This window comes from Dendrobates tinctorius, unplaced genomic scaffold (assembly GCF_039654945.1).
Source record: "Dendrobates tinctorius isolate UK_male_01 unplaced genomic scaffold, ASM3965494v1 ptg000019l, whole genome shotgun sequence".
Taxonomy (NCBI): Eukaryota; Metazoa; Chordata; class Amphibia; order Anura; family Dendrobatidae; genus Dendrobates; species Dendrobates tinctorius.
The window spans coordinates 54,181,090-54,325,268 of record NW_027361687.1 but is presented as its reverse complement, the minus strand read 5'-3'; the positions used below and the strand labels follow the sequence as shown (position 1 = coordinate 54,325,268).

The window sequence follows — 144,179 nt, the reverse complement described above, 5'->3', positions numbered from 1 at the left end:
CCACAGTGCCCCCATAATAACAGTGATATCCATAGTGCCCCCATAATAACAGTGATATCCACAGTGTCCCATAATAACAGTGATATCCACAGTGTCCCCATAATAACAGTGATATCCACAGTGTCCCCATAATAACAGTGATATCCACCGTGCCTCCATAATAACAGTGATATCCACAGTGCCCCATAATAACAGTGATATCCACAGTGTCCCCATAATAACAGTGATATCCACAGTGCCTCCATAATAACAGTGATATCCACAGTGCCCCATAATAACAGTGATATCCACAGTGCCCCCATAATAACAGTGATATCCACAGTGCCTCCATAATAACAGTGATATCCACAGTGCCCCATAATAACAGTGATATCCACAGTGTCCCCATAATAACAGTGATATCCACAGTGTCCCCATAATAGCAGTGATATCCACAGTGCCCCCATAATAACAGTGATATCCACAGTGTCCCCATAATAACAGTGATATGCACAGTTCCCCCATAATAACAGTGATATCCACAGTGCTGCCATAATAACAGTGATATCCACAGTGTCCCCATAATAACAGTGATATCCACAGTGTCCCCATAATAACAGTGATATCCACAGTGTCCCCATAATAACAGTGATATCCACAGTGTCCCCATAATAACAGTGATATCCACAGTTCCCCCATAATAACAGTGATATCCACAGTGCTGCCATAATAACAGTGATATCCACAGTGTCCCCATAATAACAGTGATATCCACAGTGTCCCATAATAACAGTGATATCCACAGTGTCCCCATAATAACAGTGATATCCACAGTGTCCCCATAATAACAGTGATATTCACAGTTCCCCCATAATAACAGTGATATCCACAGTGCCCCCATAATAACAGTGATATCCACAGTGTCCCCATAATAACAGTGATATCCACAGTGTCCCCATAATAACAGTGATATCCACAGTGCCCCCATAATAACAGCGATATCCACAGTGCCCCCATAATAACAGCGATATCCACAGTGTCCCCATAATAACAGCGATATCCACAGTGCCCCCATAATAACAGCGATATCCACAGTGTCCCCATAATAACAGTGATATCCACAGTGTCCCCATAATAACAGTGATATCCACAGTGCCCCCATAATAACAGTGATATCCACAGTGCCCCCATAATAACAGTGATATCCACAGTGCTCCCCAGAATAACAGCGATATCCACAGTGCCCCCATAATAACAGTGATATCCACAGTGCCCCATAATAACAGTGATATCCACAGTGCCCCCATAATAACAGTAATATCCAGAGTGCCCCCATAATAACAGCGATATCCACAGTGTCCCATAATAACAGCGATATCCACAGTGCTCCCCAGAATAACAGCATACACAGTGCCCCCATAATAACAGTGATATCCACAGTGCCCCATAATAACAGTGATATCCACAGTGCCCCATAATAACAGTGATATCCACAGTGCCCCCATAATAACAGTGATATCCACAGTGCCCCCATAATAACAGCGATATCCACAGTGCTCCCCAGAATAACAGCGATATCCACAGTGCCCCCATAATAACAGTGATATCCACAGTGCCCCATAATAACAGCGATATCCACAGTGCCCCCATAATAACAGCAATATCCACAGTGCCCCCATAATAACAGCGATATCCACAGTGTCCCATAATAACAGTGATATCCACAGTGCTGCCATAATAACAGTGATATCCACAGTGTCCCCATAATAACAGTGATATCCACAGTGTCCCATAATAACAGTGATATCCACAGTGTCCCCATAATAACAGTGATATCCACAGTGTCCCCATAATAACAGTGATATTCACAGTTCCCCCATAATAACAGTGATATCCACAGTGCCCCCATAATAACAGTGATATCCACAGTGTCCCCATAATAACAGTGATATCCACAGTGTCCCCATAATAACAGTGATATCCACAGTGCCCCCATAATAACAGCGATATCCACAGTGCCCCCATAATAACAGCGATATCCACAGTGTCCCCATAATAACAGCGATATCCACAGTGCCCCCATAATAACAGCGATATCCACAGTGTCCCCATAATAACAGTGATATCCACAGTGTCCCCATAATAACAGTGATATCCACAGTGCCCCCATAATAACAGTGATATCCACAGTGCCCCCATATTAACAGTGATATCCACAGTGCTCCCCAGAATAACAGCGATATCCACAGTGCCCCCATAATAACAGTGATATCCACAGTGCCCCATAATAACAGTGATATCCACAGTGCCCCCATAATAACAGTAATATCCACAGTGCCCCCATAATAACAGCGATATCCACAGTGTCCCATAATAACAGCGATATCCACAGTGCTCCCCAGAATAACAGCATACACAGTGCCCCCATAATAACAGTGATATCCACAGTGCCCCATAATAACAGTGATATCCACAGTGCCCCATAATAACAGTGATATCCACAGTGCCCCCATAATAACAGTGATATCCACAGTGCCCCCATAATAACAGCGATATCCACAGTGCTCCCCAGAATAACAGCGATATCCACAGTGCCCCCATAATAACAGTGATATCCACAGTGCCCCATAATAACAGCGATATCCACAGTGCCCCCATAATAACAGCAATATCCACAGTGCCCCCATAATAACAGCGATATCCACAGTGTCCCATAATAACAGCGATATCCACAGTGCTCCCCAGAATAACAGCGATATCCACAGTGCCCCCATAATAACAGTGATATCCACAGTGTCCCATAATAACAGTGATATCCACAGTGTCCCCATAATAACAGTAATATCCACAGTGCCCCCATAATAACAGTGATATGCACAGTGCCCCCATAATAACAGTGATATCCACAGTGTCCCCATAATAACAGTGATATCCACAGTGCCCCCATAATAACAGTGATATCCACAGTGCCCCCATAATAACAGTGATATCCACAGTGTCCCCATAATAACAGTGATATCCACAGTGCCCCCATAATAACAGTGATATACACATTGCCCCATAATAACAGTGATATCCACAGTGCCCCCATAATAACAGTGATATCCACAGTGCCCCCATAATAACAGTGATGTCCACAGTACCCCATAATAACAGTGATATCCACAGTGCCCCATAATAACAGTGATATCCACAGTGCCCCCATAATAACAGTGATGTCCACAGTGCCCCATAATAACAGTGATATCCACAGTGCCCCCATAATAACAGTGATATACACAGTGCCCCATAATAACAGTGATATCCACAGTGCCCCATAATAACAGTGATATCCACAGTGCCCCATAATAACAGTGATATCCACAGTGTCCCATAATAACAGTGATATCCACAGTGCCCCCATAATAACTGTGATATCCACAGTGCCCCCATAATAACAGTGATATCCACAGTGCCCCATAATAACAGTGATATCCACAGTGCCCCATAATAACAGTGATATCCACAGTGTCCCATAATAACAGTGATATCCACAGTGCCCCATAATAAAAGTGATATCCACAGTATCCCCATAATAACAGTGATATCCACAGTGTTACTATAATAATAGTGATATCCACAGTGCCCCCATAATAACAGTGATATCCACAGTGCCCTCATAATAACAGTGATATCCACAGTGCCGCATAATAACAGTGATATCCACAGTGCCCCATAATAACAGTGATATCCACAGTGTCCCCATAATAACAGTGATATCCACAGTGCCCCATAATAACAGTGATATCCACAGTGCCCCCATAATAACAGTGATATCCACAGTGCCCCATAATAACAGTGATATCCACAGTGCCCCCATAATAACAGTGATATCCACAGTGCCCCATAATAACAGTGATATCCACAGTGTCCCCATAATAACAGTGATATCCATTGTCCCCATAATAACAGTGATATCCACAGTGTCCCCATAATAACAGTGATATCCACAGTGTCCCATAATAACAGTGATATCCACAGTGTCCCATAATAACAGTGATATCCACAGTGCCCCCATAATAACAGTGATATCCACAGTGTCCCCATAATAACAGTGATATCCACAGTGCCCCCATAATAACAGTGATATCCACAGTGTCCCCATAATAACAGTGATATCCACAGTGCCCCATAATAACAGTGATATCCACAGTGCCCCCGTAATAACAGTGACATCCACAGTGCCCCCGTAATAACAGTGACATCCACAGTGCCCCCGTAATAACAGTGATATCCACAGTGTCCCCGTAATAACAGTGATATCCACAGTGTCCCCGTAATAACAGTGATATCCACAGTGCCCGATAATAACAGTGATATCCACAGTGTCCCCATAATAACAGTGATATCCACAGTGTCCCCATAATAACAGTGATATCCACAGTGTCCCCATAATAAGTGATATCCACAGTGCCCCATAATAACAGTGATATACACAGTGCCCCCATAATAACAGTGATATACACAGTGTCCCCATAATAACAGTGATATCCACAGTGTCCCCATAATAACAGTGATATACACATTGCCCCATAATAACAGTGATATCCACAGTGCCCCATAATAACAGTGACATTCACAGTGCCCCAAAATAACAGTGATATCCACAGTGTCCCATAATAACAGTGATATCCACAGTGTCCCCATAATAAGTGATATCCACAGTGTCCCCATAATAACAGTGATATCCACAGAGCTCCCATAATAACAGTGATATCCACAGTGCCCCCCATAATAACAGTGATATCCACAGTGTCCCCATAATAACAGTGAAATCCACAGTGTCCCCATAATAACAGTGATATCCACAGTGTCCCCATAATAACAGTGATATCCACAGTGCCCCATAATAACAGTGATATACACAGTGCCCCCATAATAACAGTGATATCCACAGTGCCCCCATAATAACAGTGATATCCACAGTGTCCCCATAATAACAGTGATATCCACAGTGTCCCCATAATAACAGTGATATCCACAGTGTCCCATAATAACAGTGATATCTTCAGTGCCCCCATAATAACAGTGATATCCACAGTGCCCCCATAATAACAGTGATATCCACAGTGCCCCATAATAACAGTGATATCCACAGTGCCCTCATAATAACAGTGATATCCACAGTGTCCCCATAATAACAGTGATATCCACAGTGCCCCATAATAACAGTTATATCCACAGTACCCCATAATAACAGTGATATCCACAGTGTCCCCATAATAACAGTGATATCCACCGTGCCCCATAATAACAGTGATATCCACAGTGTCCCCATAATAACAGTGATATCCACAGTGTCACCATAATAACAGTGATATCCACAGAGTCCCATAATAACAGTGATATCCACAGTGTCCCCATAATAACAGTGATATCCACAGTGCCCCATAATAACAGTGATATACACAGTGCCCCCATAATAACAGTGATATCCACAGTGCCCCCATAATAACAGTGATATCCACAGTGTCCCCATAATAACAGTGATATCCACAGTGTCCCCATAATAACAGTGATATCCACAGTGTCCCATAATAACAGTGATATCCTCAGTGCCCCCATAATAACAGTGATATCCACAGTGCCCCCATAATAACAGTGATATCCACAGTGCCTCCATAATAACAGTGATATCCACAGTGCCCCCATAATAACAGTGATATCCACAGTGCCCCATAATAACAGTGATATCCACAGTGCCCCCATAATAACAGTGATATCCACAGTGTTACCATAATAACAGTGATATCCACAGAATCCCATAATAACAGCGATATCCACAGTGTCCCCATAATAACAGCGATATCCACAGTGCCCCCATAATAACAGTGATATCCACAGTGCCCCATAATAACAGTGATATCCACAGTGTTACCATATTAACAGTGACATCCACAGTGTTACCATAATAACAGTGATATCCACAGTGTCCCCATAATAACAGTGATATCCACAGTGCCCCCATAATAACAGTGATATCCACAGTGCCCCATAATAACAGTGATATCCACAGTGTTACCATAATAACAGTGATATCCACAGTGCCCCCATAATAACAGTGATATCCACAGTGTCCCCATAATAACAGTGATATCCACAGTGCCCCATAATAACAGTGATATCCATAGTGCCCCCATAATAACAGTGATATCCACAGTGCCCCATAATAACAGTGATATCCACAGTGTCCCCATAATAACAGTAATATCCACAGTGTCCCCATAATAACAGTGATATCCACAGTGCCCCCATAATAACAGTGATATCCATAGTGCCCCCATAATAACAGTGATATCCACAGTGCCCCATAATAACAGTGATATCCACAGTGTCCCCATAATAACAGTAATATCCACAGTGTCCCCATAATAACAGTGATATCCACAGTGCCCCCATAATAACAGTGATATCCATAGTGCCCCCATAATAACAGTGATATCCACAGTGCCCCATAATAACAGTGATATCCACAGTGTCCCCATAATAACAGTGATATCCACAGTGTCCCCATAATAACAGTGATATCCACCGTGCCTCCATAATAACAGTGATATCCACAGTGCCCCATAATAACAGTGATATCCACAGTGTCCCCATAATAACAGTGATATCCACAGTGCCTCCATAATAACAGTGATATCCACAGTGCCCCATAATAACAGTGATATCCACAGTGCCCCCATAATAACAGTGATATCCACAGTGCCCCATAATAACAGTGATATCCACAGTGTCCCCATAATAACAGTGATATCCACAGTGTCCCCATAATAGCAGTGATATCCACAGTGCCCCATAATAACAGTGATATCCACAGTGTCCCCATAATAACAGTGATATCCACAGTGCCCCATAATAACAGTGATATCCACAGTGTCCCATAATAACAGTGATATCCACAGTGTCCCCATAATAACAGTGATATCCACAGTGCCCCATAATAACAGTGATATCCACAGTGCCCCCATAATAACAGTGATATCCACAGTGCCTCATAATAACAGTGATATCCACAGTGTCCCCATAATAACAGTAATATCCACAGTGTCCCCATAATAACAGTGATATCCACAGTGCCCCCATAATAACAGTGATATCCATAGTGCCCCCATAATAACAGTGATATCCACAGTGTCCCATAATAACAGTGATATCCACAGTGTCCCCATAATAACAGTGATATCCACAGTGTCCCCATAATAACAGTGATATCCACCGTGCCTCCATAATAACAGTGATATCCACAGTGCCCCATAATAACAGTGATATCCACAGTGTCCCCATAATAACAGTGATATCCACAGTGCCTCCATAATAACAGTGATATCCACAGTGCCCCATAATAACAGTGATATCCACAGTGCCCCCATAATAACAGTGATATCCACAGTGCCTCCATAATAACAGTGATATCCACAGTGCCCCATAATAACAGTGATATCCACAGTGTCCCCATAATAACAGTGATATCCACAGTGTCCCCATAATAGCAGTGATATCCACAGTGCCCCCATAATAGCAGTGATATCCACAGTGTCCCCATAATAACAGTGATATGCACAGTTCCCCCATAATAACAGTGATATCCACAGTGCTGCCATAATAACAGTGATATCCACAGTGTCCCCATAATAACAGTGATATCCACAGTGTCCCCATAATAACAGTGATATCCACAGTGTCCCCATAATAACAGTGATATCCACAGTGTCCCCATAATAACAGTGATATCCACAGTTCCCCCATAATAACAGTGATATCCACAGTGCTGCCATAATAACAGTGATATCCACAGTGTCCCCATAATAACAGTGATATCCACAGTGTCCCATAATAACAGTGATATCCACAGTGTCCCCATAATAACAGTGATATCCACAGTGTCCCCATAATAACAGTGATATTCACAGTTCCCCCATAATAACAGTGATATCCACAGTGCCCCCATAATAACAGTGATATCCACAGTGTCCCCATAATAACAGTGATATCCACAGTGTCCCCATAATAACAGTGATATCCACAGTGCCCCCATAATAACAGCGATATCCACAGTGCCCCCATAATAACAGCGATATCCACAGTGTCCCCATAATAACAGCGATATCCACAGTGCCCCCATAATAACAGCGATATCCACAGTGTCCCCATAATAACAGTGATATCCACAGTGTCCCCATAATAACAGTGATATCCACAGTGCCCCCATAATAACAGTGATATCCACAGTGCCCCCATAATAACAGTGATATCCACAGTGCTCCCCAGAATAACAGCGATATCCACAGTGCCCCCATAATAACAGTGATATCCACAGTGCCCCATAATAACAGTGATATCCACAGTGCCCCCATAATAACAGTAATATCCAGAGTGCCCCCATAATAACAGCGATATCCACAGTGTCCCATAATAACAGCGATATCCACAGTGCTCCCCAGAATAACAGCATACACAGTGCCCCCATAATAACAGTGATATCCACAGTGCCCCATAGTAACAGTGATATCCACAGTGCCCCATAATAACAGTGATATCCACAGTGCCCCCATAATAACAGTGATATCCACAGTGCCCCCATAATAACAGCGATATCCACAGTGCTCCCCAGAATAACAGCGATATCCACAGTGCCCCCATAATAACAGTGATATCCACAGTGCCCCATAATAACAGCGATATCCACAGTGCCCCCATAATAACAGCAATATCCACAGTGCCCCCATAATAACAGCGATATCCACAGTGTCCCATAATAACAGTGATATCCACAGTGCTGCCATAATAACAGTGATATCCACAGTGTCCCCATAATAACAGTGATATCCACAGTGTCCCATAATAACAGTGATATCCACAGTGTCCCCATAATAACAGTGATATCCACAGTGTCCCCATAATAACAGTGATATTCACAGTTCCCCCATAATAACAGTGATATCCACAGTGCCCCCATAATAACAGTGATATCCACAGTGTCCCCATAATAACAGTGATATCCACAGTGTCCCCATAATAACAGTGATATCCACAGTGCCCCCATAATAACAGCGATATCCACAGTGCCCCCATAATAACAGCGATATCCACAGTGTCCCCATAATAACAGCGATATCCACAGTGCCCCCATAATAACAGCGATATCCACAGTGTCCCCATAATAACAGTGATATCCACAGTGTCCCCATAATAACAGTGATATCCACAGTGCCCCCATAATAACAGTGATATCCACAGTGCCCCCATAATAACAGCGATATCCACAGTGCTCCCCAGAATAACAGCGATATCCACAGTGCCCCCATAATAACAGTGATATCCACAGTGCCCCATAATAACAGTGATATCCACAGTGCCCCCATAATAACAGTAATATCCACAGTGCCCCCATAATAACAGCGATATCCACAGTGTCCCATAATAACAGCGATATCCACAGTGCTCCCCAGAATAACAGCATACACAGTGCCCCCATAATAACAGTGATATCCACAGTGCCCCATAATAACAGTGATATCCACAGTGCCCCATAATAACAGTGATATCCACAGTGCCCCCATAATAACAGTGATATCCACAGTGCCCCCATAATAACAGCGATATCCACAGTGCTCCCCAGAATAACAGCGATATCCACAGTGCCCCCATAATAACAGTGATATCCACAGTGCCCCATAATAACAGCGATATCCACAGTGCCCCCATAATAACAGCAATATCCACAGTGCCCCCATAATAACAGCGATATCCACAGTGTCCCATAATAACAGCGATATCCACAGTGCTCCCCAGAATAACAGCGATATCCACAGTGCCCCCATAATAACAGTGATATCCACAGTGTCCCATAATAACAGTGATATCCACAGTGTCCCCATAATAACAGTGATATCCACAGTGCCCCCATAATAACAGTGATATCCACAGTGTCCCCATAATAACAGTGATATCCACAGTGCCCCCATAATAACAGTGATATCCACAGTGTCCCCATAATAACAGTGATATCCACAGTGCCCCATAATAACAGTGATATCCACAGTGCCCCCGTAATAACAGTGATATCCACAGTGCCCCCGTAATAACAGTGACATCCACAGTGCCCCCGTAATAACAGTGATATCCACAGTGTCCCCGTAATAACAGTGATATCCACAGTGTCCCCGTAATAACAGTGATATCCACAGTGCCCGATAATAACAGTGATATCCACAGTGTCCCCATAATAACAGTGATATCCACAGTGTCCCCATAATAACAGTGATATCCACAGTGTCCCCATAATAAGTGATATCCACAGTGCCCCATAATAACAGTGATATACACAGTGCCCCCATAATAACAGTGATATACACAGTGTCCCCATAATAACAGTGATATCCACAGTGTCCCCATAATAACAGTGATATACACATTGCCCCATAATAACAGTGATATCCACAGTGCCCCATAATAACAGTGACATTCACAGTGCCCCAAAATAACAGTGATATCCACAGTGTCCCATAATAACAGTGATATCCACAGTGTCCCCATAATAAGTGATATCCACAGTGTCCCCATAATAACAGTGATATCCACAGAGCTCCCATAATAACAGTGATATCCACAGTGCCCCCCATAATAACAGTGATATCCACAGTGTCCCCATAATAACAGTGAAATCCACAGTGTCCCCATAATAACAGTGATATCCACAGTGTCCCCATAATAACAGTGATATCCACAGTGCCCCATAATAACAGTGATATACACAGTGCCCCCATAATAACAGTGATATCCACAGTGCCCCCATAATAACAGTGATATCCACAGTGTCCCCATAATAACAGTGATATCCACAGTGTCCCCATAATAACAGTGATATCCACAGTGTCCCATAATAACAGTGATATCCTCAGTGCCCCCATAATAACAGTGATATCCACAGTGCCCCCATAATAACAGTGATATCCACAGTGCCCCATAATAACAGTGATATCCACAGTGCCCTCATAATAACAGTGATATCCACAGTGTCCCCATAATAACAGTGATATCCACAGTGCCCCATAATAACAGTTATATCCACAGTACCCCATAATAACAGTGATATCCACAGTGTCCCCATAATAACAGTGATATCCACCGTGCCCCATAATAACAGTGATATCCACAGTGTCCCCATAATAACAGTGATATCCACAGTGTCACCATAATAACAGTGATATCCACAGAGTCCCATAATAACAGTGATATCCACAGTGTCCCCATAATAACAGTGATATCCACAGTGCCCCATAATAACAGTGATATACACAGTGCCCCCATAATAACAGTGATATCCACAGTGCCCCCATAATAACAGTGATATCCACAGTGTCCCCATAATAACAGTGATATCCACAGTGTCCCCATAATAACAGTGATATCCACAGTGTCCCATAATAACAGTGATATCCTCAGTGCCCCCATAATAACAGTGATATCCACAGTGCCCCCATAATAACAGTGATATCCACAGTGCCTCCATAATAACAGTGATATCCACAGTGCCCCCATAATAACAGTGATATCCACAGTGCCCCATAATAACAGTGATATCCACAGTGCCCCCATAATAACAGTGATATCCACAGTGTTACCATAATAACAGCGATATCCACAGAATCCCATAATAACAGCGATATCCACAGTGTCCCCATAATAACAGCGATATCCACAGTGCCCCCATAATAACAGTGATATCCACAGTGCCCCATAATAACAGTGATATCCACAGTGTTACCATATTAACAGTGACATCCACAGTGTTACCATAATAACAGTGATATCCACAGTGTCCCCATAATAACAGTGATATCCACAGTGCCCCCATAATAACAGTGATATCCACAGTGCCCCATAATAACAGTGATATCCACAGTGTTACCATAATAACAGTGATATCCACAGTGCCCCCATAATAACAGTGATATCCACAGTGTCCCCATAATAACAGTGATATCCACAGTGCCCCATAATAACAGTGATATCCACAGTGTTACCATAATAACAGTGATATCCACAGTGTCCCCATAATAACAGCGATATCCACAGTGCCCCATAATAACAGTGATATCCACAGTGCCCCCATAATAACAGTGATATACACAGTGCCCCATAATAACAGTGATATCCACAGTGTCCCATAACAGTGATATCCACAGTGTCCCCATAATAACAGTGATATACACAGTGTCCCCATAATAACAGTGATATCCACAGTGTCCCCATAATAACAGTGATATACACATTGCCCCATAATAACAGTGATATCCACAGTGCCCCATAATAACAGTGACATTCACAGTGCCCCATAATAACAGCGATATCCACAGTGTCCCATAATAACAGCGATATCCACAGTGTCCCCATAATAACAGCGATATCCACAGTGCTCCCATAATAACAGCGATATCCACAGTGCTCCCATAATAACAGCGATATCCACAGTGCCCCCCATAATAACAGCGATATCCACAGTGTCCCCATAATAACAGCGATATCCACCGTGCCCCCATAATAACAGCGATATCCACCGTGTCCCCATAATAACAGCGATAGCCACAGTGCCCCCATAATAACAGCGATATCCACAGTGTCCCATAATAACAGCGATATCCACAGTGCCCCCATAATAACAGCGATATCCACAGTGCCCCATAATAACAGCGATATCCACAGTGCCCCATAATAACAGCGATATCCACAGTGCCCCATAATAACAGCGATATCCACAGTGTCCCCATAATAACAGCGATATCCACAGTGTCCCCATAATAACAGCGATATCCACCGTGCCCCCATAATAACAGCGATATCCACCGTGTCCCCATAATAACAGCGATAGCCACAGTGCCCCCATAATAACAGCGATATCCACAGTGTCCCATAATTACAGCGATATCCACAGTGCCCCCATAATAACAGCGATATCCACAGTGCCCCATAATAACAGCGATATCCACAGTGCCCCATAATAACAGCGATATCCACAGTGCCCCATAATAACAGCGATATCCACAGTGTCCCCATAATAACAGTGATATCCACAGTGCCCCATAATAACAGTGATATACACATTGCCCCATAATAACAGTGATATCCACAGTGCCCCATAATAACAGTGACATTCACAGTGCGCCATAATAACAGTGATATCCACAGTGTTCCATAATAACAGTGATATCCACAGTGCCCCCATAATAACAGTGATATCCACAGTGTCCCCATAATAACAGTGATATCCACAGTGCCCCATAATAACAGTGATATCCACAGTGTCCCCATAATAACAGTGATATCCACAGTGTCCCCATAATAACAGTGATATCCACAGTGCCCCATAATAACAGTGATATCCACAGTGCCCCCATAATAACAGTGATATCCACAGTGCCCCCATAATAACAGTGATATCCACAGTGTCCCCATAATAACAGTGATATCCACAGTGCCCCATAATAACAGTGATATCCACAGTGCCCCCATAATAGCAGTGATATCCACAGTGTCCCCATAATAGCAGTGATATCCACAGTGCCCCATAATAACAGTGATATCCACAGTGTACCATAATAACAGTGATATCCACAGTGTCCCCATAATAACAGCGATATCCACAGTACCCCATAATAACAGCGATATCCACAGTCTCCCCATAATAACAGCGATATCCACAGTGCCCTCATAATAACAGCGATATCCACAGTGTACCATAATAACAGCGATATCCACAGTGTCCCCATAATAACAGCGATATCCACAGTGTCCCATAATAACAGCGATATCCACAGTGCCCCCATAATAACAGCGATATCCACAGTGCCCCCATAATAACAGCGATATCCACAGTGTCCCCATAATAAGAGCGATATCCACAGTGCCCCCATAATAACAGCGACATTCACAGTGTCCCCATAATAACAGCGATATCCACAGTGCCCCATAATAACAGCGATATCCACAGTGCCCCCATAATAACAGTGATATCCACAGTGCCCCCATAACAACAGTGATATCCACAGTGCCTCATAATAACAGTGACATCCACAGTGCCCCCATAATAACAGTGACATCCACAGTGCCCCCATAATAACAGAGATATCCACAGTGCCCCCATAATAACAGCGATATCCACAGTGCCCCCATAATAACAGCGATATCCACAGTGCCCCATAATAACAGCGATATACACAGTGCCCCCATAATAACAGCGATATCCACAGTGCCCCATAATAACAGCGACATCCACAGTGTCCCCATAATAACAGCGACATCCACAGTGCCCCATAATAACAGCGACATCCACAGTACCCCATAATAACAGCGATATCCACAGTTCCCCATAATAACAGCGATATCCACAGTGCCCCATAATAACAGCGATATCCAGTGTCCCCATAATAACAGCGATATCCACAGTGCCCCATAATAACAGTGATATCCACAGTGCCCCCATAATAACAGTGATATCCACAGTGCCCCATAATAACAGTGATATCCACAGTGCCCCCATAACAACAGTGATATCCACAGTGCACCATAATAACAATGATATCCACAGTGCCTCCATAATAACAGTGATATCCACAGTGCCCCATAATAACAGTGATATCCACACTGACCCCATAATAACAGTGATATCCACAGTTTCCCCATAATAACAGTGATATCCACAGTGTCCCCATAATAACAGTGATATCCACAGTGCCTCCATAATAACAGTGATATACACAGTGTCCCCATAATAACAGTGATATCCACAGTGCCCCATAATAACAGTGATATCCACAGTGTCCCATAATAATAGTGATATCCACAGTGCCCCCATAATAACAGTGATATCCACAGTGCCCCATAATAACAGTGATATCCACAGTGCCCCCATAATAACAGTGCTATCCACAGTGTCCCCATAATAACAGTGATATCCACAGTGCCTCCATTATAACAGTGATATCCACAGTGCCCCATAATAACAGTGATATCCACAGTGTCCCCATAATAACAGTGATATCGACAGTGCCCCATAATAACATTGATATCCACAGTGTCTCCATAATAACAGTGATATCCTCAGTGCTCCCATAATAACAGTGATATCCACAGTGCCCCACATAATAACAGTGATATCCACAGTGCCCCCATAATAACAGTGATATCCACAGTGCTCCCATAATAACAGTGATATCCACAGTGCCCCCATAATAACAGTGATATCCACAGTGTCCCCATAATAACAGTGATATCCACCGTGCCCCCATAATAACAGTGATATCCACCGTGTCCCCATAATAACAGTGATAGCCACAGTGCCCCATAATAACAGTGATATCCACAGTGCCCCATAATAACAGTGATATCTACAGTGCCCCATAATAACAGTGATATCCACAGTGCCCCATAATAACAGTGATATCCACAGTGCTCCCATAATAACAGTGATATCCACAGTGCCCCATAATAACAGTGATATCCACAGTGCCCCCCATATTAGCAGTGATATCCACAGTGCCCCCATAATAACATTGATATCCACAGTGCCCCCCATAATAACAGTGATATCCACAGTACCCCATAATAACAGTGATGTCCACCGTGCCCCCATAATAACAGTGATATCTACCGTGTCCCCATAATAACAGTGATATCCACAGTGCCCCATAATAACAGCGACATCCACAGTGCCCCATAATAACAGCGATATCCAGTGTCCCCCATAATAACAGCGATATCCACAGTGCCCCATAATAACAGTGATATCCACAGTGCCCCCATAATAACAGTGATATCCACAGTGCCCCATAATAACAGTGATATCCACAGTGCCCCCATAATAACAGTGATATCCACAGTGCCAAATAATAACAGTGATATTCACAGTGCCTCCATAATAACAGTGATATCCACACTGCCCCATAATAACAGTGATATCCACAGTGTCCCCATAATAACAGTGATATCCACAGTGTCCCCATAATAACAGTGATATCCACAGTGCCTCCATAATAACAGTGATATCCACAGTGTCCCCATAATAACAGTGATATCCACAGTGCCCCATAATAACAGTGATATCCACAGTGTCCCATAATAACAGTGATATCCACAGTGCCCCCATAATAACAGTGATATCCACAGTGTCCCCATAATAACAGTGATATCCACAGTGCCCCCATAATAACAGTGCTATCCACAGTGTCCCCATAATAACAGTGATATCCACAGTGCCTCCATAATAACAGTGATATCCACAGTGCCCCATAATAACAGTGATATCCACAGTGTCCCCATAATAACAGTGATATCGACAGTGCCCCATAATAACAGTGATATCCACAGTGTCCCCCTAATAACAGTGATATCCACAGTGCTCCCATAATAACAGTGATATCCACAGTGCCCCCCATAACAGTGATATCCACAGTGCCCCCCATAATAACAGTGATATCCACAGTGCCCCCCATAATAACAGTGATATCCACAGTGTCCCCATAATAACTGTGATATCCACCGTGCCCCCATAATAACAGTGATATCCACCGTGTCCCCATAATAACAGTGATAGCCACAGTGCCCCATAATAACAGTGATATCCACAGTGCCCCATAATAACAGTGATATCTACAGTGCCCCATAATAACAGTGATATCCACAGTGCCCCATAATAACAGTGATATCCACAGTGCCCCCATATTAGCAGTGATATCCACAGTGCCCCCATAATAACATTGATATCCACAGTCCCCCATAATAACAGCGATATCCACAGTGCCCCCATAATAACAGCGATATCCACAGTGTCCCCATAATAACAGCGATATCCAGTGTCCCCATAATAACAGCGATATCCACAGTGCCCCATAATAACAGCGATATCCACAGTCCCCCATAATAACAGCGATATCCACAGTGCCCCATAATAACAGCGATAGCCACAGTCCCCCATAATAACAGCGATAGCTACAGTGTCCCCATAATAACAGCGATATCCACAGTGTCCCATAATAACAGCGATATCCACAGTGCCCCCATAATAACAGCGATATCCACAGTGCCCCATAATAACAGCGATATCCACAGTGCCCCCATAATAACAGTGATATCCACAGTGCCCCATAATAGCAGTGATATCCACAGTGCTCCCATAATAACAGTGATATCCACAGTGCCCCCATAATAACAGTGCTATCCACAGTGTCCCCATAATAACAGTGATATCCACAGTGTCCCTATAATAACAGTGATATACTCATTGCCCCATAATAACAGTGATATCCACAGTGCCCCATAATAACAGTGACATTCACAGTGCCCCATAATAACAGTGATATCCACAGTGTTCCATAATAACAGTGATATCCACAGTGCCCCCATAATAACAGTGATATCCACAGTGTCCCCATAATAACAGTGATATCCACAGTGCCCCATAATAACAGTGATATCCACAGTGTACCATAATAACAGTGATATCCACAGTGTCCCCATAATAACAGTGATATCCACAGTACCCCATAATAACAGTGATATCCACAGTCTCCCCATAATAACAGTGATATCCACATTGCCCCCATAATAACAGTGATATCCACAGTGCCCCCATAATAACAGTGATATCCACAGTGTCCCCATAATAACAGTTATATCCACAGTGCCCCCATAATAACAGTGATAGCCACAGTGCCCCCCATAATAACAGTGATATCCACAGTGCCCCATAATAACAGTGACATTCACAGTGCCCCATAATAACAGTAATATCCACAGTGTACCATAATAACAGTGATATCCACAGTGTCCCCATAATAACAGTGATATCCACAGTGCCCCATAATAACAGTGATATCCACAGTGTACCATAATAACAGTGATATCCACAGTGTCCCCATAATAACAGTGATATCCACAGTACCCCATAATAACAGTGATATCCACAGTCTCCCCATAATAACAGTGATATCCACAGTGCCCCCATAATAACAGTGATATCCACAGTGTCCCATAATAACAGTGATATCCACAGTGTCCCATAATAACAGTGATATCCACAGTGCCCCCATAATAACAGTGATATCCACAGTGTCCCCATAATAACAGTGATATCCACAGTGCCCCCATAATAACAGTGATATCCACAGTGTCCCCATAATAACAGTGATATCCACAGTGCCCCATAATAACAGTGATATCCACAGTGCCCCCGTAATAACAGTGACATCCACAGTGCCCCCGTAATAACAGTGACATCCACAGTGCCCCCGTAATAACAGTGATATCCACAGTGTCCCCGTAATAACAGTGATATCCACAGTGTCCCCGTAATAACAGTGATATCCACAGTGCCCGATAATAACAGTGATATCCACAGTGTCCCCATAATAACAGTGATATCCACAGTGTCCCCATAATAACAGTGATATCCACAGTGTCCCCATAATAACAGTGATATACACATTGCCCCATAATAACAGTGATATCCACAGTGCCCCATAATAACAGTGACATTCACAGTGCCCCAAAATAACAGTGATATCCACAGTGTCCCATAATAACAGTGATATCCACAGAGCTCCCATAATAACAGTGATATCCACAGTGCCCCCCATAATAACAGTTATATCCACAGTGTCCCCATAATAACAGTGAAATCCACAGTGTCCCCATAATAACAGTGATATCCACAGTGTCCCCATAATAACAGTGATATCCACAGTGCCCCATAATAACAGTGATATACACAGTGCCCCCATAATAACAGTGATATCCACAGTGCCCCCATAATAACAGTGATATCCACAGTGTCCCCATAATAACAGTGATATCCACAGTGTCCCCATAATAACAGTGATATCCACAGTGTCCCATAATAACAGTGATATCTTCAGTGCCCCCATAATAACAGTGATATCCACAGTGCCCCCATAATAACAGTGATATCCACAGTGCCCCATAATAACAGTGATATCCACAGTGCCCTCATAATAACAGTGATATCCACAGTGTCCCCATAATAACAGTGATATCCACAGTGCCCCATAATAACAGTTATATCCACAGTACCCCATAATAACAGTGATATCCACAGTGTCCCCATAATAACAGTGATATCCACCGTGCCCCATAATAACAGTGATATCCACAGTGTCCCCATAATAACAGTGATATCCACAGTGTCACCATAATAACAGTGATATCCACAGAGTCCCATAATAACAGTGATATCCACAGTGTCCCCATAATAACAGTGATATCCACAGTGCCCCATAATAACAGTGATATACACAGTGCCCCCATAATAACAGTGATATCCACAGTGCCCCCATAATAACAGTGATATCCACAGTGTCCCCATAATAACAGTGATATCCACAGTGTCCCCATAATAACAGTGATATCCACAGTGTCCCATAATAACAGTGATATCCTCAGTGCCCCCATAATAACAGTGATATCCACAGTGCCTCCATAATAACAGTGATATCCACAGTGCCCCCATAATAACAGTGATATCCACAGTGCCCCATAATAACAGTGATATCCACAGTGCCCCCATAATAACAGTGATATCCACAGTGTCCCCATAATAACAGTGATATCCACAGTGCCCCATAATAACAGTGATATCCACAGTGCCCCATAATAACAGTGATATCCACAGTGTCCCCATAATAACAGTGATATCCACCGTGCCCCATAATAACAGTGATATCCACAGTGTCCCCATAATAACAGTGATATCCACAGTGTTACCATAATAACAGTGATATCCACAGTGTTACCATAATAACAGCGATATCCACAGAATCCCATAATAACAGCGATATCCACAGTGTCCCCATAATAACAGCGATATCCACAGTGTCCCATAACAGTGATATCCACAGTGTCCCCATAATAACAGCGATATCCACAGTGCCCCCATAATAACAGTGATATCCACAGTGCCCCATAATAACAGTGATATCCACAGTGTTACCATAATAACAGTGACATCCACAGTGTTACCATAATAACAGTGATATCCACAGTGTCCCCATAATAACAGTGATATCCACAGTGCCCCCATAATAACAGTGATATCCACAGTGCCCCATAATAACAGTGATATCCACAGTGTTACCATAATAACAGTGATATCCACAGTGCCCCCATAATAACAGTGATATCCACAGTGTCCCCATAATAACAGTGATATCCACAGTGCCCCATAATAACAGTGATATCCACAGTGTTACCATAATAACAGTGATATCCACAGTGTCCCCATAATAACAGCGATATCCACAGTGCCCCATAATAACAGTGATATCCACAGTGCCCCCATAATAACAGTGATATACACAGTGCCCCATAATAACAGTGATATCCACAGTGTCCCATAACAGTGATATCCACAGTGTCCCCATAATAACAGCGATATCCACAGTGCCCCATAATAACAGTGATATCCACAGTGCCCCCATAATAACAGTGATATCCACAGTGCCCCAATAATAACAGTGATATCCACAGTGTCCCATAATAACAGTGATAGCCACAGTGTCCCCATAATAACAGCGATATCCACAGTGTCCCATAATAACAGCGATATCCACAGTGTCCCCATAATAACAGCGATATCCACAGTGTCCCATAATAACAGTGATATCCTCAGTGCCCCCATAATAACAGTGATATCCACAGTGTCCCCATAATAAGTGATATCCACAGTGTCCCCATAATAACAGTGATATCCACAGTGCCTCCATAATAACAGTGATATCCACAGTGCCCCATAATAACAGTGATATCCACAGTGTCCCATAATAAAAGTGATATACACAGTGTCCCCATAATAACAGTGATATCCACAGTGCCCCCATAATAACAGTGATATCCACAGTGCCCCCATAATAACAGTGATATCCACAGTGTCCCATAATAACAGTGATATCCACAGTGCCCCCATAATAACAGTGATATCCACAGTGCCCCCATAATAACAGTGATATCCACAGTGCCCCCATAATAACAGTGATATCCACAGTGTCCCCATAATAATAGTGATATCCACAGTGTCCCCATAATAACAGTGATATCCACAGTGTCCCATAATAACAGTGATATCTTCAGTGCCCCCATAATAACAGTGATATCCATAGTGCCCCCATAATAACAGTGATATCCACAGTGCCTCCATAATAACAGTGATATCCACAGTGCCCCCATAATAACAGTGATATCCACAGTGATATCCACAGTGGCCCCATAATAACAGTGATATCCACAGTGCCCCATAATAACAGTGATATCCACAGTGTTACCATAATAACAGTGATATCCACAGTGCCCCCATAATAACAGCGATATCCACAGTGTCCCCATAATAACAGCGATATCCACAGTGGCCCCATAATAACAGCGATATCCACAGAGGCCCCATAATAACAGCGATATCCACAGTGCCCCATAATAACAGCGATATCCACAGTCCCCCATAATAACAGCGATATCCACAGTGCCCCATAATAACAGCGATAGCCACAGTGCCCCATAATAACAGCGATAGCCACAGTGTCCCCATAATAACAGCGATATCCACAGTGTCCCATAATAACAGCGATATCCACAGTGCCCCCATAATAACAGCGATATCCACAGTGCCCCATAATAACAGCGATATCCACAGTGCCCCCATAATAACAGTGATATCCATAGTGCCCCATAATAGCAGTGATATCCACAGTGCTCCCATAATAACAGTGATATCCACAGTGCCCCCATAATAACAGTGATATCCACAGTGTCCCCATAATAACAGTGATATCCACAGTGTCCCTATAATAACAGTGATATACTCATTGCCCCATAATAACAGTGATATCCACAGTGCCCCATAATAACAGTGACATTCACAGTGCCCCATAATAACAGTGATATCCACAGTGTTCCATAATAACAGTGATATCCACAGTGCCCCCATAATAACAGTGATATCCACAGTGTCCCCATAATAACAGTGATATCCACAGTGCCCCATAATAACAGTGATATCCACAGTGTACCATAATAACAGTGATATCCACAGTGTCCCCATAATAACAGTGATATCCACAGTACCCCATAATAACAGTGATATCCACAGTCTCCCCATAATAACAGTGATATCCACATTGCCCCCATAATAACAGTGATATCCACAGTGCCCCCATAATAACAGTGATATCCACAGTGTCCCCATAATAACAGTTATATCCACAGTGCCCCCATAATAACAGTGATAGCCACAGTGCCCCCCATAATAACAGTGATATCCACAGTGCCCCATAATAACAGTGACATTCACAGTGCCCCATAATAACAGTAATATCCACAGTGTACCATAATAACAGTGATATCCACAGTGTCCCCATAATAACAGTGATATCCACAGTGCCCCATAATAACAGTGATATCCGCAGTGTACCATAATAACAGTGATATCCACAGTGTCCCCATAATAACAGTGATATCCACAGTACCCCATAATAACAGTGATATCCACAGTCTCCTCATAATAACAGTGATATCCACAGTGCCCCCATAATAACAGTGATATCCACAGTGTACCATAATAACAGTGATATCCACAGTGTCCCCATAATAACAGTGATATCCACAGTGTCCCATAATAACAGTGATATCCACAGTGTCCCCATAATAACAGTGATATCCACAGTGCCCCCCATAATAACAGTGATATCCACAGTGTCCCCATAATAACAGTGATATCCACCGTGCCCCCATAATAACAGTGATATCAACCGTGTCCCCATAATTACAGTGATAGCCACAGTGCTCCCATAATAACAGTGATATCCACAGTGCCCCCCATAATAACAGTGATATCCACAGTGTCCCCATAATAACAGTGATATCCACCGTGCCCCCATAATAACATCGATATCCACAGTGTCCCATAATAACAGCGATATCCACAGTGCCCCCATAATAACAGCGATATCCACAGTGCCCCATAATAACAGCGATATCCACAGTGCCCCATAATAACAGCGATATCCACAGTGCCCCCATAATAACAGCGATATCCACAGTGTCCCCATAATAACAGCGATATCCAGTGTCCCCATAATAACAGCGATATCCACAGTGCCCCATAATAACAGCGATATCCACAGTGCCCCATAATAACAGCGATAGCACAGTGCCCCATAATAACAGCGATATCCACAGTGTCCCCATAATAACAGCGATATCCACAGTGTCCCATAATAACAGCGATATCCACAGTGCCCCCATAATAACAGCGATATCCACAGTGCCCCATAATAACAGCGATATCCACAGTGCCCCCATAATAACAGTGATATCCACAGTGCCCCATAATAGCAGTGATATCCACAGTGCTCCCATAATAACAGTGATATCCACAGTGCCCCCATAATAACAGTGATATCCACAGTGTCCCCATAATAACAGTGATATACACAGTGTCCCCATAATAACAGTGATATACACAGTGTCCCCATAATAACAGTGATATCCACAGTGCCCCATAATAACAGTGACATTCACAGTGCCCCATAATAACAGTGATATCCACAGTGTCCCATAATAACAGTGATATCCACAGTGTCCCCATAATAAGTGATATCCACAGTGTCCCCATAATAACAGCGATATCCACAGTGCTCCCATAATAACAGCGATATCCACAGTGTCCCCATAATAACAGCGATATCCACCGTGCCCCCATAATAACAGCGATATCCACCGTGTCCCCATAATAACAGCGATAGCCACAGTGCCCCCATAATAACAGCGATATCCACAGTGTCCCATAATAACAGCGATATCCACAGTTCCCCCATAATAACAGCGATATCCACAGTGCCCCATAATAACAGCGATATCCACAGTGCCCCATAATAACAGCGATATCCACAGTGCCCCATAATAACAGCGATATCCACAGTGTCCCCATAATAACAGCGATATCCACAGTGCCCCCATAATAACAGCGATATCCACCGTGCCCCCATAATAACAGCGATATCCACCGTGTCCCCATAATAACAGCGATAGCCACAGTGCCCCCATAATAACAGCGATATCCACAGTGTCCCATAATAACAGCGATATCCACAGTGCCCCCATAATAACAGCGATATCCACAGTGCCCCATAATAACAGCGATATCCACAGTGCCCCATAATAACAGCGATATCCACAGTGTCCCCATAATAACAGTGATATCCACAGTGCCCCATAATAACAGTGATATACACATTGCCCCATAATAACAGTGACATCCACAGTGGCCCCATAATAACAGTGACATTCACAGTGCCCCATAATAACAGTGATATCCACAGTGTTCCATAATAACAGTGATATCCACAGTGCCCCCATAATAACAGTGATATCCACAGTGTCCCCATAATAACAGTGATATCCACAGTGCCCCATAATAACAGTGATATCCACAGTGTCCCCATAATAACAGTGATATCCACAGTGTCCCCATAATAACAGTGATATCCACAGTGTCCCCATAATAACAGTGATATCCACAGTGCCCCATAATAACAGTGATATCCACAGTGCCCCCATAATAACAGTGATATCCACAGTGCCCCCATAATAACAGTGATATCCACAGTGTCCCCATAATAACAGTGATATCCACAGTGCCCCATAATAACAGTGATATCCACAGTGCCCCCATAATAGCAGTGATATCCACAGTGTCCCCATAATAGCAGTGATATCCACAGTGCCCCATAATAACAGTGATATCCACAGTGTACCATAATAACAGTGATATCCACAGTGTCCCCATAATAACAGTGATATCCACAGTACCCCATAATAATAGTGATATCCACAGTCTCCCCATAATAACAGTGATATCCACAGTGCCCCCATAATAACAGTGATATCCACAGTGTACCATAATAACAGTGATATCCACAGTGTCCCCATAATAACAGTGATATCCACAGTGTCCCATAATAACAGTGATATCCACAGTGCCCCCATAATAACAGTGATATCCACAGTGCCCCCATAATAACAGCGATATCCACAGTGTCCCCATAATAAGAGCGACATCCACAGTGCCCCCATAATAACAGCGACATTCACAGTGTCCCCATAATAACAGCGATATCCACAGTGCCCCATAATAACAGCGATATCCACAGTGCCCCCATAATAACAGTGATATCCACAGTGCCCCCATAACAACAGTGATATCCACAGTGCCTCATAATAACAGTGACATCCACAGTGCCCCCATAATAACAGTGACATCCACAGTGCCCCCATAATAACAGAGATATCCACAGTGCCCCCATAATAACAGCGATATCCACAGTGCCCCCATAATAACAGCGATATCCACAGTGCCCCATAATAACAGCGATATACACAGTGCCCCCATAATAACAGCGATATCCACAGTGCCCCATAATAACAGCGACATCCACAGTGTCCCCATAATAACAGCGACATCCACAGTGCCCCATAATAACAGCGACATCCACAGTGCCCCATAATAACAGCGATATCCACAGTTCCCCATAATAACAGCGATATCCACAGTGCCCCATAATAACAGCGATATCCAGTGTCCCCATAATAACAGCGATATCCACAGTGCCCCATAATAACAGTGATATCCACAGTGCCCCCATAATAACAGTGATATCCACAGTGCCCCATAATAACAGTGATATCCACAGTGCCCCATAATAACAGTGATATCCACAGTGCCCCCATAACAACAGTGATATCCACAGTGCACCATAATAACAGTGATATCCACAGTGCCTCCATAATAACAGTGATATCCACAGTGCCCCATAATAACAGTGATATCCACACTGACCCCATAATAACAGTGATATCCACAGTTTCCCCATAATAACAGTGATATCCACAGTGTCCCCATAATAACAGTGATATCCACAGTGCCTCCATAATAACAGTGATATACACAGTGTCCCCATAATAACAGTGATATCCACAGTGCCCCATAATAACAGTGATATCCACAGTGTCCCATAATAACAGTGATATCCACAGTGCCCCCATAATAACAGTGACATCCACAGTGCCCCATAATAACAGTGATATCCACAGTGCCCCCATAATAACAGTGCTATCCACAGTGTCCCCATAATAACAGTGATATCCACAGTGCCTCCATTATAACAGTGATATCCACAGTGCCCCATAATAACAGTGATATCCACAGTGTCCCCATAATAACAGTGATATCGACAGTGCCCCATAATAACAGTGATATCCACAGTGTCTCCATAATAACAGTGATATCCTCAGTGCTCCCATAATAACAGTGATATCCACAGTGCCCCACATAATAACAGTGATATCCACAGTGCCCCCATAATAACAGTGATATCCACAGTGCTCCCATAATAACAGTGATATCCACAGTGCCCCCATAATAACAGTGATATCCACAGTGTCCCCATAATAACAGTGATATCCACCGTGCCCCCATAATAACAGTGATATCCACCGTGTCCCCATAATAACAGTGATAGCCACAGTGCCCCATAATAACAGTGATATCCACAGTGCCCCATAATAACAGTGATATCCACAGTGCCCCATAATAACAGTGATATCCACAGTGCCCCATAATAACAGTGATATCCACAGTGCTCCCATAATAACAGTGATATCCACAGTGCCCCATAATAACAGTGATATCCACAGTGCCCCCATATTAGCAGTGATATCCACAGTGCCCCCATAATAACATTGATATCCACAGTGCCCCCCATAATAACAGTGATATCCACAGTACCCCATAATAACAGTGATATCCACCGTGCCCCCATAATAACAGTGATATCTACCGTGTCCCCATAATAACAGTGATATCCACAGTGCCCCATAATAACAGCGACATCCACAGTGCCCCATAATAACAGCGATATCCAGTGTCCCCCATAATAACAGCGATATCCACAGTGCCCCATAATAACAGTGATATCCACAGTGCCCCCATAATAACAGTGATATCCACAGTGCCCCATAATAACAGTGATATCCACAGTGCCCCCATAATAACAGTGATATCCACAGTGCCCCATAATAACAGTGATATTCACAGTGCCTCCATAATAACAGTGATATCCACACTGCCCCATAATAACAGTGATATCCACAGTGTCCCCATAATAACAGTGATATCCACAGTGTCCCCATAATAACAGTGATATCCACAGTGCCTCCATAATAACAGTGATATCCACAGTGTCCCCATAATAACAGTGATATCCACAGTGCCCCATAATAACAGTGATATCCACAGTGTCCCATAATAACAGTGATATCCACAGTGCCCCCATAATAACAGTGATATCCACAGTGTCCCCATAATAACAGTGATATCCACAGTGCCCCCATAATAACAGTGCTATCCACAGTGTCCCCATAATAACAGTGATATCCACAGTGCCTCCATAATAACAGTGATATCCACAGTGCCCCATAATAACAGTGATATCCACAGTGTCCCCATAATAACAGTGATATCGACAGTGCCCCATAATAACAGTGATATCCACAGTGTCCCCCTAATAACAGTGATATCCACAGTGCTCCCATAATAACAGTGATATCCACAGTGCCCCCCATAACAGTGATATCCACAGTGCCCCCCATAATAACAGTGATATCCACAGTGCCCCCCATAATAACAGTGATATCCACAGTGTCCCCATAATAACTGTGATATCCACCGTGCCCCCATAATAACAGTGATATCCACCGTGTCCCCATAATAACAGTGATAGCCACAGTGCCCCATAATAACAGTGATATCCACAGTGCCCCATAATAACAGTGATATCTACAGTGCCCCATAATAACAGTGATATCCACAGTGCCCCATAATAACAGTGATATCCACAGTGCCCCCATATTAGCAGTGATATCCACAGTGCCCCCATAATAACATTGATATCCACAGTCCCCCATAATAACAGCGATATCCACAGTGCCCCCATAATAACAGCGATATCCACAGTGTCCCCATAATAACAGCGATATCCAGTGTCCCCATAATAACAGCGATATCCACAGTGCCCCATAATAACAGCGATATCCACAGTCCCCCATAATAACAGCGATATCCACAGTGCCCCATAATAACAGCGATAGCCACAGTCCCCCATAATAACAGCGATAGCCACAGTGTCCCCATAATAACAGCGATATCCACAGTGTCCCATAATAACAGCGATATCCACAGTGCCCCCATAATAACAGCGATATCCACAGTGCCCCATAATAACAGCGATATCCACAGTGCCCCCATAATAACAGTGATATCCACAGTGCCCCATAATAGCAGTGATATCCACAGTGCTCCCATAATAACAGTGATATCCACAGTGCCCCCATAATAACAGTGATATCCACAGTGTCCCCATAATAACAGTGATATCCACAGTGTCCCTATAATAACAGTGATATACTCATTGCCCCATAATAACAGTGATATCCACAGTGCCCCATAATAACAGTGACATTCACAGTGCCCCATAATAACAGTGATATCCACAGTGTTCCATAATAACAGTGATATCCACAGTGCCCCCATAATAACAGTGATATCCACAGTGTGTGACGAACAGCCCACCGCCGTTCGTCCACTTACGGGCGACACTAACGGGAGTCCCGCTGCCACCAAAACGCGACGGACAGCGGACCCTGTGTCACCACTATGTCACAGTCCCACCACTGACACGGGTGTATCAGCGGACAGAGGGGCGTGACACAATGCCGGCACACGGCTATCACAGGCGCAGTGGGGCTTATCTTAGTTATCCCAACACTGGCACCATGTGACCAAAAATATCCAGCAAGCTAATCTCGCTCTACAATTTGCCGCAGGGGGAGTTTAATTTGGATGCCCCACCACTGCTATCAATCTTCCAAGTACTGCGGGGATTTATGTATATCCCACTTTCTCAGTTCCACTTTGGAACTCGCAGCTCTCCGGCGCCCCCCTTACCCTCAGGTCAGTCAGGGAACTGCACCTAGGATAATTAGTCGCCGGACGGGCTGCCTGTTGTGAACCGGCAATTAGGCTTCTGCAGTAAGGGAATTATCAATGCTGTGGCTGAAGCCCCTTACTCAGCAATATAAGACCCTTCTAGACTGCCAGCAAGCCGGAATAGCCGTACACAACGCGCTGCCACCAGTCACGGTTACTTAATTCACAGTGTTAAATTAAGAGGGTCCGTGGCAAACCCCTTGAATTAGTAGCGATTATCTATCAAAGGCGTATAGTTCGATTCTTAGAGCATGGAGACAGATCTAAATAATTTCATTTATTTTCCGAAAGAGGACAGTGATTACAGATAAAAGTTGCTATAAAATTGAGACATAAAATATGTACAGTACAGGTATAAAATAAAAGTGGAGAAAACAAAGAGATTACACTCACAGTTCCATATTGTTCCTTAGGCAGACCATGCGGCTAAGGTGGGTGGAGGCGGAGCTGCACTTCTCCGCTCATTGGGGTCCTTCTAGCACGACGACTTGAGCTGTTCTGAGCTGGTTTGCCCAGGAAATGCCTTATAGACTTTCCTATGTGACATCACAGAGAGGTGCATTCTGGGTTGATCCCACCTCTCTTATCCAAGTTATGTTTTGGCTACAAAACTTAGATTAGCTATAACTTTATGGGAGAAGCTGGTATGGACTCATCAGTGGTATCATGTTTCCCAGCGTAATGAGCCCATCAAGAAAACATCAAACATCTATGCAATATGACCGTTCATTTGGGCGCAAATCCTATCTCATGTTCTGGACAGGGTAGAACTTCGAAACATACGCTGTCTCGAAGCTGGGACCGCTCAGGTTACAAAAATATGATTTTCATATCTCTAGGGTATTTGGTTCTTATGGTATAGTCTCTCATAGTTTTATTCGTTTCAAACAAAGAAGTTTTTCCCGCTCTGAAGAGGAGAGAAGGCAAATGGTGTGAGGAAGATGGTCTAGCTAATTAACATTCCTGCTCTTCCAGAGGAAGTGGCAGGGTTGATAAAACCTGGGGGGAAGGAATTCCTACTACTGAGAGTTTACAATGTCCTAGGATGGAGGATTTGTTAGCACATTGCAACAGAAAACATATCTTGCAGACATGGTACATCACACCTCCCCCCTTAAGAGGGCGCTAAGGAGGCATTACCTCTCGGTAATCGGCCATGCGCACCTCAGCGGGTTCGCCCCGGCGGGACAACCCATCGGCATTGCCGTTTTCACTGCCCTTCCTGTGTTTTACAGTAAAATCGTACTGTTGAAGGGCAAGGCTCCAGCGGAGCAATCTTCCATTGGTTCCCGACACGGTGTGCAACCAGCTCAGTGGGTTGTGGTCGGTTACCACCGTGAAGGCGCGCCCATACAGGTAGGGCTGCAAACGCTGCAGTGCCCACACCATGGCCAGACACTCCTTCTCGATGGTCGAGTATGCCACTTCCCTCGGCAAAAGTTTCCGGCTCAGGTACAACACGGGGTGCTCTTGGTCCCCCGAGTCGACCTGGCTAAGCACAGCACCGAGGCCAAACTCGCTGGCGTCGGTCTGTACCAGAAACGGGCGACTGCTGTCGACTGCTCTCAACACTGGAGAGTTGCACAGGGCTGCTTTCAAAGCTTGGAAAGCCGCCTCACAGTCATCTGTCCAGTTGACTGTTTGGGGTAGCCTCTGCTTGGTGAGGTCAGTCAAGGGTTTGGCAAGGGCGCTATAGTCCTGTACGAACCGCCTATAGTACCCTGCAGTGCCCAAGAAGGACTTCACCTGTTTCTTGGTCCTGGGGGTGGGCCAGGACACGATTGCGTCCACTTTTTCTGGCTCCGGACTCATGGAACCCCCGCCTACCTGGTGCCCCAGGTAGTGGACCTCGCGCATGCCTATCTGGCACTTCCCCGGCTTGATGGTCAGGCCTGCCTGGTGAAGACGCTTGAGCACCTCCTGGAGGTGCTGAAGGTGTTCCTCCCAGGTGGAACTGAAAACGGCAATATCGTCTAAGTACGCCACTGCGTACTCCTCCAGTCCCCGAAGCAGGTGGTTGACCATCCGCTGGAAAGTGGCAGGGGCATTCTTCATGCCGAAGGGCATGACCGTGGACTCGTACAGTCCAAAGGGGGTGATAAAGGCGGATTTCTCCTGCGCCTCAGGGCTCAGGGGAATCTGCCAGTATCCCCGACTCAAATCCATGATGGATATGTAGTTGGCGTTTGTCAACCGCTCGAGCAGATCCTCGATGCGCGGCATCGGGTGGGCATCAGAGGTTGTGATGGCGTTGAGCCCCCTGTAGTCCACGCAGAACCGGGTGGTTCGATCCTTTTTAGGCACGAGGACTACAGGTGAAGCCCACGCACCTTTTGACCGTCGAATCACTCCCAGCCTTAACATCTCATCGACCTCTTGGCGCATGACTTGTTGCACCGTTTCAGAGATCCGATAAGGTGTTCGCCGTAATGGGGCATGATTCCCGGTGTCCACCTCATGAACCGCTAACTCCGTCCTCCCAGGACGGTTGGTGAACACGGGCCGGAAGAGTTCCAGGGTGGCCATCAACTGCAACCGCTGGGACACGGTGAGCGAACCACTTATCTCCATGTCCTCAATGGACCCATTGGCCTTGGCCTGGGCCAGCATGTCCAGGAGGGAATCTTCCTCCCCATCCTCTGGCAGATTGCAGACCGGTAGGATGCAAGCTTCACGTTCGTAGTGCGCCTTCAGCATGTTGACGTGAAAGGCCTTGCGCCTACCCCGAGCATGGTCAAGCGTGACCACGTAGGTGACCGGGTTGAGCTGTTGGTGGACGACGTACGGGCCTTCCCAGGCTGCCTGAAGCTTATCCGTTGGTACCGGGACCAACACCCACACCTTTTGACCCACCTGGTAGGTCCGCTCCCGGGCGTTCTGGTCGTACCAGCGCTTCTGGTCAGCCTGAGCCTGCGTCATGTTGTCATGCACCAACTGCGTCAAGGTCTGCATCTTGTCACGGAAGCGCATGACATAATCCACGATGGACACTTCTGTGGGGTTTGGCTCATCTTCCCAGGATTCTCTTATCAACCCAAGGGGTCCCCGGACTCGCCTGCCATACAGGAGCTCGAAGGGGGAGAACCCGGTCGAAGCCTGCGGAACTTCTCTGTAAGCGAACAGCAGGTGTGGGAGGTACCGCTCCCAGTCGCGCCCTTGGGTCTCAACCAGTATGCGGAGCATCTGTTTGAGGGTACCGTTGAAACGTTCACACAAACCGTTAGTCTGTGGGTGATACGGACTCGATACCAGCTGCGTCACCTGCATTTTCTCACAGAGAGCCTCCATTAGGCGAGACATGAATTGGGGCCCTTGATCGGTAAGCATCTCCCTGGGAAATCCTACTCTCGAAAAGATGGTCACCAGTGCGTCAGCCACCTTATCTGCCCTGGTTGAAGACAGAGCTACTGCCTCTGGGTACCGGGTAGCGTAGTCTACCACGGTGAGAATGTATCGCTTTCCGGAGCTGCTGGGGACGGACAGCGGTCCTACAATGTCCACCGCGATTCTCTGGAAAGGCTCCTCTATCATCGGCAAAGGAATAAGGGGAGCCTTAAGAGCAGGCCCCGCCTTACCCACTTTTTGACAGGTGGCACAGGAGCGGCAGTAGTGTGTTACATCTGTCCCCATCTTGGGCCAATAGAAGTGTTGAGACAGCCGTGCCTTTGTTTTGCTGATCCCCAAGTGTCCAGCGAGTGGAATCTCATGGGCAATCCGCAACAACTCAGTTCTGAACTGATAGGGGACGACCAGCTGTCTTTCCCTCAACCACTCCTTTTTAGGATCTCCGGGTACTGTCTCCCGGTACAACCTTCCTCGTTCCCAGAACACCCTCTCCTTATCAGACTTGGAGGTGGGCGTCTCGGCGAGACCTCTCAATTTCTCCAGGCTGGCATCTGAGTGCAGAGCAGCCTGGAACTCCATGCTGGAGGCTGCCAGAAGTGACGTCAGGGTCCCCTCTTTACTGGGACCCTCTGGAACCGGCTCTGGGTTCACCTCTGGTTCAGTCTCTCCTGTAGCAGCAGAGGGTCCAGAAGACAGTGCGTTACCTGCGATCTGGGCACTCTGACTGCGTGTGACAGCTGCTATGTATGCTGTCTCCCTGGGGATTTCTGCAGACCCACCAGCTGGTGCTGCCCTGGGCTCTACCTCCCCATCCACCCCCAACACTTTAGGAGCAGTGCTACTTATGGGCCAGTTACCTTCCTCGGTGGCACTGGTCAGCTGCATGGCATTACCTTCCTCATGGTCCCCATGCACCTCCCCATTCTCTTGAGCACCGTTGCTTGCTCCTGCCAGGGGTTCCTCAGCCGTCTCACTCCGCAGAGTGACGGGGCTGAGCACCTCGGTACCTGTGGACACATCTACCGTTTCAAAGAAAGGGTTAACGTGTTCAGTCGGCACAGATACATCAACATCATCATCATCCTTCCTAGGAGAAGAATGGTTATCAGTTTGCTTTGGTACATTCACATCAGCATCAGCATCGTACCTGGGGAAAGAATGGTTGTTAGTTGCATCATTACTCATCAAGGCATTAGCAGGTAACACATTCAGTTTCCCATCATCAACATCATCAGGGTTAACGTTACCCTTATTATCAGTTTGGGGAAGGGTGTCAGGGACATAGTATGCAACCATCCTCCCCAAGTCAGTCCCCAATAAAACATCAGTGGGCAAATTTTCAGACACTCCCACCTCCCTCAACCCGCTCCCGGCACCCCAGTCAAGAAAAACTCGTGCCACTGGCAAGGGACAACGGGTGCCTCCAATCCCGGTGACAGTCAGGGTTTTCCCCTCAACAAACTCTTCAGGGGCCGCCAGTCCAGGACGGATGAGGGTTCGTTCAGCCCCGGTGTCCTTGAGGCCTGTAGCAAGACGGGCCCCCACCTGAACAGGTTGAACGTTGTCGTCAGCCCTCCCAACCACACCTCCCACCAAAAGAACAGAGGCATTGGGCCCGGGGGCCTTGGCTGGGGGGTTCTTCGGCCTGTTCGGACAGGTGTAAAAGAAGTGACCAGGCCGCTGGCAGTGGTGACACAGGCGACTGTCAGTAGCCGGCCTGTTGTTGGCAACAGGGACAGGGCCTCCGGAGGGACGGCTAGCTGGGGCATTGGGGTTGGTTGCTGGCTTACCCCCTTTCCAGCTGGTGGCGACTGGCCTCCGCGTCTCGGGCTTCCGGTTGGCCTCGTGGTTGTCGGCGATCTGCGCCGCTTTGTCCGCGTTCGTTGGTTCGCGGTCCAGGATGAACTGTCGGACCTCAGCTGGGCAGAGATGCAGGAACTGGTCTTTGATCATCAGGTCCCGTAGCTGCTCAAAGGTTTCAACGGACAGTCCATGGATCCACTGGTCAAAGTGGGTCCTGAGTCCTTGCACCACATCACTGTAGCTATCGTGTGGGCCACGTTGGAGGTGTCGGAACTTCTTTCGGTATACCTCAGGTGTCAGCCGGTATTTGGCGATCAGCGCCTGCTTTATGGCGTCATAGTCATCATCGGCTTCTGGCGGAAGAGAAGCAAATGCCTCCAGGGCTTTGCCTTTTAGCCCTGGGGTCAAGTACCTTGCCCATTGGTCTCTAGGCAGCTGGTACTGTCTGCAGGCTTTCTCAAAGGCTCGCAGAAATGTGTCCAAGTCCCCGTCCTTTTCCATCACGGGAAAATGCTCTGGCCGGGGTTTAGGAGTCTGGACGCTGCTGGGCTCACGGCTTCGGGCTGTGAGGGCATTCCCACCCCGCTGGAGTACCTCCAGTTCATGGGCCCTCTGCGCCTGGCGCTCGGCTCTCTCAGCCTCAGCTTGGCGCTCAGCTCTCTCCGCCTGGCGCTCGGCTCGCTGCTCTGCTCTCTCTCGAGCTTGCTGGATCAGCCTCACCCGCCCATCACTGTCTTCGGCGGGGAGTTCGTCCAAGGCCATTTGCAGATAGGGGTCCACCCCGTTCTGGTTGAATGTGGGGCCAGCGCTCAGGAGTGGAGCCTCTGCTGCAGCCCCATTGCAACTTGGGCCAACTTCTGCGCTCGCTGGATTCTGGTCGTTGTCCAGCTGCACTAGAGCCGCGATCATTTGAGCTCTGTTTTTGTTCGTGGCGTCAAGGCCTTGGTACGTGCATAACGCAGCAAGAACTTCCTTTGTCTGCCGGGTGTACCAAGGTTCTCCTTTTGCCGCCATGGTTGCCAAATAAAAGATAGAAAAAGAAAAACGAAGAAACGGGAGGGGGATACTTGCAAGTACACACTAATGTCTCAGGACTAGTAACCACTGAGTCTGTTCTCCAAAACCTATGATGCAGGATTCCCGCAGGAACCGTGCAGGTTTTTAGTGAGAGGAATGATTGCTCAAACCAAATCACTAATGCTCTAGGATTATCCCACCGCGCTGCCACCAATATGTGACGAACAGCCCACCGCCGTTCGTCCACTTACGGGCGACACTAACGGGAGTCCCGCTGCCACCAAAACGCGACGGACAGCGGACCCTGTGTCACCACTATGTCACAGTCCCACCACTGACACGGGTGTATCAGCGGACGGAGGGGCGTGACACAATGCCGGCACACGGCTATCACAGGCGCAGTGGGGCTTATCTTAGTTATCCCAACACTGGCACCATGTGACCAAAAATATCCAGCAAGCTAATCTCGCTCTACAATTTGCCGCAGGGGGAGTTTAATTTGGATGCCCCACCACTGCTATCAATCTTCCAAGTACTGCGGGGATTTATGTATATCCCACTTTCTCAGTTCCACTTTGGAACTCGCAGCTCTCCGGCGCCCCCCTTACCCTCAGGTCAGTCAGGGAACTGCACCTAGGATAATTAGTCGCCGGACGGGCTGCCTGTTGTGAACCGGCAATTAGGCTTCTGCAGTAAGGGAATTATCAATGCTGTGGCTGAAGCCCCTTACTCAGCAATATAAGACCCTTCTAGACTGCCAGCAAGCCGGAATAGCCGTACACAACGCGCTGCCACCAGTCACGGTTACTTAATTCACAGTGTTAAATTAAGAGGGTCCGTGGCAAACCCCTTGAATTAGTAGCGATTATCTATCAAAGGCGTATAGTTCGATTCTTAGAGCATGGAGACAGATCTAAATAATTTCATTTATTTTCCGAAAGAGGACAGTGATTACAGATAAAAGTTGCTATAAAATTGAGACATAAAATATGTACAGTACAGGTATAAAATAAAAGTGGAGAAAACAAAGAGATTACACTCACAGTTCCATATTGTTCCTTAGGCAGACCATGCGGCTAAGGTGGGTGGAGGCGGAGCTGCACTTCTCCGCTCATTGGGGTCCTTCTAGCACGACGACTTGAGCTGTTCTGAGCTGGTTTGCCCAGGAAATGCCTTATAGACTTTCCTATGTGACATCACAGAGAGGTGCATTCTGGGTTGATCCCACCTCTCTTATCCAAGTTATGTTTTGGCTACAAAACTTAGATTAGCTATAACTTTATGGGAGAAGCTGGTATGGACTCATCAGTGGTATCATGTTTCCCAGCGTAATGAGCCCATCAAGAAAACATCAAACATCTATGCGATATGACCGTCCATTTGGGCGCAAATCCTATCTCATGTTCTGGACAGGGTAGAACTTCGAAACATACGCGGTCTCGAAGCTGGGACCGCTCAGGTTACAAAAATATGATTTTCATATCTCTAGGGTATTTGGTTCTTATGGTATAGTCTCTCATAGTTTTATTCGTTTCAAACAAAGAAGTTTTTCCCGCTCTGAAGAGGAGAGAAGGCAAATGGTGTGAGGAAGATGGTCTAGCTAATTAACATTCCTGCTCTTCCAGAGGAAGTGGCAGGGTTGATAAAACCTGGGGGGAAGGAATTCCTACTACTGAGAGTTTACAATGTCCTAGGATGGAGGATTTGTTAGCACATTGCAACAGAAAACATATCTTGCAGACATGGTACATCACACAGTGTACCATAATAACAGTGATATCCACAGTGTCCCCATAATAACAGTGATATCCACAGTACCCCATAATAACAGTGATATCCACAGTCTCCCCATAATAACAGTGATATCCACATTGCCCCCATAATAACAGTGATATCCACAGTGCCCCCATAATAACAGTGATATCTACAGTGTCCCCATAATAACAGTTATATCCACAGTGCCCCCATAATAACAGTGATAGCCACAGTGCCCCCCATAATAACAGTGATATCCACAGTGCCCCATAATAACAGTGACATTCACAGTGCCCCATAATAACAGTAATATCCACAGTGTACCATAATAACAGTGATATCCACAGTGTCCCCATAATAACAGTGATATCCACAGTGCCCCATAATAACAGTGATATCCACAGTGTACCATAATAACAGTGATATCCACAGTGTCCCCATAATAACAGTGATATCCACAGTACCCCATAATAACAGTGATATCCACAGTCTCCCCATAATAACAGTGATATCCACAGTGCCCCCATAATAACAGTGATATCCACAGTGTACCATAATAACAGTGATATCCACAGTGTCCCCATAATAACAGTGATATCCACAGTGTCCCATAATAACAGTGATATCCACAGTGTCCCCATAATAACAGTGATATCCACAGTGCCCCCATAACAACAGTGATATCCACAGTGTCCCCATAATAACAGTGATATCCACCGTGCCCCCATAATAACAGTGATATCAACCGTGTCCCCATAATAACAGTGATAGCCACAGTGCTCCCATAATAACAGTGATATCCACAGTGCCCCCCATAATAACAGTGATATCCACAGTGTCCCCATAATAACAGTGATATCCACCGTGCCCCCATAATAACATCGATATCCACAGTGTCCCATAATAACAGCGATATCCACAGTGCCCCCATAATAACAGCGATATCCACAGTGCCCCATAATAACAGCGATATCCACAGTGCCCCATAATAACAGCGATATCCACAGTGCCCCCATAATAACAGCAATATCCACAGTGTCCCCATAATAACAGCGATATCCAGTGTCCCCATAATAACAGCGATATCCACAGTGCCCCATAATAACAGCGATATCCACAGTGCCCCATAATAACAGCGATAGCACAGTGCCCCATAATAACAGCGATATCCACAGTGTCCCCATAATAACAGCGATATCCACAGTGTCCCATAATAACAGCGATATCCACAGTGCCCCCATAATAACAGCGATATCCACAGTGCCCCATAATAACAGCGATATCCACAGTGCCCCCATAATAACAGTGATATCCACAGTGCCCCATAATAGCAGTGATATCCACAGTGCTCCCATAATAACAGTGATATCCACAGTGCCCCCATAATAACAGTGATATCCACAGTGTCCCCATAATAACAGTGATATACACAGTGTCCCCATAATAACAGTGATATCCACAGTGTCCCCATAATAACAGTGATATACACATTGCCCCATAATAACAGTGATATCCACAGTGCCCCATAATAACAGTGACATTCACAGTGCCCCATAATAACAGTGATATCCACAGTGTCCCATAATAACAGTGATATCCACAGTGTCCCCATAATAAGTGATATCCACAGTGTCCCCATAATAACAGTGATATCCACAGTGCTCCCATAATAACAGCGATATCCACAGTGCCCCCCATAATAACAGCGATATCCACAGTGTCCCCATAATAACAGCGATATCCACCGTGCCCCCATAATAACAGCGATATCCACCGTGTCCCCATAATAACAGCGATAGCCACAGTGCCCCCATAATAACAGCGATATCCACAGTGTCCCATAATAACAGAGATATCCACAGTGCCCCCATAATAACAGCGATATCCACAGTGCCCCATAATAACAGCGATATCCACAGTGCCCCATAATAACAGCGATATCCACAGTGCCCCATAATAACAGCGATATCCACAGTGTCCCCATAATAACAGCGATAGCCACAGTGCCCCCATAATAACAGCGATATCCACAGTGCCCCATAATAACAGCGATATCCACAGTGCCCCATAATAACAGCGATATCCACAGTGTCCCCATAATAACAGTGATATCCACAGTGCCCCATAATAACAGTGATATACACATTGCCCCATAATAACAGTGATATCCACAGTGCCCCATAATAACAGTGACATTCACAGTGCCCCATAATAACAGTGATATCCACAGTGTTCTATAATAACAGTGATATCCACAGTGCCCCCATAATAACAGTGATATCCACAGTGTCCCCATAATAACAGTGATATCCACAGTGCCCCATAATAACAGTGATATCCACAGTGTCCCCATAATAACAGTGATATCCACAGTGTCCCCATAATAACAGTGATATCCACAGTGTCCCCATAATAACAGTGATATCCACAGTGCCCCATAATAACAGTGATATCCACAGTGCCCCCATAATAACAGTGATATCCACAGTGCCCCCATAATAACAGTGATATCCACAGTGTCCCCATAATAACAGTGATATCCACAGTGCCCCATAATAACAGTGATATCCACAGTACCCCCATAATAGCAGTGATATCCACTGTGTCCCCATAATAACAGTGATATCCACAGTGCCCCATAATAACAGTGATATCCACAGTGTACCATAATAACAGTGATATCCACAGTGTCCCCATAATAACAGTGATATCCACAGTACCCCATAATAATAGTGATATCCACAGTCTCCCCATAATAACAGTGATATCCACAGTGCCCCCATAATAACAGTGATATCCACAGTGTACCATAATAACAGTGATATCCACAGTGTCCCCATAATAACAGTGATATCCACAGTGTCCCATAATAACAGTGATATCCACAGTGTCCCCATAATAAGTGATATCCACAGTGTCCCCATAATAACAGTGATATCCACAGTGCTCCCATAATAACAGTGATATCCACAGTGCCCCCCATAATAACAGTGATATCCACAGTTTCCCCATAATAACAGTGATATCCCCCGTGCCCCCATAATAACAGTGATATCCACCGTGTCCCCATAATAACAGTGATAGCCACAGTGTTCCATAATAACAGTGATATCCACAGTGCCCCCATAATAACAGCGATATCCACAGTGCCCCATAATAACAGCGATATCCACAGTGCCCCATAATAACAGCGATATCCACAGTGTCCCCATAATAACAGCGATATCCACAGTGCCCTCATAATACCAGCGATATCCACAGTGTCCCCATAATAACAGCGATATCCACAGTGTCCCCATAATAACAGCGATATCCACAGTGTCCCTATAATAACAGCGATATCCACAGTGTCCCCATAATAACAGCGATATCCACAGTGTCCCCATAATAACAGCGATATCCACAGTGTCCCCATAATAACAGCGATATCCACAGTGTCCCCATAATAACAGTGATATCCACAGTGTCCCCATAATAACAGTGATATCCACAGTGCCCCCATAATAACAGCGATATCCACAGTGTCCCCATAATAACAGTGATATCCACAGTGTCCCCATAATAACAGTGATATCCACAGTGCCCCCATAATAACAGTGATATCCACAGTGTCCCCATAATAACAGTGATATCCACAGTGTCCCCATAATAACAGTGATATCCACCGTCCCCCCATAATAACAGCGATATCCACAGTGCTGCCATAATAACAGTGATATCCACAGTGTCCCCATAATAACAGTGATATCCACCGTCCCCCCATAATAACAGTGATATCCACAGTGTCCCATAATAACAGTGATATCCACAGTACCCCATAATAACAGTGATATCCACAGTGTCCCCATAATAACAGTGATATCCACAGTGCCACATAATAACAGTGATATCCACAGTTCCCCCATATTAGCAGTGATATCCACAGTGCCCCCATAATAACAGTGATATCCACAGTGTCCCCATAATAACAGTGATATCCACAGTGTCCCATAATAACAGTGATATCCACAGTTCCCCCATATTAGCAGTGATATCCACAGTTCCCCCATAATAACAGTGATATCCACAGTGTCCCATAATAACAGTGATATCCACAGTTCCCCCATATTAGCAGTGATATCCACAGTTCCCCCATAATAACAGTGATATCCACAGTGTACCATAATAACAGTGATATCCACAGTGTCCCCATAATAATAGTGATATCCACAGTGTCCCATAATAACAGTGATATCCACAGTGTCCCCATAATAAGTGATATCCACAGTGTCCCCATAATAACAGTGATATCCACAGTGCTCCCATAATAACAGTGATATCCACAGTGCCCCCCATAATAACAGTGATATCCACAGTTTCCCCATAATAACAGTGATATCCACCGTGCCCCCATAATAACAGTGATATCCACCGTGTCCCCATAATAACAGTGATAGCCACAGTGTTCCATAATAACAGCGATATCCACAGTGCCCCCATAATAACAGCGATATCCACAGTGCCCCATAATAACAGCGATATCCACAGTGCCCCATAATAACAGCGATATCCACAGTGTCCCCATAATAACAGCGATATCCACAGTGCCCCCATAATACCAGCGATATCCACAGTGTCCCCATAATAACAGTGATATCCACAGTGTCCCCATAATAACAGTGATATCCACCGTCCCCCCATAATAACAGCGATATCCACAGTGCTGCCATAATAACAGTGATATCCACAGTGTCCCCATAATAACAGTGATATCCACCGTCCCCCCATAATAACAGTGATATCCACAGTGTCCCATAATAACAGTGATATCCACAGTACCCCATAATAACAGTGATATCCACAGTGTCCCCATAATAACAGTGATATCCACAGTGCCACATAATAACAGTGATATCCACAGTTTCCCCATATTAGCAGTGATATCCACAGTGCCCCCATAATAACAGTGATATCCACAGTGTCCCCATAATAACAGTGATATCCACAGTGTCCCATAATAACAGTGATATCCACAGTTCCCCCATATTAGCAGTGATATCCACAGTTCCCCCATAATAACAGTGATATCCACAGTGTCCCATAATAACAGTGATATCCACAGTGCCCCATAATAACAGTGATATCCACAGTGCCCCATAATAACAGTGATATCCAGAGTTCCCCCATATTAGCAGTGATATCCACAGTTCCCCCATAATAACAGTGATATCCACAGTGTCCCATAATAACAGTGATATCCACAGTTCCCCCATATTAGCAGTGATATCCACAGTTCCCCCATATTAGCAGTGATATCCACAGTTCCCCCATATTAGCAGTGATATCCACAGTTCCCCCATATTAGCAGTGATATCCACAGTTCCCTCATATTAGCAGTGATGTCCACAGTTCCCCCATATTAGCAGTGATATCCACAGTTCCCCCATATTAGCAGTGATATCCACAGTTCCCCCATATTAGCAGTGATATCCACAGTTCCCCCATATTAGCAGTGATATCCACAGTTCCCCCATATTAGCAGTGATATCCACAGTTCCCTCATATTAGCAGTGATGTCCACAGTTCCCCCATATTAGCAGTGATATCCACAGTTCCCCCATATTAGCAGTGATATCCACAGTTCCCCCATATTAGCAGTGATATCCACAGTTCCCCCATATTAGCAGTGATATCCACAGTTCCCCCATATTAGCAGTGATATCCACAGTTCCCTCATATTAGCAGTGATATCCACAGTTCCCCCATATTAGCAGTGATATCCACAGTTCCCCCATATTAGCAGTGATATCCACAGTTCCCCCATATTAGCAGTGATATCCACAGTTCCCCCATATTAGCAGTGATATCCACAGTTCCCTCATATTAGCAGTGATGTCCACAGTTCCCCCATATTAGCAGTGATATCCACAGTTCCCCCATATTAGCAGTGATATCCACAGTTCCCTCATATTAGCAGTGATATCCACAGTTCCCCCATATTAGCAGTGATATCCACAGTTCCCCCATATTAGCAGTGATATCCACAGTTCCCCCATATTAGCAGTGATATCCACAGTTCCCCCATATTAGCAGTGATATCCACAGTTCCCCCATATTAGCAGTGATATCCACAGTTCCCTCATATTAGCAGTGATGTCCACAGTTCCCCCATATTAGCAGTAGCCTCCACAGTGGGTGGCACGTGTTGTGTGCACATTATAGGTGAGCTCCATGGTATAAAGAATGTTATTATTTTATGAGCTGGTGTAGTATCCCTCATGACCAGTAGATGGAGGTACAGAGTTGTGTATTTCTTCTGATGTGTAAGGCTATGTGCACACGTATGCAGAAAATTTCTGCATAAAAACAGGACTCCTTCCCAGGAAACGATTTTGCCGCGATTTTTGCGCGTTTTTTGCTGCGATTTTTTTTCGTGCGTCCCCAGACACATAGGAAATAGCCAGAAATGCGGAATTTACCGCGAAACTAATGAGCATGCTGCGTTTTTAACCGCAAAGCTTTTTTTCGCGGTAAAAAACACATCAATATGCACAAAAAGTGCAAAATGCATTCAAATGAATGGGAAGCTTCTTTTTTGCGTTTTTCCCACGGATTTTTTGGTAAATCCGCAGGAAAAACGTGAAAAAAACCGCTGTGTGTGAACACAGCCCACGTTGCGTTTTTGTAAGCGTTTCCGCAGCGTTTGTGCAGGCTCAGACGCTGCAGAAACGCTTACAAGAAGCTTTACATTAATTAGCATGCGTTTTTGGCTTTTGTGCCAATGCATGCGTTTTTAACCGCTCAGGAATCGCTTAGCGGCTGAAAATGCAGCATGCTCATTAATTTCCGCACTGCTGAGTGTTTTTAGCCTTCTCCAATGTTCCCAGAAATCGCATGTCAAAAAACGCGTCAAAAACGCGTGGAAATAAAACGCGCGTTGTCTGGGAAGGGGATCAGTTTCCTGAGTGTTTAAAAACGCTAACGTGGGCACAAAGCCTTATACTGACTTTATGGACATGTTTTCTCTGGTGGGTGGACAATGAGGTGGGACCCCCATTAATTTGGAGGACAATGCGTTCCTGAAGATCTTCTAAGCCCTTTTTTTTGGCACTACATATTGTCTCTGCTCCCTATGATTGGAATGCACTTGCTGGGGTCCCTTGATATAAACATATGGAGGTGCAATATTTACATTGGGACCCCCACTGATCATAAGAACTGGGGTCCCAAACACCCCATAGTGATTGATGAAGTGTTAGTGCGGCTCCATCCACTTGTATGGGACTGAATCCTACGGTCCCATCCATTAGTGTGAACGAAGGTCATGTGTATCTTACTTCGCTGCATCACTCAGGGGATTTGTGACCCCCGTTGTCGAGATCCCAGACAACTCCCCAAATATGGCCAGCAATGCAACAGATGTCCAGGATCTCCCGCTCCGAGCCAAGTTCTGGGCAATTAGTGCTGATTATGGGACGAGCATCTTGTGTTCTGCACAATGCGCCTTCTGTGCTCGCTGATTGTGTCACATTCCTGCCGCCGTGCATGCTGGGATTGCACTCAGGACTTGGTCCACGTGCTGTCATACACATGGCGTGCACCTGAGTCACCGCCTTACTCACCCGCACCTGGTCATAGTCTGCACTGAACACACTGTCCCCTGCAGCAAGTTACCCAAGTGCAGCCTCCAGACTGCTGCCGTCAGCACCACGGCAAGGCGCAGCCTAGGAATGCCATTCTCTTCACCCCAGTACAAGAAAAAGTGCAGCACGGAAAAAAAGTGCACAAGCAAGCAGTTATCACAAGCTCGTCTCCGATAAAGTGCAAGACGCAGTCTGTCATGAGCCCTCTGCAAAAATAATGCAGAAGTACCTGACAAGTGCGAAACAGAGGGCACTACATGTGGTGCACACAAGCTTCCCCAAGGCCCACTGATGTCATGAGCCAAGCGTTCCCTAGGATGCCGCCTATTGCAGAACCCAAGAACACAAATGTCTGCAGCCGAGTGCAGCATGCGAGCCCTTTCTCCGAAATGGGATTCTAGCAAAGCCCAGAAACCGAACTTAACATCCAAGAGCGAAAAAAGTTCACAAGGGTACCATCGATCGATCTCTTAAACTGAGATTTTTGGGATCTCGAGATTGTGACGTTCTTTACCCAAGTGCAAATTATATACAATGTCAGTGTACCCCCTATACACAGTGTCAGAGTGTACTCCTTGACACTGTGTGAAACCCAGTCTGGCGTCCTGGGTTCAAATCCTACCAAGGACAACATCTGCAACAAGTTTGTATGTTCGTCCCGTGATTGTCACTGTGTGCAGAGGTATTGTCTGACTGTCACTGTACAGGGGTATTCTCTGACTGTCAGTGTGTACACAGGTATTGTCTCTGTGTAAAGGGGTATTCTCTGACTGCCATTGTACAGGGGTAATCTGTGACTGTCACTGTGTACAGAGGTGTTGTCTGACTGTCACTGTGTACAGAGGTATTGTCTGACTGTCACTGTGTACAGAGGTATTCTCTGACTTTCATTGTGTACAGAGGTATTGTCTGACTGTCACTGTGTACAGGGTTATTCCCTGGCTGTCACTGTGTACAGTGGTATTCTCTGACTGTCACTGTGTATAGGGGTATTCCCTGGCTGTCACTGTGTACAGAGGTATTGTCTGACCGTCACTGTGTACAGAGGTATTGTCTGACTGTCACTGTGTACAGGGGTATTCCCTGGCTGTCACTGTACAGAGTTGTTGTCTGACTGTCACTGTGTACAGGGGTATTCTCTGACTGTCAATATGTATAGAGGTATTGTCTGACCGTCACTGAGTACAGGGGTATTCTCTGTCACTGTGTACAGGGGTATTCTCTGACTTTCACTGTGTACCGAGGTATTGTCTTAATGTCACTGTGTACAGGGGTATTCTCTGACTGTCACTGTGTACAGGGGTATTCTCTGTCACTGTGTATAGAGGTATTCCCTGGCTGTCAGTGTGTACAGGGGTATTCTCTGACTGTCACCACAGTGTATAAGGGTATTTCCTGTCTGTCACTGTGTACAGGGGTATTCTCTGTCACTGTGTATAGAGGTATTCCCTGGCTGTCACTGTGTACAGGGGTATTCTCTGACTGTCACCACAGTGTATAAGGGTATTTCCTGACTGTCACTGTGTACAGAGGTATTGTCTAACCGTCACTGTGTACAGAGGTATTGTATGACTGTCACTGTGTACTGGGGTATTCCCTGGCTGTCACTGTACAGAGTTGTTGTCTGACTGTCACTGTGTACAGGGGTATTCTCTGACTGTCAATATGTACAGAGGTATTGTCTGACCATCACTGAGTACAGGGGTATTCTCTGTCACTGTGTACAGGGGTATTCTCTGACTTTCACTGTGTACAGAGGTATTGTCTTACTGTCACTGTGTACAGGGGTATTCTCTGACTTTCAATGTGTACAGGGGTATTCTCTGACTGTCACTGTGTACAGGGGTATTCTCTGTCACTGTGTATAGAGGTATTCCCTGGCTGTCAGTGTGTACAGAGGTATTCTCTGACTGTCACCACAGTGTATAAGGGTATTTCCTGTCTGTCACTGTGTACAGGGGTATTCTCTGTCACTGTGTATAGAGGTATTCCCTGGCTGTCACTGTGTACAGGGGTATTCTCTGACTGTCACCACAGTGTATAGGGGTATTTCCTGACTGTCACTGTGTACATGGGTATTCTCTGACTGTCACTGTGTATAGGGGTATTCTCTGGCTGTCAATGTATACATGGGTATTCTCTGGCTGTCACTGTGTACAGGTGTATTCTTTGACTGTCACTTTGTATAGGGGTATTCTTTTGATGTCACTGTGTATAGGGGTATTCTCTGACTGTCACTGTGTACAGGGGTATTCTCTGACTGTCACTGTGTACAGGGGTATTTTGTGACTGTCACTGTGTACAGGGGTATTCCCTGGCTGTCACTGTGTACAGGGGTATTCCCTGGCAGTCACTGTGTACAGGTGTGTAGTCTTACTGTCACTGTGTACAGGCGTATTCTCTGGATGTCACTGTGTACAGGGGTATTCTCTGACTGTCATTGTGAACAGAGGTGTTGTTTGACTGTCACTGTGTACAGAGGTATTCTCTGACTGTCATTAGGTACAGGAGTATTCTCTGGCTGTCACTGTGTACAGGGGTATTCTCTGGCTGTCACTGTGTACATGGGTATTCTTTCACTGTCACTGTGAATAGGGGTATTCTCTGACTGTCACTGTGTACAGGGGTATTCTCTGGCTGTCATTGTGTATAGGTATTCTCTGAATGTCACTGTGTATAGGTGTATTCTCTGACTGTCACTGTGTACAGGGGTATTCCCTGGCTGTCACTGTACAGGGGTATTCTCTGACTGTCACTGTACAGAGGTATTCTCTGACTGTCATTAGGTACAGGAGTATTCTCTGGATGTCACTGTGTACAGGGGTATTCTCTGACTGTAATTAGGTACAGGAGTATTCTCTGGATGTCACTGTGTACAGTGGTATTCTCTGGCTGTCACTGTGTACATGGGTATTCTTTCACTGTCACTGTGAATAGGGGTATTCTCTGACTGTCACTGTGTACCGGGGTATTCTCTGGCTGTCATTGTGTATAGGTATTCTTTGAATGTCACTGTGTATAGGTGTATTCTCTGACTGTCACTGTTTACAGGGGTATTCTCTGGCTGTCACTGTACAGGGGTATTCTCTGACTGTCACTGTGTATAGGGGTATTCTCTGACTATCTCTGTGTACAGGGGTATTCCCTGGCTGTCACTGTGTACAGGGGTGTTCTCTAACTGTAATTGTGTACAGGGGTATCCTCTGATTGTCACTGTGTATAGAGGTGTTGTCTTACTGTCACTATGTACAGGGTTATTTTCTGACTGTCACTGTATACAGAGGTATTGTATGACTAACTGTGTACAGGGGTATTCTCTGACTGTCACTGTGTACAGTAGTATTCTCTGGCTGTCACTGTACAGAGGTATTCTCTGACTGTCGCTATGTACAGGGGTATTCTCTGACTGTCACTGTGTACAGGGGTATTCTCTGGCTGTCACTATACAGGGTTATTCTCTGACTGTCACTGTACAGGGGTATTCTCTGACTGTCACTGTGTATAGGGTTATTCTCTGACTGTCACTGTGTATAGGGGCATTCTCTGACTGTCACTTTGTATAGGGGTATTCTTTTTATGTCACTGTGTATAGGGGTATTCTCTGACTGTCACTGTGTACAGGGGTATTCTCTGACTGTCACTGTGTACAGGGGTATTTTCTGACTGTCACTGTGTACAGGGCTATTCCCTGGCTGTCACTGTGTACAGGGGTATTCCCTGGCTGTCACTGTGTACAGGTGTGTAGTCTTACTGTCACTGTGTACAGGCGTATTCTCTGGATGTCACTGTGTACAGGGGTATTCTCTGACTGTCATTGTGAACAGAGGTGTTGTTTGACTGTCACTGTGTACAGAGGTATTCTCTGACTGTCATAAGGTACAGGAGTATTCTCTGGCTGTCACTGTGTACAGGGGTATTCTCTGGCTGTCACTGTGTACATGGGTATTCTTTCACTGTCACTGTGAATAGGGGTATTCTCTGACTGTCACTGTGTACAGGGGTATTCTCTGGCTGTCACTGTGTACATGGGTATTCTTTCACTGTCACTGTGAATAGGGGTATTCTCTGAATGTCACTGTGTATAGGTGTATTCTCTGACTGTCACTGTGTACAGGGGTATTCCCTGGCAGTCACTGTACAGGGGTATTCTCTGACTGTCACTGTACAGAGGTATTCTCTGACTGTCATTAGGTGCAGGAGTATTCTCTGGATGTCACTGTGTACAGGGGTATTCTCTGACTGTAATTAGGTACAGGAGTATTCTCTGGATGTCACTGTGTACAGGGGTATTCTCTGGCTGTCACTGTGTACATGGGTATTCTTTCACTGTCACTGTGAATAGGGGTATTCTCTGACTGTCACTGTGTACCGGGGTATTCTCTGGCTGTCATTGTGTATAGGTATTCTTTGAATGTCACTGTGTATAGGTGTATTCTTTGAATGTCACTGTGTATAGGTGTATTCTCTGACTGTCACTGTTTACAGGGGTATTCTCTGGCTGTCACTGTACAGGGGTGTTCTCTAACTGTAATTGTGTACAGGGGTATTCTCTGATTGTCACTGTGTATAGAGGTGTTGTCTTACTGTCACTATGTACAGGGTTATTTTCTGACTGTCACTGTATACAGAGGTATTGTATGACTAACTGTGTACAGGGGTATTTTATGACTGTCACTGTGTACAGTAGTATTCTCTGGCTGTCACTGTACAGGGGTATTCTCTGACTGTCACTGTGTACAGGGGTATTCTCTGACTGTCACTGTGTACAGGGGTATTCTCTGGCTGTCACTGTACAGGGTTATTCTCTGACTGTCACTGTACAGGGGTATTCTCTGTCACTGTGTATAGGGTTATTCTCTGACTGTCACTGTGTATAGGGGCATTCTCTGACTGTCACTGTGTACAGAGTTGTTGTCTGACTGTCACTGTGTACAGAGGTATTGTCTGACTGTCACTGTGTACAGGGGTGTTGTCTTACTGTCACTGTGTACAGGCGTATTCTCTGGATGTCACTGTGTACAGGGGTATTCTCTGATTGTCATTGTGAACAGAGGTGTTGTCTGACTGTCACTGTGTACAGAGGTATTCTCTGACTGTCATTAGGTACAGGGGTATTCTCTGGCTGTTACTGTGTACATGGGTATTCTTTCACTGTCACTGTGAATAGGGGTATTCTCTGGCTGTCATTGTGTATACGTATTCTCTGACTCTCACTGTATACAGGGGTATTTTCTGACTGTCACTGTGTATACGTATTCTCTGACTGTCACTGTGTACAAGGGTATTCTTTGACTGTCACTGTATACAGAGTTGTTGTCTGACTGTCACTGTGTACAGAGGTATTGTCTAACCGTCACTGTGTACAGAGGTATTGTCTGACTGTCACTGTGTACAGGGGTATTCCCTGGCTGTCACTGTACAGAGTTGTTGTTTGACTGTCACTGTGTACAGGGGTATTCTCTGACTGTCAATATGTACAGAGGTATTGTCTGACCATCACTGAGTACAGGGGTATTCTCTGTCACTGTGTACAGGGGTATTCTCTGACTTTCACTGTGTACAGAGGTATTGTCTTACTGTCACTGTGTACAGGGGTATTCACTGACTTTCAATGTGTACAGGGGTATTCTCTGACTGTCACTGTGTATAGGGGTATTCTCTGACTGTCAATATGTACAGAGGTATTGTCTGACCATCACTGAGTACAGGGGTATTCTCTGTCACTGTGTACAGGGGTATTCTCTGACTTTCACTGTGTACAGAGGTATTGTCTTACTGTCACTGTGTACAGGGGTATTCCCTGGCTGTCACTGTACAGAGTTGTTGTCTGACTATCACTGTGTACAGGGGAATTCTCTGACTGTCAATATGTACAGAGATATTGTCTGACCGTCACTGAGTACAGGGGTATTCTCTGTCACTGTGTACAGGGGTATTCTCTGACTTTCACTGTGTACAGAGGTATTGTCTTACTGTCACTGTGTACAGGGGTATTCTCTGACTTTCAATGTGTACAGGGGTATTCTTTGTCACTGTGTATAGAGGTATTGCCTGGCTGTCAGTGTGTACAGGGGTATTCTCTGACTGTCACCACAGTGTATAAGGGTATTTCCTGTCTGTCACTGTGTACAGGGGTATTCTCTGTCACTGTGTATAGAGGTATTCCCTGGCTGTCACTGTGTACAGGGGTATTCTCTGACTGTCACCACAGTGTATAAGGGTATTTCCTGACTGTCACTGTGTACAGAGGTATTGTCTAACCGTCACTGTGTACAGAGGTATTGTCTGACTGTCACTGTGTACAGGGGTATTCCCTGGCTGTCACTGTACAGAGTTGTTGTCTGACTGTCACTGTGTACAGGGGTATTCTCTGACTGTCAATATGTACAGAGGTATTGTCTGACCATCACTGAGTACAGGGGTATTCTCTGTCACTGTGTACAGGGGTATTCTCTGACTTTCACTGTGTACAGAGGTATTGTCTTACTGTCACTGTGTACAGGGGTATTCTCTGACTTTCAATGTGTACAGGGGTATTCTCTGACTGTCACTGTGTATAGGGGTATTCTCTGACTGTGACTGTATACAGAGTTGTTGTCTGACTGTCACTGTGTACAGAGGTATTGTCTGACCGTCACTGTGTACAGAGGTATTGTCTGACTGTCACTGTGTACAGGGGTATTCCCTGGCTGTCACTGTACAGAGTTGTTGTCTGACTGTCACTGTGTACAGGGGAATTCTCTGACTGTCAATATGTACAGAGATATTGTCTGACCGTCACTGAGTACAGGGGTATTCTCTGTCACTGTGTACAGGGGTATTCTCTGACTTTCACTGTGTACAGAGGTATTGTCTTACTGTCACTGTGTACAGGGGTATTCTCTGACTTTCAATGTGTACAGGGATATTCTCTGTCACTGTGTATAGAGGTATTCCCTGGCTGTCAGTGTGTACAGGGGTATTCTCTGACTGTCACCACAGTGTATAAGGGTATTTCCTGTCTGTCACAGTGCACATGGGTATTCTCTGACTGTCACTGTGTATAGGGGTATTCTCTGGCTGTCACTGTATACATGGGTATTCTCTGGCTGTCACTGTGTACAGGTGTATTCTTTGACTGTCACTTTGTATAGGGGTATTCTTTTGATGTCACTGTGTATAGGGGTATTCTCTGACTGTCACTGTGTACAGGGGTATTTTCTGACTGTCACTGTGTACAGGGGTATTCCCTGGCTGTCACTGTGTACAGGGGTATTCCCTGGCTGTCACTGTGTACAGGTGTGTAGTCTTACTGTCACTGTGTACAGGCGTATTCTCTGAATGTCACTGTGTACAGGGGTATTCTCTGTCATTGTGAACAGAGGTGTTTTCTGACTGTCACTGTGTACAGAGGTATTCTCTGACTGTCATTAGGTACAGGAGTATTCTCTGGCTGTCACTGTGTACAGGGGTATTCTCTGGCTGTCACTGTGTACATGGGTATTCTTTCACTGTCACTGTGAATAGGGGTATTCTCTGACTGTCACTGTGTACAGGGGTATTCTCTGGCTGTCATTGTGTATAGGTATTCTTTGAATGTCACTGTGTATAGGTGTATTCTCTGACTGTCACTGTTTACAGGGGTATTCTCTGGCTGTCATTAGGTACAGGAGTATTCTCTGGATGTCACTGTGTACAGGGGTATTCTCTGACTGTCATTGTGAACAGAGGTGTTGTCTGACTGTCACTGTACAGAGGTATTCTCTGACTGTAATTAGGTACAGGAGTATTTTCTGGATGTCACTGTGTACAGGGGTATTCTCTGGCTGTCACTATGTACATGGGTATTCTTTCACTGTCACTGTGAATAGGGGTATTCTCTGACTGTCACTGTGTACCGGGGTATTCTCTGGCTGTCATTGTGTATAGGTATTCTGTGAATGTCACTGTGTATAGGTGTATTCTCTGACTGTCACTGTTTACAGGGGTATTCTCTGGCTGTCACTGTACAGGGGTATTCTCTGACTGTCACTGTGTATAGGGGTATTCTCTGACTATCTCTGTGTACAGGGGTATTCCCTGGCTGTCACTGTGTACAGGAGTGTTCTCTAACTGTAATTGTGTACAGGGGTATTCTCTGATTGTCACTGTGCATAGAGGTGTTGTCTTACTGTCACTATGTACAGGGTTATTTTCTGACTGTCACTGTATACAGAGGTATTGTATGACTAACTGTGTACAGGGGTATTCTCTGACTGTCACTGTGTACAGCAGTATTCTCTGGCTGTCACTGTACAAGAGTATTCTCTGACTGTCACTGTGTACAGGGGTATTCTCTGACTGTCACTGTGTACAGGGGTATTCTCTGGCTGTCACTGTACAGGGTTATTCTCTGACTGTCACTGTACAGGGGTATTCTCTGACTGTCACTGTGTATAGGGTTATTCTCTGACTGTCACTGTGTATAGGGGTATTCTCTGACTGTCACTGTGTACAGAGTTGTTGTCTGACTGTCACTGTGTACAGAGGTATTGTCTGACTGTCACTGTGTACAGGGGTATTCCCTGGCTGTCACTGTGTACAGGGGTGTTGTCTTACTGTCACTGTGTACAGGCGTATTCTCTGGATGTCACTGTGTACAGGGGTATTCTCTGACTGTCATTATGAACAGAGGTGTTGTCTGACTGTCACTGTGTACAGAGGTATTCTCTGACTGTCATTAGGTACAGGGGTATTCTCTGGCTGTTACTGTGTACATGGGTATTCTTTCACTGTCACTGTGTATAGGGGTATTCTCTGGCTGTCATTGTGTATACGTATTCTCTGACTCTCACTGTGTACAGGGGTATTCTCTGACTGTCACTGTGTATACGTATTCTCTGACTGTCACTGTGTACAAGGGTATTCTTTGACTGCCACTGTGAATAGGGGTATTCTCTTGATGGTGCTGTGTATAGGGGTATTCTCTGACTGTCACTGATTACAGGGGTATTCTCTGGCTGTCACTGTGTATAAGTATTCTCTGAATGTCACTGTGTATAGGTGTATTCTTTGACTGTCACTGTGTACAGGGGTATTCCCTGGCTGTCACTGTGTACAGGGGTATTCTCTGTCACTGTGTATAGGGGTATTCTCTGACTGTCACTGTGTACAGGGGTATTCCCTGGCTGTCACTGTGTACAGGGGTATTCTCTGGCTGTCACTGTGTATAGGTATTCTCTGACTGTCCCTGTGTACAGAGTTATTCTCTGGCTGTCACTGTGTACAGGGGTATTCTCTGGCTGTCACTGTACAGGGTTATTCTCTTACTGTCACTGTGTACAGGGGTATTGTCTGTCACTGTGTGCAGAGGTGTTGTTTGACTGTCACTGTGTACAGGGGTGTTCTCTAACTGTAACTGTGTACAGGGGTATTCTCAGATTGTCACTGTTTATAGAGGTGTTGTCTTACTGTCACTATGTACAGGGTTATTTTATGACTGTCACTGTATACAGAGGTATTGTATGACTAACTGTGTACAGGGGTATTCTCTGACTGTCACTGTGTACAGAGGTATTCTCTGGCTGTCACTGTACAGGGGTATTCTCTGACTGTCACTGTGTGCAGGGGTATTCTCTGGCTGTCACTTTACAGGGATATTCTCTGACTGTCACTGTGTGCAGGGGTATTCTCTGGCTGTCACTTTACAGGGGTATTCTCTGACTGTCACTGTACAGGGGTATTCTCTGACTGTCACTGTGTACAGAGTTGTCGTCTGACTGTCACTGTTTACAGAGGTATTGTCTGACTGTCACTGTTTACAGAGGTATTCTCTGACTGTCACTGTGTACAGAGTTGTTGTCTGACTGTCACTGTTTACAGAGGTATTCTCTGACTGTCACTGTGGACAGGGGTATTTCTCTGGCTGTCTCTGTGTATAGGGGTATTCTCTGGATGTCACTGTGTACAGGTGTATTCTCTGACTGTCACTTTGTATAGAGGTATTCTCTTGATGTCACTGTGTACAGGGGTATTCTCTGACTATCACTGTGTACAGGGGTATTCTCTGACTGTCACTGTGTACAGGGGTATTCTCTGACTGTCACTGTGTACAGGGGTATTCTCTGACTGTCACTGTGGACAGGGTTATTCTCTGACTGTCACTGTGTACAGGGGTATTCTCTGACTGTCACTGTGGACAGGGGTATTCTCTGGCTGTCTCTGTGTATAGGGGTATTCTCTGGCTGTCACTGTGTACAGGTGTATTCTCTGACTGTCACTTTGTATAGAGGTATTCTCTTGATGTCACTGTGTACAGGGGTATTCTCTGACTGTCACTGTGTACAGGGGTATTCTCTGTCACTGTGGACAGGGGTATTCTCTGGCTGTCTCTGTGTATAGGGGTATTCTCTGGCTGTCACTGTGTACAGGTGTATTCTTTGACTGTCACTTTGTTTAGGGGTATTCTCTTGATGTCACTGTGTATAGGGGTATTCTCTGACTGTCACTGTGTACAGGGTTATTCTCTGACTGTCACTGTGTACAGGGGTATTCTCTGACTGTCACTGTGTACAGGGGTATTCTCTGGCTGTCACTGTGGACAGGGGTATTCTCAGACTGTCACTGTGGACAGGGGTATTCTCTGGCTGTCTCTGTTTATTCTCTGAATGACAATATTCATAGAGACACTCTTTGATTGGCAAGGTTTATAGGGGTATTCTTTGTCAAACTATTCGTGGGAGCACTCTGTCTGGCACTGTTTATGATGACACTAGCATTCTATCTCACAAGGTTTATAGGGGCACTCTCTGGCTCTTTTTATGGGAGTGCTCTCTGGTTGGCACTGCATGTAGGGGCATTCTCTATTTGGCACTGTTTCTAGGGGCACTCTCTGACTGACCCTATTAATGACTGTCTTTATTAGAAGGTGGCTTTTGTGGTAGATACCCAGGGACAACCTATGCCCGTGAGTGCTGCAGGAGGCACAGAGTTTACTCAGCGAGCCACACTGCCCATATACATAGTATAAACAGAAGAGACATACGATGGCTGCGTATCTAGACACTGCTCTGTCACTGCTCGGGGGAAGAATGACTGACTGACAGCCAAAGACAAAGCCCGTAACTGTATCCTGTATTAAACAGCAGTAAATTGGATACTGGGAGTGCCTGGGTTTATACGAAAGCTCCAGGAGGTTCAGTCCTCTGTGTATATAGTGCAGTGCCTCGGCCTCTGGGCAGGACTGGGTTAGATGGGATAAGACTATTGGGTTCCTTCTTTCTCCATTGATTTTATTCTCCAGACTGGTTCTGCTGGGGCCGGACTATGCAAATGGAAGAAGATCCCGCCCTATTGTACAAGATAATCGGAGGATGTGACTTTCCAGGGGGTATCCCCTGTAAATGATAGGTGATAAATAGAAGGGTGACAGATCACTCGGCTCGGTCCCTATCATAACTGTAGGGGTGGTCATCATGCATCCCCTCTACTGCTGGGGACCACCATTCTTGTAATTGGAGCAGGGTCTGAGTTCTTACTTCTTTAGATAAGTGATCAATGGTTTTTGTTGGATAGCCCCTCTTAACCTTGTCTCATGAAGACTACAGCCCCAACCACTGTTTCTCCACTTTTCCCCTCTCAGTAACTTTAGTATTTATCCTCCATACTTTTTACACTGTCTTTCTTCTTTTAGTCTTTTTATATCATGCAGTCTGGTTGTGTCATGGGAATCTACCCATTGGGTGATAAACCATTTTACAAGTGGTAACATAACGTTCAGGCAGGTCTACGGAATAAATAACCCAGGGGTGACTCATTACGCGCTCGTGGAGAACAATCATGGCGACAAGAGCTACAAATATACGCGGAGTCATTTCTTAAATTTTCAAAGTGAGAAAAGCTTTGAAAAGTTTTTAAAACTTTTTACATTCACTTTAAAAAAAAAAAAAAAATTGGGGGTCAATAATCAGTGACGGGCTTGTGTATTTGAAATATCTTCCGAGGGCATCACGGACGGCAGTAACGCAATGTACGGCAGGTGGAGTGAGGGTGATGTCACCGGATCAGTGTTACAGGTAGCACACGTTATTCCTGATTCCTCTCCCTGGAGGCTCGGATATACATCCCAGAGAGTTCTCACCACTACTTATGTAATGCGCGGCTCATATCATGGCCGGAGCCTCTGTATATAGTCAGTCGGCTCTCCGGGAGCAGTAAGGGAAACCTGACCCTATCCATCCATGGTCTATTATTTATGGGAATCCAAGCTGATCTCTTACAGAGGATCGCAGCCAAGAGAGGTAAGGATGGAAAAAGGGGAGAAGACGCTGATATTATTACACGATCCTCGGCTACATTTATGTATCTCATGTAGTCACAAGCTTACAATCAAAATTATCATAATGGAAACATATGTATAATTTCATATTTGTCATATTTGGTAAAATTCCATTTAGATTTTCCGACTTTATTGAAACATTTCGGAATGATGGAGACGTTACTGATCTGCAGACGATGGAAATGGGGACGACATGTTCTACACATCGCAATGTGTTCAGTCTGGAGTATGAGCCTCGTGCAGCCTCGGCGGCTATCACTGAGGCTATTAATGGTCGTCCAAGGAAGGTTCTGCTGGAAGCTCCAGTGGGATCATTGACCAATGATGTCCCCTATGTGCTCAATGGGAGACAAGGCTGGAGACAATGCGGCCATGTTTGCACATATAGACCACGCGCTGCCGAATGAAGACTAGAGGGGTTCTGCTACCGTAAATTGTGCCACCACACTTCCTGGAAGTATACCTAGTGTGGTGTTCCCTCTTGAAGGCCTCTTAATGGTGTTGCCCCTGTGGTCTCCAGATGGACACTGTAGACTTGAATAGAGCAATGGATGGTGGAATGGAGGTCTGTCCTCTTCAGCAATATGTCCTGCTTTTGTCTTGAGCTCATTTATAGCTGGAAATTGGTCTGGAGACCACGTGGGCAACACCATGAAGAGGTCTTCACGAGGGAATATCACACCGGTGCTACTCCAGAATTATAGTGGACGCCTCTAGGCTTCATGCCACGTGCACTAACAACTCGCCCATTTCTCCAGAGTGTTCCTGGAGCCATTTTCACCATTTGCAGACCAGTGACATCTCCATCCTGGGATTTCCACCACTTTTCCTTCTTGGTGTCACAATGTCACTGTTGAGAAGTGCATAAATGTAATATAGAAAATGTAGTTGGTGCTTGTGTGGACAGAAATATCACAAAATGTTCTTTATTAACTGACCGGAAATTCCGAAAACCCCACAGTCCCACCCCGATCACATATCTTCATGTCTAAGACACTGCACTGTAGATCTGAAGGTCCTGGAAGCCAGCATCCATCAGCCTGATCTCCCGCACTCTATAAGTCCATTAACCCGTTGAAGCGCAAGTGCGTGAAACGGCCATCGTCCACCCTCTGTACATTCCTCCCAAGCCAATGCCTTTTACTCAATAAAGAATTTCCACGATAGAACGGTGAGTGCCATCCTTTCTTATCTTTTTCACACAATCTTATTTCATGTTTTTCATTGGATTGTGCACCCGTTCTGATAATAATCTTTATATAGCGCTAACATACTCTGCAGCGCTTTACAGTTTGCACACATTATGATCACTGTCCCCGATGGGGCTCACAATCTAAATTCCCTATCAGTATGTCTTTGGAGTGTGGGAGGAAACCGGAGTACCCGGAGGAAACCCACACAAACACGGGGAGAACATACAAACTCCTTGCTGATGTTGTCCTTGGTGGGATTCGAACCCAGGACTCCAGCGCTGCAATTCTATCCACTGAGCCACCGTGCTGCCAGTGCTGATGGTGCTGATGGTATCATGGTGTTCTGTCCAGGTGTGTGATTTGGATGGCAGTCACGGAACTGCTTTGGGGTTAAGGAGCAGTGTCGAACCCTCTCTTTCATTTGGCGTCTATGGTGATATTATGTGTATTCTGTGGCGGTATTATTTCTGCACTCTGGCAGTATTGTGTGTGTACTCTATTGGAGTATTATATGTGTATTATATGTGTGATGGTATTGTGTGTGTGTACTCTATGGCAGCATTATGTGTATACTCAATAATAGTATTGTGCGTACTCTATGGTGGTATTATGTATGTGCTCTATGGTAGAATTATAAAGGGAATTGCTTGCACAACAAATTTTTAGGAGCTTCATAGCAAAAGGGATGAATACATATGCACGTGACAATTTTTAGTTATTTGATCCCATAAATTTAATTTATGCTTATATTTTTCTCACTTCACCAATTTAAGACTATTTAGTGTTGATGCATCCAACACACATCGATTATAAAAATATCTAGACATAGGTTGTAAAGTAACAAAATACGGTAGGCAGAAAGCCAAGGGGGGGGCTACCTTCGCAAGCCACTGTATGTGTGTACTCCATGGCAGTATTATGTGTGAACTCTATGTCAGTATTATGTGTGTACTCCATAGAAGTATTATTTGTGTACTCTATGTGTGATGGTAATATGTGTATACTCTATGGTACTCTGTGTGTACTCTATGGCAGTATATTATGTGTGTTCTCTATGGCAGTATTGTGTGTGTTCTCTATGTCAGTATTGTGTGTGTGTGTGTCCTCTATGGCAGTATTATGTGGATGCATTGTGGCAGTATAATTTGTGTACTCTATGGCGGTATTATGTGTGTACTCTGTGATAGTATTATGTGTTCACACTATGCCAGTATTATGTGTGTTCTCTATGGCAGTATTTTGTGTGTTCTCTATGGCAGTATTTTGTGTGTCCTCTATGGCAGTATTTTGAGTGTCCTCTTTGGCAGTATTATGTGTGTTCTCTATGGCAGTATTATGCATGAGCCCTGACCGGGGACCCCCAAGAGCGTGTGAGCCCTGACCGGGGACCCCCAAGAGCGTGTGAGCCCTTACTGGAGAGCCACAAGAGCGCGTGAGCCCTGACTGGGAGCCCCAAGAGCACGTGAGCCCTGACTGGGGAGCCCCAAGAGCGCGTGAGCCCTGACTAGGGAGCCCCAAGAGCGTGTGAGCCCTGACTGGGGAGCCCCAAGAGCGCGTGAGCCCTGACTGGGGTGCCCCAAGAGCGCGTGAGCCCTGACTAGGGAGCCCCAAGAGCATGTGAGCCCTGACTGGGGAGCCCTAAGAGTGCGTGAGCCCTGACTGGGGAGCCCCAAGAGCGCATGAGCCCTGACTGGAGAGCCCCAAGAGCGCGTGGGACATGACTGGGGAGCCACAAGAGCACGTGGGACATGACTGGGGAGCCACAAGAGTGCGTGGGACATGACCGGGGAGCCCCAAGAGCGCGTGAGCCCTGATCGAGGAGCCCCAAGAGCGCATGAGCCCTGACCGGGGAGCCCCAAGAGCGCGTGAGCCCTGACTGGGGAGCCCCAAGAGCACGTGGGACATGACTGGGGAGCCATAAGAGTGCATGAGCCCTGACTTGACCGGGGACCTCCAAGAGTGTGTGAGCCCTGACCGGGGACCTCCAAGAGCGAGCCCTGACCGGGGACCTCCAAGAGTGTGTGAGCCCTGACCGGGGAGCCACAAGAGCGCATGAGCCCTGACTGGGGAACCACAAGAGCGCGTGGGACATGACTGGGGAGCCACAAGAGTGCGTGGGACATGGCCGGGGAGCCCCAAGAGCGCGTGAGCCCTGACCGGGGAGCCCCAAGCGAGCATGAGCCTTGACCGGGGAGCCCCAAGAGCGCGTGAGCCCTGACTGGGGAGCCCCAAGAGCACGTGGGACATGACTGGGGAGCCATAAGAGCGCATGAGCCCTGACTTGAACGGGGACCTCCAAGAGTGTGTGAGCCCTGACCGGGGACCTCCAAGAGCGCGTGAGCCCTGACCGGGGACCTCCAAGAGCGCGTGAGCCCTGACCGGGGAGCCCCAAGAGCGCGTGAGCCCTGACCGGGGAGCCCCAAGAGCGCGTGAGTCCTGATCGGGGAGCCCAAAGAGTGTGTGAGCCCTGACCGGGGACCTCAAAGAGCGTGTGAACCCTGACCAGGAACCTCCAAGAGCATGTGAGCCCTGACTGGGGACCCCTAAGAGTGCGTGAGCCCAGGCTGTGGAGCCCCAAGAGTGCGTGAGCCCTGACCTGACCGGGAGGACCTTCAAGAGCGTGTGAGCCCTGACCGGGGGGACCCCCAAGAGCGCGTGAGCCCTGACCGGTAAGCCCCCGCTGCATTCCTCCTTGTGCTGTCTGCAGATGGGTCACTGACTGCAGGGGCCTTCCTCTGCAGCTCCTCCTGGCACACCTCCGCACCTCAGCTGGGAGTTAGGGTATGTGCACATGCTGCAGATTCATCCGCGCGGATTTTGCAAAATCCGCAGATAAATCCGAAGGTCAAAAGACCTGCGGTTTATCTGCGGATTAGCCTGTGGTTTTGCCCTGCGGTTTCATCATCTCCACAATGGTGGTGATAGGAAACCGCTGCGGATTCCGCAGAAAGAATTGACATGTCAATTCATTCTGTGGTTTCAAAACCGCAGGAAAACCACGCGGAAAAATCAGCACTGTCTACACAGCGTTTTTTTTTCCCATTCATTTGAATGGTACTGTACACCGCAGCTAAAACTGCTGCGGGTCCACAGCAGCACCGCAGCAGAATCCGCAGGCTATGTGCACACACTGCAGATTCACCTGCAGGTTTTTTCCTGCGGAACCGCAGGTAAAGTGACCTGCGGTTTTACTGCGGTTTCACACCTCTGCTATGTAAGGCTATGTGCACACGCTGCGGATTCACCTGCGGGTTTTTTCCCGCGGAAACGCAGGTAAAACCGCAGGTAAAGTGACCTGCGGTTTTGCTGCGGTTTGGCCTGCGGTTTTGCCCTGCGGTTTCACAGCTCTACTATGTTTAGGCTGTGTGCACACGCTGCGGATTTTGCTGCGGTTCCGCAGTGGTTTTGGCCGCTGCGGACCCGCAGCAGTTTTTGCTGCGGTGTACAGTACAATGATTCCCTATGGGAATCAAAAACCGCAGTGCAGACGGTGCGGAATTTTCCGCGCGGATTATCTGCGGTTTTCAATCCGCAGAAAGAATTGACATGTCAATTCTTTCTGCGGATTCCCCTGCGGTTTGCCATCTCCTCCATTGAGGAGATGAAAAACCGCAGGGCAAAACCGCAGAGCAATCCGCAGGTAAAACCGCAGGTCTTTTGACCTGCGGTTTCACCTGCGGATTGTACAAAATCCGCGCGGATGAATCCGCTCCTAATCCGCAGCGTGTGCACACAGCCTAAAGGTGTGAAACCGCAGCAGAATCCGCAGAAACAATTGACATGCTGCGGAAAAAAACCGCAGCTTTTCCGCAGGTAAAAAAACCGCAGCTTTTCCGCAGGTAGAAAACCGCAGCGTGAGCACTGCGGTTTTGAAAACCCATAGGCTAACATGGTAAAGTACCATGTCTGCGGAACTGCTGCGGTTCTGCAGGGCCAAAACCGCAGCGTGTGCACATAGCCTTATACTTCTTACATGTAGCGCTGGGCTGATATCAGTTATGGGGGGTCAGTGTCTGTACACTGACTTTTTTATGTGTATTTCTGGCTGAAAAAACTCTTTGACGGGTGTTTTTCTAGGTTTTTTGCATCTCATCTTTCCAATAGACAGAAATTAATGTTAAAAAAAAACCTCCATGCTGGGACTTGTGGTGCTCGCAGCCTTCTGAGGTGAAGGAAGAACAGCCAGTGTCGGGGGCGTAGCTCCTGCCACGTGACAGCGCTCACAGACTACAGCTCCCGGCATGCCGTGCGGCGGCCGCTGAATAGTTGGCTGGAGCGAGCGAGGCAGCTCCGGAGTCAGGAGGGTCCGTGCCCGGTGCTGAAGTCACACGGAGACCCCGGGGAGGAGCCGCGCCCCGGGAGATGAGCGCGACGCCCCGGCCGCAAGAGGCCGCTCCAGGACATGCGTGTGTGGGAACACTGCCCTACTACAGCGCCCGGCTCCGGCCTGCAGTGAGCGTGCAGCGGCGCCCAGCACAGTGACCGACACCCGCTCAGCATGACGTCCAGGGGTGAGTGAGCGGCGCGGGGCTGGGGATGCCCCTGCTGTGGATGCCGGGTGTGTGGGCGCCCTAGAGAGGAAGTAGGTGGGCACCCAGGTATTGGGCATATGCCTGCATGGGTGGGCGAGGGCCCGACGTACCAGGTGTGGGCTCTGACCATTGTGATGTGTGGGGGTCCCACCTACCTGATGTGTGTGGGGGTCTGACCCATGTCATGTGTGGGGGTCCCACCTACCTGATGTGTGTGTGTGGGGGTCTGACCCATGTCATGTGTTGGGGTCCCACCTACCTGATGTGTGTGTGTGGGGGTCTGACCCATGTCATGTGTGGGGGTCCCACCTACCTGATGTGTGTGTGTGTGTGTGGGGGGGTCTGACCCATGTCATGTGTGGGGGTCCCACCTACCTGATGTGTGTGTGTGTGTGTGTGTGTGTGTGGGGGTCTGACCCATGTCATGTGTGGGGGTCCCACCTACCTGATGTGTGTGTGGGGGTCTGACCCATGTCATGTGTGGGGGTCCCACCTACCTGATGTGTGTGTGGGGGTCTGACCCATGTCATGTGTGGGGGTCCCACCTACCTGATGTGTGTGTGGGGGTCTGACCCATGTCATGTGTGGGGGTCCCACCTACCTGATGTGTGTGTGTGGGGGTCTGACCCATGTCATGTGTGGGGGTCCCACCTACCTGATGTGTGTGTGGGGGTCTGACCCATGTCATGTGTGGGGGTCCCACCTACCTGATGTGTGTGTGGGGGTCTGACCCATGTCATGTGTGGGGGTCCCACCTACCTGATGTGTGTGTGGGGGTCTGACCCATGTCATGTGTGGGGGTCCCACCTACCTGATGTGTGTGTGTGTGGGGGTCTGACCCATGTCATGTGTGGGGGTCCCACCTACCTGATGTGTGTGTGTGGGGGTCTGACCCATGTCATGTGTGGGGGTCCCACCTACCTGATGTGTGTGTGGGGGTCTGACCCATGTCATGTGTGGGGGTCCCACCTACCTGATGTGTGTGGGGGTCTGACCCATGTCATGTGTGGGGTCCCACCTACCAGATGTGTGTGGGGGTCTGACCCATGTCATGTGTGGGGTCCCACCTACCTGATGTGTGTGGGGGTCTGACCCATGTCATGTGTGGGGTCCTACCTACCAGATGTGTGTGGGGGTCTGACCCATGTCATGTGTAGGGTCCCACCTACCAGATGTGTGTGGGGGTCTGACCCATGTCATGTGTAGGGTCCCACCTACCAGATGTGTGTGGGGGTCTGACCCATGTCATGTGTAGGGTCCCACCTACCAGATGTGTGTGGGGGTCTGACCCATGTCATGTGTAGGGTCCCACCTACCAGATGTGTGTGGGGGTCTGACCCATGTCATGTGTGGGGTCCCACCTACCAGATGTGTGTGGGGGTCTGACCCATGTCATGTGTGGGGTCCCACCTACCTGCTTTGTGGGGTCATATTTCCCCTATGTATGGAGGTCTGACCTATCATGAGTGGTTGAGGGCCCAACCTACCAAAAGTGGTGTCCTACCTACTCAATACGGGGGGGTCTGACTCATCCAGTGGGAGTCTCTGTTGGTTCCCACCTTTCTGCACCTCTTGATGGTAGTTTCCATGTTGGCTGGGCGTTTTGTGCACTGTTGGCACCTGGGTCATACTCTTTGGAGGGTGCAACACTTTATTTGCCCCCTGGCTGCCCATCTGTGTGGAGCTGGCACTGTTTAATGTGATAGGCCATAACTACAGCTCCAGAGAAGCCTTGAATGGTTGTCTCGGTCATCTGCTGTTTTATGTATGCAGCTCCTCTGCCGGTGTGTGTGTCCCAATGGTCACAGCTAGTAAGTGCGGTCTTTTTGCCTTTTGATCTCCTGTTTATGAGAGGTCAGATGCAGTTGGCATTCCTGACACATGACCTGTCACCATTCCTGTGGGCGTTGGGCATATTTGAGTGATGAGGAGTAGACGGATACCCAGACCAGAATGTTTTGTATACTTTTTTTGTGTGTTTTTTATAAGAAACAAAGATGCAACTTTCCGCTGCTTTTTCTTAATTATTTCTCCCCTTTCTTACAAGCCCTCTGCTTGCTGTCAGTGAATGAAATCTCACCACATCTGCATGTACTGACTGGGAATGAACCCTGCAGCTGTGATTGTGCAGGGCAGGAATGGAAACAGAGGGGCGCCATTCACTGTCAGCAAGCAGAGGATGTAAAGAGGACCTAAAGGTGCTGATATACTGACTTTCTACCTACTCTCAGTGGAGAAACTCGTAGCCTAGTGTTTGTAAAGTCATCATTAGAAGTGTTGGACTCCGTGCATCGGGGCGCTCCTGGGTGGGTAGGGTCTTGCGGGGGTGCTCCTGGGTGGTTGGTCCTGTGGTAGGCTCTTCATCTTTGCCATGGCCCCTCCGCTGTCTATCTTATTTGGATTCGGCGCTGTCCTAGCCGCAGGTGGCACTTGCACAGATTGAGCTCTTGATGGGCTTCAGTAGAATGGCTCCAGTAATGGCGCATGTGCAGATTAGTCTTCTGGTAGTCTTTGGGAAAACGGTGGCAACGCATGCGCAGATTTAAATCTCGACTTGATGATGAGGGAACTCTGGGAAGGAGGGCAGCGCTGGGTGACATGCCAGGATAATAGGGATTGCTGTCATCCTAAATCCTATACCAAGGAAGAAAACTGCTCAAAGGGCAATTCCTGAGAATCTGAAATAGCTGTGGGTGTGTGTGCTGCTCAAAGTGCATGTGTAGGAATTGCCTTTTGAGCGATTGCCTGTTACTTGAGCTGAGGATCTGCAACCCTTTAGGCCTTTCCCTGCTGTAACTTCACTTCCCGGAAGTTGGGGAGTTGCGCTGTAGGCCCCTTTCACATTTCCGTTTTTTGCCATCAGTCGCAATCCGTCAAATTTTGGGGGGAAAAAAAACGGATCCGGGGACTGGATCCATTTTTTTTCTCATAGACTTGTATTAGCGACGGATGGCCGCACATTTCATCCGTCGTTTGCTGAATCCGTCAGAAATTCTTTGTCCTTCGGCCGGAGACAACGGACATGGGAACGTTTTTTGTCTTTGTCAAAGTCGGGCAGTGACGGATCCAGCGCCGTCCGTCGTTTGCTAGAGTGGGAGCCTATGGACTCAGGATCTGTCGCTGTCCGTCAGATGACGGGATCCAGCGACGGATTCCGTTTTTTTAAACAAAGCATGCTCCAATCTCCACAGCCCCAAATGTATAAAAACCTGCCAGGTAGGGCAGTCGGATCCGTCGCATCAGTATTTCACAATCTGCGACGGATCAGTCGATCCGATGGATTGTGACTGACGTAAAAAAACTGAAGTGTGAAAGTAGCCTAAGCCGTGGCTCTTTTTGGACGAGGTCCTTGATGGGTAGTGTGTGATGTGACTGCAGGGCGTGGCATGGGGGGGGTACAACGTCAGGTTGTCGTTCACGGGCAGAGCAGGTGACCCCGGCCGTGACACCCTGCTTCCCACCTCCGTAGTTTCCTCCCGCTACCGCACCTTTTCCTGGACTCGGACTTTGCTCGGGTTGTGTAACACGTCTTATCTCGACCGCTCATCTCTTACTGTTGTTTTTCGTTTTGTGGAAGGCGGCGCCGCTTATCTTACAATGTTGTCACCCGCGAGAAATTGCAGAGAAATGATTTCTGGTGTGCTCTCCAGACTCGGCATCGTTACTCAGAAGCAAAGCTGCAGTGTAAAGCATAGCCTTAGCTACATTGTTTAATAGAAATGCAAAGAGATTGGAAAGCAGCATCTGTCCCCCATGCTTTACGCTGAAGCTCTGTCTGCTGGGAGCACAAGTAGCCTATCCCATGGGAGTGGCAGCCATATTGCCTGTCACCAGCAGGGTTTCCATAGGTCCTGGCTATCTCATGTTGACCCCCAGGAAAATGTTATACCGCCACATGAGCAAAATCGCTGCTTGTTCAGCAAGGAAACCCTCTGGTGGTTATGGGGTTAATGTGTTGTGGGGTCCCGCTCCATGACACAGATACCGAGGTGTCACTGAGCGTTGGCGGATAATTCAATCAACACATCCAGAAAACTATTTATAATCCGCTATTTGCGTCCCCGGGATCGTTGCCGGGCCGAGCGATCCCACCATACAGAGCCGCGTTCACCCTGATCCGCCAATGACACCGGGGAGGGTCCTAGAGTCTCCTCACTGGTGTGGAGCGACCCCTGCCTAAGAGGACTTGGGACCCCCAATCATCATATGGGGTGCTGCAGATTTGTTAGTTATGGGACAATGTTTCTAGACCTCCGCTTGCTGTAATGGAATGGGAACGCTCACTGTTACACCCTGACCCAGTGCTCCTCACAGCTGAGAGTGTTATAGTTGTGTAAAATTGGAAACCTCCGGTTAAAGGTCCTCAGTGGTAATGACCCATAAATGACTTGGAGGTCTATGTCAGCGGTGGACAGCCTTGTGTTGCTCTCTGGGCACACGCCCGGCCGTCCTGCAGTGATGCAACGTGCCTCCATGTGTACGAGGCGTACTACACCCTGACCTCTTATTACAGTGACTTTCCATATTACATCAGTCCTGTAATAGCAGACAGGCTTCAGAGACCCAAAATATGGGGTGGAAACCATCAGCATGGCAGCTTAAGGTACTCCCTGTCTAATCCTGTGGAGTCTTTAGATCTGGATGTATGCGGGATTGTTCTCATTCACTGACAACAAGCCGAGATCTTATAATCACCAGGAAGCAAAACCCAAAGTCTATGAGAAGCTGCAGAACTGTTCCTGATACATGGAGTAATGTCACTGGTGCTTGGGGACTGCATAGATGGGATCCCCCACTGTGTACTGTGAAAGGGAGCCATCAGATGTGTGAATGTGCATCAATAGGCCCACTCATTATCTTGATAAGTGGGAGTCTGAGCTCCAACATCTCCACCTCTTTCCCTGTAGCCAAGAGATGAGTTCATGAAATCTGCTGGACAGGATCAGGTATAAAGCGCAGTTTGTCAAATGCTGGATCAGGTGTGTGTGTGTGCTCTGCAGGTTCAGGATCAGGTGTGTGTGTGCTGCAGGTTCAGGATCAGGTGTGTGTGTGCTGCAGGTTCAGGATCAGGTGTGTGTGTGCTGCAGGTTCAGGATTAGGTGTGTGTGTGCTGCAGGTTCAGGATTAGGTGTGTGTGTGCTGCAGGTTCAGGATTAGGTGTGTGTGTGCTGCAGGTTCAGGATCAGGTGTGTGCTGCAGGTTCAGGATCAGGTGTGTGTGTGCTGCAGGTTCAGGATTAGGTGTGTGTGTGCTGCAGGTTCAGGATTAGGTGTGTGTGTGTGCTGCAGGTTCAGGATTAGGTGTGTGTGTGTGCTGCAGGTTCAGGATTAGGTGTGTGTGCTGCAGGTTCAGGATTAGGTGTGTGTGTGTGCTGCAGGTTCAGGATCAGGTGTGTGTGTGTGCTGCAGGTTCAGGATTAGGTGTGTGTGTGCTGCAGGTTCAGGATCGTGTGTGTGTGTGTGTGTGTGTGCTGCAGGTTCAGGATTAGGTGTGTGTGTGTGTGTGCTGCAGGTTCAGGATTGGGTGTGTGTGCTGCAGGTTCAGGATTGGGTGTGTGTGTGTGCTGCAGGTTCAGGATTGGGTGTGTGTGTGTGCTGCAGGTTCAGGATTAGGGGTGTGTGTGTGCTGCAGGTTCAGGATTAGGGGGTGTGTGTGCTGCAGGTTCAGGATTAGGGGTGTGTGTGTGTGCTGCAGGTTCAGGATTAGGGGTGTGTGTGTGCTGCAGGTTCAGGATTAGGGGTGTGTGTGTGCTGCAGGTTCAGGATTAGGGGTGTGTGTGTGCTGCAGGTTCAGGATTAGGGGTGTGTGTGTGCTGCAGGTTCAGGATTAGGGGTGTGTGTGTGCTGCAGGTTCAGGATTAGGGGTGTGTGTGTGCTGCAGGTTCAGGATTAGGGGTGTGTGTGTGCCGCAGGTTCAGGATTAGGGGTGTGTGTGTGCCGCAGGTTCAGGATTAGGGGTGTGTGTGTGCTGCAGGTTCAGGATTAGGGGTGTGTGTGTGCTGCAGGTTCAGGATTAGGGGTGTGTGTGTGCTGCATGTTCAGGATTAGGGGTGTGTGTGTGCTGCAGGTTCAGGATTAGGGGTGTGTGTGTGCTGCAGGTTCAGGATTAGGGGTGTGTGTGTGCTGCAGGTTCAGGATTAGGGGTGTGTGTGTGCTGCAGGTTCAGGATTAGGGGTGTGTGTGTGCTGCAGGTTCAGGATTAGGGGTGTGTGTGTGCTGCAGGTTCAGGATTAGGGGTGTGTGTGTGCTGCAGGTTCAGGATTAGGGGGGTGTGTGTGCTGCAGGTTCAGGATTAGGGGTGTGTGTGTGTGTGTGTGTGTGCGCTGCAGGTTCAGGATTAGGGGGGTGTGTGTGTGCTGCAGGTTCAGGATTAGGTGTGCGTGTGTGCTGTAGGTTCAGGATTAGGTGTGCGTGTGTGCTGCAGGTTCAGGATTAGGAGTGTGTGCTGCAGGTTCAGGATTAGGTGTGTGGGTGCTGCAGGTTTAGGCTATGTGCACACACTGTGGATTCTGCTGTGGATGCGCAGCGGATTTGGCCTCTGTGGATCCGCAGCAGTTCCGCAGACAGTGTACAGTACCATGTAAGTCTATGGGATTTACAATCCACAGTGCACATGCTGCGGTTTTTCAACTGCGGAAAAGCTGCGGTTTTGAATCCGCAGAAAGAATTGACATGTCAATTCTTTCTGCGGATTCTGCTCGGTTTGCCACCTATTCCATTGTCCAGGTGTCAGACTGAAGGGGAAAACCGCTGGCCAATCCGCAGCTAAAACCGTAGGTCATTTTACCTGCGGATCCGCAGATACAAATCCGCGGGTGAATCCGCAGCGTGTGCACGTAGCCTTAGGGTCAGATGCGTGGTGTGCTGTAGTTTCAGGATTAATTGCTTGGCTTGAGAGCTGCAGTGTCAGGATCAGGTGCTTGGCTCGAGAATTGCGGGGCCATATGTGCAGAGCTGATGCTGCATGGTTGCTGTCAGGTGCGCGGTGTGCTGTAGTTTCAGGGTATGTGCACACGTAGTTTTTAGTCTCTGCGGATTTTGTAGAGAAAACCGCAGGAAATCCGCAGGACAAAGTGCTGCGGTTTTTCTGCGGTTTATCTGCGGATTATCTGCGTTTTTTTCTGCGGTTTTGCCCTGCGGTTTTACACCTCATAATGGATGAGGTGTAAAACTGCAGCGTTTCTGCACCAAATGACATGCTGCGGATTGTAAACCGCAGCAAAACCGTGCGGGAAAAAAACGCAGCATGTGCACAGCTTTTTTTTATTTCCATAGGAAATAAAGGTACTGTACAACGCAGCAAAATCTGCTGCGTTTCTGCAGAGCCAAAAACGCTGCAGAAACGCAGCAGAATCCGCAGCGTGTGCACATACCCTCAGTGCTGTGGCTGCTGCAGGATCAGGTGCTAGGCTTGAGAGCTGCGTTGTCGGAATCAGGTGTGCGGCATAGGTGCAGAAAGTTCAGGTGCACAGAGTGCTGTAGTTTGGGTCAGGTGTGTGGGTGGTGCTGGGTCAGGTGCACGGAGTGGGTGCTGCAGGATCATGTGCGCAGCGCGAGAGGTGCTGTCAAGTTCAGATTTTTATGTGCGCGTGCTGCAGGTTCAAGGTCATGTGTGCGGGTCAGGTGCGCAACGCAGATGCTGCAGGTTCGGGTTCAGATGCGTGGTGTGCTGCAGTTTCTGGTTTCAAGTGGTTTCAGGTGCTCGGTGTGTTGAGTGCTATAGTTTTAGGGTCAGGTGTGCTGTGTGGGAGCTGTAGTGTCGGTCAGATGCGCAGAGCTGATGCTATATGGTTGCTCTCAGGTGCACAGTGTGCTGTAGTTTGTCAAGTGCATGGGTGCCACTGGATCATGTGCACAGCGCGAGAGCTGCTGTGTCAGCATCAGGTGCGTGGCAAGAGTGCTGTAGTTTCAGGGTCAGGTGTGCTGCATGGGTGCTGTACTTTCAGGGTCTGCTGCGCGACACGGGTGCTGCAGGTTTATAGTAAGATGCGTGGTGTGCTGCAGGGTCAGGTGCGCTGCATGCTGTAGTTTCAGGATCAGGTGCTACACTTTCACTTTCAGGTGTGCAGCGCGAGTGCTGCAGGTTCCGGGTCAGCAATGCTACACGTGCTGTAGTCTCAGGATCAGGTGTGCGGTGTGCTATAGTTTCAGGGTTAAGTGTGTGGCTCGTGTGGGTCATATGTGCTGCATGGGTGCTGTGGTTTCAGGGTCAGATGCGGGTGCTGTGGTTTCAGGGTCAGGTGCGTGGTGCGGGTGCTGTGGTTTCGGGGTCAGGTATGTGGTGCGGGTGCTGTGGTTTCAGGGTCAGGTGCGGGTGCTGTGGTTTCAGGGTCAGGTGCGGGTGCTGTGGTTTCAGGGTCAGGTGCGGGTGCTGTGGTTTCAGGGTCAGGTGCGGGTGCTGTGGTTTCAGGGTCAGGTGCGGATGCTGTGATTTCAGGGTCAGGTGTGGGGGCTGTGGTCTCAAGGTCAGATGCGGGTGCTGTGGTTTCAGGGTCAGGTGCGTGGTGCAGGTGCTGTGGTCTCAGGGTCAGGTGCGGGTGCTGTGATTTCAGGGCCAGGTGTGGGGGCTGTGGTCTCAAGGTCAGATGCGGGTGCTGTGATCTCAGGGTCGGGGGCGTGGTGCGGGTGCTGTGGTTTCAGGGTCAGGTATGTGGTGCGGGTGCTGTGGTTTCAGGGTCAGGTGCGTGTGCTGTGGTTTCAGGGTCAGGTGCGTGTGCTGTGGTTTCAGGGTCAGGTGCGTGGTGCAGGTGCTGTGGTCTCAGGGTCAGGTGCGGGTGCTGTGATTTCAGGGTCAGGTGTGGGGGCTGTGGTCTCAAGGTCAGATGCGGGTGCTGTGATCTCAGGGTCGGGGGCGTGGTGCGGGTGCTGTGGTTTCAGGGTCAGGTATGTGGTGCGTGTGCTGTGGTTTCAGGGTCAGGTGCGTGTGCTGTGGTTTCAGGGTCAGGTGCGTGTGCTGTGGTTTCAGGGTCAGGTGCGTGTGCTGTGGTTTCAGGGTCAGGTGCGGGTGCTGTGATTTCAGGGTCAGGTGTGGGGGCTGTGGTCTCAAGGTCAGATGCGGGTGCTGTGAACTCAGGGTCGGGGGCGTGGTGCGGGTGCTGTGGTTTCAGGGTCAGGTGCGCGGGTGCTGCCGATACTTGTAATTGAAACCAGTCCTGTACACAGTGTAAGGCAGGTCTGTGTGGCAGGGAACAAGGTGTGCAGCGCGGGAGTGCTGCGTATTACGTTTCGGGTGGTTACATAGCCGCACGCCATCTGCTGCAGGCAGGGCCAGTTGTGGTCACTCACAGGCTAAGCTGATTTCACACCACCCCCCATAGCCAAAGCTGCTGCCTGGGCCCTTCTCATTCAGCGACGTGAATAGGGATGAGTCTTACCTATTCATGTGCCAGAGATGGGGGGCGGCCTGCTGAGGGGCGGGATAATTCTGGACAATAGTGGACACGACCATCTGCCACCAGCACTGACCCTTCTCAGCTCGGACATCTGCGGGATATAATCCTGGGGGCATCATGGGTCGCAGACAAGTCGCCGATCACCTTGCATGAGTCCTTCTTATGCACTGCCTGTGAGCCCCCAAGTTCCATGCGTCGCCAACAGTTGCAGGCATTTGTTTTTCCCCTGACAACACTTTCTGTCTCCTTTCCCTACCTGATCTCCCCGATCATTTCCCCTGTCTTGTGATGCTTACATTTGACTTCTGGTCCTGAGCCTCAGGGAAGAGTTGTTGCTCTCGTCTTCCAGTTCCCCTATGTTCTTCACCCTCTGCATGTCTGTGGGGGGCACTGATGGTGGAGGAGCTGACGCTGGATGGGTCTGCGGGGTGCACTGATGGCGAAGGGGCTGACGCTGGACGGGTCTCCGGTTATTAATGGCGGAGGGGCTGACGCTGGATTGGTCTCCGGTTACTGATGGCGGAGGGACTGACGCTGGATGGGTCTCCGATTACTGATGGCGGTCTCCGGTTACTGATGGCGGACGGGCTGACGCTGGACGGGTCTTCGTTTATTAATGGTGGAGGGGCAGACGCTGGACGGGTCTCCCGTTACTGATGGTGGAGGGGCTGACGTTGGACGGGTCTCCGGTTACTGATGGTGGAGGGGCTGTCGCTGGACGGTTCTCCGGTTACTGATGGCGGAGGGGCTGTCGCTGGACGGTTCTCCGGTTACTGATGGCGGAGGGGCTGTCGCTGGACAGTTCTCTGGTTACTGATGGCGGAGGGGCTGTCGCTGGACGGTTCTCTGGTTACTGATGCGGAGGGGCTGTCGCTGGACGGTTCTCCGGTTACTGATGGCGGAGGGGCTGTCGCTGGACGGTTCTCCGGTTACTGATGGCGGAGGGGCTGTCGCTGGACGGTTCTCCGGTTACTGATGGCGGAGGGGCTGTTGCTGGACGGTTCTCCGGTTACTGATGGCGGAGGGGCTGTTGCTGGACGGTTCTCCGGTTACTGATGGCGGAGGGGCTGTCGCTGGACGGTTCTCCGGTTACTGATGGCGGAGGGGCTGTCGCTGGACGGTTCTCCGGTTACTGATGGCGGAGGGGCTGTCGCTGGACGGTTCTCCGGTTACTGATGGCGGAGGGGCTGTCGCTGGACGGTTCTCCGGTTACTGATGGCGGAGGGGCTGTCGCTGGACGGGTCTCCGGTTACTGATGGCGGAGGGGCTGATGCTGGATGGGTCTCCGGTTACTGATGGCGGGTCTCCGTCCGGTTACTGATGGCGGACAGGCTGACGCTGGACGGGTCTCCGGTTACTGATGGGGGACGGGCGGACGCTGGACGGGTCTTCGGTTATTAATGGCGGAGGGGCTGACGCTGGACGGGTCTTCGGTTATTAATGGCGGAGGGGCTGTCGCTGGACGGGTCTCCGGTTACTGATGGTGGAGGGGCTGTCGCTGGACGGGTCTCCGGTTACTGATGGCGGAGGGGCTGTCGCTGGACGGGTCTCCGGTTACTGATGGCGGAGGGGCTGTCGCTGGACGGGTCTCCGGTTACTGATGGCGGAGGGGCTGTCGCTGGATGGGTCTCCGGTTACTGATGGCGGAGGGGCTGACGCTGGACGGGGCTCTGGTTATTGATGGTGGACGGGCTGACATCTGGGGTCCCATTGATTATTACAGGATGGCATAGCCTGGTATCCTTCCTCAGGATGAAGGGAGACTCTATCCTCAGTGATCAGTCAGTAATATCCCAGCCACATGGCTGGAGTTAGAGGTGGGACTGCTCTAGGTATATATTCACCAGTAATTGCACATCAGTGATGACAGTAGGGGGTTAAGACTGTGACAACCTCTTACCATTTTTCCTTAAAGTTGTCAGTGTCCATAGAGCTCTGTTGTAGATGTGTAGATTCAGAAGTTTGCAGAACTGCTGGTTGGGGACCGGGACAAACTTGTCTGGAATCTGTGAAGTCTGGGCGCAGTTCCCCTTTAAGTCCCGTCGGCTGTTATCACTGGGTCTCATCGTTGTTGTTTCCAGCTGCGTGGTCCGTGCCGGCACAATAGCCGTCATGTGTTTAAGATATGCCCCAGAACAGGGCTTTGTTTGTCTGCCCCGTGGGCCCATTGTAAACACGGGTTGTAGAATGCACGAGGCGGTGGGAACCTCGCGGCTCTGACATCCAGATCCTCACCATTCCCCATCCTGACATTCCACCTCCTGCGGGCTTTATAGGCCTCCATTAATGTGTTTAAAGGGCCACAGTCCTATTCTAGATTTGGGGAAAACATTTCTGACACTGCAGGACTTGAATACTGCAATAGCAGACATGACCTGTGGGATCAAAGTGGCGCTGAGCTGGCGCAGGTATTCAGTACTGGAGATATGTGAGAACAAGTGGTGATCGGGGGTCATTTCCTTTTACTTCCCGTCAGTTTTGTGTACGGTACTTGTGCCAGGATGCAGCGCCCCTTTAAGTAGCCCGTTGTTTTGTGGCCGGCTAATACCTGTAGGAGTCGGAACAATGTGCCCCTTCTGAACAGGGAGGCGGGGCACATGATTGAAAAAAAGTGAACAAAAGGAAACCGAGAGCGTCTTCATCCAGACGATGGGGGCTATTTCTGTCGGCGGCCGCGCTCCTGCTTTGTGTGGCGGTGACACAGAGCCTCGCCCCACCGCTGGCCGTGTAACTCCAGCTTCTGTGCATTCTCCCAGCTGTAGAGTGAAGAACTGGATGATGATCCATGACCGGCCCGCCATCACATGACTTGCCGACATGGATCTCGTCCTGTCAGATTTCGTGCGCTCCACTGGGGCGGAGCCTGGGCTGGCCAGGGATCTGCTGGAAGGTAAGATTGGCCAGTGTAAGGAAACGCCCTTTTTAATGTGCCGTTATCAGTTTAATTTCCAGGAGGAATAACGGAGGAACTGCAGAAAGGAAAATTCTCCAGAACTATTTCATGGCAAATGTTTAGCCAAATTTGTTGGAGGAGGCACCGGTTCCCCATATAACATAGTGTGGAGGGCTCTGCTCCATACCCTGACAGACGGGACAGGACGCTAAGAAAGCTGGGGCACGGCCGACATCACATCTCCCAAGTGTCCCACACCCCGGCCCTCCCAACACAACAATTCCAGATGACATTTTAATACAATCTTGGTGCACTGTTCCTCTGTTGCTCTTCCTGGAAGTTTGTGAATAAATTGAAAATTAGAGCTTTTCCTTGTTTAGGATTTCTGAAGCGCTGTAGGAGGACGCTCTCTAGCAATAAAATTATTCATCAGGCCCAAAACAATGCAGAATAGTGAGTGCAGCTCTGGGGTATAACACAGGATGTAACTCAGGATCAGTAATGTGATGTATGTACACAGCGACTGCACCAGCAGAATAGTGAGTGCAGCTCTGGAGAATAATACAGGATGTAACTCAGGATCAGTACAGGATCAGTAATGTAATGTATGTACACAGTGACTGCACCAGCAGAATAGTGAGTGCAGCTCTGGGGTATAATACAGGATGTAACTCTGGATCAGTACAGGATCAGTAATGTAATGTATGTACACAGTGACTGCACCAGCAGAATAGTGAGTGCAGCTCTGGGGTATAATACAGGATGTAACTCGGGATCAGTACAGGATCAGTAATGTAATGTATGTACACAGTGACTGCACCAGCAGAATAGTGAGGGCAGCTCTGGAGTATAATACAGGATGTAACTCAGGATCAGTACTGTAATGTATGTACACAGTGACTGCACCAGCAGAATAGTGAGTGCAGCTCTGGAGTATAATACAGGATGTAACTCAAGATCAGTAATGTATGTACACAGTGACTGCACCAGTAGAATAGTGAGTGCTACTCTGGAGTATAATACAGGATGTAACTCAGGATCAGTAATGTAATGTATGTACACAGTGACTGCACCAGCAGAATAGTGAGTGCAGCTCTGGGGTATAATGCAGGATGTAACTCAGGATCAGTACAGGATTAGTAATGTAATGTATGTACATAGTGACTGCACCAGCAGAATAGTGAGTGCAGCTCTGGAGTATAATACAGGATGTATCTCAGGATCAGTAATGTATGTACACAGTGACTGCACCAGCAGAATAGTGAGTGCAGCTCTGGGGTATAATGCAGGATGTAACTCAGGATCAGTAATGTAATGTATGTACACAGTGACTGCACCAACAGAATAGTGAGTGCAGCTCTGGAGTATAATACAGGATGTAACTCAGGATCAGTAATGTATGTACACAGTGACTGCACCAGCAGAATAGTGAGTGCAGCTCTTGGGTATAATACAGGATGTAAATCAAGAGCAGTACAGGATAAGTAATGTATGTACACAGTGACTGCACCAACAGAATAGTGAGTGCAGCTCTGGAATATAATTCAGGATGTAATTTAGGATCAGTACAGGATCAGTAATGTAATGTATGTACACAGTGTCTTCACCAGCAGAATAGTGAGGGCAGCTCTGGAGTATAATACAGGATGTAACTCAGGATCAGTAATGTATGTACACAGTGACTGCACCAGCAGAATAGTGAGTGCAGCTCTGGGGTATAATACAGGATGTAACTCAGGATCAGTAATGTATGTACACAGTGACTGCACCAGCAGAATAGTGAGTGCAGCTCTGGAGTATAATACAGGATGTAACTGAGGATCAGTAATGTAATGTATGTACACAGTGACTGCACCAGCAGAATAGTGAGTGCAGCTCTGGAGTATAATACAGGATGTAACTCAGGATCAGTAATGTAATGTATGTACACAGTGACTGCACCAGCAGAATAGTGAGTGCAGCTCTGGAGTATAATACAGGATGTATCTCAGGATCAGTAATGTAATGTATGTACACAGTGACTGCACCAGCAGAATAGTGAGTGCAGCTCTGGGGTATAATACAGGATGTAACTCAGGATCAGTAATGTAATGTATGTACACAGTGACTGCACCAGTAGAATAGTGAGTGCAGCTCTGGGGTATAATACAGGATGTAACTCAGGATCAGTAATGTAATGTATGTACACAGTGACTGCACCAGTAGAATAGTGAGTGCAGCTCTGGGGTATAATACAGGATGTAACTCAGGATCAGTAATGTAATGTATGTACACAGAGACTGCACCAGCAGATTAGTGAGTGCAGCTCTGGAATAATACAGGATAAGTAATGTAACATGCTCTCTTGTTTCTTCGTCATTTTTTTTTCTACCTACGCTTTATATAAACACTACAGTAATCAGAGTTTCTTGCTGCTGACTTTCACCTTTGTGTATTTGCTCCTTGGAACCAGTGTGTTAAGCATCCTGAAATTTGGCACTTGGATCTGCTGGAATCCTGGGCATGTGCCGCTCTGTCACTTATCAGCATTTAACATTTTTTGATGTTCAGCCTTATACAGCTACAAATGTTGAGTGATTGCTGAGATGACTATTAGATACTTGGATTTTTCAGGGCCCTGGTCAGCAGTAGACTGTCAGGATCAACCAATGATCATGAAATGAAGCACTAGGTTTTATGGATTGCTGTAGTTTTTCATTTTTGTTGACTTTGCATTACAAAACTGGACTGTGATCTATTCCTGCGCATTGAGATTTCAAGGTCTCGCCTAAAGAGGAGGAATCTGCAGCCTTGGATGTGTCTGATGAGTTTTTTCATAAATAGGACACAACAAGAAAACAGATTTGCAAAAATACTCTGCAGTATAATATATGACAGTAATCAGCAAGTGCTGGATAACACATACAGGGTATTTAGTCGATACTTTTTTTGCAAAAAAAAGTATACCAAGCTGCTTCACCGCGTCAAGGTAACCCGTATTGAAGCAGTCCCTACCTAATGTATTTAAAACCTGAACATGTGAACAGTGTCTAAAATGAACAGGATTCGGACAGGCGCTTCTTAGTATGGGCTTGTGGTGCAAGACAGCTCTTTTGTGCATGCCACACAAGAGAGGGGTGGGGTCTCTCAAACCATGCTAGGCAAGGATAAAACGGATTAAAAACATATGTGACATGCACAAGTGTGAACAAGTCTGTAAGACCACGTTCACACCACCCACTAACTGAGACAACAAGAAAACAGATTTTGCAAAAAAGTATCGACTAAATACCCCGTATTTGTTATCCAGCACCTTCTGATTACTGTCATATATTATACTGCAGAGTATTTTTGCAAATCTGTTTTTTATTGTGTTTCAGTTAGTGGGTGGTGTGAACGTTGTCTTACCAAATTGTTCACACTTGTGCATGTCACGTGTTTTTAATGAGTTTTTTCATAAATAGTATAATTCACAACTTTTAAGTTTTTTTTTGGCCCCTGAGTTTTGTTGTCATATTCAGAGTTCAATCCTAAAGTTTTAACAGGTTATCATTATCAACGGAGGTTGATCACTGGGATCCTGAGGATAGGACATCCCTATGAGATTAGACGTTAGACCACCAATGATCAGCTGATGAAAGGGCCCAAGTGATTGGATGGTTACACAGTGCCATATGTTTTGTTGAGGCTGTAAATGGAGATCCAAAGTCTACCGTGCCATTGAGATGATGTGGGAGGGGCTGTGCACATTCTTTATTCCACATATGGACAATAGGGAGGGGCTGTGCACATTCTGTATTATATGGATAATAGGGAGGGACTGTGCACATTCTGTATTATATGGATAATAGGGAGGGACTGTGCACATTCTGTATTATATGGATAACTAGCTGAAGAGCCCGGTGCTTCCCGGGCATAGTAACGAACTGTGGTTAGTTATAACAAATTATAATTATCCTCCATCCCATAGTCCCGTGCCAATATACCCATCATGCATATCCAAGATCCCATAGGCCCGTGCCCATATACCTATCCTCCATCCCATAGTCCCATGCCCATATACCCATCATACATATTCTCCATCTCATAGTCCCATGCCCATATACCCATCATACCTATCCTCCATCCCATAGTCCCTTGCCCATATACCCATCATACATATCCACCATCCCATAAGCCTATGCCCATATACCCATCATACATATTCGCCATCCCTTAGTCGAGTGCCCATATACCCATCACACATCCTCCATCCCATAGTCCCATGCCCATATACCCATCATACATATTCGCCATCCCATAGTCCCGTGCCTATATACCCATCATACATATCCGCCATCCCATAGTCCTGTGCCCATATACCCGTCATACATATCCTCCATCCCATAGTCCAGTGCCCATATACCCATCACACATCCTCCATCCCATAGTCCCGTGCCCATATACCCATCATGCATATCCGCCATCCCATAGTCCCGTGCCCATATACCCGTCATACATATCCTCCATCCCATAGTCAGGTGCCCATATACCCATCACACATCTTCCATCCCATAGTCCAATGCCCATATACCTGTCAAACATAATAGGGAGGGGCTGTGCACATTCTGTATTATATGGATAACTAGCTGAAGAGCCCGGCGCTGCCCGGGCATAGTAACTAACTGTGCTTAGTTATAACAAATTATAATTATCCTCCATCCCATAGTCCCATGCCCATATACCCATCATACCTATCCTCCATCCCATAGGCCCGTGCCCATATACCCATCATACATATTCGCCATCCCATAGTCCAGTGCCCATATACCCATCACACATCCTCCATCCCATAGTCAACCACTATGACATCATAATGAGCGGCGGCAGGGCTTGCAACCTATGACATCAGCGTCGCCATGGCAACCATTGTGACATCATAATGAGGGGTGGGGCTTGATACGCACACACTGTTTCCCCAGTATGCAAATAGGGGCATTATGACATCATAATTAGTGTTGAACGACTTTTGTTTTTTTAGGTTCGAGTTTCGTTTCATGAAACCCGACTTTTCCGAAAGTCGGATCGAGCAAAATCGGCCTACTATAGGGAAAAGTCGGGGTCGTCCCGAAACACGAAACCCAATGTAAGTCAATGGAGAATTAAAGTCGGCAGTGAGAGGAGGACAGGAAACACACCTACAGTGCCCATTTGAATGCCAAAAGCATAAATTCTTGTTACTGAAGCTTGTCAACCTTAACTAACTTCATAATACTAGTTACGCACTGAAAAATGGGGGTTATTTGGCTACAGTTGTGGGGGGGGAGGGCTGGCTCCAGGTTTTCGTGGGCCCAGGGCCAAAGAGCGCCCCTTTAACACATACCACAACTCATGATGCTCCGATACGGCAGAGAAATAGCAGTATAGTACAATGAAAAATACTTCACTTCTTACATCTCATGACTGATATTCATTTTAAATTCTCCAATACCTCCAAAAACGGACAGTATCTTACTCCATACAGTATTATGGCCAGCGCTTAGTGCGCTATACAGAGTAATGAGGCCCATATATTTCTCCATATGGAATCATTGATCCCATATAATGTTTCAAACCGTATATGATGAGCTCCACATAATGCTACAGTATATGTTGGTCCCAATGGATGAAGCTCCACTGTCTTATGGGCCCAAATAATGCTCCATATACTGTATAATGGGCCCCATTTCTACTGCTCTAGTGTATAATGGGCCCTGTAAATGCTGCTCCAGTGTCTGATGTCCACCTTTGGAATGCTCCAGTGTATGGTGGGCCCCATACAGTATATCATTCACCAGAGTATAGTGCTCCCCAAAAATTGCTGTCCCAACATTGAAAACAATTACATAAGTCTCCTTGCTAGGGAATCCCTGCACTACTCTGAACTCCTTCTCGTCCCCATCTTCCATCTCACTGCACTTGGCTGTTTAGGCCCTCCCACCGGCAGAGACACTTTTGCGTACTATGCAGTGCCCTGTGCCAGTGCCATCGCCCATAAGTATGCCCCCCCCACCTGCTCAAGGAACCTGCACTTTCATCTGCACCTTCCTCTTTGTCACCGTGTAAGGTGGTATAGTATGCGGGAAGGGGAACCTGAGTTTCCTCTGGGTCAGATTCTGGCTGTGTAGAGTGCGAGGGGAATGTAGTGGTCTGGGTCAATGTACCAGCAGCATCATCCAGCAGTGGCTGGGCCTCAGTGCACTTGTGGCGTCCCCAAGAGTACGGTCGCCACTGTGGCATTGCCTTCCTCCTAGGGAGTGTGTTGTCAAGCTTGGGAGCAACGAAGGATCTCGCTAGCAGCGAAACCAACACACAACACATTTCCCTCTCCAGGCCAGCAGGGAGACCTCTGAACCTGACTGCTGAGGAGCTGCTCTCTGTGGTCGGGAGGAGGTAAGTTAGGGCACTCTGCAGGGAAGGGGAAGTGTGTGGATGTGAGAAGGGGAGCTGGAGGATGAGCAGAGTTAAGGCTCACTCCTAGCTGGAGCGCATCATCCGGATTCCGGTCTCCGAGTTTGTAGGGACACTGACGTTCCTGCAGCAGAAACCGGGGGAAGTAGCAGCTATAAATGCTCTGTACCCAACTAAGGCTCGGAGGCCCCAGCATCGACGTGTGCGAGGCAGAAGGAAAAGGCTACAGCTGTCTGCCATACAAGTAAAGTCTGAGGAACATCTGTTAGACAGGAGGCGTTTCAGTGAACCACGGTCCTGTGAGTGCTTCCCCCACAAGCGCTAGAAAGGAGACGTTCAGGAAGGTACATGTTGGCGGAGTGTTGGAAGGGAGCTTTCCATTCTGGTCCTGGAGGTTGACAGAGGTCCTGACCCGGAGGGCACAGCACGGAGGCAGGCATCTGTGTAACCTGTAGACTGTGAGTAAAGCTTTGGAACTGCACGCTCTGGTGTCCTACAGTTATTCCAGCACCGCTACATCTGGGTACCTACACCGCCTGTGCCTTTCCCCCATAACTACATCTACACTTCCCTGGGACTCCAGCTCCACCTGTGGGGAGCTTCACCATCTTTGCTGCACAACACCATCAGTCCCAGAGGATCTGCATGCAGCGTCGGCCTAACTTCTATGTTGCCGAATACCACAGGTGGCGTCAAACTATCTATATAAACTCTTTACCATTATACCACGCCATTTACATGGGCGCCCAGGGCCACCGTCCGGGTCACCGCTGCTGTGACACATCCCACTGACACCGGCCCGGTACCGAGTACCCCACAGCCCTGGGAGGGCGACCCATATGCCGACTGCTGATCGGGCGGCGTTATTCCCACGAACCTCCAAACAGCGTCCCTGAAGGCAAAGTTTTTGGTTTCCGGGGGCAGTATGATTGCAAAGCTGAACCTTAAAGGAATGTCCAAAAGGGCACCACCAGGAGTGGAGCCTGTGGCTTAATTGGACTGCACCCGGTAAACCACTGCCATACAAGCTACAGAAAAGATGGACAGATTGCAAGCTTTGTCAATTCTGTGTGTGGTGTGGTATGTCCGTTTGTAGTTGTGCTAGCGATTTCTCAGCTTTATTCTGTTAACGACCGAGACTCCGGCATGGCCCCGCGGTACGCGTCAAGCTTACTAGAGGGATACGCGAGGCTGTGGCACGTGAGGTCGAGCAATAACAGGTCTAGCATTCCAGTACATGTTCGGGGCTGCATGCACGCTACACTGAAAGGACCAGCTTTTGTCGCTTACAGGTGCAGATAACCTGCTGAACTCCGTTAGTGATGGGGATCTGAGATTCATATTATTCCCCGCGAATGATGATTTCCCAGTAAGTTCAGGTCAACCGCAATTCCGTGGTTAGGCCTAACCGTCATTCCTGAAAAAATTACGTGTCCAAACCACAGGTGCTGTAGCTTGCTCAACAGCTCGGCAGCCGTTCTCAGGCCCAGTATGGATTCAACAACATTGTAGAAAGTTGATAAAGGGTACAGTTTCACCGGATAACACGTATATATGTAGCCTAGTTAACACATTAAAAATATATGTCTATAGATCAGGAGGCAGACTCCGATGTTCTCAGGCCCAGTATGGATTTGACCAGATTATACAAAGTTGAGAAAGGGTACTTTATCACTGGATAGCAGGTATATATAGCATAGTTTAAACATGTAAAATCTCCGTGTTCTCAGTATGGATTACACAGCAATCTAAAAAGTGGAAAAAAGGAAATGCATTTGAGGCATACACAACTATATACTTTTGGTGTTATTTTTAAATCTTCATATATATTTCTGTCTCAGTAATACAGTCCAGCCTCTCCGCAATAGGAAATGAGATGCATACAATTAGTGACATAAAGGCTATTGTTTGCAGAAATCTAGGAATTATTATTCACAGGAAAAACTTCCGTCACAATTCTCATAGGCGATGCTGACCCTCAATTAATTTGTGTGTTGAGACAGTGAAAACATTTTTTTGTGAATAAAGTCTTGCTGTATCGCACTTCCGTTGATTCCATCACTGTTACTCATCTCCATCCAATTTTTATCTCAGGGAGCGATGTAAACATGGTGCTCACTGGCTATCATGATCTGTCACGTAACTTTGGAGTGCAAAAGACAGAAGCCACAGGCCGTAGGCGATTGAATTTGATTGGCATGAGAGGGCACATTTTGAAATGTGAGCCGGAATGTCACACGTTTGTGAGTAGGAAAACTGTGAAAGCTGATGATAAACCACCACTGCATGTAATTGTGAGTCGACGTCCATAAGAAATGGAAGCCACTGATCATCTGGAGCTAGAGCCCGGCCAGCAGGACAGGGCATAGCTACATCTTAACCATCATCTTTCAGTTCAATTAATTTGTAGTGGCAGTCCCAGTGAAGGATTTGACAGCACAGACTACACAGCGGAGGAGCAGGGAGAGGTAAACATTGCAAATGCTGGGGCCCTGCCCAAGCAAGGGGGGCACACTCGTGGGCGTCGGTACTGGCACTGGACCCCTCATAGTACGGCGGTGTGTCTGACGGCGGGTGTGCACCACCACTGTCAGAGACACTTGATTGCACTATGAGGGACCCTATGCCAGCGCCCGCGCCCAAGAGTCGGCCTACCCACCTGTCCAGGGCAACGGCACTCGCACGGTTTTGTGCGCTAGGTGGTGACCCCGGCCATGGGGGGGGCGTCCACTTAGGGAGGTTTACAAAGTGGCATATGTAGATGTGGGTCATTCAGCTGCTGCAAAAGGCGAAATAGGTCAAGTTCGCGGAATAGGAGGAGGACCAAAGCAAGCCATTTTTCTGGCAACCTATGTGTCATCAAGGGAAGGTGGGACAAAATCCTTGGAAACCCATGCATGGTTCATTTTAATGAAGGTTAGATCATCCACATTTTGGGTTGACAGACGGGTCCTTTTTTCTGTCAGGATTGATCCAGCTGCACTGAAGACTCTTTCCGATAGCACACTTGCAGCTGGGCAAGCGAGCTCCGTTAAGGCATATTGGGCCAATTCAGGCCAGGTGTCCAGTTTAGCGGCCCAATAGTCAAAGGGGAATCACCTGTGCGGGAGAACATTGATATGGGAGGAAAAGTAGTTTGTAACCATAGTTGACAACTGCTGTCTCCTGTCACTTTCCATCGATGCTGTTTTACAGTTGTGTGAGCGGTCCGTGAAAAATCAGTCCACAACATTGTCATGAAACCCCTGTCTCCAACGCCACTTCTGCTGTGTGCACCACGAACACCTCTGCCAAGCTGCCCCCGGCCCGTACGGCTCGTGTGAGAACCATCACCGCTGCTGTGTGCTGGGAATGCCTCAACCAACCGGTTAACCAGAGTTGCTTGTTTAGTAGCCAATATTAGGTCAAGGTTCTCCTGTGGCATGATGTTTTGTAATTTGCCTTTATAGCGTGGATCCAGGATGCTGGCCAACCAGTAGTCGTCATCGTTCATCATTTTGGCAATGCGTGGGTCCCTTTTTAGGATCTGCAAGGCATAATCTGACATGTGGGCCAATGTTCCCGGTGTCAATGATGCACTGCGAGTGCTGGGTGGAGGAGCACTTCCTGGCAAATCCACATCCCTCCAGTCACGCACAAACCCTGTACCAGACCTTGCCACGCCAACATTTTCACTTGCCCCACGAGATGCATCCTCCTCCCCTAAGTAATCATCCCCATCATCATCCTCCTCCTCCTCTTCTTCCTCCACCTCATCCAGGAGAGGTCCCTGAGCAGACAATGGCTGAATGTCATCAAGGATTCCCTCCACCTCTTCCTCCTCGTCAACATTGGCTGCAGACGCCTGCTCCTTAAGGTGCGTCAAAGTTTGCATGAGCAGACGCATAAGTGGGATGCTCATGCTTAGGATGGCGTCGTCTGCGCTTACCAGCCGTGTGCATTCCTCAAAACACTGAAGGACTTTACAGAGGTCTTTCAGCTTCGACCACTGCACACCTGTCAACTCCATGTCTGCTCTCAAAGTGCCTGGCCGTGTATCCTCCCACAAATGCATTATGGCCTGCCTCTGCTCGCACAGCCGCGCAACCATGTGCAGGGTGGAGTTCCACTTTGTTGCAATGTCGATAATGAGGCGGTGGTTGGGAAGATGGAGCAATCGCTGCAGCTTCTACATACGAATGGAGTGTACAGGCGACCGGCGGATGTGCGCGCACAGTCTTCGCACCTTCTGGTGCAGGACTGTTAACTCCGGATAATTATTGAGGAAGCACTGCACCACCAGGTTCAAGGTGTGAGCCAAGCAAGGTATGTGGCTGAGTTTTGAAAAGGCTATGGCTGCCACAAAATTACGGCCGTTATCACTAACTACCTTGCGTGCCTCAAGATGTACTCGGCCAGCACCTCGGCGGTGTGTCTGTCGCCCAAACACATCATCTGCAACACAGCCTGCTGACGCTTTCCACTAGCTGCTCAATAGGGGGACATCTCGTGTGCAACAGTGGCAGCTGCAGATGGAGTGCTCGTACGACTGCGCTCTGTGGACCAGCTTTTGCTTCTGGAGGAGGGTCGAACACCTACAGCCAACTGTTTCCTATACCGTGGGCTAGGCAGCACTGTCCCACCACCGCTGTCCCCTGTGGACCCTGCATCCACCACATTAACCCAGTGCGCAGTGATGGACACGTAACGGCCCTGGCCATGCCGACTGGACCATGCATCAGTTGTGAGGTGCACCTTTCCGCTCACTGACTGCTTGAGTGCATGGACAATGCGGTCTTTCACATGATGGTGGAGGGCTGGGATGGCTTTGCGAGAGAAGAAGTGGCGACTGGGTAGGTCATAGCATGGTACTGCATAGGCCATGAGTTCGCGGAAAGCTGCGCTTTCCACCAACCGATAGGGCATCATCTCTAACGAGATTAGTTTGGCAATGTGGGCGTTCAAACCCAGTGTACGCGGATGAGAGACTGAGTACTTTCTTGACCTACTCATAGTGTCTGGGAGGGTGAGCTGGACTTGAAAGCTGCATATGGTGGAAGTAGCGGTGGACAGGGCGGACTGAGAGAGGGTTGATGATGGTGATGGAGTTGTTGTTCTTTCTGATGGCCTAGAATCAGTCTTTCGTTGATATAACAGTGGGATTCCCTGACTGCTGTGGCCTTGCAACGACACCTCAACATTTGCTGCTGTGCTAACCGGTGGGCTTACAGTGGGGGAAACAATGTAGCGTTGCTGACTACCTTCTTTGTGATCAGTTGCACATGTGGTACTTGAGGTTTGGTGTTGTGTCCACGCTTGCAAGTGCATGCTGGTTAAATGTCTAAGCATGCAACTGGTATTCAAATTTTTCAGATTTTTCCCTCGGCTAAAGGTCTTTGCGCACTTCTTACAGATAACCTTGGCCTGATCATGAGGATTTTGTTCAAAAAAGTGCCACACTGCACTCTTCCTACTTTGGCAGACATTTTGCGGCCTAGCACGCTGTGATATTTTGACCCTCTGGACAAGCTGTCCAGCAACTCTTTTTTGATTTTTGGAACCTGTCTTTGGAGTGCTCCGGGCCTGCCAGATAACAGCTGTTGCGATGTCGATGTCTGCTGTGGATGCTCCTCCTCCTCATCTGAGCTATTGGAAGCAGCACCCTCTTCCCCCAATGGATGCCACTCTGGGTCAACAACTGGGTCATCCATCACCTCCTCTTCAATGTCATGTGCTCCTTCCTCTGTGTCACCGTGTATGGTGGTATAGTGTGCGGGAAGGGGCACCTTCGTCTCATCAGGGTCAGAATCTGGCTCTGTACACTGCGAGGACAATGTAGTGCTCTGAGTGAATGTACCAACAGAATCATCTATCAGTGGCTGTGCATCAGTGCACTCCATGTCAGATTCATCTTGGCCTGGGTAATTCACCATTTCACTTGATAATCCAGGCATGGTATGTGAAAACAGCTCCATGGAGTAATCAGTAGTATGGCCTGCGTCATCCTTCAATCTTGGTTGGGGTGAAGGACACAAGGAAAGGTGTGGTTCATGAACATGAGCCTCCAATGACGACTCAGTGCTTTTATTTTTTACAACTTCAGAAGAGGAGGCGATAGAGCTGGAGGCTGAGTCAGCAATGTAAGCCAAAACTTTTTCCTGAAGCTCTGGCTTTAAAAGCGGTTTGCCAACTCGTAGAAAACTAAGCCTTCGAGGCCTTGTCGAGCCAGACGATGACGCAGGCTCAACACCTCCTGCATTCGGTCCTATTTTGCTTTTGCCACTACCATCAGATCCACCACCAACGCCATCATTACCAGCTGCCAGCCCCCGCCCAATTCCACCGCCTCTTCCTCCAGCCTTCCTCATTTTTGGTAGAAATGTAGACAATATCCAACAAACTATATAGTAATGTAAAACAAGGTGTCTATAGGACAGGGGAGATTTTGAATTTCTGCACACACTTGTGGACACTGGACACTTTTGGATTGTGTGAGGCCCACTGAATATCACAGCGCTATGTCACAGGCTCGATGTTGCAGGTGTGAAAAATGTCACTAGAGGATAACGGAGATTTTGAATTTCTGCACACACTTGTGGACACTGGACACTTTTGGATTGTGTGAGGCCCAGTGAATATCACAGCGCTATGTCACAGGCTCGATGTCGCAGGGGTGAAAAATGTCACTAGAGGATAACGGAGATTTTGAATTTCTGCGCACACTTGTGGACACTGGACACTTTTGGATTGTGTGAGGCCCAGTGAATATCACAGCGCTATGTCACAGGCAGAAATTGGCTAGTGTATGAGAAACTACAAGGTGTATATAGAATTGGGCAGAATAGAAATCTCCCTAGAGTGTAGGTCTGTAAGAACGGAACAAGTCCTCGACTTATCCTTACAGAGCAACACACAGCTTCACTGTGGCCGTGATAACAGCCGTTACACGGTACTGAGAGAGGAGCGTGCACGTACACGGCTGTCCGGTGTACGTAAAATTGTCAAGCTCCGTGTTTTTTAAGTATACGGACTGACACGCTGTCTCTCTATAGTTTTGAATGTGATCAAACAGCAAATATATTTAACTATTTGAAAGCTAGACAAAACTAGAAGGTGCAGGTCCATGTCCTCGGAACATGTCCTCGACTTATCCTTACAGAGTGACACACAGCTTCACTGTGGCTGTGATAACAGCCGTTACACGGTACTGTGTGAGGAGTGTGCACCGTTGTATGGTGTGAAAAAATGCACACTCAGTACCTCACCAGGACAAAAAAAAAAGTCGGAACCGCAGCAAAATCCGCAGCGTGTGCACACAGCCTATATATTAGATAGGGGGGGGGGGGGGGGGGGGGGCTGTGCACATTCTGTATGCCTTATATGGATATTAGGGAGGGGCTGTGCACATTCTTTATGCCTTATATGGATAATAGGGGAGGGGCTGTGCACATTCTTTATGCCTTATATGGATAATAGGGAGGGGCTGTGCACATTCTGTATGCCTTATATGGATAATAGGGAGGGGCTGTGCACATTCTGTATGCCTTATATGGCTAATAGGGAGGGGCTGTGTACATTCTGTATTATATGGATAATAGGGAGGGGCTGTGCACATTCTGTATTATATGGATAATAGGGAGGGGCTGTGCACATTCTGTATTATATGGATAATAGGGAGGGGCTGTGTACATTCTGTATTATATGGATAATAGGGAGGGGCTGTGCACATTCTGTATTATATGGATAATAGGGAGGGGCTGTGCACATTCTGTATTATATGGACAATAGGGAGGGGATGTGTACATTCTGTATTATATGGATAATAGGGAGGGGCTGTGCACATTCTGTATTATATGGATAATAGGGAGGGGCTGTGCACATTCTGTATTATATGGATAATAGGGAGGGGCTGTGCACATATGGATAATAGGGGAGGGGCTGTGCACATTCTGTATGCCTTATATGGATAATAGGGAGGGGCTGTGCACATTCTGTATGCCTTATATGGATAATAGGGGAGGTGCTGTACACATTCTGTATTCCTTATATGGATAATAGGGGAGGGGCTGTGCACATTCTGTATTCCTTATATGGATAATAGGGGAGGGGCTGTGCCCATTCTGTATTCCTTATATGGATAATAGGGGAGGGGCTGTGCACATTCTGTATTCCTTATATGGATAATAGGGGAGGGGCTGTGCACATTCTGTATTCCTTATATGGATAATAGGGGAGGGGCTGTGCACATTCTGTATGCTTTATATGGATAATAGGGAGGGGCTGTGCAGATTCTGTATGCTTTATATGGATAATAGGGAGGGGCTGTGCACATTCTGTATTCCTTATATGGATAATAGGGAAGGGCTGTGCACATTCTGTACTATATGGATAATAGGGAGGGGCTGTGCACATTCTTTATGCCTTATATGGATAATAGGGAGGGGCTGTGCACATTCTGTATGCCTTGTATGGATAATAGGGAGGGGCTGTGCACATTCTTTATGCCTTGTATGGATAATAGGGAGGGGCTGTGCACATTCTGTATGCCTTGTATGGATAATAGGGATGGGCTGTGCACATTCTGTATGCCTTGTATGGATAATAGGGAGGGGCTGTGCACATTCTTTGCCTTGTATGGATATTAGGGAGGGGCTGTGCACATTCTTTGCCTTGTATGGATAATAGGGAGGGGCTGTGCACATTCTGTATGCCTTGTATGGATAATAGGGATGGGCTGTGCACATTCTGTATGCCTTGTATGGATAATAGGGAGGGGCTGTGCACATTCTTTGCCTTGTATGGATATTAGGGAGGGGCTGTGCACATTCTTTGCCTTGTATGGATAATAGGGAGGGGCTGTGCACATTCTGTATGCCTTGTATGGATAATAGGGAGGGGCTGTGCACATTCTGTATGCCTTGTATGGATAATAGGGAGGGGCTGTGCACATTCTTTATGCCTTGTATGGATAATAGGGAGGGGCTGTGCACATTCTTTGCCTTGTATGGATAATAGGGAGGGGCTGTGCACATTCTGTATGCCTTGTATGGATAATAGGGAGGGGCTGTGCACATTCTGTATGCCTTGTATGGATAATAGGGAGGGGCTGTGCACATTCTTTATGCCTTGTATGGATAATAGGGAGGGGCTGTGCACATTCTTTATGCCTTGTATGGATAATAGGGAGGGGCTGTGTACATTCTTTGCCTTGTATGGATAATAGGGAGGGGCTGTGCACATTCTGTATGCCTTATATGGATAATAGGGAGGGGCTGTGCACATTCTGTATGCCTTATATGGATAATAGGGGAGGTGCTGTACACATTCTGTATTCCTTATATGGATAATAGGGGAGGGGCTGTGCACATTCTGTATTCCTTATATGGATAATAGGGGAGGGGCTGTGCCCATTCTGTATTCCTTATATGGATAATAGGGGAGGGGCTGTGCACATTCTGTATTCCTTATATGGATAATAGGGGAGGGGCTGTGCACATTCTGTATTCCTTATATGGATAATAGGGGAGGGGCTGTGCACATTCTGTATGCTTTATATGGATAATAGGGAGGGGCTGTGCAGATTCTGTATGCTTTATATGGATAATAGGGAGGGGCTGTGCACATTCTGTATTCCTTATATGGATAATAGGGAAGGGCTGTGCACATTCTGTACTATATGGATAATAGGGAGGGGCTGTGCACATTCTTTATGCCTTATATGGATAATAGGGAGGGGCTGTGCACATTCTGTATGCCTTGTATGGATAATAGGGAGGGGCTGTGCACATTCTTTATGCCTTGTATGGATAATAGGGAGGGGCTGTGCACATTCTGTATGCCTTGTATGGATAATAGGGATGGGCTGTGCACATTCTGTATGCCTTGTATGGATAATAGGGAGGGGCTGTGCACATTCTTTGCCTTGTATGGATATTAGGGAGGGGCTGTGCACATTCTTTGCCTTGTATGGATAATAGGGAGGGGCTGTGCACATTCTGTATGCCTTGTATGGATAATAGGGAGGGGCTGTGCACATTCTGTATGCCTTGTATGGATAATAGGGAGGGGCTGTGCACATTCTTTATGCCTTGTATGGATAATAGGGAGGGGCTGTGCACATTCTTTATGCCTTGTATGGATAATAGGGAGGGTCTGTGCACATTCTGTATGCCTTGTATGGATAATAGGGAGTGGCTGTGCACATTCTTTGCCTTGTATGGATAATAGGGAGGGGCTGTGCACATTCTGTATGCCTTGTATGGATAATAGGGAGGGGCTGTGCACATTCTTTGCCTTGTATGGATAATAGGGAGGGGCTGTGCACATTCTTTGCCTTGTATGGATAATAGGGAGGGGCTGTGCACATTCTGTATGCCTTGTATGGATAATAGGGAGGGGCTGTGCACATTCTTTGCCTTGTATGGATAATAGGGAGGGGCTGTGTACATTCTTTGCCTTGTATGGATAATAGGGAGGGTCTGTGCACATTCTTTATGCCTTGTATGGATAATAGGGAGGGGCTGTGCACATTCTTTATGCCTTATATGGATAATAGGGAGGGGCTGTGCACATTCTGTCTGCCTTGTATGGATAATAGGGAGGGGCTGTGCACATTCTTTGCCTTGTATGGATAATAGGGGAGGGTCTGCACATTCTGTATGCCTTGTATGGATAATAGGGAGGGTCTGTGCACATTCTGTATGCCTTGTATGGATAATAGGGAGGGGCTGTGCACATTCTTTGCCTTGTATGGATAATAGGGAGGGGCTGTGTACATTCTTTGCCTTGTATGGATAATAGGGAGGGGCTGTGCACATTCTTTGCCTTGTATGGATAATAGGGAGGGGCTGTGCACATTCTTTATGCCTTGTATGGATAATAGGGGAGGGTCTGTGCACATTCTGTATGCCTTGTATGGATAATAGGGAGGGGCTGTGCACATTCTTTGCCTTGTATGGATAATAGGGAGGGGCTGTGTACATTCTTTGCCTTGTATGGATAATAGGGAGGGGCTGTGCACATTCTTTGCCTTGTATGGATAATAGGGAGGGGCTGTGCACATTCTTTATGCCTTGTATGGATAATAGGGAGGGGCTGTGCACATTCTTTATGCCTTGTATGGATAATAGGGAGGGTCTGTGCACATTCTTTATGCCTTGTATGGATAATAGGGAGGGGCTGTGCACATTCTGTATGCCTTGTATGGATAATAGGGAGGGGCTGTGCACATTCTTTGCCTTGTATGGATAATAGGGGAGGGTCTGTGCACATTCTGTATGCCTTGTATGGATAATAGGGGAGGGTCTGTGCACATTCTGTATGCCTTGTATGGATAATAGGGAGGGGCTGTGCACATTCTTTGCCTTGTATGGATAATAGGGAGGGGCTGTGCACATTCTTTATGCCTTGTATGGATAATAGGGAGGGGCTGTGCACATTCTTTATGCCTTGTATGGATAATAGGGAGGGGCTGTGCACATTCTGTATGCCTTGTATGGATAATAGGGAGGGGCTGTGTACATTCTTTGCCTTGTATGCATAATAGGGGAGGGTCTGTGCACATTCTGTATGCCTTGTATGGATAATAGGGAGGGGCTGTGCACATTCTGTATGCCTTGTATGGATAATAGGGAGGGGCTGTGTACATTCTGTATGCCTTGTATGGATAATAGGGAGGGGCTGTGCACATTCTGTATGCCTTGTATGGATAATAGGGAGGGGCTGTGCACATTCTTTGCCTTGTATGGATAATAGGGGAGGGTCTGTGCACATTCTGTATGCCTTGTATGGATAATAGGGAGGGGCTGTGCACATTCTGTATGCCTTGTATGGATAATAGGGAGGGGCTGTGCACATTCTGTATGCCTTGTATGGATAATAGGGAGGGGCTGTGCACATTCTTTGCCTTGTATGGATAATAGGGGAGGGTCTGTGCACATTCTGTATGCCTTGTATGGATAATAGGGAGGGGCTGTGCACATTCTTTGCCTTGTATGGATAATAGGGGAGGGTCTGTGCACATTCTGTATGCCTTGTATGGATAATAGGGAGGGGCTGTGCACATTCTGTATGCCTTGTATGGATAATAGGGAGGGGCTGTGCACATTCTGTATGCCTTGTATGGATAATAGGGAGGGGCTGTTCACATTCTTTATGCCTTGTATGGATAATAGGGAGGGGCTGTGCACATTATGCAAGTCATAAGGTTAGACAGATAAAGGGAGGGCGTGTTTTTGTTTTTTTGTGTTTTAGGGACATGGAGAAATAAGCAGAGGGTCTGGCTCTGATCATCAGCAGATTTCTCCGGATGTTTCTATTGGGTACTTTTGATGCCATTTCATTACCAGGGCCCTCTTTCCTCTTGGTATGTGTTATAATCTACTGTATGTGATTATTGTTATGCTGTAATGTCTATTGTCTGTACAAATCCCCTCTGAAATGTAAAGTGCTGCGGAATATGTCGGCGCTATAAAAATAAAATTTATTATTATTATTATTATTATTATTATTACCCCTTATCATCTTCATTTTGAAAGTAATATTTAATCTCCACAGTTGCTGTGCCCACCAGTACAGATAACCAGTGCAACCTTGGGCAGGGGTCCCATGGCTTCTCATAGTCTAGTCTGTCAGTCTGTGCTGTGGATTGAGGTTGGTGGCGAGACTCGCTGCCCACTGGCACATTATAAACGCCCAGCTTCACTGAGACTAGAAAGGAAAGCTGGTCTAACTAAAAGGGGTCATTGTAAGGATGAGGAAGGCACTGGGATTAACCTCGTCTCACCGGCTGCAGACTAATAATTGTGGAATAGGGCACCTGTGCGCTCGCGCGGTCTCCTCTACTCTTAGGTTGTGTCCTTAAGGTCTCGGCTCCCTCTCCCTGCTGAGTACATTTCCGATCACTGATCTGTGTAAGCTGGGCAGTGCCCGTGTGTATCTCTGGAGCCTGGGGGACTCTGTGACTATAGAAGATCGCCATAACTGATAAAAATGGATGCTGCAATGTAGCTTCAGAGAAAGAGAGGAGACCTATTTCCTGCTTTCTCTTCTCTCCTCGCTGTTTTAGGGTTTATACACATATTATAATTTTTGCCGTCGTTTTCCAAAATTATGAAACTTCAGCAGATTTCAGAAAATTGCACTTTTTCCTTTACATTTTAGAAACCTATCGTTTTACAGATTAGGAAATACGTTTTTAAGAAATTGCATTTTTTTTTTTAGCCTTTACAAATTACTGTACTTTTTTTTTTTTTTTTTTTTTTTTATATTCCAGAAATTATTTTTATTGCATTTTTCAACTTTTCTTTTTTTTGCAAATTTCAGCTGTTGCATTTTCTTTTTCTTTTCAAAAACTGCAGTGTGTGACTAAATCCTTATCCCAGCGCACAACTCCTTTCCTTTTGCTGTCAGGTCTGTGTATTGTGCTACCTCTCGGTGATTGGCTAATGGCCGCCTTTGTTTCTGCTCCTTTTTATTTGCCTTGTTGTGGTGACCTCATCTCTTGGCGGACACTGAAGGTGCGGGGACTTTCCAGCAAGTCCAGATGGGAGGTGAGACTAAATTCAGCTTACTGGGGAATGAGCCAGACGTGGGAGCTCATGTGACCGCTCTGACACATTAAAATCTTTGTGAAGTTTTGGAATTTGCTTTGACATTACCTTTGCCTCAAGATGTACTCGGCCAGCACCTCGGCGGTGTGTCTGTCGCCCAAACACATCATCTGCAACACAGCCTGCTGACGCTTTCCACTAGCTGCTCGATAGGGGGACATCTCGTGTGCAACAGTGGCAGCTGCAGATGGAGTGCTCGTACGACTGCGCTCTGTGGACGAGCTTTCGCTTCTGGAGGAGGAGGGTCGAACACCTACAGCCAACTGTTTCCTATACCGTGGGCTAGGCAGCACTGTCCCACCACCGCTGTCCCCTGTGGACCCTGCATCCACCACATTAACCCAGTGCGCAGTGATGGACACGTAACGGCCCTGGCCATGCCGACTGGACCATGCATCAGTTGTGAGGTGCACCTTTCCGCTCACTGACTGCTTGAGTGCATGGACAATGCGGTCTTTCACATGATGGTGGAGGGCTGGGATGGCTTTGCGAGAGAAGAAGTGGCGACTGGGTAGGTCATAGCATGGTACTGCATAGGCCATGAGTTCGCGGAAAGCTGCGCTTTCCACCAACCGATAGGGCATCATCTCTAACGAGATTAGTTTGGCAATGTGGGCGTTCAAACCCAGTGTACGCGGATGAGAGACTGAGTACTTTCTTGACCTACTCATAGTGTCTGGGAGGGTGAGCTGGACTTGAAAGCTGCATATGGTGGAAGTAGCGGTGGACAGGGCGGACTGAGAGAGGGTTGATGATGGTGATGGAGTTGTTGTTCTTTCTGATGGCCTAGAATCAGTCTTTCGTTGATATAACAGTGGGATTCCCTGACTGCTGTGGCCTTGCAACGACACCTCAACATTTGCTGCTGTGCTAACCGGTGGGCTTACAGTGGGGGAAACAATGTAGCGTTGCTGACTACCTTCTTTGTGATCAGTTGCACATGTGGTACTTGAGGTTTGGTGTTGTGTCCACGCTTGCAAGTGCATGCTGGTTAAATGTCTAAGCATGCAACTGGTATTCAAATTTTTCAGATTTTTCCCTCGGCTAAAGGTCTTTGCGCACTTCTTACAGATAACCTTGGCCTGATCATGAGGATTTTGTTCAAAAAAGTGCCACACTGCACTCTTCCTACTTTGGCAGACATTTTGCGGCCTAGCACGCTGTGATATTTTGACCCTCTGGACAAGCTGTCCAGCAACTCTTTTGATTTTTGGAACCTGTCTTTGGAGTGCTCCGGGCCTGCCAGATAACAGCTGTTGCGATGTCGATGTCTGCTGTGGATGCTCCTCCTCCTCATCTGAGCTATTGGAAGCAGCACCCTCTTCCCCCAATGGATGCCACTCTGGGTCAACAACTGGGTCATCCATCACCTCCTCTTCAATGTCATGTGCTCCTTCCTCTGTGTCACCATGTATGGTGGTATAGTGTGCGGGAAGGGGCACCTGAGTCTCATCAGGGTCAGAATCTGGCTCTGTACACTGCGAGGACAATGTAGTGCTCTGAGTGAATGTACCAACAGAATCATCTATCAGTGGCTGTGCATCAGTGCACTCCATGTCAGATTCATCTTGGCCTGGGTAATTCACCATTTCACTTGATAATCCAGGCATGGTATGTGAAAACAGCTCCATGGAGTAATCAGTAGTATGGCCTGCGTCATCCTTCAATCTTGGTTGGGGTGAAGGACACAAGGAAAGGTGTGGTTCATGAACATGAGCCTCCAATGACGACTCAGTGCTTTTATTTTTTACAACTTCAGAAGAGGAGGCGATAGAGCTGGAGGCTGAGTCAGCAATGTAAGCCAAAACTTTTTCCTGAAGCTCTGGCTTTAAAAGCGGTTTGCCAACTCGTAGAAAACTAAGCCTTCGAGGCCTTGTCGAGCCAGACGATGACGCAGGCTCAACACCTCCTGCATTCGGTCCTATTTTGCTTTTGCCACTACCATCAGATCCACCACCAACGCCATCATTACCAGCTGCCAGCCCCCGCCCAATTCCACCGCCTCTTCCTCCAGCCTTCCTCATTTTTGGTAGAAATGTAGACAATATCCAACAAACTATATAGTAATGTAAAACAAGGTGTCTATAGGACAGGGGAGATTTTGAATTTCTGCACACACTTGTGGACACTGGACACTTTTGGATTGTGTGAGGCCCACTGAATATCACAGCGCTATGTCACAGGCTCGATGTTGCAGGTGTGAAAAATGTCACTAGAGGATAACGGAGATTTTGAATTTCTGCGCACACTTGTGGACACTGGACACTTTTGGATTGTGTGAGGCCCAGTGAATATCACAGCGCTATGTCACAGGCTCGATGTCGCAGGGGTGAAAAATGTCACTAGAGGATAACGGAGATTTTGAATTTCTGCGCACACTTGTGGACACTGGACACTTTTGGATTGTGTGAGGCCCAGTGAATATCACAGCGCTATGTCACAGGCAGAAATTGGCTAGTGTATGAGAAACTACAAGGTGTATATAGAATTGGGCAGAATAGAAATCTCCCTAGAGTGTAGGTCTGTAAGAACGGAACAAGTCCTCGACTTATCCTTACAGAGCAACACACAGCTTCACTGTGGCCGTGATAACAGCCGTTACACGGTACTGAGAGAGGAGCGTGCACGTACACGGCTGTCCGGTGTACGTAAAATTGTCAAGCTCCGTGTTTTTTAAGTATACGGACTGACACGCTGTCTCTCTATAGTTTTGAATGTGATCAAACAGCAAATATATTTAACTATTTGAAAGCTAGACAAAACTAGAAGGTGCAGGTCCATGTCCTCGGAACATGTCCTCGACTTATCCTTACAGAGTGACACACAGCTTCACTGTGGCTGTGATAACAGCCGTTACACGGTACTGTGTGAGGAGTGTGCACCGTTGTATGGTGTGAAAAAATGCACACTCAGTACCTCACCAGGACAAAAAAAAAAGACGGAACCGCAGCAAAATCCGCAGCGTGTGCACACAGCCTATATATTAGATAGGGGGGGGGGGCTGTGCACATTCTGTATGCCTTATATGGATATTAGGGAGGGGCTGTGCACATTCTTTTTGCCGCCTTTGGATAATAGGGGAGGGGCTGTGCACATTCTTTATGCCTTATATGGATAATAGGGAGGGGCTGTGCACATTCTGTATGCCTTATATGGCTAATAGGGAGGGGCTGTGTACATTCTGTATTATATGGATAATAGGGAGGGTCTGTGTACATTCTGTATTATATGGATAATAGGGAGGGGCTGTGCACATTCTGTATTATATGGATAATAGGGAGGGGCTGTGTACATTCTGTATTATATGGATAATAGGGAGGGGCTGTGCACATTCTGTATTATATGGATAATAGGGAGGGGCTGTGTACATTCTGTATTATATGGACAATAGGGAGGGGATGTATACATTCTGTATTATATGGATAATAGGGAGGGGCTGTGCACATTCTGTATTATATGGATAATAGGGAGGGGCTGTGCACATTCTGTATTATATGGATAATAGGGAGGGGCTGTGCACATATGGATAATAGGGGAGGGGCTGTGCACATTCTGTATGCCTTATATGGATAATAGGGAGGGGCTGTGCACATTCTGTATGCCTTATATGGATAATAGGGGAGGGGCTGTGCACATTCTTTATGCCTTATATGGATAATAGGGGAGGTGCTGTACACATTCTGTATGCCTTATATGGATATAGGGGAGGGGCTATGCACATTCTGTATTCCTTATATGGATAATAGGGAGGGGCTGTGCACATTCTGTATTATATGGATAATAGGGAGGGGCTGTGCACATTCTGTATTCCTTATATGGATAATAGGGAAGGGCTGTGCACATTCTGTATTATATGGATAATAGGGAGGGGCTGTGCACATTCTGTATTCCTTATATGGATAATAGGGGAGGGGCTGTGCCCATTCTGTATTCCTTATATGGATAATAGGGGAGGGGCTGTGCCCATTCTGTATTCCTTATATGGATAATAGGGGAGGGGCTGTGCCCATTCTGTACTCCTTATATGGATAATAGGGGAGGGGCTGTGCACATTCTGTATTCCTTATATGGATAATAGGGGAGGGGCTGTGCACATTCTGTATTCCTTATATGGATAATAGGGGAGGGGCTGTGCACATTCTGTATGCTTTATATGGATAATAGAGAGGGGCTGTGCAGATTCTTTTTGTAAATTCTTTATTTTAAAATTTTTCACAACACCATTAAACACAACACCAGTTCTCAGGTACAGTTGGCGCAATGTTAAATAAGGGTTGGTCTAAGGCGAGAAGGAAGGAAAAAATGAGGGAGAAGTATGTAGGGGAGAAAAGAAAAGATAAAAAGAAAGGGGAGGGGAAAAAAGGGTACATATACATGTACAGTATCAACAACATTAACATCAACATCATGTGGTTGACAACAGGAGCACAATTATTAAATGGGTGCACTTTTGGAAAATAATGCATCGCACTACATTACATTTGGGCTATCTAGTTTGAGGCAATGAGGCTAAGAGCCCCAGAACAGAAGCCGTCTAATTCAGTTAAACTTAAACTTGAGAAACTCTAAAATGCCCTTAAAGAGGGTTGTCTTCTAAATACCTATTCCAAGGGGCCCAAGTCAACACGTAAGCTCTATGATTATAAATTTCCCAGCTAGACAGCTCCTCTAAGCGAGAGATTTGATTTATTTTAGTATACCATTCTCCCAACGTGGGAGGAGCTACATCTTTCCAATGGGCAGCTATCAACTGTCTCGCCGCACTCAACATCAGTGGAAGAAGCCCATGTTTTTTTGGTAAAAAATCTTTAGATGGGCATGAAAGGAGAGCCTCTGTGGCTCTAAGATCAGCCTTTATTAGTTTTAATTTTTTGAGAACTAGTTCAACTCCCTCCCAAAAAAACCGCAATCTAGGGCAGTCCCAGAATATATGTGAATGATGTCCTCTAGAATTGAGGCATCGCCAACATTTATCGTTATCCACGAGGCCTAACTGGAATAATTTAGCTGGAGTTAAATGCCACCTAGTCAATATTTTATAAGAATTCTCCTGCAGAAGTACACATCTAGAGAAGCCCCGAGCATTTGACAGCATTCTAGATATTTGGTCTTCTGTAAACGTGGTGTTAAGTTCCATTTCCCAAGAGTGTATAAACGAGGGTTTAGAATGTACAGTCGGAGAGATGAGATGCGAGTAAATGCAAGATATAATTTTTAGCCGTGGGGACGGACATTTAACCATAAGATCTAACCAGGACCAATTAGATTTAGATGGGAATCTCCGTCTAAACTGTAAAAGTGTACGTCTGATGTGGTGTTTTTGAAGAAAATTTGTTGGTTGAGTCAACGCACCCTGTGGCCAAGACCCCTCCCGCAAGGTGCTATTACCATAAAAACTATTCAAAGTTTCTCTAGGGAGGTTGGACCATAAATTGTATGGGTCTTGAAAATCTAGCTCTAACAAATAGGGAATTGAGCCGATCGGTGTCAATATTGAGGGGAAGGTATCTTCCGGGGGGCTGTGCAGATTCTGTATGCTTTATATGGATAATAGGGAGGGGCTGTGCACATTCTGTATTCCTTATATGGATAATAGGGAAGGGCTGTGCACATTCTGTACTATATGGATAATAGGGAGGGGCTGTGCACATTCTTTATGCCTTATATGGATAATAGGGAGGGGCTGTGCACATTCTGTATGCCTTGTATGGATAATAGGGAGGGGCTGTGCACATTCTTTATGCCTTGTATGGATAATAGGGAGGGGCTGTGCACATTCTGTATGCCTTGTATGGATAATAGGGAGGGGCTGTGCACATTCTGTATTCCTTATATGGATAATAGGGAAGGGCTGTGCACATTCTGTACTATATGGATAATAGGGAGGGGCTGTGCACATTCTTTATGCCTTATATGGATAATAGGGAGGGGCTGTGCACATTCTGTATGCCTTGTATGGATAATAGGGAGGGGCTGTGCACATTCTTTATGCCTTGTATGGATAATAGGGAGGGGCTGTGCACATTCTGTATGCCTTGTATGGATAATAGGGAGGGGCTGTGCACATTCTTTGCCTTGTATGGATATTAGGGAGGGGCTGTGCACATTCTTTGCCTTGTATGGATAATAGGGAGGGGCTGTGCACATTCTGTATGCCTTGTATGGATAATAGGGAGGGGCTGTGCACATTCTGTATGCCTGAAGGTGCGGGGACTTTCCAGCAAGTCCAGATGGGAGGTGAGACTAAATTCAGCTTACTGGGGAATGAGCCAGACGTGGGAGCTCATGTGACCGCTCTGACACATTAAAATCTTTGTGAAGTTTTGGAATTTGCTTTGACATTATGTAGTTTGCAAGTGCGGCGGACATGGTGACAACTGTGTAGGTGGTAGCCCTTGTGAAATATGTGGTCCTGGGGTGCGTTACAAAACCTGAGCTTCCTGGTTCATAGAGAATATGAGTATTTGGAAAGGTATGTGACCACCGGTAGTCACCCTGGTGTGAAATCTTTGAGACCTTTTTTTTTTCTTCTGGAGAACGGAACAGAGTCCTCCTTTTTGGCTGTAACTTGCTTTGTTGTGGAGGTTCTGCAGGCCGACTTGGACAGGGGGCGGGCCAGACTACAGTTAACACTTCCTGTTGTCGGTTGCTTCATGGTATAGAAGAAATTTTACAAGATAGAGTAGGTGGAATTGAAGAAACTTCGATTAGAATTTGGTTGGACGTAGGTGCAGAGCCATAACTCCTCATACAAAAAATAAAATAAAGTATTAAGCTCCTCCCATTACCACGTGATTCAGAAGATAGACGACACCTTTCCGCTAGGTTCATCTATTGCTTTTTACTCTCCCTATTCATCCACTCTGCATGTTTGGGATGGGACTGTGAATAAGTTGGGATGTGGCTCTGTGGCGAGTAAGGCCCCGCTCATTGACAGGACGTATTTTCCTTCTCGCTGATGGGAGACGACAATATAAATCTGGCGGTGGGCATCTCTGTGACTAGAAGATTAAATTATCCACCGCCGTGGTGTAATATATCAGTGTCTGATGGCGGCACTGCCGGCCAGTAGCTAGGTGGAAACACTTCACCCGCTGTGTGATAGAAACAATGCAGTTATGGGACGGAAATAAGGTTTGATATGTGACTGATCAGTGCAGGGATTGCATCGGCAGAACAGTGAGTGCAGCTCTGGAGTATTATACAGGTATTGCACTTGTATATTGGCCTTTCGGGTACCTTTGGCCAGCAGAGTTTTACAGTCTGCAGTGCTCGTCCTGTGTTTTTCTGTTCTGTAGTTAATGGATGGACCTGATCTTAAATATCTCACTAATCCAGAACACATTTTTATTTCCTAGGCAAACAATGGGACGTGAATGCGGCGCTTGGTGACTATGACCAGCTAAGACCAGCTGCTGCAGGCGGGCTGGCTCACAACCTAACCGATACTAGAAACTTCAAGCCTCCAGAAGTGGCTCGCCCCATGAGACCGGCACTGCAGAGGCAGGATGACATCGTGCAAGGTGATTATTGCTCTCTCACACGGCGCTCTCGTGTTATGAGGTCCTTCATTACTGTAGGGGGGGCGTTCTTGCACTGGTGTATACAGAATCTCCCTTCTACATTACTGTGTAGACACTTGCCTGTAAATTATAAGAAGCCTCAAATAGTGCCTTTTAATTAGTAGTTCTCATGGGTGGCCATTGTGAAATCCATGGAGAGCTGTGTTGTCACCCGGTCACTGAAGCGCCATAATAACGTACACAAACCTCTTCTCTGTTTCTGAATCTTGTGCCTGTCGCCCCCTGTGCTTATTTGGGTTTGTACTTTTGAGGCTGTGTGCCCACGATGCGATTTTTAAGCGTTTTTGTCCCGATTTTTGGCGTGAAAACGCTTAAAAATCTTGTACATGACGCCCCCCATGCATTCCTATGGCATTCCGCACATGCTGTGCTAATGCTGCGCTTTTTTCCGCGGCGGAAACGCATCGTGGAAAAAATCGCAGCATGCTCATTCTTTTGTGCGGAATCACAAAGAATTGCCGCGATTCCGCACCCATAGGAATGCATGAGAACCGCTTACTTCCCGCATGTTGCTAAACTTCCCGCATGGTGGGCAAAGTATCTTATGTGCGGTTGGTACCCACGGTGTGGAGGAGAGGAGACTGTCCTCCAGGCCCTGGGTACCAAACCCCTGTAAAAAGAAGAATAAAAAATTGGGGTATATTTACCTTCCGACGTCCCGCGCTGCATTCCCGGGCCTCAGCGTTCCCAGTAATGCCTTGCGGCAAGGTCCTGTGATGACGTAGTCTCACGTGACTAGCGGTCTCGCGAGATCGCTATAGTAACGCGAGACCAACGTCATCACAGGTCTCGCAAGGCATTACTGGGAACGCTGAGGCCCGGGATGGCAGCGCGGGACGCCGGAAGGTAAATATACCCCAATTTTTTATCATTTTTCACATTCTATCTTTTACTATTGATGCCGCATAGGCAGCCTCAATAGTAAAAAGCTGCTCACACTTGTCAAACACTATGTTTGACGAGTGTGACCAACCTGCCCTAGAAAACAGTGCCAACAAGGGACCTGTGTCAAGACCCCCTTTTCAAGGTCTCTGCTTGCTTTTTTGGGCTTTTGATATTTTTTTGCAGCTTGCCTGTTCTCTGTTCTCAGCTGATTTGTTCTGTCGATATGAATTGGTCTATCCTTCTTTTCAGAGAAGCGCTTGTCCCGAGGCATCTCTCATGCCAGCTCCTCCATTGTGTCCTTGGCCCGCTCCCATGTGTCCAGTAACGGTAGCAGCGAGCACCCGCTGGAGCCCCCTGTGTGCACCTTCCAGCTCCCGGACCTAACCGTGTACAGCGATGATTTCCGCAGCTTCATCGAGCGGGACCTCATTGAGCAGTCCATGCTGGTGGCCCTGGAGCACGCCGGTGAGTCCGCTTGGCAAAGTATGAGTGTGGGGGCTCGGATACACATTAGAGACCCCGCTGTGCTCTTGTTTGATACTACAGGTCCCAGCATGGCATTTGACCCTTCCTGGTAAATGTGTCGGCGTTGCATAAACAAAGCTTTATTGAGCGGTGTGGGAGCGACACAACCTGCGGATTCCTCGGATCTGATGTCACTCCCGGCCTCCATCGTTACACTGGGGGGCACTGCTGACTGCTAGGACATATAATTACATGTGGCAATGGATTGTGGGAATTACACCCAGTGCTTATTACAGGGCTGCACCCTGCCTGGCCTCTTTATTACTGCTTATTACATGGTGCTCTGCCTATACTGTGCCCCGAGGAAGATGGTAAGGGACGCTATATACAGACGGCATACAACAGTAGCAGACCCTCAGCTGTGTTACACTACATGTCTTCAGCCTATGGAGGATGTTTCCATTCACTGACAACAGGCAGAGCTGGTGAGCATAGTCACAGACATGATAGCACTGAGCCCGGGCTCCTGTGTAGTGAAACCTGGAGATCTGTCACCACTAAACCAATAAAAGTAAAAGTAGCTGTCAACTCGCCACATTCTCAGAATGCCTGCGGTGGTCACGTGAAGGCGAGGACCTGGCCTGTAAATAACCTTATACATGCTGCTTCATGTCAAGTCCCCAGCAGAGGCCGGGGCTCCCCCAGGACGTGTCCGGTTACATTAGCACACTACACCCCTGTCTCACACACACTGACTGCACAGTATGGAGACGGCCCCATCTACTGATCCTGAGCCCATCCCATCCCCCACCTCCAGGCTAAAATATGTAGTGCACGTGGGATGTGAGGCTTCTCTTGTCTGCACTTCTGACAAGTTGCGGAAGATTTGACAGATGTTTATAACAAATGTCCCCATATACTCCAGAGTATTCATAACATGACAGGTCTGAATACAGGATGTGTATATAAATGTATATCTCTTCTCCTGAGTTACATTATATCCCAGAGCTGCACTCACTATTCTTCTGGTGGAATCACTGTGTACATACATTACTGATCCTGAGTTACATCCTGTGTTATACTCCAGAGCTGGACTCACTATTCTGCTGGTGCAGTCACTGTGTACATACATTACATTACTGATCCTGAGTTACATCCTATATTATACCACAGAGCCGCACTCACTATTCTGCTGGTGCAGTCACTATGTACATACATTACCGATCCTGTACTGCTCCTGAGTTACATCCTGTATTATACACCAGAGCTGCGCTCACTATTCTGCTGGTGCAGTTACTGTGTACATACATTACTGACCCTGTACTGATCCTGAGTTACATCCTGTATTATACCCCAGAGCTGCACTCACTATTCTGCTGGTGCAGTCACTCCTTACATTACATTACTAATCCTTTACTGATCCTGAGTTACATCCTGTATTATACTCCAGAGCTGCACTCACTATTCTGCTGGGGTAGTCACTGTGTACATACAGTACATTACATTACTGATCCTGAGTTACATCCTGTATTATACTCCAGAGTTGCACTCACTATTCTGCTGGTGCAGTCACTGTGTACATACGTTACATTACTAATCCTATACTGATCCTGAGTTACATCCTGTATTATACCCCAGAGCTGCACTCACTATTCTGCTGGTGCAGTCACTGTGTACATACATTACTGATCCTGAGTTACATCCAGTATTATTTGCCAGAACTGCACTCACTATTCTGCTGGTGCAGTCACTGTGTACATACATTACAATGCTGATCCTGTAATGATTCTGAGTTACATCCTGTATTATACTCCAGAGCTTTACTCACTATTCTGCTAGTGCAGTCACTGTGTACATACATTACATTACTGATCCTGAGTTACATCCTGTATTATACTCCAGAGCTGTACTCACTATTCTGCTGGTGCAGTCACTGTGTACATACATTACATTACTGATCCTGAGTTACACCCTGTATTATACCCCAGAGCTGCACTCACTATTCTGCTGGTGCAGTCACTGTGTATATACATTACATTACTGATCCTGAGTTACCTCCTGTATTATACACCAGAGCTGCGCTCACTATTCTGCTGGTGCAGTCTCTGTGTACATACATTACATTACTGATCCTGAGTTACATCCTGTAATATACCCCAGAGCTGCACTCACTATTCTGCTGGTGCAGGCACTGTGTACATGCATTACATTACTGATCCTGTACTGATCCTGAGTTACATCCTGTATTATACTCCAGAGCTGCACTCACTATTCTGCTGGTACAGTCTCTGTGTATATACATTACTGATCCTGAGTTGCATCCTGTATTATACCCCAGAGCTGCACTCACTATTCTGCTGGTGCAGGCACTGTGTACATGCATTACATTACTGATCCTGTACTGATCCTGAGTTACATCCTGTATTATACTCCAGAGCTGCACTCACTATTCTGCTGGTGCAGTCTCTGTGTATATACATTACTGATCCTGAGTTACATCCTGTATTATACCCCAGAGCTGCACTCACTATTCTGCTGGTGCAGGCACTGTGTACATGCATTACATTACTGATCCTGTACTGATCCTGAGTTACATCCTGCATTATACTCCAGAGCTGCACTCACTATTCTGCTGGTGCAGTCTCTGTGTATATACATTACTGATCCTGAGTTACATCCTGTATTATACCCCAGAGCTGCACTCACTATTCTGCTGGTGCAGTCACTGTATACATACATTACATTACTGATCCTGAGTTACATGTTGTATTATACCCCAGAGCTGCACTCACTATTCTGCTGGTGCAGTCACTGTGTACAAACATTACTGATCCTTAGTTACATCCTGTATTATACCCAGAGCTGCACTCACTATTCTGCTGGTGCAGTCACTGTGTACATACATTACATTACTGATCCTGAGTTACATCCTGTATTATACCCCAGAGCTGCACTCACTATTCTGCTGGTGCAGTCACTGTGTACATACATTACATTACTGATCCTTAGTTACATCCTGTATTATACCCAGAGCTGCACTCACTATTCTGCTGGTGCAGTCACTGTGTACATACATTACATTACTGATCCAGAGTTACATCCTGTATTATACTCCAGAGCTGCACTCACTATTCTGCTGGTGCAGTCACTGTGTACATAGATTACATTACTTATGTATTATAGCCCAGAGCTGCATTCACTATTCTTCTGGGCTTTGTACTTTGGAGCTGCTCTGTCCTCTGTGAATGGGAACAGGAGATTGTAACCATTTTGGAAGTTGTATGTGGGTGCCTTGCTCCCTGCAGACGCGTACACACAGGCCCATTATCTTCTCTTCTTGCTTCCCCTCATATCTGACAGTCGTGCTTTGCAGAATCTCCAGTGACAGGTCTGATTGTCAGTGCTGCTGCTTTTAATATCTAGGCATATCTAGGGGTTTGGGGAAGGGGGCATTTACTTTCTTGAGGTGGCACCATGGGGTAATCTACTTGTCTGTATGCATGCACATCTTGTCCTCCTCTGAGGATGGATCCCGTTCCACTTGGCTGCAGTTGTACGAGCTATGCTTGATGTGAGGTGCTATTGTCTTCCTCCCAGCATCTCTACTGGCTTCTGCACTAGGGGCTTCTGCTGAGTGCAGTACACATTATATTACAGGATCTGTCTACACTGCTCAGGCGGAGCCACCTCTGACTGTGTTTGTGTCCTGAGAAACATCTGCAACTGTGTATAACTAGGGATATATTCTATACTAGATGGAGGCCTGACGCTATCGCATTGGGAGGGCTGTAATGTCACGATGGGGGCAGGCTTTGCAGTGTTGAGAATCTCCCTCCCCCCATGTGCTCTCCCACCTATCCACTCTCTCTTTCCCCATGTGCTGACTTCTCCCGTCTGTGCTCTCTTCTTTGACCTGTCTACCCCATGTGCTTTCCCCCTTATCTGCTGTTTCTCTCCTTCCTATGCTGTTCTCTCCTCATGTGCTGTCCCAGTTGAGCTATCTTCCCCCCCCTTTGCTCTGTCTCTCTTACCTCTGTGTCTGATCGTGTACAGCGCATACCACAGCTCCTGGGCAGGGGAGGAAGCAATAGACAATACTGATATTAAAGCAGGAGATCGCAGAGGATACATTTTGTGAGGTAAAATATTGTTTATAAACAGTCAGTGAAATATTTTATCTCACAAAAGGTATCCTCTGCGATCTCCTGCTTTAATATCAGTATTGTCTTTGCTTCTTCCCCTGCCCAGGAGATGTGGTATGCTCCGTACATGGTCAGACACAGACAATTTTTAAAATGAACTTTCGTTCGTGGGAAAACCCCTTTAACCCCTTTCCTACAATGGACGTAGTATTCCGTCCATGTGACCCTGGACCTAATTCCCATGGACTGAATATTACGTCATAGCGATCAGCGGCGCCCACGTGGTGAGCGCCGCTGATCACGACCGGGTGTCGGCTGATTATCACAGCTGACACCCGGCACAATGTGTCAGGGGTGGTCACGGACCGCCCCCGACACATTAACCCCTTGCACACCACAATCAAACATGATCGCGGTGTATCGGGGGTTAAAGGGAAGCATCGGCAGGGAGGGGGCTCCCTCCGTTCTTCCCTGATACCCCCCACAGCAGCGCAATGTGCAGCGCTGCTGCGGGGGGCTCCATCCCTGCAGGTCCCCGGATCCAAGATGGCGACGGGGGCCTACAGGGAGCTGGTTTCCTCAGTGCCTGCAAAGCGCAGGCATGAGGAAGCCTTGTGCAGTGCCTGTGACAGATCGCTGATCTGTCACAGTGATGTGATCTGTGATGTGACAGATCAGCGATCTGTCACATGACAGTTATGTCCCCCCTGGGACAATGTAATAAAGTAAAAAAAAAAGTGTAAAAATAATTTCAAAAAACGCTAAATAAATTAAAAAAAATTCCCTAATTCATTTTTTTAAAAATCAAAAAAACAATAAAAGTACACATATTAGGTATTGCCGCGTCTGTAACGACCTGCCCTATAAAACTGTCCCATTAGTTAACCCCTTTAGTGAACCCCTTAAAAAATAAAAATAAAAAACAAAGCAAAAAATAATGAACTATCATACCGCCGGCCGAACAAAAAGTGCAATAACACGCGATCAAAAAGACGCATATAAATATCCATGGTACTGCTGAAAACGTTATCTTGTCCCACAAAAAACGAGCCACCACACAGCATCATCCGCAAAAAAATAAAGTTATAGCTCGCAGAATAAAGCGATACAAAAATAATAATTTTTTATATAAAATTGTTTTCATTGCATAAAAGCGCCAAAACACAAAAAAAGATATAAATGAGGTATCGCTGTAACCGTACTGACCCAAAGAATGAAAGGGCTTTATCAATTTTACCGCAGGCGGAATGGTGTAAACGCACCCCCCCAAAAGAAATTCATGAAATGCTGGTTTTTGTTCATTCTGCGTTCCAAAAATCGGAATAAAAAGCGATCAAAAATGTCACATGCCCGAACGTGGTACCAATAAAAACGTCAACTCGTCCCGCAAAAACATAAGACCTCACATGACTCGGTGGGTCAAAATATGAAAAAATTATAGCTCTCAATATGTGGTGATGCAAAAACTATTTTTACATAAAAAAAAGCGTCTTTTAGCGTGTGACAGCTGCCAAACATAAAAACCGCCATAAATAGTAAATCAAACCCCCCCGTTATCACCCCCTTAGTTAGGGAAAAATAATAAAATAAAAAAAAAGGATTTCCATTTTCCCGTTAGGGTTAGGGCTGAGATTAGGGTTAGGGGTGTGATGGGGTTAGGGTTGGAGTTAGAATTGGGGGTTTCCACTGTTTGGGGACATCAGGTGCTCTCCAAATGCAACATGGCGTCTGAGCTTAATTCCAGCCAATTCTGCGTTGAAAAAGTCAAATGGTGCTCCTTCCCTTCCAAGCTCTGCCATGCGCCCAAACAGTGCTTTACCCCCACATATGGGGTATCAGCCTACTCAGGACAAATTTCAAAACAACTGTTGGGGTCCAATTTCTCCTGTTACCCTTAGGAAAGTAAAAAATTGGGGGCAAAAATATTATTTTTGTGGAAAAAAATGATTTTTTTATTTTCATGCCCGGGCGTTATATACTTCTGTGAAGCACTTGGGGTTTCAAAGTGCTCACCACACATCTAGATAAGTTCCGTGGGGGGTCTAGTTTCCAAAATGGGGTCACTTGTGGGGAGTTTCAATAGTTTAGGTACATTAGCGGCTCTCCAAAGGCAACCTGACAACCGCAGACCATTCCATCAAAGTCTGCATTCCAAAACATCACTACTTCCCTTCCGAGCCCCGACGTGTGCCCATACAGTAGTTTTCAACCACATATGGGGTATCAGCGTACTCAGGACAAATAGGACAACGACTTTTGGGGTTCAATTTCTCCTGTTACCCTTGGGAAAATAAAAAAAATTGGTGACTAAAAGATGATGTTTGTGGAAAAAATACGATTTTTTTTTTTTTTTTTTTTATTTTCACGCCCGGGCATTATAAACTTCTGTGAAGCACTAGAGGGGTCAAAGTTCTCTCCACACATCTAGATAAGTTCCTTGGGGGGTCTAGTTTCCAAAATGGTGTCATTTGTGTGGGATTTCCACTGTTTTGGTACATCAGGGGCTTTCCAAACGCGACATGGTGTCCGATCTCAATTCCAGCCAAAAAAGTCAAATGGCGCTGCTTCCCTTCCGAGCTCTGCCATGCGCCCAAATAGTGGTTTACCCCCACATGTGGGGGTATTAGCGCACTCAGGACAAATTGCACAATAACTTTTAGGGTCTTGTTACCCTTGGGAAAATAAAAATTGTGGGTGAAAAGATCATTTTTTTGGAAAAAATATGATTTTAATTAATTGTACCGCTGTACGTTATATACTTCTGTGAAGCCCTTGGGGGTTCAAAGTTCTCACCACATATCTAGATAAATTTCTTGGGGGGTCTAGTTTCCAAAGTGGGGTCACTTGTGGGGGAGTTTCCACTGTTTAGGTACATCAGGGGCTCTCCAAACGTGACATGGCGTCCGATCTGATTTCCAGCCAATTTTGCATTGAAAAAGTCAAACGGCGCTCCTTCCCTTCTGAGCTCAGCCATGCGCCGAAACAGTGGTTCCCCCCCCACATATCAGGTATCAGCGTACTCAGGACAAATTGCACAATAACTTTTGCAGTCCAATTTCTCCTGTTACCCTTGGTAAAATAAAAAAAAATTGAACCTGAAGTTTTTTATTGTGAAAAAAAGTTAATGTTCATTTTTTTATTTATTTTTTTTTTTTTTAAATATTCAAAAAAATTCCTGTGACGCACCTAAAGGGTTAATAAACTTCTTGAATGTGGTTTTGAGCACCTTAAGGGGTGCAGTTTTTAGAATGGTGTCATTTTTGGGTATTTTCTGTCATATAGACCCCTCAAAGTGGCTTCAAATGTGATGTGGTCCGTAAAAATAAAATGGTGTTGTAAAAATGAGAAATCGCTGGTCAACTTTTAACCCTTATAACTTCCAAACAAAAAAAAATTTTGGTTCCAAAATTGTGCTGATGTAAAGTAAACATGTGGGAAATGTTAGTTATCAAGTTTTTTGTGTGCCGTATCTCTGTGGTTTAAGGGCATAAAAATTCAAAGTTGGAAAATTGCGTCATTTTCAAAATTTTTGCCAAATTTCCATTTTTTTCACAAACGCAAGTTATATGAAGGAAATGTTACCACTAACATGAAGTACAATATGTCACAAGAAAACAATGTCAGAATCACCGGGATCCATGGAAGCGTTTCAGAGTTATTACCTCATAAAGGGACAGTGGTCAGAATTGTAAAAATTGGCCCGGGAGTTAACGTGCAAACCACCCTTGGGGGTTAAGGGGTTAATGTGAGCGGCTTTCTCTGACTGTAGACACATCATGCATCTTCCGCCGGGATCAGCCGAATGATTCACTGCGCCTGCACGGAATTCGCTCAGGCGCAGTGCGACGGTGTTCCGCTGGTGGTATCACGCAAGAGGCTGTGTGAGTGTTGTGACGGTGTTCCGCTGGTGGTACCGCGCAGTAGGTTGGTACCAGCAGCAGTTTCCATATTGGGACACCCATCACTTGGGTGTCCCAATATGGCGGTCGGTGAACTTCCTCCGCTTGGAATTCTGGGATACGGTGACATCTGGACAGAACAGGAAATGAAAACATTACAAGGCAATTACATAAATAGATGTGACACCTGGAACATGTACTTCTGGGAGAGAGCCATCCAAACATGGGTGGTCTCCTGAAAGTGGGGCAGTCACTTGTAAACACAATTGTTTTTATGCTTCTGTTCGCCTGAATGTGGCGTTTTCTCTTTTCCTTTTTGCTCCTCTCCTTCATGAGATATGGCCCCCTCTTTCCTGTATATAAATCTAACCTTTTTATCGAAATGGGCAGTGTCATCAGCTCCTCTATGTAGGCGTGTGCCACGCCCACTTGTCTAGCACTACTAGATTTATGCACAGGGAAGAGTTGGCTGTATCTCAGGAATGGAGGGGCGCAGGAAGAAGAGGAAAACATCACCTGATTTATCTGACAAGTGGCATTTACACCAGGCAACAAAAATCTCTATTTCCAGCAAGTAACCGGCCCTCTAAGGATATTTGGGTTGTTTTTTTGGATGTGTTTTATCATACATTTTGCACCATTGTCCTTTTAAAGCCTCTGTATTTCACTACCTGGAACTGGATGTAGAATGAGGTACCTTGAGAATTAGTCAGTGAGTGCTCATTTCTTCTCAGTTGCTCTCAGATGATTTATGACCACAGAGTTCAGCTCTACGTTCATGTAGTCATGAAACAGAGAGGAGCTCAGGTGAAGAAAGGCAAGTTAGAAAGTTAGAGCTCACTGACGGATTTTCAGTTACCTCATTCTACTGCCAGCAATGGGCAGCAAAAAATAAAAGCCTGTAAAAGTGAAACTTTGCTTAATCTTGAACACTCCATCCATTACTGACCTGCTAACGTCCATGTGGCACGCTTGTCTTTATGCTACCAACCACATGGGTACAGGTGTATAAATCTATATTTCCCTGTGATTTTGTAGGTCGTCTCAACTGGTGGACACAACTCGACCCATCCTACCAGCGGCTCCTTCCGTTGGCGACGACTGGTGACGGAAACTGCCTTCTGCATGCGGCCTCTCTGGGTAAGGTGTAGAGAACTAGTGATGGGTACATGAGGGGGCATATTACCCTCCAGAAAGTTGTAAGAATGTGTGCTTTCAGGGATGTGGGGCTTCCACGACCGGGACCTGATGCTCCGCAAGTCTCTGTACACACTGATGGAGAAGGGCTCTGAGAAGGAAGCGCTGAGGAGGCGCTGGCGGTTCCAACAGACGATGCAGAATAAAGAGGTACGAGGTGGGCTCCATGGGGCGGACACAGCTCAGACGGTACCTGGGTGAGGGTGTATGCAGCCCTCCATGCAGTTGGGGTTTCTGCAGCAGCTGTATGGATTATTCGTTGACTCTGCTACTGCAGAACCTCAAAGCATGAAGGGACACACATAGGAGAGTGAGGAAGGGTTTCCCTTTAATAATCCTGTATCTCTTCTTGCAGTCCGGCTTGGTATACACAGAAGAGGAATGGCAGAGGGAGTGGAATGAGTTAATAAAACTTGCATCCAGCGAGCCCCGGATGCACTACGGAACCAATGGGTCAAACTGCGGAGGGTAGGTAATGGCCATATGGAAAGGAGAAGGTTAAAAAAATAGCACGCTGCTGAGTGATCCCTGTAAGATGGGGCATCCCCAATTTGTTCTTATACTGCCCTTCCCAGCCCAGCCTGTGGTCGTGAGTGGCGCTGTCTGCAGTAATCCTTATGGCATCGCTCCTCAGTTGTATCCTCAGCCTTTCTAGAATATGGGATGATGGGATGGCTTATTGTCACCCCGCTAGTTCCCTAGAACTGTCCGCCTTTTCCAGGGTCTGAAAAAGAATGGGTTAATGGGCTTCCTCTTTGTGGGCCAGAGACACAGTCCAGGCACGGATAATCCGGAGCGAGGAGCTGCAGTCACCGCGAGTTTCTCTGCAGCTGGGAGCCACTTCCTTCCTCCCGGTGGCGACCCGGGTCATTCCCAGAGCTTTCACCCGCCACGTTGTGTCGTCTGTTCTGCACCTCAACATCCTCATAAGAGAAACCTTCTCTTATTTGTGATTCCGCCAGCTTAGTGATTATCAGTGCCCCCATGTTCTCCAGACCCCTGTATCGTTTGCTGTTATAAATCCTCTCCTAATTAGCAATTAAAATGGAAATTGCAAAAATGCATCTGCTTATTTCACTCCACTAAAAACAGCGCCACTTTGTTCCAGTGGCTGTTTTTGGTAATACAGGTCATCCTCATCCTTTTATGTCCTTAATGATTAGTGGTCGCTAGAGCTGATTAGCTGTGCTTGTCCTGCAGGGTGGAAAGCTCGGAGGAGCCGGTGTACGAGAGCCTGGAGGAGTTTCACGTCTTTGTACTCGCTCATGTACTTAAGAGGCCGATCGTGGTGGTGGCAGACACAATGCTCCGAGACTCGGGAGGAGAGGGTGAGCCCCGTCTGCCTATATGTTTAGCACGTTCTCCATATTTCTGTCTTTTTCTATCCCCTTGTGAGTGGGGTCAAGCATGAAAGTGATCAAGGCTGGTGTTGGGGTGGGAAACTGGGCAATTACAAGCAGAAACTGCTGGTTCTGTGTGTATGCCTTACGTATTCATACACAGGGAGCGTGCGCACAAAGGTCTGTGCTCCGTATGTACGTACATGTGTACGCCGTAAATGCGTTAAGAGGTGTAACTCGCCCAATGAACAAGTATATTGCTGCTCATCCATTGAGCCCTTGTTCTCGGCAGTGCATACATGACCTGTATGGGTACAATCAGTCTATTACTGATCATTATGTCCCCATTATTTTGTGTAAAGCGGACGATAAACAAGTGCTGAACCACTCCAATATTGTCAGTTGCGCTCATGTAACAGTCTGAAATCTACTCTTGTAGATGCAACTAAATGATGGCATGTGATGGTGCAATATGTGAGCAGTTGGGGCTGCACTTCTTGAACTTTTGCCCAGGGCCCCACCCGCGGTCTGCTGGTTGATGCAGATCCATCCCCCCAGGTCGGGAGACGCGGCGGTGGGGCCCCGCGGTCTTCTGATGCTTGAGCGCGGGTCTTTGTTTCATGGATATGAGAGCTGGTGACACTTGCCTTTTCTTCCGTTTCCTTCTAGCATTTGCCCCAATACCATTTGGCGGAATCTACCTCCCTCTAGAGGTTCCACCTAACAAGTGCCACAGCTCTCCGCTGGTGCTGGCGTACGACCAAGCACACTTCTCTGCCCTCGTGTCCATGGAGCAGGGTGACCAGAGCAAGGATCAAGGTACACACCTCTTATGCCATGTGTGGGTGTTCTCATCTTGGATATATATGTAGATCTCAGCCCCTTGATAGTTTTGTCTCTACCACAGCAGAGCACCTGGCGGAGGGTGTTTCTCAGTGGGGACATGGTGATAGAAAGCCGCCTTAGGAATCCACTCTTTCCTGCTGCCCACGTTACTGCTTGCTGCTCTTGTGCTGTGGGATTTATAATCATCCCTATGAACAGAATTTTCCTTTTTGATGCTGTGAATTTGCGTATGACTTCCATGTCCGTTCCTTCTGCACAGCGCCTTTCATCCCCCTGACGGACTCTCAGCACAAGTTACTACCCGTACACTTTGCAGTGGACCCTGGGAAAGACTGGGAGTGGGGCAAGAACGACTCTGACAATGTCCGCCTGGCAGGGTAAGTGACCCAGCTCATAGGCTATACGGTGGTATGCTGGCAGAGGCGGTGTGTACAGTATGGAGGAATTCTCTGTACGTCCAGCCTCTGATGGTACTTGAAGTCCTGTATATGTGCCACCTTGTACCTCCAATCCACATTGTTCCCCACACCGAATGTCCATGTGACAAGCCTTATTCCAATGTCTCCTGATATGTTTAATTCCCTTTCTTCATACCTTTGCACAAAAATGAAAATCTATACTTAGCTACCAATTGGCACTATTGTTTGGGTCTCCTTCCTTTTCCAGCAGGTGTGGACAGGTGATCGCTGCAGCAGTGACGCATTGATCACTGCTGCAGCCCCGGATTGGTCCCTAGTCTGTAGCGTCTGAATAGGATGTCCATAGATTGGCACTGTACATCGTGTTCTGGTCTTGCTGATATGACCGCTGCTGACCATCCAGAAAGGGAGGTCTGCGGACCCGGGTAGTGTTACCAAGGAGAGGCGGTCTCTGGTACTTTTAAAATCCACATGCGTGCACTGTACCACTAAGGAGAGGATGTATTTTGGTGGCAGACATAGGGCTCCTGGCCATGATGCCGCATCCTCCCCTTATGAGTCGTTATGTCATCCTAGCACATGTGCCTATAAATGTTTCATGAGCTTCTGCGCGGAGGCTGTAATATAATCTGCCGCACACAGACTGGCAGTAAGGATGATGCCCAGACTAGGGCGGCATGAGGGCACGTATCAGGCCTCCACAGATGGATGGTCAGCCTCAGTGAAGACCTGATGAAGCGCAGTGCTGGGATACAGATTGCTTACTGCTGCCCTCTGCTGGTGACACTCAACCTGGAATATAGGATTCATGTATAAGCAATTGTGTATTAACCCATTAAAGATTGACTTGTATTTCTCAGCCATCATTTTTTCCTCTGCTGATCTGGTGCGGGTGGGAAAAAAAACACTTTTTTTCAGTGAGTTTTCTGCAGTTCTTATTAGTTACTGTCGTTTCTTTATTTTTTTTTTTTTCTTAATGAGAGAATTGAAAAGAAAAGAAACTTGGGTGATTGGAGCTTTTCTTTATTTTCTACATTGAATTTTTTATGATTTATGTCTCATATAATAGAATCTCAGTCGTAAGGAAATCTGCCCCATAGACTGACGGGCATCACTGTGCCATCCCTCGTTTTGCTATAAAACCCCTAATAGCATCAGAAGTGACCATAGCATCTAAGAGACTAAAAAGCTGGGATACGAGTCCACTCCAATCCCAGTCGTGTATTTTTCTGTGCCACATAATCAATTGTCGGGCATTGATATCTGATCAGAAAGAGTTTTCTTGCTGGCATGCACCTTCTGTTCCCCAGACCATTTGGTCTGTCATGGCGCTGCGGCTGCGTGTACCATACACCTAGGTAACCTGAGGTTTTGTTTCCAGGGTCACGTTATCATTGGAAGCAAAGCTAAGCCTGCTGCACAGTTACATGACGGTGACGTGGCTGTCGCTACCGTGCGAGGTGCAGGTGAGTAGCTGCTCCTGAGGACAACTTGTAGGCAACATCAGCCATTTTGACTCATTTTTATTGTCTACCGTTAATCCGGATTGGGACTGTTGAGCACACTGACTGGAGATTTGTGTTTTGAATTATTATTTATTATAGCCCTATTTATTCCTTGGCGCTTTACATGTGAGGAGGGGTATACATAATAAAAAAGCAAGTACAGTAATCTTAAATAATACAAGTCACGACTGGTACAGGAGGAGAGAGGATCCTGCCTGTGAGGGCTCACAATCTACAAGGGATGGGTGAGGATACAATAGGTGATGGCAGAGCTGGTCGTGCAGCAGTTTGGTCGATCGGTGGTTACTGCAGGTTGTAGGCTTGTCTGAAGAGGTAGGTCTTCAGGTTCCTTTTGAAGGTTTCCATGGTAGGAGAGAGTCTGATATGTTGGGGTAGAGAGTTCCAGAGTGTGGGGGGATGTGCGGGAGAAATCTTGAATGCGATTGTGGGAAGAGGAGATAAGAGGGGAGTAGAGAAGGAGGTCTTGTGAGGATCGGGGGTTGCGTGCAGGTAAGTACAGGGAGACGAGGTCACAGATGTATGGAGGAGACAGGTTGTGGATGGCTTTGTATGACATGGTTAGGGTTTTGAATTGGAGTCTTTGGGTAATGGGGAGCCAGTGCAGGGACTGACAGAGGCGAGAGGCCGGGGAATAGCAGGTGGACAGGTGGATTAGTCCGGCAGCAGAGTTTAGAGTTGATTGGAGGAGAGCGAGAGTGTTAGAGGGGAGGCCACATAGCAGGAGGTTGCAGTAGTCAAGGCGGGAGATGGTGAGGGCATGAACTTGGGTTTTTGCTGATTCTTGGTTGAGGAATGTACAGATCCGTGAAATATTTTTGAGTTGAAGCCTACAGGAAGTGGAAAGGGCTTGGATATGTGGTTTGAAGGAGTCAAGGGTTACCTCAAGGCAGCAAACTTGTGGGACTGGAGAGAGTGAGCAGCCATTTACTTTAATGGATAGGTCTATTGGGGAGGGCGAGTGAGATAGGGGAAAGATTATGAATTCTGTTTTGTCCACATTACATTTTAGAAACCTAGCGGAGAAGAAGGATAAAATAGCAGACAAACATTACGGGATTCTGGTTAGTAGGGAAGTGATATCTGGTCCAGAGATGTAGATCTGTGTGTCATTAGCATAGAGGTGATACTGCAAGCCGTGAGATTCTATGAGATGCCCGAGGCCGAAGGTATAATGGAGAAGATCAGAGGCCCTAGGACTGAACCTTGCGGGACTCCGACAGATAGGGGGCGAGGTGAGGAGGTGGTGTGTGAGTGGGACAGTCTGTTAGGTTTGACACAATCCAAGATAGGGCCAAGTCAATTATGCGAAGAGATGAGAGGGTCTGTAGTAATAGGGAATGGTGCACTGTGTCAAAGGCAGAGGACAGGTCCAGGAGTAGGACGACAGTAGGGTCGCTTGGCCTTGACGGTTACTAGGTCATTGGTGACCTTAGTTAGGGCGGTTTCAGTGGAGTGGTGCAGCCGGAAGCCAGATTGTAAGCTGTCGAAGAGTAAGCAAGTAGAGAGGTGGGTGGACAGTTCAAGATGGATGTGTTGTTCCAGTAGTTTTGAGGCATAGGGGAGAAGTGATATAGGGCGATGGCTATAGACACAGAGGATGAGTCAAGAGAGGGCTTTTTGCGGATAGGTGTGATTGAGGCATGTTTAAAGCTTGAGGGGAAGACACCAGTTGTTAGTGATAGGTTGAAAAGATGGGTTAGTGTTGGGATGACGATTGTGGTTGAGGTTTGGAATGAAATGGGATCGGGTCAAGTGCACAGGTGGTGAGATGTGATCGTGAGTGGAAAGTTGATCTTCTGTAATGGTGGAGAAGTTGGTTTTGGAGGAGGAGGGCTGGGCAGTTAGGAGGAAGGGCTCTGGGGGTCATCGACCAAAACTGTCTCTGATGTTATCAACCTTCTGCTTGAAAAATAAGGCAAAGTCTTCAGCTGAGATGAGTGGAGAGGGAGGAGGTGCTGGGGGACAGAGGAGAGAATTGAAGGTGTTGAGTAAGGGTACTGTCACACTTAGCAATGCACCAGCGATATGACGCGGTCAGGATCGCTGGTGCATCGCTAAGTGGTCGCTAGTGAGCTGCCACACAGGCAGATCTCACCAGCGACATCGCAGGGGTCGGGGGTCGCTACTTACCTGTCAGACGAGGCGATCCTGACATCCGCCCGCCCGCGTTCACGCGTCGCTTGTCGTCACAGCAGGAAGCCCAGCAGGAAGCTGACGACGAGAAACGGTCCAGGACGTTCTCGTGCGATCAGTGTTAACCAGCGGGGGAGCCGTTGGAGGTAAGTATCAGACATAGCGATATCGCTATAACGTCACAAAAAACAGTGACGTTATAGCGATATTGCTAGCGATATCGCTTAGTGTGACAGGCCCTTAACTGTTTAGGGTTGTGAGACGGGGAGGATATGAGAGATGAGAAGTAGATTTGTTTTGCTGCAGCGAGTGTGGTATTGAAAGTAGTGTGGGACTGTTTGAATGCAATGAAGTGCTCGTGGGAGTGGGATATTTTCCATCTCCGCTCAGCAATCCTGGTAGCCCGTCTCAGTTCTTTGGTCAGGCTGGTGTGCCAGGGCTGTCTGATTTTGCGAGCTTTGGTATGTGTGTGAGGGGCAACCCGATTTCAGAGCTGCAGCTATTGTGGTGTTATATAGAGCGGCAGCAGCATCCGCATTGAGTAGAGAACTTATGTCTGTAAGAGGGAGAAGGGATTCAGACAGTGAGTGTAGATCGAAGTGTGTAAGATTTCTGCGAGGGGTGTGCAAGTTTGTGGAGTGGGGATTGTGCACCTGGAGAGGAGAAGGAAGAGAATGTAAGTAGGTTGTGATCAGAAAGAGGGAGAGGTGAGTTCAGAGGGGTTAGATAGGGAGCAGAGGCTGGTGAATGAGGCCTTACATTTACTGTAGAGGTGGGATCATTACATCCAATGTCTGATATTGTTTTCTGTCCGCAGGCCCCCCTCGCCCAGCCGGAGTCCCCCACTGCATCGGCCGGAGATGACGCGAGGTCTGCTGCAGAATCCGGAGAGTCCGACAAAGAGTCTGTATGCAGCAGCTCAGCGAGCAACGGAGGCAGCAAAACCGGGAAGGAGAAAGACAAGGAGAAGGAGAAGTCAAAGAAGGAGAAGGACAAGGAGAAAGATAAAAAGCGGACGGACTCTGTGGCCAACAAGCTGGGCAGCTTCGGGAAGAGCCTGGGCAGTAAGCTGAAGAAAAACATGGGTGGCCTAATGCACAGCAAGAGCGGGAAGTCTGGGATGAGCAATGGACAAGGGGACACGCTGGAGAAGAAGAAGAAAGGGTCTTTAAAGGGCCGAAAGGGCAGCAAAGAGGACTCATCACAGGGCGACATCTCCACGAGCTCGGAGAAGTCCTCCAGCAAATCTGCTACGGACAAGGCCCAGGGCGATCCCTACAAATACAGCCACGACGTCAAGTTAAGTCTGAGCATCCTGCGAGCAGCCATGCAAGGGGAGCGTAAGTTTATCTTCGCCTGCCTGCTAAAAACCAGCGACCGCCATCCTTACCAGAAGCAGATGATCCAACGGTACCTGGCCGATGCCCATGACCGGTTCATAGCGGAGCAGAAGCAAAGGGAGGCTGAGAAGAAGGCAATGATGAACTGTGGCGCGGCAAAGAGACTAGAGCAAGACATGCTGCTGCCTAAGTCCGACGAGCTCCTGCCCCTACCATCATATTCACAAATGACTTCTAATTATGGAATGGATTACGGTGTGAAAGGAGCACTACCTTCCAGTTATTCCGGGGGTTTCACCATCCCGAGACCTTCCATCGTCAACACGTCAGACTGCTCCCACCCACACAGCTACCAGGACAGTAGGCGGCAGGTAGCGGGTGGCTCTTGCAATAATCTGCCCTCCTATGCCACCCTTCCCCGACACTGCATGCAGACTCGGCCTCATCCGTACCAGTCCAGCCCTCCGCACATGGGTAGGCTTTCTCCTTCCGAGTCTGAACTTCCCCCGGTCTATCCTGAGGGCGACCAGACTGTTTGCATAATGCACAGCAATGGCTACCAGGAACACATAGACCCCAGCACCATGTCCAGAGGGGCGGACGGCAACAAGGTGCGGACGCACTATAACGTCCAGCAGACCAAGTGTAAGCAGACGCACTGCAATTTTTATGGACACCCAGAAACGGGCAACTACTGTTCGTGCTGTTACAAGGAGGAACTGAGGCGGAAAGAGCGTGAAAAGCAGGCTTTAATCCACAGGTTCTGAAGGACTCCAGTTGGGGGCAGCATTGGGGAGGATGCAATATGTTTCTACAGACTTTTCCTTTAAGTGTTTTATGGTTGTTTTCAGGGTGGAGCGGCTGTACAAATTCTAGAGGACGAGGAACTAGTCAGTAGAATTCGCTATTTTTTTTTGTTAGGAGCAAACAAAAAATATTAATGGTAATTTTTGTATGTGATGATGCCCTCCGTAGCACTTTAGGTAATTTTTCTCCTTTCTGTTATTTAAAGTCGCAATTTTTTTTTTTTTTTATTATTTTGATTGTGGAGGAGAGCAGCCATTTTTTTAATCCTGGACAAACAGCGCTGTCTGTATCTACAGGTTGTCTGTGGTATTGCAGCTCTGCAACATTCATTCCAGTGGTGCTGTAATACCACATACAAACCTGTACATATGGGTGGCGCTATTTTGGAAAGACGGCAGCCATGTTTTTCTAATCAATGACATCCCTCAAGGACTGTCGCGCACATGGCAGGGAGAAACCCTCTTTCCTGCAGCAAATTAACACTTTTTTTTTCTATTTAAACCGTGCTTGTGCAGTGAAGCAGTGCGCATGCGCTGCGCGAAAGAGCGTTTTTGGCTGCCCGTATGAAGGGCGTCGCATGAATCGGGAGACTGTACAAAAAATACAAACCCAAAACACTATACACAATTTTCCACAAATTGTCTAATTCTTCATAATAAAAAAACTAAATTATTGTATAATCTGAAAATTGACAAATTGTGGGAAATACAGGATGACTTGAGGGGTTTTCTTTAACTTGCATAGGTTTTTTTTCTGGCAGCACATGCGCAGTTCAGACAGCGCGCAGTCGCTGAAACATCGCTTCAGTCTTCCCATTTACGTGAGGTCTCTTATGATGGGACGCAAAGGTTTTATATATTTAGAAGTGTTTTTTTTTTTTGTTTTTTTTTAACAAGGGAGAGTGGAAGCATTCTTTCTCTCACCGCCCATGCGCGGCCCCATAGATCTTACATCTATCACCTATGCTGGCACTGCAGATTTTTTTTTTCCCCCCTCATCCTTTTTTTTGTCCGTTACCATATCTGCCGATTGCATGGAGTACAATTAACTTTTTTTTTTTTTTTTTTTAATACATATATGCAATATCCTATGCCGTCTTTATTTGTCACGCCCCTAAGCATGGACACTAATTATTATTTTTTTAATAAAGCTGCTAACTATTGTACACCCGGCCCTGCGATTTCTACACTACCTCTGTCCTGGTAGGTAAATAAGGAAAAAAAAATAAAAATGAAAAAAATATTGATGCATAGACTCCTGTATGTCCATCGATGCTCCATATATACAGATCTAAGGATATCGCTCTGTTTTTAAGAGTGGAGAATGTTCAACCTGATCTCGGGACGGCACGCGGAGAAGGAAATTCTATTTTTTATATTTTCATGTTTTAAGATGAACCAATGGAAAGAAATAAGATTTAAACAAAAATGTTCCTTCAAATGCCTTTAAGTGGTGACTCTGCTCATCTCTTGGGGGGAGGGGATGTTTTATCTGCCGTCTTTGACCCTTTTATGCATTTTTTTTTTTTTTTTTTGGGGGGGGGGGGGGAGGAACAGCTCAGCCATTGGAGACGCTCTGTAAATTTTATGCAACGCTTTGAATGTTTTTTTGCAAAATTAACTTTTTTTTTTAAAGTTATATTGTGAGGCACTTTCTCGATACATTTACTGATTCTTACTAACTTGTATGCCTGGAAAAGTAATGCTTTACCCTGAACGAGGTACTGGCGCCATTTTATAGACTAAAACAACATTACAATTTTTTTTTAATTGAATTTGATTCTTTTTTCCCCTTTTATTCTGTCCAGACAAAATCAATATTGTTTTTTTTTTTAATTGAAAAGTTAAATTTTCACTTTTTTTATTTTTTTTTGGGGGGGGGGGGGGGGGGGAGGTCTATTGCCGCAGTGTATGTCAACTTGCATCGCTGTAGCCAAACTCTGAGCGGTTGCGCTGAGCAGGCATGATGGGAGTTGTAGTTTTGCAACATTTGCATAGGTGCCGGTGTAATGTATATAACTGACGTGCCCGGTGTCGCCCATTAATACAGCTTCTGTCTACAACATGGCCGCCTCCACCTCAGTGTGGTCAGGAAATTCATGTCACAGCAGTGGTTTGTTTTTGTTTGTTTTTTTACAGTATTAATGCTGTAGAATATAGATTATTTTTTTTTAAATGCAATGTTGCATTTCTGAATGTTGAAATATGCAAAATCTTCCAGTGTTCAGATGACTAATCTGGGAAGGTGCAGATGATCACACTGGTTTCTGTTTGCACATTGACCTAACTGTAAAGTGTGTGTATGTGTATATATAATATATATATATTCACACTCATGTAGATATCTATATATTTATAGAATATTATGGTCCTGTCCTCTTCTGAACTGACAACACAATCGGCGAAGGCGCCCGCGGTGAAACTTAGCAGTATTTGCACAAACCTTTCTAACTGTAGAGCACAATGTGGCAGTGCGAGGTTATCATGGCAGCGTGTACTATATCGGTGTGTTTTACGTGTGTAATTTTTTTTTTTTTATTTCCCCCACCACCACCCTCCCTTTAACAAAAGCTTTAATAACCAGACTGTGTTGGGAGCAGCGGCGCCACTTACAATGGATCGCAATAAAGGAATTATTAAACGAAGGTTTTTACCATTTGGCAGAATTTCATTGGTTCTTTTCTTGTCGGGATTTGTCTTCTGCCCCTCTGTGGGTTGAGCTGATCATTACATGGAAAAGTTGGTCATTAGTTAAAGTGCCTTCAATAAAGTAAATTACGCAGCAGACGACTGTGCTTCCATGTCGCCTTCATTCGTGCGCCGGCTCCTTGTTAATGATGCGTGGCTTGTGGGGCTGCTGGGACTTATGGCCTTTACATATCGCAGAGCGCTCACCACAGCAGAATTCACCGATGTGTTTCTCCCCATTGCTGCTCCTGATTATTCTTTCTGGTAAGAGATTTCCCCACTTAGATGCCACACGCTTCTGTTTGTAGCGCGATTATCAGTGTATTTCTGAACTGCATGCAGATTTTATGATCGCGTCAAAGTTCAGCTCAACTTTGCTGTGGTCTGGATTCATAAATCAGAGGCCAGAAGTTACAAAGGCCCCATCAGAAACCCCTCACTGATGGATTAACGTAACTAATGTCGCAGAAAGCAATGGCCAGGGAACAGAGAGAGCCCAAAATCCACCTGATGGAAAAAGAAGAATGTTTCACACCACATTAAAGTAGTGCTGAACTTTGATGCGGTCATAAATCATTACAGAGGAAATGAGAAAAGCGCAATAAGAGGCTCACTGATATCACCAGTTACACCTCCAATGTGTAGGAAAATAAAATGATTGTAAAAGTCAAAAACACTGCTAAATTTTAAATGAATCCCAATTGCAAAGATTTTACACAACATTACTGTAAAGCCCAACACATTTTGTGAAGAATTGTTTTTAACCCCTTAGTGACCGGGCCAATTTTTTTTACAATCTCACATGACCCTTTATGTAGTAATAATTATGGAAAGCTTCATATCCCATTGATTTTGCTATTGTTTTTTCTCCTTCGCCTCATTGGGGGACACAGACCATGGGTGTTATGCTGCTGCCACTAGGAGGCTGAAACTAAGTGAATACAAAAAAAGTTAGCTTCTCCTCTGCAGTATACACCCTCATGCTTAGTGTCCGTAGGAGGCACATGGGTCTGGTTTTCAGACCATTCTCTTTATTTTTTTTTTCCTTTCTTCCACCATGAAGATGAGATCGGGGCAACGGACCCTATCGAAAGGGTCCGATCTCCCCAAACCAACAACAAGCGAGCACATGGAGTGTCGCCTCTCCTGCGACGTGGGACACCATGCCGGACACAGCCCTGTCCATCCTGAGGTAGTGAAACCCTAGGCCTCAGAGGTACAGAGATGGTCTGTGCGTCCTCCCACTGCATCACCAATGCTGAAAACTGCGGTGGTGGAAGGAGGCGGACGGTCCCTCTCCACTTCCCTAACAAAGGGAAGGTGGATTGACGATTCCCTGCAGCGTCCAAAACAGCAGCAGAGAGCATTTTTTCTTTCTCTGACCTGCTGGATAGAGCTGCGTACTCTGCCATTCAGCAGCTTCCGGGTAAGTACCAGGTCTGAAGTAGCTGGAGGACTCTGTGCAACGGACCGGGCGGCAGTGGACGGTGGGTCCACGTTTTTCTCCTGCGGGGAGGGCATTTCTTTTATTTTCCCTGCTTGCCGTCCGGCACCAAAAATTTAGTCCCTGGCTTCAGCCTTGTGTAGGCTGCAACTTGGAGGCTCCACCTGCACTATGACTCGCTCCAGCGGCTACGCCCACTTTTCGGGCGCTTCATGTCCAGGATGAGAAGCGCCTCTGCAAATCTCAGCGGTCATTTTTCATCCTCCTGCCTCTTCCAGACACGAACTGGCATCAGGAAGCGGCTGTTCACTCCATCTGCTGCTCCTGGACACGATCTGGAAGTGGTGACTGCCCGGCGATATATGAAGCTGATAAAAATGCTATTCCAATGTGGATGCCGAGGATCACAGGTTCTGGGTAAGGAGGCCCCGCTCCCTCCCCCTCTGCTCTTCACTAAGCCCGCGACCCCAAGTGTGCTCACAAGCCCTTCGCCGCCACCGATCCCAGTGTATCTAGCCCCCCCTCAGTGGGCTTCATCACTATGGTAATCCATGGCTTCTCTGGCCAAAGAGATTGAATACCTCCTTGATCCATTTGTGGATCGGAGCGTTCGCAGGACTGATATATATGGATCCTCTCTTACACAGGAGCTGTCAGCAGGGGCCGCAAGCATTCTAGAAACGTGCAGGTGTCTAGAAAACGGATCCGTAGCACGTTACCTGAGTAATCACGTACCTTGGCGTCCGTGAGCTCTGTCTCGCACTCTCTCACCAGAGATGTGCAGCGAACAGGACTCTGAGTGGGAATTGGATGTTTCCTCACATCTGGACTTGCCAGAGTTCCAGAATACGGGGGATTCGCTTATCAGGGCCATCAACCAGACTCTGAAGGTTGACGAGGATTCCGGTTCTGTCCCGGAACTCGCAGTGTCTCTCAGGAGGCTAATCGCACTCATACAGCGTTTGCCATTCACCCGGAAGTTCGGGTTATACTTAACCGGCAAAAAGAGCTACCTGATATACGCCTCACAGGTCAGAAGCCTCTTGAGGCGAGGTACCCCCTTTTTCAGCTGACCTGCAGAAAGATTGAGCTGAATCTCCTGCTCTAGACCCTCCAGTATTTTGTCCAGCTCCAGAACCCTTCTATCCTGGACCGAATGGATCATCAACCTACGGAACTCGGGGGCCGCGACGGAGGTATCTAAAGCCATAGTCTCCTAGACTGCCCTTTTAGACGGATGCCATCATGTTCTAAAGGACATTATGGCTCAGTAAATAGAAAACGGTCTCTGTGTAAAAGGTCTCTGACATCTCTTCCTTCCCACAGTGGCCGTTTATTTAGAGTGAAGCTGGTTCAGCTTGTCTCTGATGCTACTGGAGGAAAGAGCAAATTTCCTCCACAGCAAGGCTTAGACGTCCTTTTCGGCGTCAACAACAAATCCGTTTTCAGACACCATAGATTCATTGCGTTAAGACGGAATCATTGTTCTGGTCCCAGTAAACGACGAAAACAAAGGGTTCTACTCGAATCTGTTTGCAGTTCGGTCATTACTTTGGCTGCACGGGGTCCTGGCAGGTTTTTTTTTTTTTCTTCCCCCTCTCTAGACATTCCTGTGCTTCACCATTCCTTAACAGCATGCTACCGCGCCCACAGTGCTCTCGATGGTCATGACGGCCATCATGTCCAGCTTGCACTCTTTGGGCGTGATCGTTCTGCCCTACTCAGACGACCTTCTCAGGGGTCCGTCCTCCCAGGACTGCGCGAAGTGCCTTCGTATCACTGGCGTTACTCTCTCGCCTGAGCTCCCTGATGTATACCAGTCTTCCCTCGTTCCAGCACAGTGGATATCCTTTTTTAGGAATGACCCTGGACACCGACGGTTGGTGATTCTCCCTCAAGACAAGGTCCAACCCCTTCAAAAAGGAGCCCGCGCTTTTAGCCACTCATCTTGTCAGTCCGTCCGGTTTGCCATGAGGGCACTGGGGAAAAATGGTGGCATCCGGTTTGCCATGAGGGCACTGGAGAAAAATGGTGGCAGCAATGGAAGCGGTCTCCTTCGCTTAGCAGCATCTCCGTCCACTGCAGAATGATGTAGCTGCTTGGGACAGGAACCCGTTCTCTCTCGACCGCCGGAGACGCTTGCCCCGGCGGGTCAGACAACCTCTGTTTGTGGACATTGAGGTCTTCTGTCTTCCAGAGGAATTCCTTTCTCCCGGTTTAATGACTGGTAGTGACTACCGATGCCAGCCCTCTTGGCTGGGGAGTAGTTCTTTCCTCACCACACTGCTCAGGGGCACTGGTCAACTCATGAGTTGAGCCTTCCCGGGAAATCCGAATCGGGATAGCCCTACAGCAGTTCCATTATCTCCTGGCGGGTCACCCCGTCCGAATTCAATCAGACAAAGCCACGGCTGTCTCTTATATCAATCATCAAAGTCGTACCCGCTGCGGGGCAGCCATGCGCGAGGTAGCCCATATACTCCGATGAGCAGAAAGGAACTTCTCGGTATTTTCAGCAGTCCATATCCCAGACGTGAAAGATTGGATGGCACTTTTTTTCCTAGCCGCCAACGTCTCGCCTTGAGACAGTGGGAACTTCATCTGGAGGTCTTCCTACAGATATGTATTCACTTAAGGACTCTGGTCGTGGATCTGTTAGCTTCAAGATTGAACGCCAAGTTGCTCCACTTCAGAGCCCGGTCTCGGGATCCCAAGACCATCAAGGTGCATGCACGGGTCTCTCCGTGGCATCAGTTTCGTCTTCCGTACGTGTTTTTTCCCGCTTTCCTTTCTTACAAGGGTCATCAGGAAGATGTAAGCGGAGGGAACTCTGGTAATCCTTGTCGCCCAGGTTTGGCCACGCTGGGCGTGATATGCAAATTTAGTGCTGATAGTCGCTGATGTCCCGTGGTGACTACCGGATCGTCCAGATCTGCTCTGCCAACTTCCATCTTATCATGAGAATCCGGAGCACCAGTGTTTAACGGCCTGGCCGGTGAACCCCGGGATCCATCTCAAGCTAGGTTCTTTCATCAAGGGTTTCCCACAATGATTAGCTTTGGGATACCTGCATCAGCATCTGTCACCGCACCTGATAACCTATTTTCGCACGGTGCCGGTACAGCGGACGTCCTCATGTCTTCTCTGTTCCCTCCATTTTGGGAATTTTTCTCCAGACTGGTCTGGAATCAGGTTTGACACTATCTCTCAAAGGCAAGAACTCGGCCTTATCTGTTTTATTCCAGCGCAGGAGTGCCTCCATTATGTAAGTGATGATTTTCTTTTAGGATGTCTCCCATGTGGTATTCCCCTATAGAATGCCGTTAGAGGCCTGGGACCTTATAATGATCCTGGGTGCCCTTCAGCAGATGCCTTTCGAACCGTTGCAGGATGTCTTGTTGCCAGTTCTGTCTCGGAAGGTCATCCTTTTGTGTTGCAGTGACGTCTATCAGGCAAGTCTCAGAGCTAGCCACTCTGTCCTGTCAAGTTCCTCTCCTGATTTTTCCACCAGGATAAGGTGGTCATCGAATCGCTTCCGTTCTTTGTTGTTCAAGGTGGTCTCGTCTTTCCACCTTAACGAGGACATTGTCCTCTCTTTTTGTCTAGCAGCGGTACATCGGGTGGAATGAGCTCTAAACACCCTGGATGTAGTGAGGCCTCTCAGAAGGTTTGTCTCGAGGACGGTGCCCTTCAGTAAGTCGAACGCCCTATCCATGCTTCCTGAGGGTCTCAGGCAGGGTTTAGCCGCTTCAGGGCCACAATACCAAATGGTTTCGCTTGGCTATTCAGAAGTCCTACTGCATCAGGGACAAGCCTGTCCCAGCAGGGATTAAGGCACACTTTACTCTGTCATGGATGCTTTTTTTGGGCCATTCGGCATCAACGTCCACAGAACAGTTCTGTAAGGCTGCCATTTGGTACAGCCTACGTTTCTCAGACATCTGCACATGTGGCCCTTCGCAGACGTATTCTGCAAGCGGTGGTAGTGCAACATTAGCCAGTTGGGACATGGGGGTCGATCTGTTATATGGTTCCCCACCCAGGGACTGCTTTGGGATGTCCCATGGTTTGTGTCCCCCAATAAGACACAGCACCCACCCTGGTAATCTTTTAGCTTGGGCTTGTTTTTCTTTAATTTGAAGCGTTGTACTCGAATGTGATGTTAGTGATCTACTACTTTTGCACTGAACTGGTTCTCTGGGAGCCAGCAGGAGGGTGTATACTGCGGAGGAGCTAACTTTTTTGTATTCACTTAGTGTCAGCCTCCTAGTGGCAGCAGCATAACACCCATGGTCTGTGTCCCCCAATGAGTGGCTTGGAGAAAATGATTTTACGGTGAGTACTCACAAAAATCCCTGTTTTTGTGACACATCATACTTTATGGTAATGGTAAATTTAATTTCATATGTGTTGTTTTTTTGTAAAAAAAAAAAAAAAATATATCAGAAATTTGATAAACTTTTAAAAAATTGCAATTTTCAAACTTTGAATGATTATCCCTTTAATCCAGACAGTCGTATCACACAAAAACCTTAATAAATAACATTTCCCACATGTCTGCTTTACATCAGCACCATTTGTAAATTGTTGTTTTATTTGTTAAACCTTCTAAAATTCTAATCAAGCAGTAATTTTTCATAATTTTTTTCAAGAAAATTTACAAAACTTATTTTTTCAGGGACCTATCCAGGTTTGAAGTGACTTTGTGTTTCCTATATATTGGAAACCCCCAAAAGTGACACCATTTTAGAAACTGCACCCCCCCCCCCCAATGTATTCAAAATTGCTTTCAGGTAGTTTATTAACCCTTCAGGTGCTTTTCAGGAACTAATGCACAGTGGCATAGCAGGAATGAAGAAGTTTATTTTTCCAATCAAAATGTTGATAACTTCTGAACAGGCCACTATAGCCGGAAGACTTTAAGGCCATTATTTGTCCATCAACTGCCATGGCAAACATCAGGACCACACGATCAAGATCTCAAAGTGCTGATGGGGTTAAAGAGGGAGCCCCCACAATCTGTTAACATCTAGATTGCTAGTCACTGTTGACAAGAGCATTTAAGGGGTTATACAACTACAGTCAGTGCCAACACTGATCATGGCTGATGCAGCAAGTTGTCAGCTATTATGTACAGCCGACAGCTACAGGATGCTAGTCTCATATCGCAGGTCAGTAAAAAAGATGTATTGTGGGTCACTAAGGGGTTAAACCTCTTAAAGTCTTACTACTGAAATCTATGCGCTCAGCCATTGAATAGCTCTGCACTCCAAAAAAGCTGAGGTTTTCATTGAATCAGTAGTAACAAGAAATATTACAGTTTCTCTAACCTGTCAGATCATTGGTGTTTTCTGGACTGTACAGACTTAGGATTACCACCAGGTGGCGATGTTTGGTCACACAGTACTGTGCCTGCTAGTCAGCATACAGCTTAGGTACTCCTGGCCCTCAGTTTGTCTTCCCTAACCTGGCCCCACCTACTTTATTTAAATTTATTTCAAAAAATGTCCTCATTAGCATAAGTTCCCATAACTTGTGTAGGCATTGGAAAGTATAAATGAGAATGAGGAGAATGTTTAGAAAAAATAACCGTTCCGCTGGGACCTTGTCTTTGGAGGTGGAGATTGTGGACTAGGATGCCATCCATCGCAGCGCACTCCAAAAGGAGAAGGGCCACCAGAACATCGTCCCCTATCTGTCCAGAAGGCCCAGCGAGGGTCAGCTGACACAGGGACTTTACCCCTGCCAGAGGCCACTCACCCAGAACATCAGATTTTTTGGTATGTGCTGATGGTCATCAGAAGTCTTGAAGAACGTGGTGCTGCAAATGGTGTTTCAGGCTTGTTAAAGGATCAATAATGACTTCTAGTATTTCTACCTCCAAGAGGTGGCGGTAGAGTTTCAGTTATTTCTATCTGCACACAGTTGTGCCCACTCTGGGGAGATCTCAAGTGCGCAGTTCATGCTAGACAGTCCAGGAATTTACAGGAAATGGAGGTTTTTTGCCAAGAAGTGTGGGCAGCTTGACTCAGAAAATAGAGAACTTCATCCACAACTACCACAAAAGACTTAAAGCTGTCATTGATGTTAGAGGGGGCAATACATGGTGATAAGAAATGGGGTATGTGAACTTTTGATCAGGGTCATTTGGATGTTTTGGGTTATCATTATGATTTAAAAAGAGAAAACACAGTAGTTTTTCAATAAATGGCTTCACCCAACCACTAACCATGAGGGGAGAAAAAGTTTTGGTGTTATCATTCGCATTCTCTGAAAAAAGGCCAAGAAAACAAAAAATTCTGCCGGGGTATGTAAACTTTTGAGCACATCTGTATGTCTTGGTTCTTACTTGCTATGTCAGTTATTTCTGAGATAAGTCAGAGCTATGTGATTATATTTGCACTGATAGATTTCAGGCGCCATCTTATGCGCCAATTACCTGGTTCACTAGGCAGTGTGAGGGGACGAAGGTCAGCATCATTTTACAACAGAAATTCTTTCAGATGGCAGACGATGCGATGCGCAGGACTCTGCTCCAGGCCGCCCCAGCACAGACTTGTCGCCTCTTTACCTGCTGCCTTCACTATTCCCATTCCCTGCCACTTTAATCAACTCCTGATGGGGGATTATTTGCTGATCTCGGGGGGTCTTCACACTGAGAACTGACTATGCCCCCTGCAGCTGCTCACCTGCTGCCTGCCCGGCACCCTCCTGCATTTAGGGGGTGGTCGGGGGGATGCTGCTGGGGGTTTGGTTGCTACTAGTAACGGGTACCTCTGTGCTGGGCATCTGCAGTTACTTTGTGAGAGGCAGTGAGTGGCGACTCCCCCGCCTGCCTGGACCACCTATACTCCTGCCCGAGAGCTGTGATTGGCTGCTGCATTTACTGATGGGAGATGGAATAAGCCCCTCCGCTGGTGAGAGAGCAGGGGGGACACGGAGGATATTAACCCTGTGTATGTCACAGCGGAGCGTGAAGGAAAGCAACAGCTGGGATAGATGGGGAGATACAGATCAAATAGTGGTGATCCACATGTAACAGGGTTGTTAGCTGCCGGGAAAAGATTGACACGGGGGGGTACAGGACACCGACAATTGGGGTATCAGACTTGCTCTGTGGACGATACTACCAGGTGTGTGTCTTGTGAGCTGTAAGCATGCCTTGATCAGCCGTTTGAGGGTAAATCGGCCTGATTGGCTGTTAGGAATACAAGCCCAGGACTGGGATCACTACAGCAAGATGTTGGGAAAATGACTGCTGTAGGAAGGAGGGAGATTGGAGTTCAGCAAAGGCCAGACGCCTGTTAATGGTAGAGGACTCCCTAATTAGGAGGACAGTCAGGGTCATCTGCCTCCGAGACCATGAATTCCGAACAGTGTTAGGTCTGCCATGTGCTTGTGTTCGGCATATTGCGGATTGGATAGACAGATTGTTGGGAGGGTTAGGAAAAACCCAACAGTCATAGTACACATCGGTACCAATGACAGAGGGAGGTGGAAGGTCCGAAAAATGATTACAGGGAACTAGGAGAAAAGCCGAATGTCAGGACCTCCAAGTTAGTGTGCTCAGAAATACTGCCGTTGCCACGAGCGTTGGTAGAAAATCAGCGGGAGCTAAATAAGTGCTGCAGAAAGGAAAGGTTTGAGTTCATGGAGAACTGGGACAACTTCTCTGTTGGCTACAGGCTCTACTGTAGCCACGGGCAGCACCTCAATAGGGAGAGTGCAGCTGTGCTTGGGGAAAAAATGGTCAGACGGATGAAGGAGCTTTTATACTGGGGGGAGGGTAGACCGAGAGAGTGAGACAGTAGGGGTCAATGAGGATGTAGGGGAACTGGGACATGCAAGGAAAGCAGGGAAGTGAGATGGAGTAATAAATGTGCTAATATTATTGTCTGCTGGCAAATGCAAAATGTGTCTTGCAAAAAAAAATGAAAATTGGAGACGTTTAAGTTTGTCACAGAATATGATGTGGTGGGCATTATGGGAAATCTGGCTGGACGAAAAATGTAAATAACAGGAAAATTATAGCAGACAAAGAAAAGGCTGAAATATTAAACAGGCACTTTTCATCCGTGTTCACTAATAAACTGACTGTTCCAGGGATCATTCAACAAGGCAAAAATCAAAGTTCACCACCTGATATAACTAGTTTACCACAAGAAGAAGTACGCCTAAGTCAGAGCAAATTAAACATCGACAAATCGCCCAGCCCAGATGGCATTCATCCATGGATATTGAGGGAGTTGAGCTCAATAATACTGACCACTGTATCTCATCTTGTTAGACTCTTTTGTGACAGGGGTGGTGCCACAGGATTGGAGGATGGCTCATGTGGTGCAGATATTTAAGAAAGATAAGGTGGATTCTGGTAACTACCCTCCGGTAAATCTGACATCAGTAGTGTGTGACACAGGAGGGCATTATAAGAGATGACCTGCAGAGATATATTGTAGATATATTTAAGGTTGATCTAATAGCTTCGCACAAGTGATTATCCGAATAGCTATAGCTAGAGATGAGCAACTTTGCCTTTCTTAGGGTCAAGCCGGGTTTCATGAAACCCGACTTTCTCAAAAGTCGAGTCGAACGAAATCGGCCGACTATAGGGAAAAGTCGTGAAACACGAAACCCAATGCAAGTCAATGGGGAGAAAAGTCGGCAGTGAGTGGAGGACTGTAAACACATCTGGCATGAATTTTAACTCCAGAGGCGGCGAAATCTCTCTCTTCTCCCTCTCCCCCTCCCACTCCCCCTTCCGCTATGCTCCGCTTCTCATTGGCTGAAAAAAGTCACGTGCAAGCATTCGGCGAAACCCGACTTTGACGCTTGGGTCGCCGACCGCATGGCCAACTTCACACTGTGGTCGGGTTTCATTTCATGAAACCCGACTTTGGCGAAAGTCGGAGACTTTTGAATCTGACCGACCTGTTTCGCTCAACTCTAGCTATAGCGCTTACGGAAAAGCTGGGAATCCAGATACCTGGAGCTCTCCCAATTATCAGCTATTCGGCGCCACAGCTGCATTTGTCGTGGCTGTGTGACAGTGACAACACATGTATGGATAGCCCAGCAAGCAGGCTCTCCATGCATGTGTTATGACTGTCACACAGTCGCATTAACACACAAATTGCTGTTCAAAGTCAGCGTAGGGCAGTGATGGCGAACCTTTCGAAGGCCGAGTACCCAAACTGCAACATAAAACCCAATTATTTATGACGAAATGCCAAATGCCCCATTATGATCCCCTTCTTGTAGTAATATGCCCCATCATGATCCTCTTCATGCAGAAATGTGCCCCATCATAATCCCCTTCTTGTATTAATATGCCCCATCATGTTCCCCTTCTTGTAGTAATATGCCCCATCATGATCCCCTTCTTGTAGTAATATGCCCCATCATGATCCCCTTCATGCAGAAATATGCCCCATCATGATCCCCTTCATGCAGAAATGTGGCCCATCATGATCTTCTCGTAGTAATATGCCCCATCATGATCCTTTTTGTAGTAATATGCCCCATTATGATCCCATTCATGTAGTAATATGCCCCATCATGATCCCCTTCATGCCGAAATATGCCCCATCATGATCCCCTTCATGCAGAAATGTGGCCCATCATGATCTCCTCGTAGTAATATGCCCCATCATGATCCCCTTCTTGTAGTAATATGCCCCATCATGATCCCCTTCATGCAGAAATATGCCCATCATGATCCTCTTCATGCAGAAATGTGCCCCATCATGATCCCCTTCTTGTAGTAATATTGCCCCATCATGATCCCCTTCATGCAGAAATATGCCCCATCATGATCCCCTTCATGCAGAAATGTGGCCCATCATGATCTCCTTCTCGTAGTAATATGCCCCATCATGATCCCCTTCATGTAGTAATATGCCACATCATGATCCCCTTCATGTAGTAATATGCCCCATCATGATCCCCTTCATGTAGTAATATGCCCCATCATGATCCCCTTCATGTAGTAATATGCCCCATCATGATCCCCTTCATGCAGAAATATGCCCCATCATGATCCCCTTCATGCAGAAATGTGGCCCATCATGATCTCGTAGTAATATGCCCCATCATGATCCCCTTTTTGTAGTAATATGCCCCATCATGATCCCCTTCATGCAGAAATATGCCCCATCATGATCCGCTTCATGCAGAAATATGCCCCATCATGATCCCCTTCATGCAGAAATGTGCCCCCATCATGATTCCCTTGTAGTAATGTGCCCCATCATGATCCCCTTTTTGTAGTAATATGCCCCATCATGAACCCCTTCATGCAGAAATTTGCCCCATCATGATCCCCTTCTTGCAGAAATGTGCCCCATCATGATCCCCTTCTTGTAGTAATATGCCCCATCATGATCCCCTTTTTTGTAGTAATATGCCCCTTCATGTAGAAATTCCCCATCATGATCCCCTTCATGCAGAAATATGCCCCATCATGATCCCCTTCATGTAGCAATACCCCATCAAGAGCCCCTTCATGCAGAAATATGCCCCATTATGATCCCCTTCATGTAGAAATTGCCCATTCCACCACCTCCATCATTTCCTCCTCCCCCATTTCCTCCTCCCCATCATTGCCCTCTCCCCCACTACCATCGTTGCCTTCTCCCCATCACGCCCATCATTGGCCCTCTTCCCATCACTCCCATCATTGGCCCTCTCCCCATCACCCCCATCACTGGTCCTCTCACCCTCTCCCCATCACTGGCCCTCTCCCCATCACTCCCATCATTGGCCCTCTCCCCATCACTCCCATCATTGGCCCTCTCCCCATCACCGCCATCATTGGCCCTCTCCCCATCACTGGTCCTCTCCCCATCACTCCCATCATTGGCCCTCTCCCCATCACTCCCATCATTGGCCCTCTCCCCATCACTCCCATCATTGGCCCTCTCCCCATCACTCCATCATTGGCCCTCTCCCCATCACTCCATCATTGGCCCTCTCCCCATCACCGGTCTCCCCATCATTGACACACACACACACCACAGCGGCCACACTCACCTCTCCGCACGCCGGCAGCTTCCTTCCTCTCACTTCCTCTCACACATTGAGCGGCGTGGCCGCGGCTGGATGACATCATCATTCAGCTCTACGGCCGCGTCGCTCAATGGTGTGAGGCAGGAAGCTGCAGTTCGGAACAAGGATGAGGCGAGGCCGCGTGCCAGCTGAGAGGGCTCTGCGTGCCCTTTCTGGCACGCGTGCAATAGGTTTGCCATCAATGGCGTAGGGTAACAAATATGAATAACAGTTTGCCAAAAGGCAAGAAATCCTTTTAAATACTACTAAAGTAAACATTAGCAATAAAACTTGCATGAGTCAGTATAATAATTGAGTGAGCTTACGTCCTATATATAGTGCTAATCGCCCTACCTATACATTTATAATTTCATTCAGGCATATGAATCAAAGTGTGGCCGCTACCTGTATACCACATCTATTGCCCCAATACAAGATCACTGATGTGCCAGTAAAAACTACCCTTAGCCTCCCCGACATGTTTCACTAGTATCACTGGCATCATCAGGGGATTGAGGCTATAATGAGACAAAAAGAGGTTGCTGGACCTTTTAAAATCTAGGGTCTGATGTCATAGGGGTCAACCAATCATGTAGTACCAGCCATAGACCAATCACAGTTCATGTTACATTATGGTAAAAAAATAATATTGGTATAACAACCCCAAAGCAGTATCAAAGATATATAGAAAAGGTGTTCTTATACATAAATCTGCATCACAGAAACAGTTAATGCCAAATCATTTGCAGTAACTGTATTCACCGCCAATCCGCGGGTTGAAATGGGGGCCCCGATGTTAGCTGTACAAGTCAGTGTATTATTCCTTCCTGGTACATTAACGTGACCGCGCATAAGCACTCATTGACGCAAGTCACACTGCGCATGTCAGAGCGAGAATCGCATCTGCGCAGGTCCAAGACTTGCAGGGACTATTGTATTAGCGCTGCAGCGTCTATACTTGAGCGATCATCATTAAATAAAGGTATTGCACTTAACAAAATGACAAAATCCACAACACTACCAGATATCAAAGATCTATCTCACCAGATGCTATATATCATTACTTGGTATGTACAGAAGGTGCTTAATTTAGTTTCCCTCTGACCACTGCATGGCCAAAACCCTAATCTATTTATATAATTGCCTTGTAATGTTTTCATTTCTTGTTCTGTCCAGATGTCATCATATCCCAGAATTCCAAGCGGAGGAAGTTCACCGACCGGCATATTAGGACACCCAAGTGATGGGTGTCTCAATATGGAATCTGCTGCTGGTACCAACATATTGCGCGGTACCACCGGCTGAACACTGTCCGTCACACCACACACACACTATACGCCGTACGCACCACACACACATTCACACACACACTCAGACTCACACACTCAGACTCACGCAGCCTCTAGCGTGGCACCACCAGCGGAACACTGTCGCACTGCGCCTGCGTGAATTCCGCGCAGTGAATCATTTGGCTGATCCCTGCTGCAGATGCGCAACGTGTCTACAGGTAGAGGAAGCCGCTCACATTAAAGGGGTTTTCCCACGAACGAGAGATCATTTTAAAAATTGTCTGTGTCTGACCGTGTATGGAGCATACCACATCTCCTGGGCAGGGGAGGAAGCAAAAGACAATACTGACATTACAGCAGGGGGATCACAGAGGATTCATTTTGTGAGGTAAAATATTTCACTGACTGTTTTTAAACAATATTTTACCTCACAGAATGTATCCTCTGTGGTCCCCTGCTGTAATGTCACTATTGTCTTTTGCTTCCTCCCCTGCCCAGGAGCTGTGGTATGTTCTGTACACAGTCAGACACAGACAATTTTTGAAATTTACTTTCGTTTGTGGGGAAAACCCTTTAAAAAGCAAATACCAACGCCAACATGGGGTAGACAGGTCAAAGAAGAGAACACAGACAGGAGAGGTCAGCACATGGGGCAAGAGAGAGTGGATAGGTGGGTGAGCACATGGTGGGGGGGAGATTCTCAACGCTGCAAAGCCTGCCCCCATCGTGACATTACCGCCCTCCCGATGCGATAGCATCGGGCCTCCATCTAGTATTTAATATTTAAGAAAGAATATTACTCTAAAGGCGACAAATTAGCTCTATAAGTAACATTTCAAAATCAATTTAGAGGGAAGACAAATCTATACTCCATAATATATCATAGAGAGTATTATATACTGCTCAAATAAATAAAGGGAACATTATTCCATTTGCAACAGGCTGTTTGTGTTCCCCTTATTTTTTTGAGCAATATATAAACTATGTATATTGGAACATGCATATATTTCATTCAGATACTTATCCCAAACTCATGATATACGTCAGGAGGATAATACAATAAATGAATTATATTTAATGATGGTAAATTCTTGATCGTGTAATGGCTTACCAATGAATACTTCATATGTGCTATGGAGACTAATATATATTTATATTTTTACAACCAAAAAAGCAAGGGGGGGGGGTCCAGTAAAACTTAAAACAAAAACATCCCAATAGTTCTTTATGATGGCATGAATCCAGATATACTATCACATTATCATTAGATGAAGTTCAAATTTATTAATTAATTTACAACTTAAAAGGAGGAAAAAAGGAAGGGGGGATGCCAAGAGGGCAAACACAGGTGCTCCACATAGAGCAAAGGGGGCAAATAAGCAGGAACACGTCAATTCTAATGCTCCAGAAAAGCGGAAAAAGAGAAACCTTCATTGTGTCCAAAGGTACTCCGAGACCTTAACCTAAATATCCATCTACATTCTTCCTGTAGTAATAGTTGGTCTAGTTTAACTTTTCAGGACCCCAGTACCGTTTGTCTAATTCCCCATACTTTAATATCAAGGTGGTTTCCCAGATGTGAATTTCACATATGTACCGATAATGGGGTGTCAATACCCGTATTGATGGAGCTGATATCTTTAGATAGCCGTCTCATCAATTCTTGTACTGGTTTCCCTACACATAATTTAGGGCAGGGGCATCGTATCGCGTACACCACACCATGGGACTTGAAGTTGATATCCATTATGAAGTACTCTCTATTTTCCACCAGATTTACAAAATTGCTCATCTTTGGCATATATTTACAAAATGTGCAGGAGCTACATGGATATGATCCCTTACTCAATATTACTCCTCCCTTTTTAGATAGATCTATTTCTGTCAAAAAATGACTGTCAGATGGCCCTTAAGGCTTTTGCCCCTACGGTAAGTTACAGATGGGTATCCCCCAATAACATCCCTTAAATCAGGGACAGTCCTCAGTATTGGCCAATACTTCAGTAAGACATTATGCGCACTTGTTGCTTTTGCAACATATGTCCCAATAAATCTTACAATTGGGGCTTCCACCCTTCTGGGAGCCATATCTAAAAATCTCTGTCGCTTTAGCACTATTAAACGCCCTATGAAGCACCCTCTTAGGGTAACCTCTTGATGAGAATCTCTGAAACAAATTCTGACTCTTCTTGCCAAATGACGTGTCATTAGAGCAATTACGTCTTGCCCAAAGGTACTGGTCAGATCCAAAAAATGTATTTCTTTACATCCAATTTCCATGGTGAAATGAATACCACTTGTATTTTTTATTAAGGATAGATACAAAATCAAGAAATAATTGTGTCTCCCCATCCCACAAAATCAACACATCTATATATCTCCCCCAAAATAAAATGTGTCTAGTATAAAAGAATAGATCTTCACAGAAAACGTGTATATCTTCCCACGACCCCAAAAACAAATTTGCAAAAGTGGGTGTACAAGAAGTACCCATAGCGGTACCACTTATCTGGTGAAAGAAGGTACCGCTAAAGGTAGAATAATTGTGAGGGAGAACAAAATGTAAACGTGCATGCAAAAAATTGCTATGTGCCAATAACTCTCTACCTTAAGTGGAAAGAAAATGTGACACTGCCGTGATTCCTAATTCATGGTCTATGTTACTATATACAGTGCTTCTATAGCTAGACTCATGAGCTTTGTAGTGTCTGGGACATTAAGATCCTTCAGCTTTAAGACGGAGTGGAGTGTTTGTACAAAGGGGACAACAATTCATTGTGGTACTGGCTGGCACTCTCCATCAAGGACTTATTGCCAGACATAATGGGTCTTCCCGGTATCTGTCTGGTTTGCTTGTGCACCTTGGGCAAGGCGTAAAAAGCTGCTTTTGTTGGACATGGGTTGTATATCTTTTTAAACTCAACCTCCAACAGCAAATTGCTCTCCCTAGCTCCTTTTAATTGAGTTAAAAACTCTTTTAAATAAACATCAGTAGGGTTCAATTTTAGGATGGTGTACAAAAGTACATTTCCTATCATCTAACAAATCCTGTACCATACGGGTATAATCTGTATTATCCATCAGGACAATATTGCCCCCCTTATCAGAGGGCTTAATTATGAGATTTTTGATGTCCTGTAATTCTCTTAAAGCACACATCTCTTCAGAACTCAAGTTCATAACTCCACTTCTATTCCCCCTTGCTAACATTCTAATATCCAGTTCCACCATACTGACAAAAGTGTCTATGTGGAAAAAGGTGGAGATGTGTGTGGAAGATCCAATTCAAGGTTTGAATTGCACCCATCTCCCTCCTATCCTGGTTTTTGTTAATGATATTTGTGCAACCCCAATTTGTGTGCAAATAGATTAAGGTCCTTAGTCCAGGCAAAAGGGTTGCGCCGCAACACATGCAGCTATGGCGCCGAACAGCTGATTATCGGGAGCGCTTCAGTTATCCAGGTTCCCGAGGCAGCTAATTGGTAAGAACTGTAGCTATTCGGATAAGCTCTTATCCAAAGCTATTCGATCAACTATAATTAAAATAACTGACAACCAGCACGGATTCATGAAAGATAGGTTGTGTCTATCGTGTTGGGTTTCCATGAGGAGGTAAGTGCAAATCTGGATTTTGGTCATGGGACTGATATGATTTATCTTGACTTTGCAAAGGTATCTGATACCGTACCACATAACAGCCTAAGGGCTCATCCTCATTTGCGAGAAAAAAAAAAAACGGTTAGTTTTCTGGATGGAAAAAACGGACCGATTCTATGCGATTGTCATGTGAGTGTAATGCGATTTCAGTGCGATTTTTCTATATGACATGATTATGACATCCGTATTCAATGCGATTTTAACATGAGGTTTTACATAGATCAGTTCTCTCCATGTAAAAACTCATGTTAAAATAGCATTGTAAAAAACTGTACACATCGTTTTAAATCAAAAGGATCTTCAAAACATACACACATATACACACATATATATATTTGAGAGAGCCATAGATAGCAGAATAGCCGTTAATTCGTAAAATAATTGCAAAAGCCGACATGATAGGAGACATGGATTACATACAGTAAACCATTTTATTTCATTTATTTCTTTATATGTACATATATATATACACGTCAGTGACGCGCACACACACACACATATAGTGAGGTAGCGCTGTCATTTAAGTAGGGGATCACTCGCTTGGCAGCCACAAAATCAGATCCGGCACAGGTTTTCCATAAATCAGTATAGTCCATGCGGTTTATTAAACATCATAAACCATGACTAGCAATATATAAACAGCATAGCGTCCATGATAGAGCTTCACTCTGTTAGCAATGTCCAATACGCAGGCTTTTCAGCCTCACAGTTATATCTTACCCCGTCAGGGTTCTCTCGTGGCTGCTTCTCCATACTGCAGACATTCATTCCCTCCAGGGAACTCTCAGGCACTTGTAGCCATTACTCACAGCGTCCACACGTGCTGTCAGGCAGGAAGCTCCATCTCAGCGGGATCTTCCACACTGGACCAACCAGGTCCAAGCATTCACCACCTGTGACCTACCCTGGCCACATTATATGGTTCATAGCCACTCCCACCGTGTCTCATGACTGACCGCATCACAGGTCCTTCAAGCATTTACACACTCTTTCCAACAGTGCTTTAAACACACCCCCTGGGTGGGTTTCTAGGTAACCAGGTGCGCTGATCTCTCTAGTTACCTGGAGACTTCTCCCTTACACATTGAAACAACACCTCAGCAATATCATTGCAGAACAACACATAAATCTCCATCCCAAAGCCACCCACTTTGGGATACATAATGGCCATTCCGTATTCTGCCATTCATCCTTTCTCTTGGGACATCCACACAGCGCCCCCTAGCGGACACAGTGGTTACTACACCACATACCTCCCCCTCTGTTCAAACACAACCTTACATCAGGCTCTCGAGACCGGGCACTCATTACACCTTGCCCCACAGGTCGAGAGAACCGTCTCCTTCTATCATACGGCCTCATCTCTACGTTAGGCCTCCCCTGCTCCCAGCGGTCAGAATATCGGCCCTGATCTTTGGCCCTCCAGTTACAGTCTGTCTGTGTCATCAGACACTGTCTAGTCACCACATTCCTCTCTCTGTTTGTTCCGTTCCCCGACGAGCTCCCCCGGTTGGTATGGTCATCAGTCTTAGTTGGGCCTACTGTCTGGCCTGAGTCTGACTCATTCAGTGTCTCACAGGAACCACGGTCTCTCAACATCATCCTGCCAGTCGAACGACCACTTGCTGACATTCTTCGACCATCTGCCCTGTCACTTCTTGGTGGAACCCTTCGGGTCCTTACATCTTGTTGGGTTGGAGGTGGCCGTCACCTGGTATTCCGAACCTCTTTATTGATTCGCCGATGGTCCAGCCTCAACTGCTCAATCTCTTGCAGATACCCCACTCAATACTCCAAGAGCATCCGAAAGTTTCTCAGGCTTTCCATGGAGCCAACCACCAGGACGAGAATCCTACCCTCTTCACTGGATACCTGGTCTTCATCATCAGGAGGGATCCTCACCCTCACCACACCGGAGATACCCACATGGTCTTGCATTACCTTCCCGGATCTTCCAATGATTCTCCCAATCAGAGCTTTGGGTACCGGAACCACATCTTTCCACAAACCCAGCCGATCCATAGCCTCCCTTGCTAACTCTAGGCGTCGAGCAGCTTTCACATTACTCCGCCTAACCAGCTGTTTGGCACGGAGACATTGTAAATGCATCTCTTTCAGGACAGCTACTCGGTTTGATGTATCTTCTCTGGCTGAGACTATCACCAACTGCCGAGTCTCAGGTGCCCAGTGTACTGTACACGCTTTGACCGCCTCTTTAAAAGCCTCATGCACACCTTCCTCAGCACAGGCTTCTTGCATGTCTTCTGGTACCTCAACACAGACTGGAAGGTCGTGGTCTTGCTCTCTTCCTAGACCGAAGGCTCTAGCTTTACCACGGACACTTCCCTCACTACCTTTGACCCGACCGGGTGACTGTCTTCTTCAGTTCTTAACTCACCAACTTCACACGATTTGATCACTTCCTGACCCTTTGCCAAGATGGCTACTGGCAGTTCTGTCTTATCACCCGCGGTAAGTCTTCGTCCAACTTCTCCCGCAGAAGACTTTT

The 144,179-nt window shown here is 46.7% G+C and overlaps 1 protein-coding gene across 3 annotated transcripts; it reads left to right on the top strand.

Annotated features, from left to right (window-relative positions):
• Positions 1 to 44,640: 44,640 nt before the first annotated feature.
• OTUD7B (OTU deubiquitinase 7B) lies at positions 44,641 to 124,336 on the top strand. 3 transcript variants are annotated; one of them, XM_073567055.1, is made up of 11 exons: positions 44,641 to 45,119; positions 102,327 to 102,491; positions 103,686 to 103,901; positions 112,981 to 113,082; positions 113,162 to 113,289; positions 113,495 to 113,607; positions 114,340 to 114,467; positions 115,149 to 115,298; positions 115,585 to 115,702; positions 117,126 to 117,210; positions 120,221 to 124,336. In XM_073567055.1, exons 2-11 carry the CDS (start codon positions 102,452 to 102,454, stop codon positions 121,508 to 121,510), a joined length of 2,370 nt encoding a protein of 789 aa, XP_073423156.1. In that variant the 5' UTR covers positions 44,641 to 45,119; positions 102,327 to 102,451; the 3' UTR covers positions 121,511 to 124,336. The 3 variants fall into 3 exon arrangements, with proteins under 3 accessions (XP_073423156.1, XP_073423155.1, XP_073423154.1); XM_073567054.1 differs by lacking the exon at positions 44,641 to 45,119 and adding an exon at positions 62,335 to 62,666; XM_073567053.1 differs by lacking the exon at positions 44,641 to 45,119 and adding an exon at positions 74,823 to 74,968.
• The last annotated feature ends 19,843 nt before the right edge of the window (positions 124,337 to 144,179 follow it).

Bases quoted from the DNA above. Each gene is read 5' to 3' on its own strand.
- OTUD7B (XM_073567053.1), top strand. From the start codon at position 74,896: ATGGATCTCGTCCTGTCAGATTTCGTGCGCTCCACTGGGGCGGAGCCT. The intron at 103,902-112,980 runs GTGAGTCCGCTT...GTGATTTTGTAG, and splicing joins GGTGGCCCTGGAGCACGCCG to GTCGTCTCAACTGGTGGACA. The intron at 117,211-120,220 runs GTGAGTAGCTGC...TTCTGTCCGCAG, and splicing joins CGCTACCGTGCGAGGTGCAG to GCCCCCCTCGCCCAGCCGGA.